This window comes from Ovis aries, chromosome 1 (assembly GCF_016772045.2).
Source record: "Ovis aries strain OAR_USU_Benz2616 breed Rambouillet chromosome 1, ARS-UI_Ramb_v3.0, whole genome shotgun sequence".
Lineage (NCBI taxonomy): Eukaryota > Metazoa > Chordata > Mammalia > Artiodactyla > Bovidae > Ovis > Ovis aries.
In genome coordinates, this window is record NC_056054.1 from 87453427 (window position 1) to 87590001 (window position 136575).

General features: G+C 51.0%; 2 protein-coding genes across 6 annotated transcripts; both read left to right on the forward strand.

The window, feature by feature from the left end:
- The first annotated feature begins 8390 nt into the window (after positions 1–8390).
- Positions 8391–64229, forward strand: SLC6A17 (solute carrier family 6 member 17). Of its 3 annotated transcripts, none has more exons than XM_012178162.4 (12): positions 8391–9027; positions 25049–25422; positions 30497–30654; positions 32316–32442; positions 33399–33580; positions 35176–35286; positions 54913–55154; positions 55443–55635; positions 57513–57705; positions 58280–58439; positions 59663–59825; positions 60328–64229. In XM_012178162.4, exons 2-12 carry the CDS (start codon positions 25137–25139, stop codon positions 60694–60696), a joined length of 2184 nt encoding a protein of 727 aa, XP_012033552.1. In that variant the 5' UTR covers positions 8391–9027; positions 25049–25136; the 3' UTR covers positions 60697–64229. The 3 variants fall into 3 exon arrangements, with proteins under 3 accessions (XP_012033552.1, XP_012033550.1, XP_060257373.1); XM_012178160.4 differs by having other exon boundaries at positions 8391–8739; XM_060401390.1 differs by lacking the exon at positions 8391–9027 and adding an exon at positions 10290–10393.
- Positions 64230–72177: 7948 nt separating this feature from the next.
- Positions 72178–95271, forward strand: KCNC4 (potassium voltage-gated channel subfamily C member 4). Of its 3 annotated transcripts, none has more exons than XM_027972888.2 (4): positions 72178–74077; positions 85208–86144; positions 88124–88327; positions 90687–95271. In XM_027972888.2, the coding sequence occupies exons 1-4, from the start codon at positions 73409–73411 to the stop codon at positions 90854–90856; spliced, it is 1980 nt and encodes a 659-aa protein (XP_027828689.1). In that variant the 5' UTR covers positions 72178–73408; the 3' UTR covers positions 90857–95271. The 3 variants fall into 3 exon arrangements, with proteins under 3 accessions (XP_027828689.1, XP_027828683.1, XP_027828680.1); XM_027972882.2 differs by having other exon boundaries at positions 94096–95271; XM_027972879.2 differs by having other exon boundaries at positions 94158–95271.
- The last annotated feature ends 41304 nt before the right edge of the window (positions 95272–136575 follow it).

The following is a 136575-nucleotide window of genomic DNA, read 5'->3' on the forward strand; positions in this document are numbered from 1 at the left end:
CTGAACACAAACCCCTAGGTGCTAGCAAAGTCCCTTTTTCAGTGCTTCAGGAAGCATTTGCTTCCTCTTACAGACACAGGATAAAGTTCAGCATTGACTTCTCCTATCTGGGGCTGCTTTGGGGCTTTTGTTAGGCTCTGGCCGAGGCAGAGGAATGTTGTTTAGCTCCTAACACCTTCCAAGTTGTCCTTGACCTACTGTATAAACCCTGCCTCTGAATTCAGCCACAGACTATTGAGGTTAGCACAGTGCCTGACACAGACTACTGCTGCTGCTAAGTCACTTCAGTTGCGTCCGACTCTGTGTGACCCCATAGACGGCAGCCCACCAGGCTCCCCCATGCCTGGGATGCTCCAGGCAAGAACACTGGAGTGGGTTGCCATTTCTTTCCCCAATGCATGAAAGTGAAAAGTCAAAGTGAACTCGCTCAGTCGTGTCCAACTGTTAGCGACCCCATGGACTGCAGCCCACCAGGCTCCTCCATCCATGGGATTTTCCAGGCAAGAGTACTGGAGTGGGGTGCCATTGCCTTCTCTAGCTCTCCCCAAATAGATGTAGTTGGATTTGAAGTCCAGATCACTGCCTGTAGACAGGAGCAGGTGTGCTCAGAGCTGTATGAAGGGCTGCCATCCTCCAAGGTTGGCACCAGGTGAGCTAGGAAAGAAGGGACTGCTGCCTGCAAGCCCAGGGAAGCCCCGTCCCCATTCAGGATCTTGTTGCTCCCTCCTTAACACATGACTCATTTGGACAGATGACCTCCTAGATGGCCTGATTTGCAAGGCAGAGTTCCAGGTGCTGTTCCATCTGCACGGGACCCCAGGACAAAGACCTCTGTCCTGAGGTCTCCCTTCCAAGCCCCTGGCCCAGCTCCTCACTATGTATCATCACTACCACCACCATCATCCTCATCACCACCACCATCACCATCACCACAGCAACAGTTACATGTACAGAGTCTTTATTGTACACCAGGCTGCTGTTAGAAAGGTAATACTTGCGGGTGGGGGGGAACTCAATTATTCTCCCCATTGTGCAGATGAGAACAATTGGCCCTGAGGGTTCCTCAGTTCAGTTCAGTTCAGTCGCTCAGTCATGTCCAGCTCTTTGTGGCCCTATGGACTGCAGCACTTCAGGCTTCCTTGCCCATCACCAACTCCCAGAGCTTACTCAAACTCATGTCCATAGAGTTGGTGATGCCATCCAACCATCTCATCCTCTGTTGTCCCCTTATCCTCCTGCCTTCTATCCTTCCCAGCATCAGGGTCTTCTCCAGTGAGTCAGTTCTTCGCATCAGGTGGCCAAAGTATTGGAGTTTCAGCTTTAGCATCTGTCCTTCCAATGAATATCCAGTCTGACTTCCTTTAGGATGGTCTAGTTGGATCTCCTTGCATCCAAGGTACTCTCAAGAGTCTTCTCCAACACCAGAGTTCTAAACCATCAATTCTTCAGCATTCAGCTTTCTTTTTAGTACAACTCTCACATCCATACATGACTACTGGAAAAACCATAGCCTTGACTAGTCGGATCTTTGTCAGTAAAGTAATGTCTCTGCTTTTTAATATGCCGTATAGGTTGGTCATAACTTTTCTTCCAAGGAGCAAGCGTCTTTTAACTTCATGGCTACAGTTGCCATCTGCAGTGATTTTGGAGCCCAAGAAAATAAAGTCTGCCACTGTTTCCACTGTTTCCCCATCTATTTGCCTTGAAGTGATAGGACCGGACCTGAATGTTGAGCTTTAAGCCAACTTTTTTACTCTCTTTCAGTTTCATCAAGAGGCTTTTTAGTTCTTCTTCGCTTTCTGCCATAATGGTGGTGTCATCTGCATATCTGAGGTTATTGCTATTTCTCCCAACAATCTTGATTCCAGCTTCTGTTTCATCCATCCCAGCATTTCTCATGATGTACTCTGCATATGAGTTAAATAAGCAGGGTGACAATACACAGCTTTGATGTACTCCTTTCCCAATTTGGAACCAGTCTGTTGTTCCATGTCCAGTTCTAACTGTTGCTTCTTGACCTGCATACAGATTTCTCAGGAGGCAGGTCAGCTGGTCTGGTATTTCCATCTCATGAAGAATTTTCCACAGTTTGTTGTGATCCACACAGTCAAAGCTCTGGTATAGTCAATAAAACAGATATTTTTCTGGAACTCTCTTGCTTTTTTGATGATCCAATGGATGTTGGCAATTTCATGTCTCATTCCTTTGCCTTTTCTAAATCCAGCTTGAACATCTGGAAGTTCACGGTTTATGTACTGTTGAAGCCTGGCTTGGAGAATTTTGAGCATTACTTTACTAGCGTGTGAGATAAGTGCAATTGTGTGGTAGTTTGAACAGTCTTTGGCATTGGAATGAAAACTGACCTTTACCAGTCCTGTGGCCACTGCTGAGTTTTCCAAATTTGCTGGGATATTGAGTGCAACACTTTAACAGCATCATCTTTTACGATTTGAAATAGTTCAACTAGAATTCCATCATCCCCACTAGCTGTGTATGTAGTGATGCTTCTTAAGGCCTACTTGAGTTCACATTCCAGGATGTCTGGCTCTAGGTGAGTGACCACACCATCATGGTTATCTGGGTCATAAAGATCTCTTTTGTATAGTTCTTCTGTGTATTCTGGACTTCCCTGGTGGCTCAGATGGTAAAGTGTCTTCCTACAATGTGGGAGACCCGGCTTCAATCCTTGGGTTGGGAAGATCCCCTGGAGAAAGAAATGGCAACCCACTCCAGTATGCTTGCCTGGAAAATCCCACGGACAGAGGAGCCTAGTAGGCTACAGTCCATGGGGTGGGAAAGAGTCGGACACGACTGAGCTACTTCTCTTTCACTTTCTGTGTATTCTTGCCACCTCTTCTTTATATCTTCTGCTTCTGTTAGGCCCATACTATTTCTGTCCTTAATTGTGCCTATCTTTGCATAAAATGTTCCCTTGGTATCTCTAATTTTCTTAAAGAGATCTCTAGTCTTTCCCATTCTATTGTTTTCCTCTATTTCTTTGCATTAATCACTGAGGAAGGCTTTCTCATCTCTCCTTGCTATTCTTTGGAACTCTGCGTTCAAATGCATTTCTCCTTTGCCTTTGGCATCTTTTCTTTATCAGCTATTTGTAAGGCCTCCTCAGACAGCCATTTTGCCTTTTTGCATTTCTTTTTCTTGGGGTGGTCTACATCACTGCCTCCTGCACCATGTCTTCAGGCACTCTGTCAGATCTAATCCCTTGAATTTATCTGTCACTTCCACTGTATAATTGTAAGGGATTTGATTTAGGTCATACCTGAATGGTCTAATGGTTTTCCCTACTTTCTTCAATTTAAGTCTGAATTTGGCAATAAGAAGTTCATGATCTGAGCCACAGTCAGCTCCCTGGTCTTGTTTTTGCTGACTGTATAGAGCTTCTCCATCTTTGACTGCAAAGAATATAATCAAGCTGATTTTGGTATTGACCATCTGGTGATGTCCATGTGTAGAGTCTTCTCTTGTGTTGTTGGAAGAGGGTTCCTAGGTTAGTCAAAATGGGGTGAATTATGAACACTGGCACCTCTACTGCAGGGGCCAATTTTTTCAGCTCAGATTTCGTTCTCCTGTGATAGGCATTGTCCTCTCACTCCTGACTTCTCTCTGTCTTCTTTCTTGCCCCTCTTGCTCCTCCTGCCCCTTAGAAGTAAGCAATGCCCTGCACCCCTCAAATTCTGTCGGATTGACTTTTATGTACTTCCTCTGCCATCTTTTCCTCCACTTAACGAACCCTTTTATGCTTATGACTCCCCAGTTGCATCTCCACCCTCTTTCCTGGACTTTATGCTCATATTTGAAATCACACCTTACCTTTTCAGCAAATCTTTACGGAGCGTCTACTCTGTGTTGAAGGTGGTCTCTGCTGCGTGGAGCTTACACCCAAGCCACGGAGATTGTGCCTCAGCCCCAGCCACACCAGCAGGTCCTCATTCACAAGCATGATGAGGGCTGCAAAGAAGAAGCTATGTCCACCTGGGAGATGCACTGGACTCTTCTCTAGGTCAGGAGAGGCTCGTGAGGAAGTAGGGTTTAAGTGAATTCTGTGGGGGAGTAGGTGGGGAACGGGAGAACAGGAGGAGACTTAGTGGCTTTGGGCAGAGAGGGCAGAAGGCCTGGAGGCTGAGTCAGGAGAGAGTGGGTGAGCAGGAGAGCTGAGAAGGTTGTGTAGATAGTGGGCTGCAGAGAAGGCCGTGGGGAGAAGGGTGTGAAATAAGGCTGGAGATGACAAGGAGCCTTGAAGGACCTGTTAAAGATGTGGGCAAGAGTCTGCAGGCTGGCGATGAGGGTGAGCATATCTGTGCTTCTAAAAGATCACGCTCACTGCTGCGTGGAGAAAAGGGCACAGGACTGAAGTCAGAGTCAGGAGGTGAGAGTGAGAGTTAATGCGGCCAGTGATTATTGCCTGGCCTAGGGTTGTAGCAGCAAAGTTCAAGAGAACTGGCCAGATCCAGAGGTATTTAGGAGAAAAAGTCTCCAGGATTTAGGGATAGATTTTGTGAGGGAGTGAGAAAGCAGCAGCAGGTCTCAAAGATCCCCAACAACGAAACCGTGTCTCTTACATCTATCTGCACTGGCAAGCAGGTTCTTTACCACTAGTGTCATATGGGAAATCTGCTTCATTCCCGATATGGCTTATTATCTCATGACTTTCTTCCCCAATGCTCCTCCATTCTGCTCCTGTTTCTAGATTCTTTATTGTGGTTAGTGACAATACAATCACCCAATAAATAATACCACTAATAACTGTAATTTATTAAGCACATGTTATATCAGATGTGATACCAGATATTTTAAAAGAATAATCTTCTCTGATCACCATAACAACTTTATGGGGTATGTGTTATTCATTTTACAGATGGGGAAATTGAGGCTCAGAAAGGTTATGTAACTTCTTCAAGGTTTCTAGTAAATGGCAGCTGCTGGGGTCCAGCCCCGGTGGATCCAGGGTGATTCGAAGGTGGGGACGGAGTCAGCGTCTTTGGAAAAATACATATTTAATCACAGATATAGAGAGATTAGAAATGGATAGTGTAGTAGGAAGATTAGTGGAGAAAAAGAGGCTGAATAACTTGGATTACATGGAATAGCATCCATGCTCCAGATGGGAATTCAGCCAGAAAAACGGGAGCAAGAAAGAAGCGACATGGGGGAATCAGTCTTTCCGGAAACTGACCCGATTTCTTTATTTTTGAGTTTGCTTATATACCTTTTGTTACACATAGGGATGAATACAGAGTCACGCGGGGGTCAGCAGTCCTGGTCTTTATCAAAATCAGGTGCTTCACATAAATGTATAAAAAAAGGTCTTAGGGATATTACATCATCTTCTGGCCATGAGTGAGACCTGCTGACATTTTATGATCCTTTCTTTCTGATAACCAAAAAACTTATTTTTTCCAAGTGTGTTTTTTCTCAAACCAGGCACCACCCTCCAAATAAAGTTGCATTCCTATAGGGTGAGGGTGTAGTGAGTTACAATCAAGAAAGGAATTTATTTAACCCAAGGTTAACATGATTAGTCTCAAAGGTTAATACTTATTTCTCCTATATACTTAAAGGTTAATACTTATTTCTCCTATATGTTAGTTATATTCATTATAAGTGTAGGGAACATGGAGATTTAGCAGCAAACATCAGCCCAACAAATGAAAATCCTTTCACCAATGCTCCCCTTAAGATCTATTTAGTCTTAAGATATGATAAAGTTACATTCTTACATAGCAAGGACACAGTGGTTTATAACAAAGTACAGTGATCTATTACAAAAGAGAAAATCCATTAACTCAAAAAGTCTAGTATTGCTAACATCAAAAACTACTGTATTTCCTTTTCTATATTCCAAATACATTGATTAATATATTCCCAAGTGCCTAAGGATATGGAGGCCTGGTGGTAATCATTGACTCAACAAGAAGAAAAAGCCCTATGCTGATTAAGACTCAAAATACTCCAAAACTCTCTGTGCTGTTTATAATTGAGAGGTAGTAACAATCATGTGGCAGGAGTATGGATAATCCTGTCACACAAGCTAGTCTGTCAGCAGAGAGGTTTGACCTGAAACATCCTTGTCCCACCCAGAGCAGGGAATTAGCAGCAATTATTGACACAACAAATGAAGAACCCTTCACCAATATAATTCCTAACCAACACACTATACTAATAATTTCTAACTCCCCAAAAGAATTTGCCTTTAGTAAGTCTAAAACATCTCATGCCTCTCAGATTGGGAGGCTGTAAACAATCACATGTGGCCGGACAAACCTATATAGGTGGGCTAGATAACTTTCAGAGGAGTCCGTAAGTTGAAACACTCTTGTCACGCCCAAGAATTTTTATTGCCTTGGAGCTGTGCGTTTACTCCTTCTCCGAGAGAAACGGTTATGGGGAGAGCCCCCCATAAAGTCAGAAGTGTAAGTGACAGCATAAAACAGACTCTGGTTTTGGGGTTAGATGCTCGGGAACAGGGGTTTCCTGAGGCTTGATCACGCCTTTGCGTATGCCAAGCCTCGTTCCTCATGACCTTTGCCATGGGCGGAATTCCTCACGCTGGCCCCCGGCAGGCAGCCATGATGAAAATGTCGGTCTGTACGACTCCAAAGTCCTTCTCCTTACCCCTCACCACACCACCTTCAAGTTCTGTGCCTTACAACCACCCTTCTCAGACTCTTTCCTTCCCTCTCCCACACCAGGTCAGCCATCACAGGTTTACCTTCTCCAGGGTCTGGGTTCCTTGGACGGGGGCTTCAAGAGGCTGCTCCCAGGCAGACCCCTCCCTCTCCTGGCCCACTCCGCCTACGTCTGCCATCAGAGGCCCCAGAACCTCGCATTGACGCGGGGCTGTGCGTCAAGCCTTCTGTATCACTTGCTACTGCCTGCCATGCCCCTCCACCCCCTATGCATGGCTGGCTAGATCCACCAGAGTGGAAGCTCCAGGAGGGCAGGGATCATTATCTGTCTTGTTCTCTGCCTTATCCTCAGGGCCTAGAATGGAGTCAGGCAAACAGCAGGCTAGCACTAATTAGTGGTTGAATGAAGAGATAAATGTCTATCAGAAGATAATTTATGGGGGACTCAAGTTTTCACAAGTCTCACGAGTAGAGGCACTGATGGCTTTTTGTTCCAGATCATCTTTTTTGAGGAGATTCACACAGCAAACAGCCTTGAAAGGTAGAGATAGTGTCTCCCCCAGCAGAGGGCAGTTTTGTTTGTCCTCCAGTATAATAAATATAAGGTCTCCCTTGGGGGCAAATTGGCAGGTTCGCAGCCGATGGTAAAAGGCTGGGGAGTCTTCACATTAGATGCAAGGGTAAAATCTCAGAACCCTCAGAATTCATGACAATGGTCCTATTGCCTTTCAGTAGGACAACTGATAGAGCCTCCACCTCCCATTACTCCCAGACACCTGCCTCTAGTGCCAACGTCCCCTTAGTGTCCTCTAGAGCTGAGTTAATTCATCCAGGCTGCCCACACAGCCTTCCAAGTCCCCGAGGAATGGCTCCCACCTCCCTAGCTGCACCTGCTCTCAGCCCGCCCCTGCTCCATATCAGGCAGTCATCCCAGCTGCATACCTTCTCCGCTCCCTTGCATCCTTGCCCTTATCATGCTGTCCCCTCCACAAGGGTCATCCTTACCCCTTTCCACTGAAATCCTGTCACTGCTTGTGGCCAGGATCCTGTCTCATCTCCTCCGTAAGTCCTCACTTTACTCATCTTGTAGGGTTCTCCCATCCTTCTGTCTTGAATTATGGGTTCCTAGGTAAACCCCACTCTGTCTCTCCCAGAGGTTCCACACCCTTATCTCCCAGAGCAGTGATCTTTGCACCTCCTGCAGCCTCCCCCTTACATAGGAGCTCAGGAGATGAGTGACGTCTTGAGGAGCTGAACCACACACGGAAGGATCTTGAGGAGTGGTAAGGTGGAAGGACAGTGGAGTGGGGAATTGAGAAGAGAGTGAACAGAAGCATGGAGGTGGAAGTGGCCAGGGCAGGGGAATAACCAGGTTTGGCTGGTGCTGAGTTCATATCAGACAGCCGAAAGAGATGGGCCTGGAAAGATGAAGGACGTGAGGCGCAGGCTCAGGAGGGCCTTGGCCATGGGGGTCCCATTTCTCTTTTAGGGCAGAATCTGGTACTGCTTCTCCAGGGTCTGGGTTCCTTGGCCGGGGGCTTCAGGAGGCTGCTCCCATGCAGACCCCTCCCTCTCCTGGCCCACTCCGCCTACGTCTGCCATCAGAGGCCCCAGAACCTCGCATTGACGCGGGGCCGCGCGTGAGTCAGGCCTGCGTCACGGCGCCCCGCCGTCAGGGTGGCCTTTCGCAAAGCGAGGGAACAGTGCGCGCAGCGCTGCGCTCCGCCCCGCTCCGTTCCGCTCCGCAGAGCCGGCGCGGCCCGAGTGCAGGGAGGTTGGCACTGGGCTCCGGCGCCTGCAGCCTCACGCGCTCCCTCCGCAGCGGTACCTGGGTTCACGGACCGCTCCCCCGAGGCCCGAGCACGGCGCGGGCGGGAGACCGACCGGGACCGGCGGCGAGGGAGGGAACGAGGAGTGATCAGAGTCGCGTGCGCCCGTGCGCGGCTCCGGGTCTCCTCCCAGCCCCGGCTGGGGCCGGTCGCCGCCACACTCGGACTGCTCGTGGGAGGGGCTGTGCGCCCGCCACCCGTCGGGGACCGAAGCTGCTCGGTCCGAGTGCAGGAGCCGAGACCGCGCTACGACCCACGCGGGACAGGTGAGTCGCTGTCCGCGCCCCGCCTGGCTTTATGGGACCAGCCGCCGCAACTTCAGCTGTTCCGGCCCCGCCCCAGCCAGGGAGGCCTAAGGACTGAGGTGCGAGGCGGCGCTGCCCCGGTATCCGCCTGGCTGTGCGAGGGCCCCAGCCACTTGATCCGCCGTTGCCTGGCGACGGAACCTTGAGGCCCGAGCTTCTCCGGCGCTTCGCGGGTGCCCTGCGCCCCGCTCACGGGGTGGACACCCGGCTTCACCTTCCCTGGCCCAGGAGGGCCGAAGAACTCCAGAGGTAATCGGGCAGAGCTGCCGAGGCAAGCGCGCGCGGAGGACCGGGGAGGAGGCCCGGCAAGAACCGCCGCCTAGAGCTGCGCGCCTAGGGTGCAGTTCTCACCGGGAGTCTCCTGCGCGGCTGGGGACCCCAGCCCCAGCCACTCGGCTTCAGGCCCATGACCTTGACAGTAACATTGGCAAGAGAAGCAGAGCGCTCGCGCCTGAGATAAATATTTAATTCCCAGTCTTGGGGCTGGTCCTGGCTGAAGTCGAAGCTAGATAGCAGAGAGCCCATGCTCCCTCCAGGGAAGCGCGTCTGGGAACGGAATGGCGGAGATGCGGACGTAGGTGCGCGAGGTGCAGGTCTGGAGGGGGCGCCGCTTCGGGAGCGAGGCCTCTGCCACGTTTATTCCTGTGCACACCGTGCTCTCCAGCGGCGCGCGATGCTTGTAGTGCTCCAGGGTGGATCGCTCCCGCAGGGGCGCGGCCACCTGCTCTTTCCTTTTAAGGCTCAGACAGCCCCATTAGGGCTGCAAGTGTTCAGAAATCCCGAGGCCACTCACCTTACAGAATCCAGTCGCTGTCAAGGAGAGTTAAAAAAAAAAATGTTCTCTTTCCTCTTTCGTTCTTTGAGAAAATTTTTATCGGATCGTTTAGATTAAGGAATTTCTAGCCGAAGCTACCTTTGGGCAATTCAACTGTGAACACGAGGCGAGTGGGTTTGGGTTAGGGAGATAGGTCAGGGGTGTAGAGAAGGAAGCTTGTTTTGAGGGCATTGCTTCTGTTAATGGGAACTTTCAGGAACTAAAAAAATCCTGAAATGCTCCCCCTGACCCAATTCAACCAAAACTTTAGTTATACTGTATTGGACTGATGTCTGAAGAACAAGGTCAGAGTGAGTGGTGGTTAACAGAGGGCTTCTTGTGTCTCATGCTGTGCTTGCATTATTGCATGATAGGCTGAAGTGGACCTGGGCAGGAAGAGCTTTGAGGTCATACCTACTTGTCCTTGGCTGTGGCCCATCCATGGGTACCATCAGAGGCTCAGCTCCTCTGCTGGCTTTTTCTCTAATGGAGCAGCTGTGGCTAAGTAGGTGGTGAGTTTCAGCAAATCCTTGCAGCTCAGCCTGGAGGGTGACTCAGTGCAGAAGGCAGATTGTGCCCACCAGCCTGATCGGAGTGAGTGTTTGGCCTGAGTCACATGCAGAGTTGTGTGTCAGCTATTTGTGAGTTGAATGAAGCTCTTTACTGGGACTTGTGAGTGACAAGGACCCAAGCTTCCAGTGTTTTGACGTCACCGACCGAAGGTGAGCAAGTCTCCAGAGTGAGCTAAGCAGAGATCTGGCTACTGGGCAAGTGTCCTGGAGCTGTGAGCCCATGGGAAAGGTGAGCAGGGCCGGGTTGGGGGAGGGGAGAGTGGAAGAGAGGGTTGGGGTGTGGGGGGAGGAGACCCGGTGATTTCAGTGAGAACTGGGCCCAGTGCTCTGCCATGTGCCAGTGTGGGGTGACCTTGGGCAAGTCCCTCACCTCCCGAGGCTCGATCTCCTCCACTGTAGAGCAGGGAGGCCAGTAGTACCTTTTCTGCAGGCTTATTTTTAAGCCCAGTGCTAGACACCTAGCAGATGCTCATTAAATGTTAGTTCCGCACCCCTTTCCTCATGGATCTTAATCAGAAGTGAGTCTTTCTCTTCCTGTCCTTGTTTCTTGGTGTGAGAGGGATGAAAGTGGCAGGGCTTTCCATGTGGTTGAGAAGGACCTATAGTGCAGCTTAAAACTGACCTATTTCCAACCCTCAAGTGTCCCCTGGGAGATCTTGAGTGGGGAAGCCTGAGTAAGAGCAGGGCGGTGGAATGTGGAGTCGGGTGGTGGGGGTGGGTAGGGGGTGGGCAGAGCTGTGCTGGGGCCGCTGGGTGCTGACCTAAGATGTGTGCCCCTCAAGAGCAAAGAAAATCAGGGGACCCCCCAGGACAGCAAGAAAGAAGCCATGCTGACTCAGGGAACTCTAGCCTGTGACTGGAAATGCATGTATGTGAGTGTGTGTGTGTGTGTGCACGTGCGTGTGCACGTGTGTGCATGCTCATGAGAGTGAGTGGTACATGTACCCTGGAATCACTGCCCTCCCAGTTGCATCTGGGAGCAAATTCCAAGGATGATACAATAAATACAGAGAGGAGATGAGAGGAATCCTAAGAAGCAAGTTCTTTCTGTCTGTGCAGCTTCCTTTTCCTCGTGCTCCTTCCTGTCCAGATTTGCTGCAGCAGAACGATGCATCATTAATCCCTTCAAAGCTGTTAAGATAAGCAGCAGAACAGTTTAAAAGGAAGATGGATTTTGTCTTTTCCTAAACCAGGTCTGAGTTATTGCTCACTCTCAGGCTGGGCTGCAAGAAATCCTTACAAAAATTTCTGGAGCACCAGGATGGGGAAAAATTCTGTTATTATAGATTCCTTTTACATCAGCCTTCTTTAGTCTGGCATCCCTTCTGACTTCCAGAGGTCAGAAGCACAGTACCACGGGTAGCTCTGTGGTAGTGCATGCCCCGTGATCGCAGGTGGGATGGTCATCTGTGGGGAAATGCCTGCTTGGCCTGCTTTTAGGAGGGCTGAGTGCTGGATCTTTTCACTTTCATGCATTGGAGAAAGAAATGCCAACCCACTCCAGCGTTCTTGCCTGGAGAATCCCAGGGATGGTGGAGCCTGGTGGGCTGCCGTCGGACACGACTGAAGCGACTTAGCAGCAGCAGCAGCAGCAGCAGCAGCAGCAGCAGCAGAGTGCTGGGTGCTTAGCACACAGTGATAATATCTAAGTTTTTATTGAAGCTTCTGAGCTGTGCTAAATGCTTCATTCATTTACTATCTCATTTAACCTTCATTACAGTCCCAGGAGGCATATTATTGCTCTCAGCAGTTTACAGATGTGGGACTTGAATTCAGAGAGGTTAAATAATTTGCTCAAGGTCACACGGTAGTGGGTGGCAACCTGAGAATTTGCATTCAGGTCTGTTAGTTTCCAGACTTCATGTTCTTGATGTCTATGTGATGTGAATCCATAATAAGTTCTTAATAAATTTTTGCTGACAACATAGGTATTTACCCAAACAAGGTTGTCTAAACCTGTGAGTTTGTTTCTTTAAGCTGTTGCTCTGAGAAGAGGGACATGAACCTCCACTAATGGGAAATTGGTAGAGAAGGAGCATACCCCAGTTTCTAAGGGGGAATACAGTATGTGGTCCCAGGTTGGTTGGAATCCAGAAGAACATCCCAGGCGCCGTCTCGATGCTTTACTGTCCTGTCCATCTTTCTCTTCCTGATCGCTACCACCCCAACCTCATTCCTATAAAGTCTGTCCCAGTCTGGAGTTGTTTTTAGGAGCAGTGAAGGAAGAGTCAGAACAAATGTGAGGATGCCTGAGGATTTTTGCTTCTGCAGTACAAAGGGCAGCCAGTCACTGGTGGGCTCTGATGTGTCAGGTCTCTCTGCTGGAGAGTGTGTGCCAGGGACCTGCAGCAGTTTCTGGTGAGGCCCCAGACCCCAGAGTGAAACTGCTAACCCTCCAAGGTCATTGGCAGCAGTGGCGGCAAGGGCTGCCCAGGGGGATGCTGCTTGCTTCCTGGTCCTGTCCCATGGAGCCTGTGCTCCTCACCCTTGGGGCTCCACCACGTGCGTCCTTGACTCTTCTGGGAAACTTGGTCTCTGATTCTTTCTGCTTCTCCATCTCTTCTCTCTCTGAGAAATCACCTGGAAGAATAGGTCCCTACTCTCCTAGCCTGCCTCGCATCTTTGAGCCCTCTTTGTTCACGATGGGGAAGTTTCTGAAAGTGAGGGTGGATTGTTGAAAGGTAAGCGCCCCCAGGGAACAAAGAAGTCTTCTTGGAAGCCCTTGCTCCATAGACAGCCATTTTGAGGAGATACAGTCTTTGGGTAATTCTCTCTCCCATCCCCCATCCCCCATGAGTAATTTTAAAAATTAAGATATGGTCCATCTCTGGATAAATTCAGTTATTAAAAAATATAGTTAGATATTCACTGTGCACAGAAAATTCACATGTGAAAACGTGAGCCCAGGTGTAAGATGCATTACTGTACCAAATTATTCTCATGTTTAAAACCAGGTACGTTTTGTTAGAGAACAATCCTGTGTCAGATGAGGCTTGGGCAGCGTGAGTCCCCAGCTTGGGAGCTGAGACTGAAAATGCTTTTGCTCTGAGCCCACTTGTGGAGTGAGGATGGGGCAAGCGTGGGGCCAGAGGAAGTAACACCCCAGCTTCCAGGCCTGGAAGTCATTGAATCGACTGCATCTGACCCACTGAGTTGCCACTCTGTCTTCCACAGCCTACTCACAGTTCATTTGAAGATAAGTTTCCTTTTGCTGTATTCCATCATTTCTAATTACGGGTTTAATTGGAACTTCTGTTGGATTCTGTACACCACTAATTTGCCACCTATTATTTCACTTGCAAATAGAATCTATTGGTCCACACCCCAAATTCCTGCTGGCTGCATTTTCTCTTTAGTTATTGACTTCTGGGCTCCTGTGGTTTTAAATCCAACTCCAGGCTAGCAGTGCTGTTTGGTAAAGCTACCATTCAGGGGATGTGAACAGTCATCTGATGCGATGGCTCCAGCAGGTGCTGCCAGGTGAGTGCTCAGGGAAGACATGGATCTCCTCTTCCTGGGGGTCTACAGGGAGGACAGCATGCTCCTGTAACGGGCAGCCAGCGCTGGCTTTCAGAATGGCCCGATGGGTGCTGTCCACGGTCCTGGCACACCTCTGAGACAGCCTGCCAGCTAGTAGTTTGGGGACTCCTTTAGAACCACTGGAAGGAATCTCCTTGACCAGTCCCCCAGTTTCCATTATGCTTTTAGCTTTGGGAATGGACCTGGCCAAGTAAGAAAGCTCCTGAACTCCAGGAGGAATGATGGTAGATGGACTTGCTCCATTGTTGACTTGCTGAATGAGATTCACGTGTGTCGCTTTGCAGTGTGGCACAGTGCACTGGAGAACTTCCTAACCAGGGCCCCAGATGGGGGGCATGTGGCCCAGAGGTAATGACACCTTCATCCCCTGGAATAGCCTTGAAGGGCCTAGAATGGAGAAGCCTCTCCATTTACCCAATGTGCCGTGGCAGTATTCTCTTCTCTGTGCGTCATCACGTGTGGAAGACTGGAAAGCACCAAAGTCTGGAAGAGTGCGGACTACTGAGTGAGGCAGACCACAGCTTGGATTGTCTCATCTGTTTCATGGCTGGGTAATCTAGTACGTGGTAGTTATCTAGTATACCGTAGTTATCTTCCCTTAGCTTAGGCTTCTTCATCTGTAAAATGAGCATTCCATCTTACCCCAAGTTGTTTTGGAGATAAATAACATATGGAAGGACAGTAGGTCTTCAAACGTGTGCTCCCTCCGCTGCGATCTCAGGTGGCTGGTGACTTGCTCCTGATGGGGGTGCCTTTCTGCCCACCCCTCCACAAAGCCGTGCTGAAGGCTGCTGGGGAAAGAGACACAAACGTTTCTGGTCCTCAGGAAGGAGACATCATGTTGGGACTGTAATTAGGAGTTTCTGATCACTATTCTTTCAAGTGCTCTTCGGCAGTCTGGTGGGTAATTTAGGTAATTGGACACCCGTGATTCCTTCTGTCTTTCTCTGGAACAAGAGGAAATAGTGGCTGTAAGAAAATCCAGCTCAGAGGATTAGGGCAGAGGTTGTAAGGACCCATCTGTTGCCACTGTGGGCCTCCCACAAATAAGAAAAGCAGGGAATCAGGCTTTTGCTTGTCACTCTTGGACTTTTTGTTTTCACAACTGACTTAAAAAATAATTTTTTTTTCTAAATCAGGACAGTTTCATGGGTCTTCTGTTCGGGGCCTGTATACATTTCAGTACCCTGGGTCCTCTGTTTTCCTCTCTTTAAAACCTCAACCTTATCCAATAGCCTGGCCCAAGTCACTACCATCTCTAACCTACCTGCTTTTTCTTTTTAAGATTTATGTAGTTGATGTACAACACTGTGTTAATTTCTGCTGTATAGCAATGCGATCCAGTTATTCATATGTATACATACTTTTTCATATTCTCTTCCATTATGGTTTATCACGGGTTACTGAGCATAGTTCCCTGTGCTGTACAGCAGAACCTTGCCATTTATGCATCCTATATGTGATAGTTTGCATCTGCTAATCCCAGACTCCTAATCCATGTGCTTTTTAACTTGTACTCCATCCATCCCTTTAAAAACAGTCTTCTGTTCGAGGGAAGACCCACACTCCTTTCCATGGTTGATGAGTCCTGCCTGCTCAGGCTGCCAGCTATTCTCCTGTCTCAGCATATCTGACTCTACCCTGGCTTAGGATGCTCTAAGCATAGCACCTGTGTGGCTCCTGCCTTGGACCTTTGCACTTTCTGTTCCCCCTGTCGTGATTGCTTCCCCACGATATCCTGGCTTGTGCTCTCACATTTTCAGGTCTTTAGCAGAGTTGCTTTCCAATACCCCCTATACATTATAGCATCCCTACCTCACTCTATCCCCTGTATATGTTTATTTGATGTCACTATGGATATAGTTTATGCCTATATATACGATATTCCCTGGTAACTCAGCTGGTAAAGAATCCCCACCTGCAATACAGGGGACCCCGGTTCGATTCCTGGGTTGGGAAGCTCTGCTGGAGAAGGGATAGACTACCCACTCCAGTATTCTTGGGCTTCCCTGGTGGCTTGGCTGGTAAAGAATCCACCTGCAAGGCGGGAGACCTGGGTTCAATCCCTGGGTTGGGAAGATCCCCTGGAGGAGGACATGGCAACCCACTCCAATATTATGACCTGGAGAATTCCATGGACTGTATAGTCCATGGGGTTGCAAAGAGTTGGATATGATGAGCGACTTTCACTTTTCATTTTCATGTGATATTAATTTGTATTATATGTGATTTTTATTTGTCCTCTAAATCCCCCAGAGCAGGGACATTGTTTTCTCTGTTCTCTGCTGTACTAGGACAGGGCTTGATGCTCAGTTACTGTTCAGTAAATATCTGTTGAAGGAAATAAAGGACAGGACGGAGGGAAAGAGAGAGGGAAAATACAGAGAAGTTTTTAAATCCCATATTTCAGTAGTATCTCTAGTTCGTCAGAGTCTCTGGGCTCCATTCTCCTTCAGTTCAAGAGAGAAGTGGAAATAAGTTGGAGCTCCAAACACCTGCATCCCCCACTAGCCCCACACGTCCTCAGGTACCACGTGCTTGTTCCAGGCTGGTTCCCGGATGCTGCAAGCACATGGGTGAACGGGGCCTCTGGTTGAGCCCATTTCCCCCATGTTCGCATGTGGAGGGGCAGCTGATGGGGTTTATGGTGTGCTCCCTGTGTTATTTAATTTTATCCTCATGACAGTCCTACGAGGTCAGAGCCTCATCCCCTTCTTTTCAGGTCCAGAAGCTGAAACCAAAAGAGGCTGTAAACCCTCCCAAAGACTCATGACTTGCAAGTGGCTGTGGGACTCAGGCCCAGGTTTCCCTGACTCCAAATCCCATGATCTTTCTGGGACAGTGTGGTGGCTGAGAGATTCTGGAGTCACTTTATGTTGGTGGTTGGGACTCCAGGCCTCCACTTTTGGACTGTGTGCTATATTTCATCGATCCCAAGATGTGTAATTTTGCACAGTGTCACATCTTAAAATCAGAATGTGCAGTCAACAATGTCTCAGATGGGCTGTTGGTCAAGTGGAGTGGTGACCTAGTTGGGTGAAAACCTTCCAGGGACGCTTTCTGGTAAGTTCAAGAAAGTACCAGCACCAAAAAGTCTTAAGTTCAAAGAAATTACAAGTAATGTATCCCCTCTGAGCCTCTACTTCTTCATCTGTAAAATGGGGATAAGAGTGGCACCAGCCTCATACAGCTTTTGGTTGGGTTAAAGGAAATAATGTCTATTCAACACAATGGCTGCTATGGATAGTCAGCCCTCAAGAAGGATAGCCAGCCCTCAAGAAGGATAGCCTATGCGCTGCTGGTCTTTTAAAAACGATTTGTTTATTTATATGGTTGCACTGGGTTTCAGCTGTGGCAGTCAGGGTCGTTGGTTGGGGCAGATGGGATCTAGTTCCCTGACCAGGGACCCACCTGGGCCCTGCATTGGGAGCATGGAGTCTCAGCCACTGGGCTCACGAGAGGAGTCCCCGTGCTGCTTCTGAAACTGTCATGATCACCACTCCACTTTGCCCTCAAGCGCCTAAATTCTAGTGGAAGGCTCAGGCGTCTGAGGGGCAACCACGGTGCTGCGCTTGCTTTCACACTCACTGGGCGTGCATTCCCCCTCACATGACTTGGTAGAACTGAACCAAAAGCTTTTGTTGGCACTGGCCTCTCCCATATTTTCCAGTGCCAGTTCCTCCCCCCGTGGACCATCTGCCCCTTTTCCTGCTTTCCTTCCTCCTTGACTAAGAAAATAAAATATCAGCTGCAGAGAACCTGCTCAGTAAATGCAACAGGAAGGTGAGACGAGATGTAGAAGATTCCACTGGCTCCTTTGCCTGTGTGTTAGCCTCTGGAAGGCTCCACGCCAAGACCATGCCCATCCAGTGATTACTTCTCTGTGGTATGGATGAATCTTGCCTGCAAAGTGGAGACAAGGAGGCACGGATCATAGCTCCTGTATGAAAGGCAAAATGTCTTTGAGCAATGGCCAGACTTCTTCTTAGTTTATGTTAGCTTCAAACAGCTGCTTGGGGCATCACATGCTCCCAGGATCAGAGTATCATGTCAGAAGATGGGAAAATTTGAAGCTGAGAAATAACATCAGATTCTGGAAAATTTGAGGAGTTCAAAATACATCAATTCACTGATTTGCTCACTCAGTTCATTCATATCATATTTATTGAGCACATGTAGTATTTGGTCACCAGAATTTGGCCTTGGAGAAGCAAAGATGCGGTCAGTTGGGATAATGACTGGGGACCATAGCACAAAGCTGGAAAATCTGTGAAATGGAGTCAGAAGTGGCTGTTCTGTTGACTCGATGTTTCAGGAAGCTTTTCTTTCTCTTTCTCCTTCTATCCATGTGATAACCAGATGCAGTTAGTAGGTAAGAGCTGTTCCCTATTTTCCAGATGAGTCAGGGCTAGAAATCTGTCTTCCAAGGCCTAGGGTCCTCCCCACATGTGCTGCAAGGCTGCACCAGATTAGAGCCCCTGGCTGGGCAGACGACTTCTGGTAGGTTTACCACGTCTCTGCTCAGAGCTGTTAGCTTTCCGCCGTCACATCTTTGTTTCAAAGTAGAAGGCCAAAGTTCCGATTTAACATAGGAAGCAGGGAAGCATGCTGTTCCTGGAGGGTGTGCAGGCAGAGACCTCGGAGCATCTGTGAATACCATGTCCTGTCCTGTGCGCCAGGCCCTGCTGGGTGTGGGGCAATGGGGAGGGGCACAGAGCTGATCCATCTTGGGTCCTGCCCTCAGGGAGCCTTGTGGTTCAAAAAGGAATCAGGCCTTAGATAACTAGCTATACTAGAAAGCCAGATGGTAAAAGTAGCAAATAGTCTTACAAGAAGTGTGCTGAGGAAGGGAGAGAAAGGGATGTTCTTTCTCACTAGACAGCTGTGGAAGGCGTCACGTCATTGCTGGGCCTTGAGCTGGACCTTCAAAGACTAGAAGGTCGAAGAGGCAGAGAATGAGGGGTGGTGAGTGGGCCAGGGAGGGGCGGGGAGCCAGGGCCAGGGAGGTGGAAGGGGGCCCACGTGAGGAGCTGCCACGGTGATGCGACGGCAGTGGGTGTGGGGAGACATGGTATCTCCTCCAAAGGCCTGGAGGAGCTGGGCGCCTGATGCTGGCCTTCCATGGAGAGAAGGCCTGACTTAGAGCACGAGGCTGGGAGAGGACAGATCTGAACCCACTGACAGGACTTGGCGATGTGGGGATGGAGGGTGGAGGAGGGAGAGGCCAGGAATGTGCTGGCGCCTGGCTGTGCCTCCTGGGCGAGAAAACCCAAGTTGAGTGGCCACCCCAGGCCAGGGCCTGCCTGGAGCAGTTTGTATCAGTTGACTGCCAGAGGTTCCAATAAGATAGTTAAAAATAATTCGGAGGACAACTTGGGTCTCTTAACAGTCTGATCTGTATTGGGCTCAGTGGAAGCCCAGAGGCTTTGAGGTAATTAGAAAAAGTGTGTGGACCACCACGGCTTGTCACCTGGAAATCAGGAAGCTGTTAAGTTCCCTGAGAGGAAGGGACCTGACCTCGCTTCCTTCTCACCACTGCTTAGTCCTGAGTTGGCCTTGGCTGTATGGCCCAGGGAGCTGGGCGTTCTCCACTGCGCTTCTCTTCTGGGGGCCCATGGCTTCCCTGTGCTGTGGCGGTGGTTTAGTAGCCAAGTCATGTCCAACTCTTTGTGATCCCATGGACTGCAGTCCTCCAGGCTTCTCTGTTCATGGGAGCTTTCAGGCAAGAATACTGGAGTGGAATACGTTTCCTTCTACAGGGGATCTTCCTGATCCAGGGATCTAACCCAGGTCTCCTGTGTTGCAGGCAGATTCTTTACCACTGAGCCACTGGGAAGCCCTGTGATAGAGATTTGCATTTACAGACTTGTAACCCTCTCTCCAGAGTACCCACCCACCCAAGGCAGCAACACTGAGCACCCCCAGGGTTTCAGTGAAGTCAGTCCTCAGGGTCTGAGGTCCTCTTGGCTCCTCTTTCCCCAAGATAGCAGCTTGTCCACTCAGTTCACCTGGGAGGCTCACGTTGAAACTGACTCCTTTGAGTCTGTCCATTGAGTTACCAGGCACCACCTTACTGACCTCAGGAGGCAGGTGCTCAGAGGGTCCCCCTTCCCCAGCTCCTGTGGGGTGGAGAGGCCCCTGGCTTGGCCTTGGTTGCAGGGTGAGCAGCCATCCCCCCGCCCTGCCCCCGTCCCGGGAGTAATTACTGAGTGAGTGCTGTGCTTGAAAGGTTGTTGTGGAGCCATCAGCCCTCTGGCCCCAAGATATTTTTACCTGTCTGCCTCCTAGTCACACTATTTTTTTCTCTTTTTAAGAAGATTCACAGTTCACTCTCCCGGCCTGCTTCTCTCACATGCGCTATTCTGAGCTGTAAGCTGCATCTGTTGCTAAGTGACAGATCTGGCAACCGATGGCTTTCTCGGCATCGTGTTTTAAGCAGCTGAGGCATCCTTCCGGGATGTACCATGGCACCGCATCCTCTGATGTGCCTCTTGGGAAAGCACCTTTACAACCCACCCCATTTACTATGGGGGGCAGTGATTTGAGAACAGAGGGCTGGTGGTCAAAGCATCATCACAGCACCCCAGTGAGCTCTCATCTGGAAGAGGGTGGCCTGACAGACAAACCCAAGGGCCTGCAGTGTCTGGTCCCTGGGACAGGTCACACCTTGCTCACATGCATGTGCGGGAGGAGCACTCCCTGGATATACGCAGAGCTGAAAGGGCCTCCGGGATCATCCAGACCTACCCATTGCACACACAGGGAAAGCAAGGTGTAGAGAGGCCAGGTAATGGTGCCACTTTGCACAGTTGGCTGGTGGTTGGTCAAGCAAGACCAGCACCGAATTGGCCTCCCATTGCCTGGATCACCTCTGGCTCCATGAGCAGCAAAGGCAGGGCAGAGAGGAATCTACCTGCCTGTACCTTCTCTGATCCTGGTGCTTGTCCCTGGCTGAGCTTCAGGGTCGCTGGGTACACGTCAGATTCCCGGGCCCTGGGCTCAAAGCTCACCTTTTGCGGCACAGGGTCTCCAGGCTTCAGGGACCTGGAGGGCTGTGGAGAGGGCAGGTTCTTTGAAGTCACTGCTGCTGCCTCCCCTTTAGACATGGAGAGAGCCCAGGAGTGAGGAGGCGTGGGTGCTGACAGCTGTGTGATGATGGCCATGCCCTGTCCCACCCGAGGCACACCCCTGTGTCACAGAGCTGACATCTGTGAGCACTTGCTGGGGGCCAGGCCCGCTCCTGAGACCTGTACAAGCTGTCCTCCCCTCGCCATTACCAGGTGGCCGTGCTCCGTTCCCTGGCACTGAGGGAATCAGCTCAGTGAGGGGAAGAACCTGGCCAGGCTGGTGGTTGGTGAGGAGGGAAGCTGGGATTTGAACCCAGGCAGTTTGGCTTCGGAGCAGAATCACCACCTCATACTGGGCCCATGGACTGTCTAAAACATGTTTTTAAATGATTTCAAACTATTCCAAATATGAGCCATAGTTCTATTCATAATATTGCCAGACTTTACTGTGAGGCCATGCTTTTTTTTTTTTTTTTTTTTAATCAGCAATAACATTGCTGATCTTCAGGCCTGGGGCCTGGCCCCGTATGGCCCTTACCTGCTTCCCTTTGACCCCGGGGCCAGGTGGGTGGGCCTGGACCTCGCAGGGTGCTGCCCCACCAGCTTCAGGGTGCTGCTACGTCTCGCTAGCCAAAGAGGACATCTCTGCGCTGGCGGTGCTTCACAACGCTCTCCGCCCTCTACCCCACTCCACCCGCAAACTCATTTTGGCTTTTCCTGAGGAGAAACAGGGCATTTATGTAATGAAATATAAATAGGGGGACTTACATATTTTTAAATGGATTCACTTTAAATGAATAAAGACAAACAAGACCAGAATTCCAGATTGCGGCCTCCACCCGGGGTCCTTTCTAGCACCAAGCCCCGTGCCAGGCACTCTGCGTACATCTGCTCATGGAATCCTCACACAGCCCTCCCTGGGAGGCAGGAGCTGTCATCAGATAGAAGCTTTTCACCCAGCAAGGGCATAATTCAAGCGAGGTGGCTGCCCACCTCTTTCAGGGCACCAGCCAGTGTCTTTACAGTTGGCAGAGCAGGGGGGTGGGGAGGGGGGTAGAGGGGTGGAGGTGAGAGGTGGGGAAGGTGTGGGGTGGAGGGCAGGGGCTTTGAAGTCACACAGGCACTTCATTCGCTCACTTAGGCACTTGACATAAATTTCCGGAGTGCCTCTGCCCCGGTGTCCCCTCCTCAGGGATGCCTTTCCAGATCCTAACATTGCAGCCCTCCAGCTTGCCGGCGACCTCACTCTCCATCCCATGATATTTGTCATTGTAGTGAAAATCACCACTGGTTATTTTGTGTGTCTATTTCTTTGAGTGTCTGGCCTGTCTGCCAGAAACAGAACCTCCACAAGGGGAAGCTCTGGATTCTTTTGCTTGCTGCCATATCCCTCACACTTAGAGCTTGCTACAGAGAAAATGAAAGTGTTAGTTGATCGGTTGTGTCCAACTCTTTGCGACCCCATAGACTGTAGCCCTCCAGGCTCCCATGTCCATGGAATTTTCCAGGCAAGAATACTGGAGTGGGTAGCCATTCCCTTCTCCAGGGGTTCTTTCCAACCCAGGGATCGAACTCAGGTCTCCCTCATTGCAGGTAGATTCTTCACTGTCTAAGCCACCAGAAGAAGGCACTTAGTAAGTATTTGTCAACTCAATGGAATGAGTGAAATGGGCTCTCCAATCCAGGCCTTTCTGACTTCAAAGCCCCCAAAGAAGATACTGTCTTCTTCCTGTGTTCCACCCCGCTGCTGGGTCTGACCCAGTGGCTTTGGGCAATTATTTCTCTCTCTCTGGGCCTCAGTTTCCTCATATATAAAATGAGAATGTTCCTAGGATCCCTCAAACTTTAGTATTCCGAACATTGGACTCCTGTAATGCGAGCAGATTCGTGGATGCAGAAGGTTCCAGTCCTGATGGCAGCCTGGCCTAGTGTCTGAGCTTGCAAGTTTGCAGCAGCACTTTGCTGATGGCCCAGAGGACCCCAGGCCCCATCCTGTGGTGCAGGATGTCCATGCGCATCAGTGATGTCTTGGGAAGAAGGAAGAAGCTCATATTGAGCTGATGCCTGTGGTTTCCGTGATGTAGTTGTGGGTACCCTTCTCTGGATTTATTAGAATGTGCCAGTTTTGTCCTTGAGCCCTCTCAGTTTACAATGGTGCCTTATCCCCCTGCCCCCCTTCTCGTGCTGGTGACCAGAGCTGCCACTCACTAATCTATTTATGGGAAAATGTGTTGTTGAATTGGCCAGCCTCAAGGTAAATTCTGCTGACTTGCAGGAATCCCTGTTTTCTCCAGTTGTGACAAGATGAACAGTATATCATATCTAATGCATTCCAGATTGTTCTGATCTAATACTGCTGCAGGCTGGGTACCTGCAGGGAGGCTCTGAGTTCAGGTGCCTTGGTGACTGCGCTCATAGGAAGGACCTACCTGACCCTCCTCCCCAGCGCTAGCTGTTTATAAAACTCCTAAGGGAGCTGAGGAATGACGGCCGAGTTGGGCAAGCCGCCATCACGTGCGCCTTAGGTTTTGTTCTCCATTTGAGGGCCTGGGGACCACGACCTGATGACTGCGGAGAGGGAGGGGCTCATCCTGGCAGCCTAGGCAGGAACACAGGCCTCCCCCGGCACAACTTCTAGGGGTACCATTTGCTTCTGTAGCACAGGCACCATAGCAGCTGAGGGCTTGAGGGCCCACAGACATACAATCCCACCTTGGGGCACCCTCCAGGCCATGATGGAGTGTTCAGCTGACCCACTGTGAAGCAGAGTCCCAACCGAGAACTGTGTTTCTTATAGGGACTTCTGAGGTCTTTCAGGCAGTCTGGCTCTGTCCCAAGACCCTGACTGTGCCTAGAGTAGAAGGGGGCAGTCACTAAAGAATCACTGTCCCCCTTGGATGAAGAGGACAAGAAAGTGTCATTGCTTGTGTGATCCAAAACCTGGCCTGGGGAGGGCTGGCTAGCCCGCAGACCAGGGAGGACAGCTGTCCCCACCTGCCAGGTCTCCTAGCTTCATTACATGTATACTAGGATTTGGCTGGCCAGGTCTCCGCAAAGGTCAGGTGCTGGGTGGAGTCAGCCAGGAGGTCTGGGTCAAGGCCAGCAGGAGGGGCAGGTGTGCACACTTCGGCTACACAGAGCTCTTGCCTGAGTGTTGAGATGGCGCATGCAGGGGGAACAGAGGCAGCTCCTTCGCTTCGTGGAGTAATGATAGAACAGGATGATTTACATCCCTAGAAAGATGCAAGGCAACTGCCGGCCGGGGTGTCCGTGGTTTAATTTTAAATCCTCCAACCTTCCCTTAATGAGGAGGTGCTTCGATACAAGCAGAGTGTTGGGATCCTTCAAAGGACTCGTTTCCTTGGTGCTCTATTTGTTTAAGGGAAAGCAGGAAAGATGGATGGGGAATGGCAGAGGCAGGGGAGAGTTTTGCCTCCCCCGCCTGCGTTGTGCAGACATTATCTGCTGTAAAACTGTCACAGAAGGATGGAGAACTGGCTCTTGGCTGCGGTGGCCTTCAGATAATGTCACTGCTGAGCGATGACCCAGGATTTGTTGGCACTGAGCAAGCATCTCTAGGTCTCTGCTGCCAGAATCTTTAGCTGAGCCTGGTCAGTACTCTTGCCTGGGGAATGCTGGTGTGGACACCAGCAGGGCCCCCATGTAAGAGCGTTAGCCTTTTTTTTTTTTTTCTTTTTTGCAAACATGAATGTCCCTCTGAATCACTTGGAGTTTCTGTAGAAATACGTTGTTCATTGGTCTGGGGTGGGACTGAGAGTTGTGTTACTGACGAGCATGTTGATGCCACTGGCCCCCAACTGCATTTGGAATGCAGGTGCTGGTTTCCCTGAGTCCCACCAGGTGGTTTGGCTACATAGAACACAAGAGCCAAGCTAGGACTTGGCTCCACCTTGTGCTGCCCTAGGAGGGGAAGGCAGTGGAGCCCTCCAAATGTTCTTGAACATTCTAGGATCTATGATGGTGAAAGATGGCCATGTTGTGATGGATGACTCTTTATTTGGGTTTGGTGTATGGTGTTACCCCTTCCATCAGGCATGCGTTTCTGATGATGCTCCGCTGAGAAGGCCCATGGGGAAACTGAGGGTGCAGACCTTGAGGCCCTCAGTGGCCCTCACTGGAGAAGAAGGCAAGCTTGAAGTTCAAGGCCACTGACCAGCTTCTGAGTGTGCGAGAGGGAGTTGACTGGGTCGTGTCCACTCGGGCTCCCCACCTGTCTGGTGTGGTCAGCAAACCCTCTCCTGCTCTTCTGGTTTCAGAGGTCCCTGGATGAGAAGGAGCTGACGGCAGCCAAGTCCCACCTTCTCCACGTGCTGGGAAGCAGGGCTGCGCCACCCAGGGGGCCCAATGCCGAAGAACAGCAAGGTGACCCAGCGCGAGCACAGCAATGAGCACGTCACGGAGTCGGTGGCCGACCTGCTGGCCCTGGAGGAGCCCGTGGACTACAAGCAGAGTGTTTTGAATGTGGCTGGCGAGGCAGGCGGCAAGCAGAAGGCAGCAGAGGAGGAGCTGGACGCGGAGGACCGGCCGGCCTGGAACAGCAAGCTGCAGTACATCCTGGCCCAGATTGGCTTCTCTGTGGGCCTTGGCAACATCTGGAGGTTCCCTTACCTGTGCCAGAAAAATGGAGGAGGTAAGGGGCAGCCCTGCTTGTCCCAGAGTGCCCTGCATGTGGGCTGGGCTGAGGGGAAAAAAAAAACACCCCTTTATGAGGCAGAGCCGAGGCCCTTGTAGCCTGGAACTCAGGACTCCAGAGTGAGACTGAAACTCTTCCCCAGGAATGGCTAACAGCCCTCAAGAGGCTGCAGGAGAGAATGTGGGCTCTGGCCCTGGACAGCCTGGATCCAAGTCCCAGGGGAGCCAGTTGGCTCTGGGACCCTGTGCAAGTTGCTTCATTTCTCTGTGCCTCGCTATCCTGCATCTGTAAGATGAGAATAATAGTAGTTCCTGCCTCACAGGATAGTTGGGAGAATTAAATGATTCTATTTATTAATAGAATGCTTACCACTATATCTGACGGGGCTTCCCAGGTGGTGCTAGTGGTAAAGAATCCACCTGCGAATGCAGAAGACATAAGGGACGTGAGCTCAGTCCCTGGATCAGAAGGATCCCCTGGAGGAGGGCATGGCAGTTCACTCCAGTATTCTTGCCTGGAGAATCCCATGGCGGGAGGAGCCTGGTGGGCTAAAGTCTATAGGGTTGTAGAGAGTTGGACACGACTGAAGCGACCGAGGACGTATCTGACGCTCAGTAGTGAGCAGCTGTTGGCCATTACTATTAAATGCTTATAGATGCCAGGCACTGTGATAAGCTCTTCCTGGATATTAGGTTGAAATGCATGAAGCTGCATCTTGGAACAGCCAAAGCACCAATTTCATATGGTTCATACGGTATTGCCCCCAAAAACCTATGTGAGGTAACACGTAGGTTAACTCATATTAGATGCTGTTACTTGAGGCACAGGGAGGTTAGATCACTTATTCAAGGTCACACAGCTGGTGATAAAGTCAGGATTCAAACCTGGACAGCTTGGCCCCAGAGCCTGAGCCCTTAATCACTACACCTGCTGCCTCGTAGGTTGGAGAGGCCCTCGTGCTGCCCCTCCAGAGGGGGATTCACTCCCCACAGAGGATCTTGCCCCTGGTATCAGACCATTTCTACTCACTATTCTAGCTCCTGGGGTGGGTGGAAGCTCCCAGGCCTTATCCCCTAGCACCTCTGAGGTAGGCTGGAATGTTCCAAAGGCAATTTGCTTTGAAACCAGGGGGAAATGAACCAAAAATAAGCAAAAAAAAAAACCAAAAAAACAAAAAACCAAAAAAACACAAAAAACAATACCCAATGGGCTTTGACAATTCCAAGCTCAGACCTCTGGTTCTGGGAAAGTGATGGAGCCAGCAAAGAACTTCCTTGCCCCTGGGTCCCTGTGCCCTGGGACTGCCACGCTCCAGCCTGAAGGTGTGGCCCCAGCTCTACAGGCATTTTAGCCCTGTCACTTCCCTCCCTGCCCCATGGATCTGCCATGTGGGCTCCCCCAGAAATGCAGCCCTATTCAGAGTCCCTCCCTCCCCCTCTGGGATGCTCTCCTTGGTCCAGAAGGCAGAGCCTGGCTAGAGACTTCTCCTCCTTTGCCAGTTCTGTTGAAGGGCAGGGAGTGAGAATGCCCACCTGACTTTGGGCCAGAAACTTCCATCTTGCCACCAGGGCACAGTCTCTTCCCTCTGTACTCTTCTTGCTTTGAAGATCTTTATTTTTACTCACCTAGTAAATAGCTGCGATCAGACCTTTCAATCTGTATGGCATGCCTGTTGTGCTCTGCTTAGTTGCTCAGTCATGTCCAAATCTTTGCGACCCCATGGACTGTAACCCACCAGGCTCCTCTGTCCATGGGGATTCTTCAGGTAAGAACACTGGAGTGGGTTGCCCTGCCCTCCTCCAGGGTATCTTCCCAAACCAGGGGTTGAACCAAGGTCTCCCACATTGCAGGAGAATTTTTACGGTCTGAGCCACCAGGGAAGCCCAAGAATACTGGAGTGGGTAGCCTATCCCTTCTCCAGGGGATCTTCCTGACCCAAGAATCGAACCAGAGTCTCCTGCATTGCAGACAGATTCTTTACCAGCTGAGCTACCAGGAAAGCCCCCTGTATGACAATGGCCAGGCCCAAGTCACTGAGTTGATATAAGGCCAGCCCGAAGCAACGTTACAAAGGGAAGTGTGTGATTCCCTCAAGTGCTGTGAGATGTTAAAAGCTCAGAGTACCCAAAATGACTTCATAGGGCACATTGCATTAGGGGCTCTGGCTGGCAGCCTCCAACCGCATCCCTCATGGCTGAGATAATCAGTCTGCCTGAGCATTCAGTGCTGAATCCCAGAGTCCTTCTCCCCGCCACACATTCCACAACCCCCCTACCCCCAGGCTGCATTCTTGCCAAAGTCTGTTAGTTCCCAGTGTCATCAGACCGTTGCCACGGCACTAGACATCACGAACAACCCCCAAAGAAAAACATTATCAGGTCTCAGGACTCTGAGCTCCCCATTCCATGCTCCTACCTTCATTTCCCATCCTTTCTAATTCCTGGAATCCTTCTTTATCTCTACCTTTAACTCCTACATTTTACTGGTTTTTATAGCCATCTTAAACATTTTAGTCATCTTAAATGTATTTTGGAAGGAGGCAGATTGTCACAGGAGATGGTTGGTCTGAGAGTTAAAACTCTGGTTTTGAGCCCTGAGTGATCCAGTGAGAACTGCTTAATTTTGAATGGAAACTCCAAAACTCCGCCTAGCTCCACCAGATGTTGACAGTTTCTTTATTCTTCATCCTCGCAGTTTGCTTGTTTTTCTCTTTATTTTTGTGAGAAGTAGGCAAATGGTCATCAAGTGCTTACTGTGGGTAAGTCACTCATTTAATCCTCATGGCAGCCCTGTGCAATAGATGTACAGCTGAAGCATATGAACTGGGCATTTTAAGTAAAAAATGATCAAATATCAGCAATTTCATATGATTCTACCTAATATCTTCATCCTCTACATAGATAAGAAAACAATGCCACAGAGAGATCAAGCAATTTGCCCAAAGTCACAGAACCAGTAAGTGGTGGAACCAGGACTCAGGCCCAGAAGGTCTGACTTCAGGGTCTGGATCTCAGCCCCCGACTCAGCATGCATCTCAACAGGCCAAGATCAAGGTGGTCTTTCAAAGCCCACCTTGGGGCTTGCTATTAATAGCGAGACATGCTAGAGATCCAGGAAGCCTCAGAGATCCCAGAATCTAACTCTCTGTAGCCACGTTCTCCTAAATTTTATAACTCCCTGAACAGTGCTCCCAGCTGTTTAGACTGATGACCTGAGGCCCCGAAAACCACTGAACCATCAAAGTAAATTCAGATGTGTCCCCAGTTGTATTTTCTAAGGTAGAGGAGGGTACATGTCCAAATGACTTTAATAAGGGTTGATATGAAAAAGCACCTGTGAACCCAGGCAGAATGCTGCTCATCCAGCCTGCAGTCCCCTGAGCCCTGTGGTTAGCTAGACCTCAGTGTGTTGAAGAAGCCTCCAGTCCAGTCAGAGTCCTGGGGCCTGAGTGGTGGCTGGTGGGGGCCAAGTCTTTGCAGCAGGACCTGTCTTTGGATAGCAATTACCTGGAGACTCTCCCTAGTTCCCTGGGAAGAGGAGAAAAGCATCCACAGAAAATGCCATCCTACTGCTCTGACCCTTGAGACCTGTCTCCCTGCACATCTTCCCCGACCTGAGGACTCGTGGGTGAAATACAACACCAGGGAGCCTGTGTCCCTCTGCTGTCCTTCAGATCACTCCCCTCCTCTTCCGTTTCCCAGAGCTGGAGACCACGAGACAGAGCTGGGTTAAAAGACAGAACTGGGGGTCCTTCAGGTCCCTCTCCTTTTATAATATGATGCAGAGGCTCTTTAGTGACAAGTTAAATGTGTGCGTTCATGTGACCGTGTGCACGTGTGTGTTGCATGAATTAGATGCTCTTATATAAGTTGCGGGGGGTTGTTCCCTTGGGCGCCTTTTCTGACTAGCTCCGTTGGACCCGCGGCCCTCTCTCAGCATGTATGTGCTCAGTTGATCGTGTGTGATGTGTGTGTGCATGCTGATAGTGCTCAGGTGAACCCGAGGGTCCCACCAGCTCTCCTGGGATAGTGTCTGTGCCTTCCGTGGCCCAGATAGCCCCACTGCACACCCTGGGATAGAATAGCCAACAATGGGCTGTTGCCAAGTGCCGAGTTGTGGGCCCCAGAGGTGCCTGACTCCTGGGTTTATTACACATGTTGGGATGTTGCATTATGGGGAACAAAGCAGTGTGGCTGGGGGGTCTTCTAGAGGCTCCCAGTTTGCAGGGCTTGGTCTGGGAATGGTGGGCACTGGAGACACCTTTAACAGACAGGCAGGGCTGTGCCAATAGCACTGCTCACAGGACTGGGTTGTTGGCACAGCTCTCCACCAGGGTCAATTGTCTGTGTCCAGACATGGCTTTAATTCCTCTGCTAAATGCCCTGTCACTTGGAATCGAGATTGTGTCTGCCGTGAGACCTGGGACAGCAAGCTAAATTTATTGTCTGGAATCTTTAGTGAGATCCATTCTATCCTTTCTGATCCTCCTGGCTATGCTTTCCTAAACTGCTAATTTCTCTTCCGTTCCTCCCAATTAGCTATAGATTAATGGCGATGCTTGTCAGACCCTGTGTCCCTGGAGAGCTTCCAAGCTCTGCTTCGCTGGAGCTGTCCAGTCTGCTGTGTCAGCATCTGGTCCCCCCAGACTTGGGGAGGATGGCGCCCCAGGGTCTGTGCCTCTGAGGGGCCAGTGGGTGGGGGCTGCTCCTCTGTGGGCGGGAGGGGGTGTGAACAGGTGTCCACAGAATGCGCAGGGAGGTGGGGCTGTCTGCCTCTGAATCCAGCCTTGTGAATAGTAGGCATTGACATCCATCTGGCTCCTCCCTTAGTGTTTTGGGTCAGTGGAGCCAAGGGGGAGAAGGCGGTCTGGGCAGCCAGTGTGTGGCAGGGTGCATGTGTAAGCCGGAGCATTCCTGGAGGAGCACAGGGCCTGGAGACAGTTTGAGGATGATTGGAGATGTGGCTGAGGCTGTAGGACCTGGCTGCCACCCCTCCCTTAGCTGGCTGCCACCCTTCCCTTAGCTGGCTGCCATGCTCCAGACGCCCTCTCACATCCCTCTCTCCTCCTCAGGTGCCTACCTGGTGCCCTACCTGGTGCTGCTGATCATCATCGGGATCCCGCTCTTCTTCCTGGAGCTGGCTGTGGGCCAGAGGATCCGCCGCGGCAGCATCGGCGTGTGGCACTATGTGTGCCCCCGCCTGGGCGGCATCGGCTTCTCCAGCTGCATAGTAAGTTGGGGGCCGGTGGTGGGCACAGGCCGGGAGGCAGAGGGGCTGCTCTGGGGCACAGGGCTTACAGCTCAGAGTCCTGGGAGGGGTGAAGGGCAGGGAGGGATGATACTCTGCATCATCCTGAGTATTGCATCCAGCTGGTGTCTCAGGACCACATACTTCCTAAACTGGAAGTCAGCACCACTGCCTGAATGATGTAATATTTGGGACTGTTATGAAGGAGGAAAGGCCTGGGACATCTCAGCCAGAGTTCTCTGGGGACAAGTGGACCATCCCAGATACCTGCTCTGCTTACCAGCCCATCAGCACTCTGTGAGGGAGGCCCATCCTTACTCCTGGGTTAGAGAGTATTTTATTTGGGTGAGAAAAGGCAGCCTTGGGGTATGGTGTCTCCTTTCCAGTTTGCTGTGCACATGAACGGAGCTGAAGAAGGCCTCAGGGGTCTGTGGCCGACCCAGGAGGGGTGTGGCTTTGGAACAGTGGGAGATGGGGAGACCCCACTGGCCTGGATGGGAATGCTCCATGAGGGTTACAGGCTGATCCACAGGGCTGCAGATGAAGCCCTGCTTAGCTTTCCAGGTGGGGAAACCGAGCCTCGCTTAGGAGCAAAGTCTGCAGGTGCCCATGCTCACACCCAGGATGAAAACTGGAATCTGCCTCTGGAAGGATCTGTCAGGCCTGGCAACAGGGCCAGCCCAAACCTGCCTCAGGCAGACTGGGAGAGATCACCTCTGCACAGGTTGACAGGACCGAATACAGCGCCCTCTGCTGGGGCTGACTGTGTATATGTGCATGAGTGTGAGTGGGGCCTTCTCCTTGGACTGTAAGCATTCCAGTAAAGGCAGTGGGCATGTCTCCCGCTATATTCCCACACATGTAAGGTATGCTATAGGAGTGTCTGCTCATGTATACCAGGGCTCAGACAAAATTGATGAAGCCAGGGTCTCTCAGCCCTCACGCTGCCCAGCAGTGTCACATACATCAGATAGCCAGGCCCCTGGAAAGAGAGGGGGTCTCTGGCTATAGGCAGGGGTCTGCATCCCAAGTGGATGCAGAAAATCTCTACATGTAGAAGCATTGCTTTCAAAGGAAACCCCTTTGAGCCTCAGTCAGGATCCATGTGCTTTTGTTTTAAATACAGTTCTACCAAGGTTGGTTATCATGTTCCAAAAAATGAGAAGTCATGTCTTTCTAGAGGCAGGCTTCTGACAGTACCAAAGAGAAAGCAGCATCCTGAGAGAATGGAAGACATGGGAAGCCAATAAGAAGCATCTACAGGACCTCAATAAGCACAGCTGTCTGGGGCCATTTACTGTGGCAGCGATAACTAGGCATGCCTCCATAGCCCCCTAGGGCAGTTCTGGAATTATAATCCTGAGTCATCAGGAAATGATGGGGAAGTGCTTCAGGCATCTTAGAGGAATTTCAAACTGGAAAGGATTAACATTTTAAGACTTCATTGCTTAAAGGAGAGAACTTTAATATCTGAAACATTCCTTTGTGGATTCCCCGAATAACAGATGAGTGGAGGATTAGGAGCAGGCCCTCTGCTACCCCCGTCCCATCTCTCCTCTTCCTCCTTCAAGGCTGTGCATGGGGGAGGGGTGGGGGCGAAGCTGCCTGCAGCCTCTGTGATCCCCATGGACCCCCGTCTGCAGGTCTGCCTCTTTGTGGGGCTGTACTATAATGTGATCATCGGGTGGAGCATCTTCTACTTCTTCAAGTCTTTCCAGTACCCACTGCCCTGGAGTGAGTGCCCTGTCTCCAGGAATGGGACCGTGGCAGGCAAGTATGGTTCTTTAAGGAACCCACCTGGGGATTCCAGCTAGCTCTGTCCTAGGAAGGAACCCACAGGGCCTAAGAGGGGAGGCTTAGGCTGCTGATGCTACTTTCTCCATTCATCCCACTCTCTCCTTCGCCCACTGTGTCCACAAACCCATTCTCCACATCTGAGTCTCCATTCCTTCCCTGCAGATTTTGGGATTTCGTTGACTTGCTGTGCCACCTTGGATAAGCCACCTACCCTCTCTGATCCTCATCTCTCCCACTTTCTTTTTCTTTCGGCCGTGCAGCATGTGGGATCTGTTTCCCCACCCAGGGATTGAACCCTTTACCCCTGCATTGGAAGCATGGAGTCTTAACCATTAGACCACCCTGGAAGTCCCCTCATGTCCTCTTATGATGATCTCTTGCCAGCCCGTCCCACAGAGTTCTTATAGGGGTTGAATGAAATAGTGAGTGTAGGAGTAACTCTGGAAATTGTGAGTTGTGTTTAGTTATTATTAATTGCCCTGTGTTACTCTAGCACTATTCTGTCTGGAAACGATCTATATTCGCATGCCAGTCCTATAAAGGGCTGGATGATTTATGCCTCCTCATAAATGGGTAAACTGAGGTTCAGAAACAACTCTCCCACGGTCACACTGCTGATTTCGCTCAGGATCTAGGATGAGGACCCAGGGACCTGGCTGCTAGGTCAGGACCTTTCCCAAGGAACTTGCGGCCAGTTCTGCCCAATCCTTCCTGCTCTCCATTGATGGACATGGGCTGGGGAATGGCATGAGCGGGAATTCAGGTAGATCAGTTAGGCCACTCCTCGGTGGCCCAGGAGTCCATCTGCCAGACCCTGGCTAACCCAGAACAATGCAGTCCCTTCCTGCTACCATGCCCAGCTGCCCTGGATTGGGCTCCAGCCGGGGAGGTGGTCTCACGGGCCCCTGCGGCCTTTGCTGCCATTTCAGTGGTGGAGGCAGAGTGTGAGAAGAGCTCAGCCACTACCTACTTCTGGTACCGAGAGGCCTTGGACATCTCCAACTCCATCTCGGAGAGCGGGGGCCTCAACTGGAAGATGACTCTGTGCCTCCTCGTGGCCTGGAGCATCGTGGGCATGGCTGTCGTCAAGGGCATCCAGTCCTCGGGGAAGGTGAGTGGCCAGGAGGCCGGGACACCCACACTTACTCGGGGAGAGGGTGCTGCAGAAAAGTGTGGACGGCAGGGGCAGAGCACTCTGGGCCGCCGTGAAAGGTCCGAGATGGGGTTGTTGCTGCTGTAGAGTTGGTCCCTGTGGACAGCCCACCAGGATGGGTTTGTGGAAGATCATTGCCGTGACCCCAGCTGCCTCCATGCTCGGATAACTCAGGGCTGCTCTGCAAACTTTAAGGTTAAAAAAAAAAAACCAGGAGTATTGAACTAGAATGTTTGGCTAGACACTTGCCCCTCAGCTTCCCTAGCAAGAATCCTAGAAGAGCCTGCTCAGCAGTTTTTGGTGAAAACTAACAGTTCACTGTATGTAACTAATGGGCTCTGTGAATAGGTGGGTGCTCTGAGTGAAGGGGACTTTGAGAGCCTCTGAGGATGCAGACCAGCATAACCCCACACACCTTCTCCCGGCAGGTCATTTTCCCTTCAAATAAGGACCCTTTCTTCTTTGTCATGTATCAATATTCATGGACTGCCAGGGCTGGAAAAGATGTTAGAATCCTATAGCTCAATCTACCCATCTCACCCATGGTCAAACAGCCAGCAAGTCAGCCCCAGGGCTCAAACCAGAACCTTGTTTGTCTGTCTGAGGCTCCAGGTTCTTTGGTGGATTTGATGAGCAGGGAAGCTAAGCCCTAGAAAGGTAGTGTGATCTCAGCCACCGCCTCTTCTCTCTGCAAAGGCCAGACTAATAGCTAGCACTTCACGTCATGGATCACATACTGCCACATTTATGAGTTCGCATTTGGACCACAACAACCTTCGGAATCATTATACCCATTTTATAGATGAAGAAAAGGAGGCACCCCGAGGTTAAGTGAATAGATCAAGGTCGCATGGTTGGAAAATGGTAGAGCTGGGATCAGAGCTCAGGTGGTCTAACTCTGGACATGCATGCTTTTAACCTTTATGCCATCCTCCCCAAACAGCCCTCTTGGTTTGTTTCAGCACAGTAAACTATTTGTAAGCATCTCCTTTGTGGGTGGCTCTGTGCCAGGCACATGGGGATATAGAAATGTTCAAGAAATGCATGTGCTAGAAAATAAAATATACTTTATAATCACAAGAGACAGGACCTTATTCTGATGCTTTTGTTTGGGAGCTGTGCCTGTACCCTCCTGGATGCTTTCTGTCAAAGGAGCTCCAAGGACAGGGGAGATCCTTAGGGAGTCCCCTGGAGTCAGGGACAGAAAAGCCGGCATGAAGACATAAAAAAAAATGAAGAGGGAAGAGCAAAGGGTTCCTCGCCCCAGTGGCAGCCCTTGGGGGTGGGGAGGCTGCGGGCCCAGCCCCACCAACCCTTGAAGGAGAAAACAAGCCTCAGGCACAGCCACACTGACTCCAGCCTGTCTGTGTGCCTGCTTCTGCTGTGGCTCAGTGCCAGACGTGCGGTGGGTTTGGCAGCGTGCCCCGGGGGGTCCTGGGGCTCTGCTTTCTACTGCCATCAGAGGTGGCCCGTGCACCCCAGCTGGGAGCAGGGAGGGGGGTGCCAGCTGCAGGAGGGGCTGGGCCCACAGCGGGTCCTTGTTCTCTCTGCAGGTGATGTACTTCAGCTCCCTCTTCCCCTATGTGGTGCTGGCCTGCTTCCTGGTCCGGGGGCTGCTGCTGCGGGGGGCCATCGACGGCATCCTACACATGTTCACTCCCAAGGTAAGGGTCACAGGCTCCTGGGGAACACGGACAGCTCTGCTGGGCCTCATCTGTTTCATGCAGTGTAACACTCGCTGAGGGCCTGCTGGGTGGCGGGCTCTGTGTTGGCTGGACGGAGGCACCAGGGAAGGGAGCACAGGCCCCACATGCAGGTTCCAAGGAGAGAGGCAGCGCATCAGTATGGGTGAAATCCGAAGCTTCGGGGAGGAGTGACATCTGAAACGGCCTCCGGGTGCAGATAGATTTCAGTGGAGCTATATGCGCAAGAGTGTGAAAAGGCACTGGACGCGCTTAAGGCCACAGTGGAAAGTCAGGTTTGGCCAGGCTGTGGGGGTGGGGGTGGGGGTTCATTGAGTGAATCTGTGACAGTAGGAACCAAGAAGATGCCTAAAGAAAGCTCCCTGGGAATCCCAACTTGTACCCAAATCAGGGGAATAGGGTTACTATTTTATTAAAGGTAAAAGACCGCGTGAATCATGATTTTACCCTTACCGAAGCCAGCCACGTCTCTCACTTAATCCTCCCGATAGCCCAGTGAGGGAAGAGCAGGATTCTGGGGCATGGCTCCCAGGGCTGCCTCAGGGGCATAAGTGTCCTGAAAGTGGACACCCAATTTCCTAAGCACGGTCTCTGCCCACCAGGTGGCCCGGTCTCTCTGTTGCTCTTCAGACCGCTAGGCACAGCTGGCATGCACCAGTCCATTGAGGAATAAGAGAATTTCAAATGCACACTAGCGTGCCCTTCAAGGTAACCCTAGGCAAGAAGTACATTAGTCGCCCTGGTGGGCAGGCTAGAAAGTTCAGTTCCTAATGCCAGCTGATCAGTAGCAATATCAGGGGCCTGGTGAAGCTTTGGTCCGGCCTGGCAGGGTTCTGGTCCTGTGCCTGCAGACTGGACCTTGTCCAGTCCTGTGTCTTGACCTTGTCCCTTAATAGTGCTGTTTCACACATGTGTTTGATTAAACGCACACACACATTAATGATTACACAGAAGGTCCAGACTCATGACACAAGGAGAAGAATCCAGATCTGGTGGAGTTTGAAAGCCCCATTCCCTCCCCGTTCCCCAGCTCTGCAGCTACAAACAGCTGATGCTTAGGGGTGGGTAACAAGGCGCAGGACACACCCTTCCATATTCATCAGACAAGGATGATTGGCCCTCGGCATTCTTGGATGTAACATCTGGGATTTCTGTGTGGATGAGCACAGAGGTCTGCTCTATGAAGCACTTAGTGAATCTCCTGAGGCATGAGTGTGACTCTGGAGCCACCTGGCTGGGGTATGTTGTTGTGAACATGTGATGTCTGACAAAGAAGAGAAAATTGCAAATGTTTTCTTTGGGGGGAAACAGCCGTAAGAAGAAAGTCAGTGGTTTTTATGAATGAATTCAACTGTATTTCTAGAATCGTGATCAATCTACTGTGTTCACTTGAGACTTTCTGTTATACTTTGTTGAATTTTATGAGAAAATTATATACTCTAGAGATGATCATAAATGTGGAGATTCACCCAATCTAATGGGCCCCTGAGTGGTGTTAGGAGAGCCTGGGACTTAACTCCAGAAGCCAGTGGAACCGATTCATAAGATTAGCTACCAGGCCCAACACACACCATACTGTTCCCTTCTGGTTCACTGATTTAGCACTCTTTAACACATCTTTTTAAGTGAAACATCTCAGACATATAAACTCACATATAATAATATAATCAACGTTCTTAAGAAATGAAATATTACAGATGCCATAAAAGTGCCCCTGGAGAAGGAAATAGCAACCCACTCCAGTATTCTTGCCTGGGAAGCCCCCTGGTGGGCTGCTGTCCATGGGATTGCAAAAGTGTCAGACACAACTTAGCAGCTATACAGCAACAATAGCAAGTATCCATTCTCTTCTCATTCATTTCCCTTTTCCTAAAATAACTACTATCTTGAATTTGGGGTTTATTCTACTAATTCATTAAAAAATTTTTATAATAAATATATGTGTAATCCTTAAACAATAGAACATATGTGCATACTTTAAATTTTTATATAAATGCATTATATACCACCTTCTGCAGCTTGCTGTTATTTTTGCTAAATGCTCTTTTTTGAGATTTTAGCTGTATTGATACATGTAACTCCAGTGCATCCATTTTCATGACTGTATTGTATTCCACTGTAATGAATTTATTCATTACATGACCAGTTGATGGTCAAGCTAGAGGATGAATTTTCTTATTCATCCTCTAGTTGATGGTCATTTAAGTTGTTTTCAATTCTCACCATTGCCACTAATGCTAATAAACATATGACACGGATGTTCATGAATACACATTTCTCTAGGGTGTGTATGTTTTGCAATAGAATTGATGTCTCAGAGGGTATGCGTGTCTTCAGTTTCACTAGATGTTGGCTGAATCACTGTCCAAAGTGGTTGCATCTATTATCACTCCCACCAGTTGTTTATGGGAGTCCTACTTGCTCCACGTTTGTTACACTGCAGTTTTTGCCAATTGCAGTGTACATCTGATTTTTGCCAATCAGATGGATGCAAGAAGTTGATGTGCACTTTGAATAATAGGAGTGCTCCTTTCCCACACCTTTTCTTGGATATTCAGAGAACAGTGTGGTCCCACTTTAGCATTTGCAGAGCCCCAGAGTCTTCATGAGGCGAAGCTTAAAGAAATCAAATCTGAAAGGCTCAAGAGGAACCAGGTCAAGAACCAGCAGGTGTGGGACCTGGTCCATCTAGCTCTTGTGAGTTTCAAGTATGCACAGAACCTGGGGCGGGGGCCGGGGCATCTTGAGACCTTGAGCAGGAAGCTCCTACCTTTGACCCTGGAGGGATGAATTGAGCAGGGAAGGGGAGGCTTGAGGGCCTCAGAGGTCAAAGGATCAAGGATCTCCTTCAAAGTCTGTGCCATCATTTGTTTTAGGCAAGTGAGGCTCAGTGGTGATAGCTGGGGTGAAGTTCCTATTTATTACAAAACTTTCCAACCATCTGCAAAAAGTGTGGATCCACGCTCAGAGACAAATGTCTGTCTGTACGTGGCAAACTGCTGTTGCACATCTGGGGCTGTTTCAGCATGGGCCTGGTGAGATATGGGGAACCGGGAGGCATTTCAAGTCCTCGCTCTAGGAGAGTGCTATAGAATGCCAGGTGGCTGCACACAGGCACCCCACCTGTGCACTGCTCCATTCAGATCGACCACAGTGTAAATGACATCACCAGGGGTTATGCCATTTGGCAGTGGTGGGAGCGTCCAAGATTTCTGGCCAGGGCATCTCAGAATCAACCTTAACAAAGCATAGGCCCTCCATGGGTGTACTGAATAATCAGGAAGATGCCCCCTCCTATACAGTCTTCCAACATGAGAAATAATCCAAGCTGGAGGACCTGGACTTTCAGTCCGTGTTTTCAAGCTGCTACTGGGTGTGATGAATGCAGTGTGGCCAGGATACCTTGATGACCCACTAGCACCCTTGATAGGACAGTCCCTTACGTTAGTGGCTAATAAACTTCTTGAACTCTTTGGGCTGCTTGTCTCCATCCAGTTATAAACCCAAGTCAGTATGGGGTACCGTACATTAAATGATGTGAGTTGCCCAGTATACAGTGGATTAGAATAGATTATCTAACCACCAAAACTTCCAGGGAATGTTTATCAAAAGTACAGCTGTTCACTGAATTCCTGTCATGTTCTGGGCACTGTTGTGGGTCCCGGGATCCTGCAGTGAACAAAGCAGATAAACTTTCTGGCCCTGAAGTAGCTTATATTTTAGTGAAGGGAGACAACTAATATAAGATAAAGGAGTTGTTGGATGATGTTGCTAAGGAGGAAAAGAAAAAGCAGAGAAAGAGAGATTCAGGGCACTGGGGAGAGGGCTGCCTAGTTAGTGTGCTCAAGGAGGGCCTCCCTGAGAAAGTGACATTTGAGTGAAGACCTGATGGAGGCAAGGGACCAGAGCACGTGGATATTTGCAAGGAGCACGTTCCATTCCAAAATGAAACAATGAATGAAAAGCCCTTGAGATTGGACAAGTCTGGCATTCTCAAGGAGGCTGCTGTGGCTGGAGTGGGAGGGGAGAGAGCTAGGACCTGCAGTCAAGAGGGCAGTGAGGAGCCAGGCCAGGTGAGGACTCTGCCGTTTACTCAGGGTGTCGTGGGGCCTGTTGGAAATTTCCGAGCAGAGTAGTGACATGATCTGACTTCCATCTTCCTAGAGTCACTCTGGTCACCACAGACGTCTGAGGGGGCAACGGTAAAATAGGAAGACCTGCTAGAAGGCTCCATCCAGGTGCCAAAATTCATCCAGGTGGGAGGTGACTATGGAGGGAGCCCAGGTGACATCAGTGGAAGTGATGAGAAGTAGTCAGATTGAGGATATAGTTAGAAAGTAGAGTCGGCAGTATTTGCTGCTGGATTGGATGTGAGGTGTGAGAGAGAGGGATGACAAGGAACTGCAGAGCCTTTTGTCTGACCAACTAGAAGGGTGGAGTTGACAGTTACAGAGATGAGGGAAGACGGTGGGGAGAGCAGGTTTGATGGGGAACTATGAGAGTACTTTGGAACATGGCAGAAGTATAAATTTGGGAGTTAGAGAGTTTAAAGCTGTGACTGGTTGTAATCACTTAGAGAGTCAACACAGAGAAAAGGACTGAACACTGAACAGTGGGGTCCCAGCTTGTAGAGGCTAGGGGAGAGATAGTCAGTGAGGGAGACGGAGAAGAGAGGGAGATAGAGACACACAGAGAGAGAGAAATGCAGAGAATTCCATCCAAGTGGAGAAAGTGCTTTAAGAAGGAGGGTCAAGTCCACAGCTGCTGAAAGGTCAGATGATGAGGACTGGGAAACGGCCAAGGCATCTGGCCGCAGCAGGATCGCTAGTGCTTTGACAAGAGCTGTTTTGGTGGCGTGTTGGGGGCAAAGTCTAGTAGCAGTGGGTTCAAGGGAAAACAGGAGGGGAGGAACTGGAGACAAGTAATAAAGACCATTTATTTTCAGGAGTTTTACTGTAAGGGGAGCAGAGGAATGGAAAATGCAGTGGTAACCAGAAAAGAACTGTGAGATCAAAGGTGTTATTTCAGAATGTTATGAATTCTGATGATAAAAATAACCCTTCATATATTACTAGTGGGAATGTAAAATAGTGTGGCCGCTTTGGAAAACAGTCTGGCAGTTCCTTAGAAGGTTAGACAGAGTTAGCATGTGACCCAGCAGTTCCACTCCTAGGCACATATCCAAGAGAACTGAAAACATATGTTCAAAAACTTGTGCACAAGTGTTCCTAGCAGCATTATTCATAATAGCCAGAAGTAGACACCACCCAAATGTCCATCAACTGATGAATGGAAAAATAAAAGGTAGTATGTCCATATAGTGGAATATTGGCTGGCCATGCAAAGGAGTGAAGTCCATGCCACAACATGGATGATTTCATCCTTGAAGACATTACACTGAGGGAAAGAAGCCAGTCGCAAAAGACCACTTATTATGTGAATCTGTTTGTATAAAATGTCCAGAGTAGGGGACTCTGTAGAGACCGAAAACAGACAAGTGGTCACCTAGGACTGGGCTTCTGGGAGGTTGGGGGGGGAAATGGGGAGCAGTGGTTAATGGGTATGGGCTTGCTTTTCAGAGTGATGATGTTCTCAAATTGATTGTGGGAATGGTTGTGCAGTCTTGTGATACACTAAAAACCATTGTATTATACACTTTTTTGAAAATAAAAAAAGGAGGGGTGAAATTGATGCTATGGGAGAAGAGGGAACAAAATCCTTGAATAAGCAAGAGAGATGGGACCCAGCGCCCGGGTGGAAGAGTTGGTCTTAGCTCAGAGCAGACATTGTCCCCCAGAAGCAGGAGCGACGGGCCAACCAGCACAAAGAGCTATCAACTGAGAAGTGCTGGCCAGAAGCTTCTCAGTGTGGGAACTCTCTTTTCATTGGGTCATTTTTCGATGTGAAGTGGGCAGCAAGGTCGTCAGCTGAGAGTAGAGACGGTGGCGGGGCAGGGGGTTGGAGGCCTAAGGAGGGGTGAGTGTGACGTAATTGCACACAAGATGGGGAGTGTGTTCACGCAGGGTGGGTGGGGGACGATGGAGGTTAAGGGTCGAACACCGCGGTGAAGACAGCAAGTGTGGTTCCAGTTCCACGGTGGACAGCTATTCACATTTTACCAGCTCTGAAGGCAGGCTGCTCCTACAGTGAAGCAGTTAAACCAATCATGTTTTCCAGCAGCCTGTATTTACTATGTGAGGCATCTTATGTATATTAAATCATTAAATTCATAATGATTCTAGAAGTTTTATTGTGAAAAAGATTTTTTTTTGCCTCATGACACAGCATGTGGGATCTGAGTTCCCTGACCAGGTATCAACCCCACTCCCCCCGCACCGGCAGTGTGGAGTTTTAACCACTGGACTGCTAGCAAGGTCCCGAAGTATTATTGTTATCCCCGTTTTCCAGCTGGAGAAACTGAAGCACAGAGAGGTAAATAATCAGTCCAAGGTCCCATGTGTCAGGGCCCAAGGTTTACATTGTGTCCAGCACTGCTGCCTGGGGACAGCCCAGAGTAGAGGGAGGCTGGATATCACCCGGGTCAGGAGCTTATCAAGGTGACAATGGAGAGATGGCTGGGCAGATGAGAGTATGAGGAAGGAGTATGAAGAGGATGGACATTGACTAAGCCAATGATGAAGGGAAGTTAGTATCCAAACAGGGTGAGGGGCAGTGAAATGGAGGGAGGCCAAAGGGCTGGAGTTCCCAGCAAGGCTGAAAAATGTTGTAGAGTCTAGATACTAGAGGTGAGCTAGAAAGTTGGGTGTTTTAGAAGATGGGATCTTTAAAATTAAGGTTTACTTGGAGCACAGCTCCTAGTCATGACAAAGGCCGTGGTGTGACTGTAGAAGTCGGGGGAAGGACAAGAGTGGGGGGAGGTTGCAGGAAAATGGGGTGCGAGAGGATGGTTATGTTCTAGATCCCAGGTGAGTCCCTCTGATGGGCTACCAAGTTAGGGTTCTTGGCTTCCCTCAGGAAGGATTCAAGAATGAACCATGAATGAATAAGTGGGAGCAGGTTTATTAAGATACACAAAGGTAGAATGCAGTCTGTCTCAGCAGGCAAAGCAGTCCCAGGGAATGGAAAGTTCAAGTGGCCCCCAAATATAGGGTGGTTAGTTTTTATGGGCTGGGTAATCTCATAGGCAACTGTTTTGGGGAAGAGGGTGGGGATTTCCAGAAATTAGGCCATCGCCCACTTTTTGATCTTTCGTGCTATCTCAGAACTGTCCTGGTGTCTGTGGATATACGTCATGTAGCTCATATATTACAGTGGGCATATAAGGAGGTTCAAGGTTCACCGAAAGTGGAATCTCCTGCCGTCTTGCTCTAACCGGCTCTAACCAGTTTTCTTCGTATCCTCAACAGCCCTGTCATTCTGTTAATGGCTGTGCCCTGCCCCCTTCCCTCCTGTCTCAGAAGGGAGAAGGAAAAGGGAGCCAGAGGCAGATTGTTCGAGGGGACATTGATGGAGATACGGAACTCACTCAGACGGCGATTCTCGTCACTCAGATGACGGCAGCAGTAGTGCTGGGCGGCGAGGCAGTGCCCAGGGGAATGTGGGGGAGTGGACTGGAGAGCGGGCAGCACCCTGTCCACCCAGGCCCAGTGGTCCCACATGTGCGAGAAGACAGCCTTCACCTGAGAGGCTGCCGGGGCCACCTCGGCCTTAGGGTCATTTGCTCAGCCCTTCCCTGCGTATCAGGCTTCCCTGGGAGCTGCAAGAACCAGGAAAAGCACCAGTGCTCAGGCCCACCCTGACTAACCAGAATCCAGCAAGCAGACTCATTGATCAGGATCGCTGGGGGTGGGGTCCAGATGGAAGCAGATTGTCAGAGCTCCCCAGATGATTCTACTGTGCAGCCAGGATGGTGAGCTGCTGAGTCACAGCAAGAAGGAAAAGAGAACATCCAGAGGTGGGTTGCAGCAGTGGGGGATTGTGCTGATGACAGGGCCCAGTGGTAGGGTGCAGGCAGTTGGAGGGGGGCATGGAGGCTCTAGTCAGAGCAGGCTCAGACCTGGGCATCCTGGGGTTGAACTCACTGTGAAGAATGACCCAGGAGTCATGGGCATCTCGTAGCAGCCGAGCTAAACTGGGCCCTGGGACCAAGAACCTGGCCTGGTGGTCTCTCAGTCTGACTGTGGAGATGAGGGTGTGAGCAGGCAGGGGTAGATGGGGCAGCTTGTCAGGAGCCCTGGAACCCTGGGGATTCCCAACTTTGCAGGATAGGAGAGTGTTGAAATTTGAGGTGACATCTCCCGTGGACAGTAGGGAAAATATGGGGAGAAAAACAATAAATATACACATGTGTGTGTGATTGTGTGTGTGTGATGTGTGTGTGTGATGTGTGTGATAGTGTGTGTATGATGTGTGTGTGATTGTGTGTGTGATGTGTGTGTGATGTGTGTGTATGATGTGTGTGTGATGTGTGTATGTGATGTGTGTGTGGTGTGTGTGATGTGTGTGATTGTGTGATGTGTGTGTGATGTGTGTGTGATTGTGTGTGTGTGATGTGTGTGTGTGTGATGTGTGTGTGTGATGTGTGTGATTGTGTGTGTGTGATGTGTGTGTGTGATGTGATGTCTGTGATTGTGTGTGATGTGTGTGTGATGTGTGTGATTGTGTGTGTGATGTGTGTGTGTGATGTGTGTGATGTGTGTGTGATGTGATGTCTGTGATTGTGTGTGATGTGTGTGTGATGTGTGTGATTGTGTGTGTATGATGTGTGTGTGATGTGTGTGTGATGTGTGTATAATGTGTATGTGATGTGTGTGTGGTGTGTGTGTGTGTGTGATGTGTGTGTGTGATTGTGTGATGTGTGTGTGGTGTGTGTGTGATTGTGTGTGTGATGTGTGTGTGTGTGATGTGTGTGTGTGATGTGTGTGTGGTGTGTGTGTGATGTATGTGTGTGATGTGTGTGTGTGGTGTGTGTGTGTGGTGTGTGTGTGTGGTGTGTGTGTGATGTGTGTGTGTGTGTGTGATATGTGTGTGTGTGTGTGATGTGGGTGTGTGTATAATATTTATGGTGGTGGTAGTGTAGTCTCTAAGTTGTGTCTGACACTTTGGAACTGTAACCTGCCAGGCTCCTCTGTCCATGGATTCTTCAGGCAAGAATACTATAGTGGGCTGCCATTTCCTTCTCCAGAGGATCTTCCCAACCCAGGGATTGAACCTGAGTCTCCTGCATTGCAGGTGGATTCTCTACTGCTGACCCACCAAGGAAGCCCCTTAATAGTTAGACAAAAGTTCTTTTGGCTTTTTCCATAACATCTTTATCAAAAAACCTGAACGAACTTTTTGGCCAACTCAATATACATGAAATATCACTGGAAGGTTAGGCAAGAGACTGGTACCATGGTTGCATCTAGGGAAGAGGAATTGAGTGTCTGGCATACAGGGGTGAATACCTCTTTGTGCCTTTTCAGTTTCAAACCACATAACCCCTTTACTATTAACCAGTCGTGACAGAAGCCACACCAGCTTTCAGGGCTGCAGCCCGGCACAACCTGAGCCGGGCAGGAGCTTCGGACACCCGCTCTGTGGCCTCTGGAGGAGACCAGTGAACGGTTCTGCCTGATGAGGATGGGCCTCAGGGTCAAGGGTGTATGGTAACCCCTAGAGAAGAGAAGTGGGTTCCCTGCAAAGGCTCAGGCATAGCGGTTTGTGGAGGAACTTTGTGATCCCCACAATCAGAGTCAGGCTTCTGAGCAGGATGGAAAGGCAGCCTTGTTCCCAGGGGTAGGCTCTGGAGTCGGACAGTCTGGTTCCAAGCCCAGTTTATCAGTCAGTCATGGGAAGACTAGTTCTTTGTCCGCTTGGGGCCTCAGTTTCCTCAGCTGCAAGTTATTATAGGGGATCCATGGCAGCTTGCTCATAGCACCGCCAGGAGAGCATGTAGGACTGTCCTGGGGTGCAGAGACGGTGTGGTGAGCGTTAGCTAGTATTTCTTCTCGTCCATCGTGAAGGTGACACTGTTCTTGGGCATCGGGAACCCAGTGCCTCCGTGCCATCTGGTGTCTATGGGCCCATCTGTGCTGAAGCAAGGGCACGCGCTTCTGTTTTGCACCAGTCCAGGCTAGGGCTCATCAGCTGCTTGTCGATTCAAAAAGCATCTTCATGCCGCTGAGTCAAAAGCCGTGGAACACCTTGCTCCGTGCGCCAGGAAGTGACTCAGCTGTGTGCCTAGCAAACGGCAGGAAGCTGCCGCTCTGTTTCAGGGAGGGCACCCAGAAGCAGGTTCGAGCCTTGACTTCAGTGAGGAAAGCCCATTTCCCACCTCTCCTCTTGCAGTCACATCCTGACGTCTGGAAAGGACACTGTGCTTTCTGAGATCTGGCTGTGGGCTCATCCTGTGAACAGTATGTTCAGGATCTTGTTGAAATCAGGCACCATGATCCCTAAAATCCTGAAAGAGCACCTTTAAATTCAAGGAACACAGGCATTCAGTGGTGAAGGTGCCTGTTTATCCCCAGATGAGCACTGGGCATCTGGTCATTTCCACTGGCAAGAGTGCACCTCCATGCTGCAGGCTGGAAGCAGGGATGCCCAGGACCACTCACACAGAGGCCCAGCTTTGGCTCTCTCGGCTGCTTTCCTGGGGGGCTTATTAATGTCAGATGTGGATCCACTACTGCACTTCAAAGTAACTAGAGGTGGGAGGGGGAGGAGAGAGAGTTGGGATATAGAGGAGGCAGGAGTGGCCATGTGCTGATAATTGCTAAAGCTGGGTGACAGGTACATAGGGGTTCACGACACTACCCTTCCCACTTTTGTACATTATATAATCAATGTCTCATAGTTTTTAAAAATAGAACAAGAACAGCAAATAGATACAATCTTAATATGCTAACAAACACAAACCAGTTTTGGTTTCCATCCAAAATCCTTGCCTGTAAGACGGTCCTACCCCGTGTGTGTGCGTGTCAGTCACGTCCGACTCTTTGCGACCCGATAGACTGCAGCCTGCTGTGCTCCTCTGTCCATGGGATTCTCCAGGCAAGAATACTGGAGTATTCCTACTTCCTGCTCCAGGGCATCTTCCCCACCCAGGGGTCGAACCCTCACCTCTTGTGTCTCCTGCACTGGCAGACAGTTTATACCTCCTCCGAGAAACCCCACACACCATAGAGCCAGCTCTGTTGGTAGTTTGGGATGATGGTGTCCTCCCCTAGGTGGCTGCCTCCCTTTTTGAGATTTGGCCCTGATGGTGGCCTAGGAATTTACCCACATCTTAGTTTCAGGCTTAGGGAATGGTGAAAATCCTAATGATGATGTGTGTTTAGGTCTCACACATGGCCCAGACCTTTTTGTAAAAACTTTAGTAATGACTTGTTGTTCAGTTGCTAAATCTTGTTCATCTCTTTGCGACCCCATGGACTGTAGCCCTTCAGGCTCCTCTGTCCATAGGATTCTCCAGGCAAGAATATTGGAGTGGGTTGCCATTCCCTCCTCCAGGGGATCTTCCCAACCCAGGGATCAAACCCGAGTCTCCTGAGTTGGCAGGCAGATTCTTTACTGCTGGGCCACCAGGGAAGCCTGGTAATGACTGACCTAGATCAAAAAGGAAAGAGTTACTTTAGAAAGAGAGAGGGAGAAAAGAGAATGAAAGGAAGCCAGCTTGGAAATAGCCTTGTTTTATAAAGTAGAAATTTAAATCCTAAGGATCTTCTTGTCCTAGAAGACTGGATCTTAGCACAAAAGGGCTGGCATGTCATAGCCCCTGATCTGGCCCTTCCTGCTCAGCTCAACTCCAGGACAGAGGTCAGACACTGTCTGTCTCTTTCTTACCCTCCATCACTTTTCCCTTCTCTCCCGTGTGCCAGGCACTGCTCACACAAAGATGAACAGGAGATGTGCTCCACCCCTAAGCAGCACAGAGTGTGAAAAGAAAAACAGACACATAAGCCTGTCATGAGGCTGTTGACAAGAGCTGTGAGAGCCCAGGGACCACGACTAGCTCTGCCAGAGGCAGTCAGGAAAAGCTTAAAGAGCAGGTGATATTCGTACTGGGTTTTGAGAAGTAAGTATGTGTTCCCCAGAAAGTGAATAGGTGCAAGGGAATTCCAGGCAGAGGAAACAGCCTGGGCAAAGACCAGACTGTAAGGTCATGATGCTTTTGAAGAGTAGTTCGGATGTTCAGAACATGGGCTGGAAACAGATTTTCCAGCAGACGGTGCTGCTGCTCAGTTGCTCAGTCATGTCCAGCTCTTTGCGACTCCATGGACTATAGCCCGCCAGGCTCCTCTGTCCATGGAATTTTTCAGGCTAGAATACTGGAGCGGGCTGCCATGCCCTCTTCCAGAGGATCTTCCTGATCCAGGGATCGAACCCTCATCTCCCACATCTCCTGCATTGCAGGTGGATTCTTTACCCAATGAGCCACCAAGAAAACCCCAGCAGATAGTGGGGAACCATCAGAGAGACTTCAGCATGCAAATAACGTGACCAGAGCTGTGTCTGTCTCACCTGGTCCTGCCTTACAACATTTTGCGCTCCTTCCTGGTTGGAACTCTCCGAACTACCCAGAGCCCTCCCGCTATGTCTAGGCTTCTAGCCTGAGGTTCGAGCAGCTTGGTAGGACAGTCATGACTGACATCCATGAACTTGGACGGCATGCCTTCTAAGCGTAGGTAATCCACCCACCAGGCTTCCCTGGTGGCTTAGATGCTAAAGAATCTGCCTGTGACCCAGGTTCAGACGCTAGGTCAGGAGGATCCCCTGGAGAAGGGAGTAGCTACGCACTCCAGTATCCTTGCCTGAAGGAATCCCATGGATGGAGGAGCCTGGCAGACTATAGTCCATGGGGTTGCAAAGAGTCAGACTGAGAGGATCATTAAAAAAAAAAAAAAAAAGCCATACAGGAGAAGGGAGGTACCGACGCATCTTCCCATTGAGACTATGATTATGTTATTTTAAAAATAATCTCCAAATTTCTGTTAGGAGCATGTATAGGTCCCTAAAACTTTATTCACAATGCCAAAATCTGAATTGCCCTGAAATACAGAAAAAAATGTTTATTCTTTCTCCCTTAACTCATTTGGCAGTAAATGACCTGAACAGATGTGAGGCTATTTATAGTCCTTATTAGCCTGGTGTGAATTTTCATATTCTGCTTCAGAAATACAAATGTATCTGATTAAGGGTGCTGCCCCAAACCCTACAGGGGGTGTCATGCAATTATGTGGTATACACACCATATTACCCTTCTAAAATAAAATTAGAAGCAAAGCCTGGTTTCCAAAACCAGTCTGGCCTTAAGGTTTTTAGATGAGAAGATGCAGGTCTGTATTACCTTTGTAAAGAAGATGAGCCGGCAAGCAGAGCAGGCCCTCAGCTGTGTGGGATGACCCTGTGCCGTTTCTCTGGCCATCTTTCTCTCCCGGGTTCCATGGCAAACATTTTAAACCGCTTCCACTGTCTGAACCTTCTGACCTCTCTTTCCAGAACACCTCACCCGCAAAAGATGATTTGGCCTCCTGCTTTATAGGAAAAACAGGGGCCACCAAGACAGCAACTCCCTTAGATGAGAGAGACAGAAACGGGTTATACAAGCTTATCCACAGCTGCCCCATGCTGTCCTCCTTCCCTCGTCTCCTGTGGATGACAGCTCCCCTTCTCTCCTCTAGATCCCCTGCTCTCCATCAGCTGTCAAGTCACTGCATTAAAAACAAAAATGAAACAAGTCTAAAAGCGATCCTCCAGTGATTTCTTAGCCTTCCCCCAATACTGCCCTGTCTTTCATTCCTAGCCTAACTTCCCCACCGAGTGTCCACCTTTTCTTCCCCTCTGTTTCTCAGCTCTCCTCAGTCCTGCTTGTCTTCTGGCCTCAGGACTCCCTGAACATCTCCAGCTAAGCTCACCCGTGCTCTCGTGGCTATAGCATCCTTCGCCCCGGGGCACGGGTCCCCCTCCTCCCTGGTGGGCTCTCTTCCCACGGCCTCCGTGACCCTCTGCCGCTTTTCCTCCTGCCGCCGCTGCTGCTGCTCCTCTCGTTCCCTTGTCTGAGCTTCTTCCCTGCTTGCTCTTTCGGCTACACTAGTTGCAGTGAGCAGGGGCTACTCCCGAGTTGTGGTGCGTGGGCTTCTCATAGCGGTGGCTTCTCTTGTAACAGAGCACAGGCTCAGTGGCTGCGGCACACAGCTTTAGTTGCCCCGTGTCACGTGGGATCTTCCCAGACCAGGGACTGAACCCGTGTCCCCTGCACTGGCGGGTAATTCCTAACTCCTGGACCAGGAAAGCCCCCTCCTTCCTGCTTTAAACTTGCAGACCTTGACTTGGCCCCTGCTCTTGCCTCTTCTTGCTCTACCCACAGCCTCAGCTGCAGTCCCTGCTGGTCCATCTGCTTCTCACAAATCATACCTCCAGCTCTGTGCTCCCCTCGAAGCTCCAAACTCATCTGTCTGACTGCTGGCTTGATATCTCCTTGTAGAGATCTTAAGGACACATTAAACTCAACATTTCTAGAAGGGATGTTTGGACCTCCCCTGTTCAAACCCCATCGAATCCTGCCCCTCGTCCACTGTTTCCATCTCCACCCACTAGGGTCTGCAGGCCAGAGGTGTGGCCGTCACCCTGGCATCTCTCCCTCCAGCACCCCTCGTCAGCAGTCCATCACTAAAGCAGGCTCGGGTTTTCCCGCCATAGTCTCTCCATCTGTACCTCCCTGACCCCAGACAATGCCACCCTCATCTCCCGCCTGGGCCCCAGAAAGTGTTTCCTTGCCAGTCTGCTGCATTCACTGGCTTCTTATAGGAATGCCCACCTGACTGTTTCCCTCCTCTTTCACACCCCTTACTGCTTTCCCTGTTCAGTGCTTTTTTAGGATCAAGACATGCTCGTCTGCTCAGGCTCCTCTGACTCTCCCAGCCTTTCCTGTTCCACTCCGGCCTGTCCTCAACACTCCAGTCAGGCTGGCCTCCTCTACTTCCCTTCTTCCACATACCCCGTGTGAAAAGGGTGTCCTTCCTTTCCCCCTCAGGGCCTCTGCACACACTGTTTCCTTTGTCTGAATCCTCTTCCCTCCCTTTAGTGTGGGCAGCTCAAACAACCCTTCCTGGACTCCCTGGTGGCACAGTGGTAAGAATCTGTCTGCCAATGCAGGAGACACGCGTTCAGTCCCTGGTCTGGGTGGATTCCACACGCCGCCATGCGCCGCAGCTACTGACCCTGCGTGCTGCAGCTGCTGAGGCCTGTGCACATAAAGCCCATGCCTCACAACCAGAGAGGCCACCGCAGTGAGAAGGCCTGTGCACTGCCACAAAGAGAAGCCCCCCACTTGCTGCAACTCGAGAAAGCCCAAGTGTAGCAATGAAGACCCAGTGCAACCAAAAATAAAGTAAAGAAAAAGATTTCTTCCTCTGGAAGCTTTCCCTGACCTGACTCAACTCAATTCCCCCATCACACTCTCTCCTAGAATTAGGTACCTGGCTTTCTCAGCCCTTATCACTTCTGGAACTTAGCGTCTGTTTATAGGCTTGTCTGACCAATGTCCATCTGTCCAACTAGAACGTCAGCTCCACGAGAGCTGGGACCTTACCTGCTGTGGACCAGGCCTGTCCGCACGGTTTGGTGAGCGAGTGGCTGCATGTTGTATCCACAGGGAGCCCCCAGCACGTTATAGCTGTTGAGAGTATAGTGAGGGAGACGGGGTGGGAGGATGCAAGGGGCTCTTGGCTCCTTAAGGTCTGCACTTTGGGCTTTCTTGGTGGGCCAAAGGTGGGTTTATCTCTTCTGCACAGGGTGGGGGACTGTAATCTCCCTGGAATTCGAATACTAGCCAACCAGGCAGTGCTCCTAGGCCTCTACCTGTGTACAGGACCCGAAGCCAGAAGGCTCTGCTGTCACCTTCCTCCTTTTCCTCTTCCTCCTCCTCCTCCCTGAGCCCATCATTCTCCCAGCCTCCAAGCATGCCACCACCTCCTCAGCTGGGGAGTGACTCCTGGTGCTCAGACATGCCTGGAAAGCTGCTGAGATGCTGAGCTTCTGCCCTCAGTGTTAGGGCTGAAATATCAGAGCTGGAAGAACCCAAGCCCATCACTTCACTCTGCACACAAGGAGCAGACTCCTTCATAGGCACGCAGCAAGGGGCAGCCAGCCTGGGACCATGTGGGGCTGTCCCCACGGGGGAGGCAGATTTTCTAGTTCACTCCTTGCCTTCCTCATCTGTCTGGAGTGAAGTCACTTTGGTCGGCCTCAGTAGCAAAGGTCTGAGGGGAAAGTGGTCAGAGGAGGGTAGCTGCAGGCCAGCTGTGTCAGGAGATGGAGCTGGGAGGATGCCACTGCCCAGTGTCGGACAGTCTGTATTTAGTAACTCCTGAGTCTCAGTGGGCTGGCTCCAGTACTTTGAGTGAGGTATTTCATCTTTGGTCTTCGTTTACTCTTTCCAAATATAAATAACAATTCCTTGCCCTCCACCAAAAAAATTCCCCCCAAACAACTGCAAAAACCAAAAGCCCACCCCTGGCCTGACCTGGTCAGAGGCATTTTGTCAGGATTAAAGGATCCTGTGCACAAGGCACTGCTTGAGACTGTACGTTTGGTCTCCACAATCACTCTGGGAGGGAGTTGTTCAGTCGCTAAGTCGTGTCCAACTCTGCAGCCCTATGGACTGCAGCAGGCCAGGCTTCCCTGTCCTTCACTGTGTCCTGGAGTTTGCTCAGACTCGTGTCCATTGAGTCGGTGATGCCATCCAACCGTCTCATCCTCTATCATCCCCTTTCCTCCTGCCTACATTCTTTCCCAGCATCAGGGTCTTTTCCCTTGAGTCATCTCTTCACATCAGGTGGCCAAAGTGAAGCCTGGAGCTTCAGCGTCAGCATCAGTCTTTCCAACGAATATTCAGGTTTGATTTTCTTTAAGATTGACTGGTTTGGTCTCCTAGCTGTCCAAGGGACTCTCAAGAGTCTTCTCTAACACCACAGTTTGAAAGCATCAATTCTTTGGCACTCAGCCTTCTTTATGGTCTAACTCTCACATCCGTACATGCCTAATGGAAAAATCATAGCTTTGACTATATGGACCTTTGTCAGCAAAGTAATGTCTCTGCTTTTTAACATGCTGTCTAGGTTTGTCATAGCTTTTCTTCCAAGGAGCAAGTATGTTTTAATTTCATGGCTGCAGTCATCGTCCACAGTGATTTTGGAGCCCAGGAAAATAAAGACAGACACTTCTTTAAAAGTGTCTGAGTTTCCACTTTTCCCCCATCTATTTGCAGTGTAGTGATGGGACCAGATGCCATGATCTTTGTTTTATGAATGTTGAGTTTTAAGCCAGCTTTTTCACTCTCCTCTTTCACCCTCATCAAGAGGCTCTTTAGTTCCTCTCTGCTTTCTGCCAGAAGAGTGGTATCATCTGCATATCTGAGGTTGTTGATATTTCTCCCAGCAATCTTGATTCCAACTTATGACTCATCCAGCCTGGCATTTCACATGATCTACTCTGCATATAAGTTAAATAACAGGTGACAATATACAGCCTTGCCGGACTCCTTTCCCAACTTTGAACCAGTCTGTTGTTTCATGTCTCATTCTCACTGTTGCTCTGTGGCCTGCATACCCTTTTCTCAGGAGACAGGTAAGGTGATCTGGTATTCCCATCTCTTTAAGAACTTTCCACAGTTTGTTGTGATCAACACAGTCAAAAGCTGTAGCATAGTAATGAAGCAGAAGTGGATGTTTTTGTGGAATCCCCTTGCTTTTTCTATGATCCCACAGATGTTGGCAATTTGGTCTCTGGTTCCTCTGCCTTTTTAAAATCCAGCTTGTACATCTTGAAGTTCCCGGTTTAGGTACTGTTAAAGCCTAACTTGAAGGATTTTGAGCATTACCTTGGTAGCATGTGAAATGAGTGCAATTGTGTAGTAGAACATTCTTTGGTCTTTTGGGGGGAAGACTTTATTATTATTCCCATTTTTCAGCTGAGAAAACAGAAGCTTATGAAACAGGCACTGTCATTTACCTAAGCCTTCACAACAGTTTCAAGAGGGAGTCAGACTTAGATCTGGGTCTGTCTGACTCCACAATCCTATGCTGGGCCCAGGCCCTAGTCCCTGCCTTGAGGAACAAACAGTATAAGGAAAACAGACATGAAAATGTTTGGAAGTTACCCCATGCCCTCTAGATGCTGTGGAGGTCCTGGCTCTTCTCACATCCGAGGACAGGTGGAGGGTCGGGCCAGGGGTCCCCTCTCTAAGAAGTGTCTGAGTTCTGTGCTTCAAGTTGGGTGAGCTGAGGGGGTGGTTCTTCTGTGATCTAGGGCATGTGCAGATGAACTTTAGGTCTTTTTCTTTTTTGGAAAAGGGAGTTTGGGTGAGCAAGAGGGAGGAGTTGGTGTCTTTCTCGTGGTTGGATGAGGTATCAGGGAGATATTGGTGTTCTTACTTGTCTTGTACTGTTGTGCAGGCCATATACTGCATGGCTCCAGGAGGCGCCATTCACACTGTAGTCTAAGCGAATGACACTCCCTGGAGTTTGCCCTACACATCATTGCTGATAGCTTTGAAGATGTTCCTTGATATGATAGCTCCATGGTAAGCAGTGATGGCAGTTAAAATTAACCTGGAATTACTACTTCAGCACACAGCATTTATTTTAACTTACCTAGGTCTCACAACAATCATCTGAAGTTGATACAATTTTTTTTTTATTAAAGTATAGTTGATGCACAGACTTCCCAGGTGGTGCTGCAGTGGTTAAGAATCTGCCTCCCGATGCAGAAGATGCAAGAGATGCGAGATCAATCCTGGGTCAGGAAGATCCCCTGGAGGAGGAAATGGCCACCTGCTCCAGTATTCTTGCCTGGAAAATTCCATGGACAGAGGAGCCTGGCAGGCTACAGTCCATGGGGTTGCAAAGAGTTGGACACGACTGAGCGTACACACACATATGCACACAAACGTGCGCACACACATATGCACACACGTGCACACACACATGCACACACATAGTTTTCGTACAATATTATTAAAATTACAGGTGTACAATATAGTGACTCACAATGTTTACAGGTTATACTCCATTTATAGTTATTATAAGACATTGGCTGTATTCCCTGTGAGGTAGAATATATCCTCGCAGTTTATTTGAAGCCCAATAGTTTGTGCCCCTTGATCCCCTGCTCCTGTGTTGCCCCTCCCCACCTCCTTCTCCCCGCTGGTAACCACTGCTTTGTTTTCTGTATCTATGAGTCTGTTTCTTTTTCGTAATATTCACCAGTTCATTGTATGTTTTAGATTCCGGATACTCTTAATTTCTGCGTTTTACCTGTGGGGAACCTGAGGCTCAGGGGGCTAAGGGAATTGCCCGGGGTCACACAACCACAGTTCTTTACCACTGTGCCGCGCCGCCTCTGTGAGGCTGAGGAAAGAGGGTGTGGTGGAAATTCTACTGCAGGTGAATAAAGCTCTTTTTTGTTGTTGTTGGCTGCCCCACGTGGCTTGTGGGATCTTAGTTCCCCGACCAGGAATGGAAACCAGGCCACCGCATTGGAGGTGCTGAGTCCTAATCACTGGACTGCCAGGGAATTCGCTAAAGCCGTTATCTCTGTGTCTCTTTTCTTCGCCCTGCCATGGCTGCCCCTCCCCTACTGTAGCTGGACAAGATGCTGGACCCCCAGGTATGGCGGGAGGCAGCCACACAGGTCTTCTTCGCTCTGGGGCTGGGCTTCGGGGGCGTCATAGCCTTCTCCAGCTACAACAAGCAGGACAACAACTGCCACTTTGATGCTGCCCTGGTGTCCTTCATCAACTTCTTCACCTCGGTGCTGGCCACCCTCGTGGTGTTCGCTGTGCTGGGCTTCAAGGCCAACATCATGAACGAGAAGTGTGTGGTCGAGTAGGTGGCCCCTCTCCTCCTGTCCTCTCTTCTCCAGTCCACCTTCCCCTGGGAGAGCCCCCCTCCACCGGGGCTGGGGGATGGAGGTCAGAGCAGCTCTCTGTCCTCAGCCCTGGACCACAGGGCCAGCTTCAGAGATGTCTGTGTCCATGGTCTTCAGTGACCTTCCTGGGTGTCTGCGAGGTACCCCTGGATGGTGCCCAGTCCTGCCTTTTTACCTTCACTTTTTTAAAAAACCTTTTTTTTTTTTTTTAATGTTTTTACTTTGCTGTGTCTTTTGTGCTGCAGGAATGCTGAGAAAATCCTGGGGTACCTCAACAATGATGTCCTGAGCCGGGCCCTCATCCCTCCCCACGTCAACTTCTCCCACCTCACCACCAAGGACTATGCAGAGATGTACAAGGTCATCAAGACCGTGAAGGAGGACCATTTCTCAGCCCTGGGCCTCGATCCCTGCCTTCTGGAGGACGAGCTAGATAAGGTATGGGGGAGGCTGTCCTTCCAGGACGGGCAGGAAGGCAGATGTGGGAGTGCAGGGCCCAGAGACAGGCTATGGGTGGCTGGAGCTTGGGTGCAGAAAGCCTCCAGGGACTCATTCTTTGGTTTGATAAGCGAGGATCTACTATGTGCTGGAGAGAAAGGTACTGGCCAAAACCCCTGCCCTGAGGTAGGCTGAGTCTCACCGAGAAGACAAGACAGACACACACATCCCGGAAATCACAGGGAACCGGACAGCTCACCCGTTCCTTGAACGGGTTTCCTGCGCACCCATCACTGCCATGTGTGATGTCCTGGGAACTGTGCCTTAGACATGGCACGCAGAATGTGAGTGTTTACATTAGCATCTGCCCTTTGCTGCCTGTCCCTCCGGGGCCCTCAGGACAGCGCTGAGAGCTGAGTGTCAACGTCGTCTCCTGTTTTACAGGCAAGCAGCCTTTAAGTTGGGAGCCTGCTCGAGATCTCACAGCTAGGAAGTTGGAGAGCCAGGGTTCAAGTCTTGATGCTTCTGCCCCTCCCCCACTCGCAGGGCCACAATGACCTTTAGCCCCTGGGGAGGGCAGGGATATGCTGCCCTTCATTGACAAGCAGGCCCAAGCTTAGACACTCTGCTTCTGTCCCCGTTTGCACAGCCAGAGACTTTCAAAGTGACTGTTCTGTGAGGAGGGGTAACAGGAGACAGACATGCCCATGGGGTCCTGGGATCCACCGCTTGCCCAGGCTCACTGGGGGCTGCACCAGCTCCCATCTGTCAGCCTCTGCCAACCCTGCCCTTCTCCATGGAGCCAGGGATGGTGAAGCTTTCCCTGCTTGTTAAAAAGTCATTGTTCAATTGCTCAGTCACATCTGACTCTTTGCAACCCCGTGGACTGCAACACGCCAGGCTTCCCTGTCCTTCACTATCTCCGGGAGTTTGTTCAAACATCAAGAACCCCATGAATAGTTGAAAAGTTAGCTGCATTCTACTGGCACCAACCTAATGCTCAGGGACTGAGTCCCCTTCACCTCTTCCCATGTGATCAAGAGCTAAAAGGCCTTGTCTGGGCTCCTCCTCCCTGGTTTCTTCCCCTGACAGTATAAAGGACGGCCCCCTTCCTTGAGACCCTGCCCCATTCTCACAGGTGGGGCCTGGTCCTCTGGACAGAGGTAGGATTTTTTAAATATAATACAATCTTGATAACAACCAAATGACAAGCACTACTCTCACACAGTTGGAGTGGGTGTTCCCTGACCAAACCCTGACACTGTGAGGAGGGTGCAGAAGTGATGTCAGTGGACAGTGTGTGGTCAGTTCCCCATGAGCAGGGGCCCCAACATTGCAGCAGTGGTTCTCCACCTTGGCTGCCCATCAGAGTCCCCTGGGGGCTTTATAAAACCTTAATATCCAGCTCTATCCCTAAGCCAAGCAGATCATTGTCCTTGGGGAGAGACTCAGGCATCAGTGTTTTTTAAAAGCTCCAATGTGAGTCCACTGGGCGGCAGAGGCTCAGACCGCTATGGTAAGGTCTGGAACTCAGAGCTGGAGATGGCTGCACTGCTCAGAGGAGGAGAGTCTTGAGCTGGTTGTGTCTCTAAAAGAGAGCATCTTCATGTGAATCGCTGGGGGTCCTTGGACAATGCATAGATCCCAGGTCTCACAGGTGAAGTCCTGAATTAGTGTTTTACTCCCTGGGGTGTATTCTGATGCCCACTCAAGTTTGAGACCCACTGGCCAGAAACAAGAGAATTTAGGTAGGGGCAGGGATCACTGGGAAAGAGGGAACAGTGATTCCTAAAGCTCCAAGGGCAGAGAGAAGGAAGCAGGAGGCTCCCAGGTGGGCATGGCCCCCACTGAGCCCCACCCTCTGCCCCCACCCTCAGTCTGTGCAGGGCACAGGCCTGGCCTTCATCGCTTTCACCGAGGCCATGACGCACTTCCCTGCCTCCCCATTCTGGTCTGTCATGTTCTTCCTGATGCTCATCAACCTGGGCCTGGGTAGTATGATCGGCACCATGGCAGGCATCACCACGCCCATTATCGACACTTTCAAGGTGCCCAAGGAGATGTTCACAGGTAACTCCTCCCAGCGGTCCCCACTGGCCTTGTGGGCTGCCCCGGGAGGGCGGGGGAAGCTATCAGGTGGTGGCTTTGACTTTAGGAAGATTGGGTTCCTACTGGGTTATTCATGACTCCATACTTAGAAAGCTTCCCTACTCCTACCCAACCCGGGACGCATCTGGAACCACCCCAAAAAGAGCACTTCAGAGCCAGAAGGGAGAAGGCTATTTGGGAATCTGTGCCAAACCTGGGCTGGGAGATAGGCCTCTTTCTTGGTTCACTTGCCCCTCTTCCCAAGGGCCTGCTGAGGTGTCTGGGCAGGATGGCCTCCCTCCTTGCCAACCCTGCACCCTGTTTCATCCTGGTCACTCCCAGCTCCAGGATGCTCCCCACCTAGTAGAGTGGGAGCTCAGAACCTGGGCATCTGGACCCCTGCCCCACTCCATGCAGGGCTGGGCCTTCTGGAGGGTGAGCTGCAGGCCTGCTGGGGGGAGGGCTGGGATGGGAGGAACCTGGGGGCCCTGAAGACACCCCAGGCCCCACCCACCCTGCACCTTTGCCCCCACACTGGCCTCCCGGCTCTCTGTAGTGGGCTGCTGTGTCTTTGCATTCTTCGTGGGGCTGTTGTTCGTCCAGCGCTCCGGAAACTATTTCGTCACCATGTTTGATGACTACTCGGCCACCCTGCCGCTCACCGTCATCGTCATCCTCGAGAATGTCGCAGTGGCCTGGATCTATGGGACCAAGAAGTAAGGGGTGGGGGTGTGTGGGGAGAGGTAGGGAACAGGAGGAGAGGTCTGTCGCCTCATGACTCCCCAGAGAGTGCTGTGTTTCCAGGGCTGCTTGTGATTTAGGCAGCAGGTCACAGAGTCAGAATGTTAGCCAGAAAGTGGCCCCTACAGATCACTTAGGGAAAGCAAGTCTCCGAGAGAGGACACAACTGCCCCAGGCCGCTGGGCGGGAGTGGGGACTGCTCTCAGGTTGTGGTGCAGGGGCTTCCCGTTGCAGTGGCTTCTGCTAATGCAGGCATGGGCTCGAGGCACGCGGGCTCAGTGGCTGTGGTTCTCAGGCTCTAGGGCACAGGCTCACTGGCTGTGCAGCACAGGCTTAGTTGCCCTGAGGCATGCGGGATCTTCCCGGACCAGGGACCGAACTCGTGTCTCCTGGATTGGCAGGCGGATTCTTAACCACTGAGCCACCAGGGAAGCCCTAGAATTTATCCTGAATATTAGCGGAATAATGTTTTAAATCTGTGATACAGCAATAATACACGTGTGCTTTATTCTTACTGCATTAAGTTACAAGATCTAGCTATGGGTCTAATAACAATGGTAATTTCTAAGTAGTGATGAGCATAAATGACATTTGTAGGTATCTCAATTGTAGTGTGATAAAATATCTGTGATTTAATCAATTCCTTACAGCCTCATGGGTACTGATAATACTGCTGTCATTGCTTGCACTTGTAATAGAAAGAAACACAAGATTTCAGTTAGGTGTTACTGAGGTAAAGATGATTTTTTAATTGCCATTCATGTGCACAGTCTGCCAGTGTCCCGAATTCCACCCATAGGCCCAATGGTTAGAAACCTGAGTCAGGGCAGCCTTCTGCCTTTGGACGCCAGGGACAGGCATTTCTGCCTCTCTTCCAGCAGGGGGAGTCTAGAGCCAGGTCAGTGTGAGTGGGGTTGGGTGCCCGGGAAAGCCCTGTGGAGCCTATCCAGGTGCCCAGGGCGTGCCCTGTGGCCGGTACCCCTTCCCTGGGTGAGATGTGATGTGACATAGAGTAAGTTAGAGGAGGTTAGCAGAGGCTTTTCAGAGGCCATCAGGGCCACAGACTAACGTACTGAATGTGAAGAGTGGAAGAGCCTGGACAGAAGGGACTGGTGAGTGAAGGCTTTGCAGGAGTCTGGGGGCATTGGGCAAGTGCAGTGGGGGTGCCAACTTCTGGACTCTCTGCTGCTCCTGGCAGGTTCATGCAGGAGCTGACGGAGATGCTGGGCTTCCAGCCCTACCGCTTCTATTTCTACATGTGGAAGTTCGTGTCTCCGCTATGCATGGCTGTGCTCACCACGGCCAGCATCATCCAGCTTGGGGTCACGCCCCCGGGCTACAGCGCCTGGATCAGGGAGGAGGTGAGAGTGGGGGCCTGAAACCCCAGGGATCTGGGGTGGCATCTTCCCAGGCCTTTAATACAACAGGTAATAGAGATAAACCCTTACAGGGCGACTGCTTGGTGCCGGGCCCCACCAGGGGCTCTGTACATCTGATCTGTAACCTTTCCAGCAGCCCAAAGAGAGAGATGGTTTTATTGCTATCACACACATGGGAAAACAGGCAGAAAGCTGAATGCACTTGTCCAGTCTTTCTAACCCATGCTTCCCTTCTCTGTGGATGACTCTGTGACCAGCCCAACTTTACACAAGTATAGAAAATGAGACCTGGGGAGGCTCAGCCCTTAGCCAAGGGGACCAGCTGACCTGAGGGTCAGTGCCTGATGACCCCAACTCTGCCAGTGCCTGGGCAGTGTGGGAGGGATGGGAGTGGGCAGGAGGAGTCTGAGAGGGCGAGGCTGCTGCAGGGCGAGGCTGCTGCAGAGCGAGGCAGGCAGCAGCGCTCACCTGTGTGCACCCCTAGGCTGCTGAGCGCTACCTGTATTTCCCCAACTGGGCCATGGCCATCCTGATCACGCTCATTGTCGTGGCCGTCCTGCCCATCCCTGTGGTGTTCGTCCTGCGGCACTTCCACCTGCTGTCCGACGGCTCCAACACCCTCTCCGTGTCCTACAAGAAGGGCCGCATGATGAAGGACATCTCCAACCTGGAGGAGAACGACGAGACCCGCTTCATCCTCAGCAAGGTGCCCAGCGAGGCACCCTCCCCCATGCCCACTCACCGCTCCTATCTAGGGCCTGGCAGTACCTCACCCTTGGAGACCAGCGGCAACCCCAATGGACGCTATGGAAGTGGCTACCTCCTGGCCGGCACCCCTGAGTCGGAGCTGTGACCACTGCCCTGCCCTGCCCACCTCACCCCCACCCCCAACACACACACACACTCAGCCAGCCCACGTGTTCCTATCTGGCCTCGCCTTCCAGGCCAGGCCCTCCGCGCAAGGAGAGGGGCTCTGCCCTGTCTCATCCCCGACCCCTGTCCCAGCCGACTTGTGTTCCCTAGATCTGAGTGGGGCCTGGGAGAAGCTCTGTCCCCCAAGCTAAGCCCCCACCCCAGCTAACCTTCTGAGATCGTCTTACCAAATTGCCGCTGAGTAGCTGGAACCACCCAGAAGTCTCGACTCCTGGCACAGGGGAGTCTCCAAGTGGCTGCTCTCGAGTTCATCCCTCCCTCCCTCTCCTGCTGGTGCCTGCAGTTCTTAGGTCTTGGGGCCCCTTAGGTCTGTGCTGCCAGGTGGCAGCTGTGGCGAGGGTCATCGGGAGGGGTTAGGCAGGGTGTCCTGGCCGAGAGGTGCCCAATTGCAGGTTAGTGATGGGACAGAGGTGCCAGGACTCAGGGCTCTGATTTGGGGATGGAGTCTGCAGAAATCCCCAGGCTCTGCTTGGTGAGGCAGATGGCTTCCGCTGGTTTGAGCGTGAGCCACGGCAGCAGAGGTGGTGAGATGAGGGGGCTCCTTAGCACCTTAGCACCCAGCTCAAGACAGACCTCCAGGACCTCGGCCTTGCCTGGGGCGGGTGGGGAGTGCTCCCACCCACCTGAAAGGGCGATGCCTGGCCCCAGAACTATTCCCACCTCCCTTAGGGCTGAGCCTGCCTGCCCTCCCACCCCTGTCCTGGAGGCCAGAGCGGTGCCTCTGTCTCTGCCCTCGGAGAGGAGAGGTTTCCAGAGCACACCTGATGGTTCCCAGCACAATTCAGATTTGGAGCACAATTGTGAAGCACACCCCCTCCCCTCTCACCCAGGGCCTGACTTTCTCGCTAGTGGCAGCTTCTCTCCTGGAACAGGGGCCCCTGGTGTTCAGGGGCTCACACCTGGAGAAAGTGGTAATTTCACTGCCCCTTTGGGCCACCACCACTCTCCTTGGATAAGCACAGCCACCCGGTGTGCACGGCGTGTGTGGACACCTCAGAAACCTTTCCCAGGCTGCCTCGCCAGTGGCAGGGAGGGCCGCATGCAGCACTGGGTACACCGAAGCTGCCCAGGGCAAGGGCCGGGACTCTGTCCTGGGTCCCAGCCTTGAAGCATCCCCACCCATGCTTACCTTCACGCCCCCAGGATAGGGTTGTAGGTTAAGAGGATTAGGATCTGATTGGAGGTCAGAAGTGTGCAGAGCGATGAATGGACTGATGAAAGGATGCAAGGATGGATGGATGGAAGGAAGGGGAGAAGGGGCGGAGGGAGGGAGCAAGACTGGCTGGGACAGCAGACCTCCATCTTGGAGAGCTGTGGTGGGCACGGCAGGCACAGGCCATGGTGCTTGGCCTGACGCCCCTCACAGAGGGCCCTGAGTTGCTCTTGTGCCTCTGAGTGCTCTCAGCACTGGCAGGGGCACAGTAGCCCCAGATCCTCTTCTTCACCCCTTAGTCCCTTGGCTTCCCCCACCCAACTTGGGGTCCACTCGCCATCTCTCTTCCTCATCCCTCCCCTGCACCTGCTCCATTGCCAGCCTTCTCAGCCCCGCCTGTCCCTCCTGAGTGTATGAGGGGAGGGGGGTCCACATCCACACACAGACATGAGCTTTTGGGGCACAGCATCCCGCCATAGGCACCCCTTCACCTGACAGCGCCTCCTGCCTGGCCCTGTGCCTAATCCCGAGCAGAAATAGCACCAGGAAAAGCAAGGCCCCAGGAGAGACACTACTATATATACTCTTCTATATATTCTATTTCTATTGTATATTCAATCTGTACATGTGGGTGTAAATGCTGTTAAATGACAAACCCAATATTATACTGTGGCTGGTGGACTATTTTCATCCTCAGTGCTGTACAGATCTATTTTCATTGTATATTTGATATATTTTTAATTTTGTAGCGTGTGGCTGGACCAGGCCCTATCGTGCCAACCTGTGACAGGGTGGCTGAGCTGTGGCCGTCTGCTTGGTCCTGTGGGCTTAGTAGCGCTTATAGCTGCTGCTGTAGGCTGGGCCCATCCTGTTGTGTCTCTGCCGTTAGACATAGGGCCCAGAGCTTGGTGTGTGTGTGTGTGTGTGTGTGTGCACATATGTGGGTGTGCGTAGGGTGCTGATCTATGACTCTTAGTGTTCACGTTCCTGAAGACCATGCTGCCTCCTCCTCTCAGCTGTGTTGGGCAAGGCCTCAGGGTAGAGTCTTGTGGGAAGGCTGTGAGAAAAGCATATGCCTCTTGCTGGTGACTTACTGCCTTCACACCATCAGGCTTGCCAGAAACAGGAAATGAGGGGTCTTAAGGGGTGGGAGAAGTCTGCACATTTATTTTCCAGCCAGACTTCTGGCTGTGCCCACTGGCATCACAAGCTTTTCATCCCCGGGGAAAGTGCTGGGTTTCTGAAGATGCTGAGGCCCCAAGAGGGCCTCATCTCAGAGTGCCTCTGTCCGGCGTTTGTCCTTGAGACGTCCCTGACAGCGCTCAGAGAAGACGGCTGCCCCTCCTGTGTGCTTCTGACACACACACCTCTCTGCTCACTCTCAGGGGAGCTGGGAGTGGGCGGGGCCAGTGGGGTCAAGGGCAAGTGGGGCATCTAACAGGTAAGAGCCAGCCCCAAATTCTCTGGGGGAGCAGGAGGCGGTCAAAGAGGGCCGGGCCCCTGTGTTCCTGCACAGAGTCCCCATGGGGCTCACTTTGGTGCTGTCCATGCAGTGTCCACCAGGAACAGAGCAGACTCCTGGGCGGGGCAGGGCGGGCCTGGGGTGTCCCTGAAGGAGTCCCTGGTCCCCGGTCCCACCTCTGCCTGGCCTCCAGCCCCCATCACCAGCTTCTTGCTCAGGGAGCCCTCTCCGCTGAGGCAACCTGAAGCCTGAGGGAGACCCATGTTGGGTGGATGGGTGGGCACACAGGCTGATGCCCACCAGACTGACTTTTGCCTTTGAGCAATAAGTCCGTGGGACTGCTGCTTTCCTAGTGCCAGGAAGAGACCCCTCAAGTCAGCCTATAGGACGTGAGGCTAGGGGTCAGAGCCTGCATGGTCCCGGGACCGAGCAGGCCTGCAGTGTTACAGGCAGGGGGCTGCCCTCTGCCCTTCTCAGCCGCACTACCCTCACCGCTTGCTACCAGAATACAGGTTGGGACACGTTTGACACCCTGAGCCCCCACCTGTGGGGCCTGCTGCCCCTTCACTGGAGCCTAGTGACTGGGGGTGGAGAAGGAGGGCCCAGAGTCCCTTCTCATCGCAGGCACTGCTTTGTACAGACCCAAGCACACACGGCCAGCAACCCTTTCAGTTCTGGCTTCAGTTCAGAGCGAGTCCAGTCCACATGTCCCACGCTGGTCAGAACCCTGGGTCAAGGGCACTCGGCCGGGGGGGGGATGAGGCACCGTCACCCCTGCAGCCCCTCCTTCCTCTCTGCTCCCCACATGGTGTACAATAAAGTGTCTGTTCTTACCCAACGCCTCTTGCCTTTCTGACCTGCTCCAGGGTCAGGGAGAGGGGATGGGGGAGGTCACAGATCCTGAGGACAGATTGGGGGTGTGTGTGGGCGAGGACCGCCGTGGGAGTCTGGAAGCTGGCTGGCTGTCCAGCTGAGGAGTCTGAGGGGCATGAAGAAGGGCACGCATTTATTCCCCTAGGAATTGTCCAGAATGGTTGATAGCACACACACTGGCAGCAGGCCTTATGGATTCCGAGTAGTTCACACGTCTAATCTCCTGTGAGCACAGAGTAACAGCTCAGAAATGCACCGCTGTCCAGGTTATTCCAAGTGAGGGAAATGAGGCTCCATCTGATGGTGTTTGGTGTCTGTGTACAAGATGTCATAGGGGAAATTCTTGCCCTGCTTTACTGCCGGGAAGAAAGCCGGTCAGTTCTGCCAGGGTGGAGGTGGGGAGGGCTGGGGGTGGGAAGGTGCCAGTGTCCAGAGGCCTGGGAGTCAGGTAGCGAGCAGCAGGGGGCTGGAGAGTTCTCTAGGAGCAGGCCGTGGTGTAAATTCGGAGGGAATGGCCCATCTCTTCAAGGTAGCTATCTCTTCCGCAAACTTCATTAGAGGGTAGAGATGAAATATGAGGCCGCACATTGCTTGTTTTCTCAAAGTTCAGTCTCAAGTATTTATTGAGCATCTGCTGAATGCTCAGCTCTGAAGAACAGAATGAGCTGGGGGATAGGGGAAGCACCACTTTGTCCACTCTCAAGGGGCACAGACATTGGAAGAAACAAAAACTCTGGCTCCTGGGGGAGGCCCCACCCCACAGCACCCCACTCCAGTCTAGAATGAGGCTGCCTGATCCCTGACACAGCCTAAGTGCCCCAAGGAACCTTCTATTTCCTTTTCCTGCCGCAGAGAAGAAAGTGTTGTTCCAAGAATAGCCACCAGATGGCACAACAACCTCTTGCTCCAGCTCTTAGTCCACTTACCAGTTTCTCCATCTCTTATTCCTTTGTGGCTAATTTATTCTTGAACAATCATTTATTAAGTGTCCACCATGAACAGACTCTGTGCCACCTATGGATATACAAAGATAAATAAATCAGCACCCACTGTCCTGAGTTTGGAGAAAGGAGCCCCTCCTCTCCCACCCACCATCTCCAAATCTCCTCTCTCTCAAACAGGGGAATGTCTTGGTACTAAAAATATCACTCTTTGAAAATTAATTCACTTCTTTATTTGGAGGTAATGTTTGGGGTTGGAATGCCAGCCCTAAAGGACACATTAATTCACTAAGAAGCAGTATCACAAATGCTTGAGTTTGAGGGAGTTACAGAGTCAGATGTCCCAAGTTCAAGTTCAAACGACAGCTAGACTTCTGCTTCCTGAGAGAGTAATTAGAGATAGTTATTTAAGCCCTTTGAGCTTTAATTTTCGAGTCTGTAAGATAGGTATAATGAATGGATTGAATGAGATAACATGTTGTTATGTATCAATTTACTCCAAGGCTTAGTGGCTTGAAAAAACCATTTTTATTAAATCGCGTGGTTTTTTGGGTAAGGAATTCATGCAGGGCTTATCCGTGTGGCTCTTCTAGTGGCAACTGAGGTTGCTCAGTGGTATTCAACTAGCAGATAAGCTGGTCCAGAGAGCCCAAGGCAGGCTCACTCACATTCATTCAAATGACTGGCACCTCAGTGAGAACAGTTGGCAGTCTAAGCTCACACACTCCCCAGACAACTGGACTCCACAGCACAGTTCACATCCGGGCGGCCAGACTTGTATGCGATGGCTCAAGTTACCCAGAGAGAACATTTCAAGAGACAGGAGGTAGAAGCTGCCAATTTCTTAAGGCCCGGGCCTGGAAAATGGCACAGTATCACTTCAGCCATACTCTGTGGGTGACAGCATCTGCCCAGAGTTAACGGAAGGGCATACAGACCTCACCTATTGATGGGAGGGGACCAAAAGCTTCGCGGCCTATTGGAGGATGCAGAGATCGTCAGTCATTGGCCCCTGAGTGGGGCACAAACAAGTAAGTTCTCACAGGAGGTGAATGGTTAAGCTTGGGCCCTGCCCTGGGAGCAGACAGGGAGGAAGAGAAGGGCATGTGGGCAGGGGACATGGGAGACAGCTTCTTTCGCTGCACGTTTGCCCAGGCAGGGGACACGGGAGACAGCTTCTTTTGCTGCACGTTTGCCCAGGCAGGGGCATGAGCTAGGTCTGAGTCATGGCTCTATTGTCAACCCTGCCACGTGAGGCAAGTCCCTGAACCCTCTAAACCCCACTTTCTAAAATGAAGATAATAAAATCCCTTCCTCACAGAGACATTGGGAAGGAAAAATGAACTCCTTGTAGTAAACCTGCTGGAATCCAGTATAGAATTCTTTCTAAACGAATAGAATAGGAGTTCATTAAATATTAGCTTCCTTTCTTCTTACAACTAGAGTACATTCATGCGCCTGTTTCATTCCAGGGCCCCTGTTACCCTTGCAGTGAGTCATTCTCCAAGAGCTATTCAGAAAGGTCAGTCTCAGCCTAAAACTCAATGAAATCAAGGAAGGAAAGAAGAGAAGGCATCATTTGAAGGAAAGGGAGTATCAAAGTGGGGAGGTCTCACCAATCCCACACAACTTCCTGCTCCCCTAACAACCATAACCAGCCAAACAGCCTCACCCAGCCCCACCCCCAGGGCCTGGGACAGAAGGAGAAGGCTTCTACAGACCATAGGCGTGTGGTGGGTTTTTTTTTTTAAGGCCTCAAATTCTTTAACACTTCAAGGGAGCGGAATCCATGCTCCACTCCTGGAATCTGGTGGACAAAGTCTCCCTTTGACCAATAGAATATGGTGGAAGTGATGCTATATGACTTCTGGTCTAGATTAGACTAGGTTATGCCACTCCCACTGGGAGTTCTGGGGAAACCCAGCCACCCTCTAAGAAGTGCAACTATCCTGAGACCAGCCTGTGCCAGAGAGGACATGTGTTTGCAGGTGTTCTGTTGACAGCTTCAGCCAAGCTCCCAGCCAACAGCCAGCATCAACTGCCAGCCACATGGATGCACCACGGTGAACACTCAGCCCAGCTGAGCTTCAGATGTCTGCAGCCCCGACAGACACATCTGCTTGCAGCTGTAGGAGGGACTCTAAGCAAGGGCCAACAGTCTTTCCCAACTCCTGACCCACAAAATCATGAGCAAAATACAAAGCTTGTTGGATTTACACCATGAAATCTGGGTAATTTGTTTCACAGCGTATGAACCTTAGTGCTGATCTGGCCCAACTTTCTCATAGAACAGTCAGGGAAACTGAGCCCAGCAAGGGGAAATCAGAGCCTCATAAACCATGGAGTTAGAGTCAAAGGGCTGAAAGGGACCCGAGTGTCAACCAGGTGGGGGCAAAACTGAGGCCAAAGACTGGGTTTCTCCCAATCCAGTGCACCCTCCAGTATAGCAAGATGCTCACAGGGAGGGCTCTGGCCCTCTCCTACCCTCATCCCACTGCCTCATTAATTCCATCCATCAAACATAAACCAAATGTTCTGAGCACCCGGGACTGTGCTAAGCACTGAGAATATACAATATCAGGCAGGGGTCCCTGCTTTGTAGAAGCAATAATAATCTGACTTGGCACGATTATTCACCTTTCCCTGTTATATTCACCAGTGCTAGGGACTCTCCTGCATTTACTTACATAGCGGGAAGAAACCCTGGGAAATGGGGAGAAGACAATGTCTGTCACTCAACAACCACCCAGCCATTATTAGGATTACTCCATGTGAGCCCTGGTGCCAGCTGCAGAGAATAGCTCTGCCCTTGGCTCCCTGGGTCAGAGCTGGCTGCCTTCTAGGTCTATCTGCTCTTCCCAGAGCTGACCCAAGCAGGGAAGGACCCCTAGGCTTCATGAGCATCCAAGAGGAGCCAAAGTTTTTTCTGCCTCTCCAGACACCACTTTCCTTTCTCCGAGACCTTGCTAGAGGGGACCGGGCCCATCGGGACTAATGAACACACTAATGGAATAAACCAGTTTTGCTGGAATTTGGCCCAAGTGGGAATAATCTGTACTCTTCTAGATGGAGAAGCATGGAGTGCCAAGGAGTCTTACCAGCTGGGCCCTGACCTACTGTGTGTCCATGGGCACTCTTACTCTCTACCCCCAGGCTAGGTCTCTACCTCAGCAGCCTTGAGCCAGGAGGGCTCTGGGGGTCCACTTAGCTGCCCCAATCCTGAACACTATTTCCATGATTCCCATGAACACTGTTCTACCTGCAGAAGCCACATGGACCCCGGGTCCTTCTTGACCCTTGGTGCAACCCCAGGCCCAGCTCAGTCTCCCAGCAATCGCTGCTGCTCCTCAGGCTTGGAATCTCTCAAGGAGAATGTGCCTGTGGGTTGACACCCAGGTGCCTTCCAGCCTTTTGACTCCAAATTCATGGTTTATGATACTCTTAGTCCTGGCTAGGCCTGAGCTTGTAGTCTACACCCTTCTGATCCTTTCCCTTTAAGAGCTGGGCCACCGAAAGGCCATCTTTGGAATTCCCCTGGGGCCCCAAATACACCTGCACTAGGATTTTCACTGCAACCCAGCCCCATCTTCAGCCCTTGTGCAGAGCCCTTCCAGCTGACCTCTGCAAGGCCCAGCGGGCTGTCCTAATGTCTGGGTTCTTCCCAGATCCCTCCTAGGAAGGCTATCAGCATTTGATTTGGAGCCTGCAAGTCTCTGCAGGCTGCTTGGGGGTGGGGGTGGGAGGCAGGATAAAGTGAAGTGATAAGCACAAAGGAGGTTTCAGCCTCCACTCATCCTCCCAACTCTCCCTCCACAAGGGGAAAAGCTCTATCACCTTCTGCCTCTGTGATGATGGCTGATAAAGCAATTCAATTAACCAGTCTGGGAAGCAGGGAAGGCTGGGAGAGGATGCTGGCTCCTTGACCTGTATCTGAGGGAAGAGAGATCGGTCCTTGGCTGGAGCTGGAATACCAAAACAGGGATATGTGAATAGCAATGGTTAGGCTTTTGGCTTGGAACCTACAGGCCTGTTGCTAGGCCTGGAGCCCCTCAAAACAAGCAGAGTCCAAAGAAAAAAATGGAGAGGAGACTGGGTGGCTCATGTTATCCCAAAGTGGTTGAGCCTTGCACCAAGTAGGAAATGTAAATAGCTTTGATGTCAGGCTTTCAAGCCTTCCAGATCAGCCTCAGCCCTACGAGAGAAAGGGCCTTATAGGGGCCATTCCAGAGCCGACACCCCTCATCCAGCCCACTCTGGGATCAAACACTACTCTCTTTTCTCTTCATTTGCCATACCTTTATCCCTGCTGAGGAAAGCACACTGTGGCTGACACTTAAGCATGAACTGGCTCCCAGATGGATGTCATTTCCAGACAGCCAGAAGAAACCTGGGCAGTCAGGGAAGGAAAGTGGAGAAAAGGTGATAATGAAGGGAAAGAAGTTTGTGGAATTCAGAATTTCCAACTGTGACTGCTTTGTGGTCTTGCTTAAAACTGTCAGATATCAAGGTCTTGGAACAATGGAAAAGGGAGAGAGCAAGCTGAGACCCAGATGGGAGAGATAACCTGAGGTCCTGGAATTGACCGACCCTTTTTCTCCCAGGACCACAGCCAAGTGAGGTCTGGAGCATGGTGTCCTAGCACCACCAGGGGGCAGCACCTACCCATCCACAGTAGGCTGTCACATGGTTGGCTGAGCAGGGGGCTCTCTCCTTCCTGGGTTCTGAGCTCTGAGGAAACAGGAGGTCCTCATACACACAGAATAGAGGGAGACAAGCCCTACGAGGCCAACTGCCACATCCTGAATTCTCCGGAAAATTTCAGAGACGCTCAGGTAACAAAGTAGCCCAGAGCTCTAGGATAAAACCTTCAGCAAGTGGTGAGGTCTTCTCTGGAGGCCTCTGGTCTGAGGCAGAGCCCCCTACTCCAGAAGCTGGGTGTGCTGAGTCAGAGGCCCTCCTACCCAGTTCTCTTTCTCCCCACTGCCTCTCCCAGGCTAGGCCCTCTGTTTTCAGTTACTCCTTCTGGGTTCCTCTACCCCCATCCCATTTTCTGATCTTCAGGCCTCCTTTTTCCCTGGTAGCCTTCTCCCTCCACCCATCTCCCCACAGGCTTCTCACCATCTACACACTCTGCAGTGTGGAAACACCAAGAGAGCAGAGATTTACCAGGGCAAGGCTGGAGGGTCTATGTTTTGTTCATTGATTTCCAGTGCCTGGAATAGCTTCTGGGACATAGTAGATATTCAAGAAATATTTATTGAATGAACAAGTGACTTAGGAGTGGGATGCTGGCAAGGCTTTTTTCACCTCTCCCATCCACCTTCAGCATCCTCTCTGTATTCTTGGAATGACTGAGTTCAACCACCCTGAAGAATGGAAAGTAGAGGAGAGACCCCAACGGAGTTTGCCAGGACACAGTCAGCTAGGGCTTTAAAGCTATTCATTACAGTCAATTCTTTAATACCCTTGTTGTGATTCTTACTTCCTCATTCTAGCTTTTGGCTTGTCCTGGGTCTTCTTCTCAGTCACATTTGGGAGATTTCTTTTTCACTGAAGCAAACTCAAAGCCAGCTAAACTCTGAAATGCAGACATCAGATCCAAGGGGTAGAGAGACTAGACACAAAATGAGTGCCAGCAAATTTGTGTTTCTGATTACAGTCCAGAATGTTGTTTAACTTGTCTGTGTGTTAGTAGAGATTACTGTTCATCATCGCATTATTTTGTTTTTTTCTGACCTCATTAAGGATGAGACTTCTGCGTATAAGGATTCCCCATATTTGTACTGGGCTTCTAACCTTTCCTCAGAGCTATAGCCAGATGGTGCCCAGGTGTCCCGGGAGGTGTGTCAATCACCTTGTATTTCTGCTTTAAAATCCTTCTTACAGTGATCTGGACAGATATGGAGAAGGCTTGGCTAAAACTAAAAAAAAAAAAAAAAAAATCATTAAAAAAGAGGACTAAAGATGTGGAAGAGTTCTAGACTTAACAAATAAAAACAAATGAATCTGGACATTGCTTTTGGATTGAAGCCAATGCAGTCAGGCTAGTGCCTAATATTTTGGATATGGCAGCTTCTCAATCACTTAGCAAACAGGTTCTCAGAGGCAGGCACTGTGGGAGCTATCAAGATGAAAAAGCAGTGTGGCCTGTAAGAGCTCAGGGTTGGAGAGCAGAGATGTGACAGAAAAAGGGCAAAGTCAATTTGCAAATGAGTGAAACAGTAGAACCTGGAGGGAATCACAAGGTGTGGCATGGACGCTTTCTATGCGCCCCCTGGGACAACGATGAACCACGGTTTTAACCTAACGATCTTTCAGGGCCATCTGCCCCACACCCGTAACAGCGCCAGGACTACGCTTTTCTTCCACCCAGAACAGGAGCTGCTTTTCTGTCCAAGGCCGCCGGGCGGGGGCTTCGGTGACCGTGACAGAGGCCAGCATCAGGACGACGGGGATCTTGGACCCAGTTTGGGGCGGAGTCGTCAGGAGGCCCTAACAATGTCTGGGGCAGGAGGGGGCAGCCTCTTCCTAGCGACACTGTCTCTCCACTCTTTCCTCCGCACCACCCCCCCCCCCCCCCGCCTCCAGCCTCCAGTCGGCCACAATTAAACCGCAACAAAGCGATCGGCTAGATCGGGAGGAGGAAACGCGAGCGGCCAGAAGGGACAGGCGGAGGTTAGAGGTCAGAGGTCGAGAGCGCTCCGGTGGCCGCGGGACTGCAGTGGGAGGAGCTGCGGGTTCTAGGAAGGCGGGGAGCGGGGCCGAAGGGGGCGGGAGAGGATGGCGGCGGAGGCGCGCAAGAGCGGCGCGCAGGCGGCGAGGGGGTTACGCGCCTGGCTGAGCTGGGCTCGGCTCCGCTCCGCGGAGGAACGCAGAGCTCGGCCGCCGGGGCCCTGCAGCTAGTCTGGTCCGCCCGGAGCCGCGCCCCGCCCACCCCGCCCCGCGGAGGGCGCGCCCGAGCGAGGCGGGGCCGGGAGGAAAAGGCGCCAGCGGAGTGGCGTCCGCTGCCAACGCCGGAGGGAGACGGAGAACCCTCGGAGCCGCAACCCACCAGCGTGGAGGCAACCCCCGTTCCTAGGCCACCTCTCTCCCGCCCCCTGCTGCGGGCCAAGGCCAGCGCCCCGCCCAGAGATGGGTAAACGCGTGGATGGCGTGGCTCCCAGTGCCGCCAGATCGCAGGAGCCCGGCGCCGGGGCGCTGCGCTGAGGCTCCCTCTCGGCGCAGCCCAGGAAGCCTGCAGGTGTCCTTGGCTGCTCGGCCGCCACCCGGGAGACTCCTTCACCAGTGCCCAGAGCCCTGTTCCCTGGAGCTGCCCCGCCCCCCCAAGCTCGGCGCCGCGCAGGACGCCCCGTCTGAGGCCCCCCCGCCCCGGCACGGCCCCCGCAGCGCCCAGCCCAGCGCAGCTCCCCGCCGCTGTCGAGCCGCGGACGCAGGACCAGAGGCTCGCTCCAGCGGGCGCGCTTGTTTTCCTTCTGCCGCTTCGCCCTGCGCAGCACCCGCCTGTCTGAAAGCCGCGTTCCGCCCCGCCCGCCATCCGTGCCCTGCGCTGGATTTATGAATGGGGGGAAGAGGCCACATGCCGCCGCCGCCGCCTCTTGTTGATCGCACGCAGCCCGGGCCCGCGGAGCTCCGGCTACCGTGAGAGCGCCGGCCCGGCCCCGGTAGCCGCTCCCAGGACTTGTTGCTGCTGCGCTGCCGCCGCTGCTGCGGCGGGGAAGCCGGCTGCTCCCGGGCTCGGCGCGGACTGGGAGCAGGAGGGTGGCCCGTGTGGGTGTGAGCGCGCGCACCGCCCGGACCCTCGCAGTGCGCCCGGACAGTGCACTTCCCGGTCTTTCGGGAGGTGAAGGGGGGGCGTGTCCCGGGCCTCTAGCGTCGGAGTGCCTCGGGTCCTAGCGGGGGTAACGTATGTGTGCTTGCCCTACTTCCCCGGGCGCCTCGCTTGGGTCCTCCGCTCTCCGTTTCCCCTCCTGACTCCCTCCCCGGCGCTGCCAGCCCAAACCCCAACCACCTGTGCACCCGAGAAATCCAACTCCTCTCGCTCCGTGCCCCGGGGGGGAGGCAGGGGCAGGGCCACGCCGCAGAGGGGGCCGCCGCTGCCTCCTGCCTCCTCGTCTCCTCCCCCTCCCCCGTCTGACGCTGCCTCCTCGGGAAGGGTGTTTGGAGGGCAGCGGCCGCCCCAAGCCGAAGCCCCGCAGCGCTTCTTATGATCAGCTCGGTGTGTGTCTCCTCCTACCGCGGGCGCAAGTCGGGGAACAAGCCTCCGTCCAAAACATGTCTGAAGGAGGAGATGGCCAAGGGCGAGGCGTCGGAGAAGATCATCATCAACGTGGGCGGCACGCGACATGAGACCTACCGCAGCACCCTGCGCACCCTACCGGGCACCCGCCTCGCCTGGCTGGCCGATCCCGACGGCGGGGGCCGGCCCGAGTCCGATGGCGGTGGTGCAGGCAGCAGCTGCGGCGGGGGCTGCGAGTTCTTCTTCGACCGGCACCCGGGCGTCTTTGCTTACGTGCTCAACTACTACCGCACGGGCAAGCTACATTGCCCCGCCGACGTATGCGGCCCCCTCTTTGAGGAGGAGCTCACCTTCTGGGGCATCGACGAGACCGACGTGGAGCCCTGCTGCTGGATGACCTACCGGCAGCACCGCGACGCCGAGGAGGCGCTCGACATCTTCGAGAGCCCGGACGGAGGCGGTGGGGGCGCGGGGCCCGGCGACGAGGCCGGCGACGACGAGCGGGAGCTGGCCCTGCAGCGCCTGGGGCCCCACGAAGGAGGCGCGGGCCCTGGCGCGGGGCCCGGGGGCTGCCGCGGCTGGCAGCCCCGCATGTGGGCGCTCTTCGAGGATCCCTACTCCTCCCGGGCGGCCAGGGTGAGTGGCAGGAGCCTGGGTCTCCTCTCGACTGAGACTGACTGACTTGACCACCACCTCCCTCCCAAATTACCTTACTTTACATGGGGCCCCTTGGAAATTATACCCCCTTACCCCGCACCCCGCCCCCTGCACGCTTCAGGAGAGTGCACCCACCTGATTTACTACTTGGACCTAATCCAGCTCCTGCTTTAAGGCATCCCCCCTCAAAGCGAGTAGACAACCCGTAGCTGCGCTCTTGCTTTTCCACCCCCTCCTTCCTGCTCAGGCGGCGTCTCTACGTCTACCCCCAATTCCTCTGAAGAACAGAGCCCTGGAGAGCTGGAATGAAGCCTTGAGCTGGGGTCAGGCAGGATTTGGGGCGATGGGAGGGAAACTAGGGTGTAAGTGGCAGATCTGGCAGATTCTGGGGTTTGCTCCTTCCTTGTGTCCCATATCATAGAAACCCTCCCGGCGGCTCTGTGTGCTAAGAACTGTGAGTTCTAGAGAAGGGGCCTCAGGCTTCAGCTCTTTAGCCATAATAGGCAGAACTGGGACCCGAACACCCAGTTTGGGAGAGTCCTTCTTTTTCCGAAGAAGCAGCAAGCAGGAAGAGCAAGATAAGCCAAGATGCCTGCCCCAAGCTATGCCCCTGAGGCTTTCTGGACACTAGAGTTGTCCTGGCCTCTGCTGGAATGAGGGGAGAGTCAGACAGGAAGAGCCTAAGGTTCTGGGCCCTTCGGCTCCTACAGGCAGTGGCCAGCCACAGGCTGCCTGGTGATGATCCCAGATTTGTTGCTGCTGCTTTCTTCTTGCTGCAGCACAAATTGGCTTCCCAGAAAGCCCTGGTTCAGGTTACTGCTTGAAATAGGTGATGGGGATGGATGGGGGGGCAGGAGGAAGTGCAGGTTGATTTAGGCAAGATCTAGTCCCTTCCCACCACCCCCTCCTCAAGTCAATCCACTTTTCCCTAATCCTTTTAGGTGGAAGGGGGTGGTGGAGAGGTAGGCTCAAGCATCTTAAAAAAAAAAAAAAAAAAAAAAAAACCTGAAGGATGGCTTTAGATTCTCTAAAAAAAAAAAAGAACCCTGGAGGTTAGTGTCTGATCTCAAGCCTGGCTGGGGTCTGTCTGGGAGACTGAAGACCAACATGATGCATTGGATCTGGGTGTGGGGATGCTCTCCTGCGTCGGAAGCTGGTAGTTAGCTCTGGCATCCCAAGTTGTCACATTAATGAGTCTCAGAGCTCTGCCGCCTTCCTCAGCACCTCTGGTGCTAGGCCTCAACAGTCATGGAAGGAAAAGTTCCACTCCCCCCACCCCCAGGGGAAAGCAGGAGATTGGGAAATGGGGCTGCGGGGTGGGGGGGCAGGCTGGCATAAATGCTCTACCAGGGCACATGCATCTCCTGTGTCTAAGAGGAGGGAGGAGCAGAGGGGTCAGCGGCTGAGGCATATGTCCTCAGGCAACCGCTGAAAGGCAGGGGCTGGTTTCAGGACAGAGAGCAAAGCTAGGTGCCATCTCTGTTTCTTCCCCTGCAACCCTGAGACCCGCTCAGAAGGTGAGGGCTCAGTGAGGCCCTGGCAGACTGTGAATCCCACGAGCTTCTCATGCAGTCCTCTAGCCCTGCTGGTGTCCGCTTTCAGCTGTGTGCATGGTGAGAGGGGTGGGGAGGGGACAGAGACAAGTGCAGATCTTTTAGGTTCTTTCAAAGTTGGCAGTAGAGGAAGGAGGAGGCTGATTTAACTTGGTGGAGTTGGGGAAAAAGAGCATGCCAGGGAAGCAGGAATGAGATGAGATGCTTAGGGGCCCTATTTCTGAACATCCTGGGGTCTCTGAAGACTTTTTGCCTACTCAGTTTCCTCTCCCTTGGATTCCAAGGGGCTGTACCCTCAGTGCATTTATTTTGCCCTTAACTCACTGCCGAGTGGCCCAACTGGGGCTCTGTGAGTAAGCTCAGAGCCTGGTTAGCCTCTAGAAGTCCTCCATGAGCCCAAGATATTAATACTTGGCCCTTTTGATATATCAATAGAATCACAGCAACCAGGGCAGTCCAGTTGAGGTCAGAAGTTTTGGGGCTGGGCTGGGTAAGTTCTTCCCACTTAACAAAGAAACCAGGATTCAGAGATGTTAGGTGTCTTATCACAAACAATTAACTAATAAATAATAGAACCAGCAAACCACCCCACACAGCCTGCCTTTTGGTTGTTAACACTGATGCACAGAGCTGTATGGAGCTCATGCCAGAAGGGGCTTGTTTCCTACAGAGGAGCACAAGCCAAGGCAAGCCCTTCAGCTGTTTTGGGACACGCAAGTGAGAGTACAAAAGTTTAAAAAATTAACTGATAGCAACTGCCATTTATTGAGCACTCCATGCAGGTACTTTGCATTAATCCTCCCAGTAAACTACCAGCGGAGGTATTAATATTATCCTTATTTAATAGACTTAGGCTGTGAGATGGCAGACGACTTCTCTTGGGTCACACAGCTCGAGAGCGGTGGGCTAGGACTCAAAATCAGGGCTCCCTTACTCCTCAGATGATCACATGCTCTTGTAATCATGCTTTTGAGGTGGCTCATTTCTTACTCTGGTCTGGGAGGTGTTCCAAGGTTCTGTACCTGCTGTAGATGACATCAGAAAACGCAGGGGCAGATGGGGACGTCAGAAGGGACACTGACTCAGTTACGCTCCCAGGCCTGAGGTACAAGGTTTCTGGGGCTGTGTTCTCCTAGCTCTATTTACCCCAGGCCAGTAACACGCCCCCCACATCCCCACAGTGCTGTCCCCTGGGTCTGTGTGCATACCTTCCCTCCCTCAGGCCTCTTCCTGCTGTCTCCCTCATCCCTGGATGGGGGCTTCCAGGGCCAGTAAGGGTAGAGGAGCCTCCCTCTGACCCCGGGCATCTCCCCGAACACAGCAGCTGGTCATTTGAGTAGCGCGTTATGACAGAAGCAAAACAGATACAAACGGAAAATAAACTGAGATGATTATGGGAGGCTGTTGCCTAGCTACGGGCCTGGCCCACAGAGCCTTCCCCTTTGGGCTCGCCCCACTCCCTTCGCTGCGTCTGGGCCCATGGGTGGCTGCTGCTGTGGTTCTGTTCCCATGGCCTGACCTGGGAGCAAGTGCAAGGGGCGGGCTTGTCTTGGCCCCATCTGCCCACTGCCTGCGATCTAGGCAGAGGGAGGGCTCAGCAACGGTGGGGGTGGCTTCCCAGACTGTAGGGGACCAGTCGGGGTTTGGGCAGCATCCAGAGTTCTAGAATCAGGCCTTCCTCCTTTTCTGACAGCTGACATAAGTCCTGATGGATGGGACCCCAGGCTGCTCACCTCCCTTATCCCTGTTCCCAGAGGTCCCCAGGGCTGATCTGGCTTAAGTCCAGTTACTGGCCTTCTTAAGGATGATAGTCCTCCTTTGGGTAAATCAGTACCTGTTTTGAGTTTTCTCATGATGTTTCCCTTCTGAGTAGAAGGGGTTACCCCACAGGATGCTACCGCAGCCGGAGCTGGGGTTTCACATCCCCTAGGCATCCACTGTGTGTCAGGTGCTGGCACCTGGGCCTCTTTCTGATATCTGACCCATGTGAGGCAGGGAGTATTAACCTTAGCTTACAGAGAAGGAAACGGAGACCAGAGGGGCTTGTTGAAGGTCACATAGCTGGTGGTAGAACTAGGATCTAAGCCCAGATCTTGGGCATCCCTGTGTGTGCTTGTCCCTTGCCTCTGCCACCTCCTGGGGCTCTGCTTGGAGAGGACCTCTGACTTCAGGAGGCCCTCTGCTATCCTCCCATCCCTTCCTTTACATCTCCTTCTGAATTAAAGCCCCATCTCATTGCTCCCTAGAGTTGCTCACACCTGAGCTTGCTTGCTCTTTCTTTCCCTCACTGTGGGGCTTTTATAGGACAAAAAGAAAGAAGGCTTGGTTGAGAGAGGAGACCAGGTTTTCCGTGGCCTGGGCAGAGGAATGAAACCAAGGCCTTCTAGGAAGGAAATGCAGAGCTTGCTTCCTGCTCACCTTTTCTGAAGGCCCTGACTTCTCCTGCCTGGATGTTGCCTGGTACCAGCCACTTGGTGGGCATGACAGGCTTCTAAGTGAGGCCAGATTTTGAGGTCCCCATGCCCTCTGGGTGAGAAAGGGCTAGGAACCTGAGTAGGAGGCTGGGTGCCCTGGCTTCTGTAGCACCCCTGGGAGGACAGTGCCAGCACGCCCCAAGGCAGCCCCTCTGCCTCCTTCCCAGGAGCAGGAGCTGTGTCAGGCCAGAGCCTGCCTCCCACCCTCACACCTGTCTCTGCCCTTGGGCAGCCTCCCAGGCTCCTCCCGGGCTTGTTTTCTGTTTTCCTCTCTTGTTCTGAACAGACCAACATTTGTCTCTGAACATCTTGTCTCTGGATGATGAGGTGTTTCTGTTTGTCACCGTTTGGGGTGGGGTGTAAGGTAGGGGAAGGGATAAAATAAACTCGGGCTATTTTGGAGAGTTGGGGGATGGGCAGGCATGAACAGAGTCAGGCAGCTGAGCCTTAGGAACCAGGAGCCCCCAGGCCCCACACCTCTGCCACGGTCAGTGTTGACCTGGGATGCTGGCACCAGGGTACGCATGCCACCTTTGTTCCTGGGCAGCCAGCCTGCCTCAACCTGACCCAGCTCCCTGCTGGGGTATTCTTCCAGCTGGGTGAGGTTACCTGCCCCTGGCAGGGGTCCCCATCAGGCAGCAGGCTTGGCCCACCTTGGAGAGCCACAGGGTCTGAGAGCCCAGGTGCCAGGAGGGATTCCTGGGTGCCCCTTTGTTATCTCTCCTCATGACAGGCTCCTTAGGACCAGGAGAGGGAGCAGGCAGGCAGTCACCTTGGCTTTAGTCATTCAGAAAATACTTACTGAGCACGTACTACATGCCAGCTACCAGGGTGGCTTTTATAGAGATGAGTTAAAGGTGGGCTCTGTTCCTGAAGAGAGCCAGGTCAGGTGGAGTAGGTGGCGGCCAGAGAAAATTGAGCGACAGGAAATGGTAAAGATAATACACATATATCATGAGAGGGGCCGCAGTAGTCTTAAAAGATGAAGTTCAATAGGAGGTGAGGGGAGAAGCCACACATCCCACCACTGTGTGGGATTTATTGCTTTTGGAGGGGGGCTGGTATGCAGGGATGTTTCAACAAGGAAATATTAATAGAAGTTAAACTGGGTAGGCCCTGCGTGATAATGACTTAGCTCCCTTAAATAATTTTTAGAAGGAAGCAGGTTATAAATAAATATATAAATAAATATTCAATGTGGGTAGTGCTTAAGCATGCAGAGTTAGAGAAGAAGGGAATTTCCTGGCCAGGAGACCAGCCAGAGCAGAGATCGGGCAGCATGGGACAGGAAGTCTTCAGGGGCAGGGGCGTTCTGGTGGATGGGCAAGAGCCTGGAGTCACGTTTGTCTGAATAAGTTCTTCGCCAGTGATCTGGGCTGGACTGAATTCCTTCTGGTGCTGGGACTCACCAGCTCTGGGCAGCTCAGTGGCCCTGAGTGCCCCCCAGGTGCTGACTTGGCAGAGGGTGGGCATGGTAGAGGCTGGTTCTGACACTGGAACCAGAGGGTCCTGGCTCAGGACAGGAAGGCCCAGGGCAGCCTATGAAGGGAGAGGAGCAGGGGGCCTTTGGCTGGGGCCTGGGCATCATAGTACAGGCCCTCACCCAGGAGCCCAGGGACAACTCAAAGACGCCTTGCCTGGGCATCACAGTACAGGCCCTCACCCAGGAGTCCAGGGACATCTCAGAGACGCCTTGCCTGGGCATCACAGTGCAGGCCCTCACCCAGGAGCCCAGGGACATCTCAGAGACGCCTTGCCCGGCGGACTCCCTCTCCATTCCTGCCTCTGAGCCCCAGGGCTGCCCACAGCCTTTCCAGCGCTGCCTGGGCGCCAGGATCTTGCTTCCCCAGAAGGCTCAGCTCCACATCCATCCCCTCAGATCTTCCTCTGCAAGTGTCTTTGGCTGTGTTCTCAAATTCTCTTCTCCTACACTTCATCCTTAATATAGGTTTTTGGGCATGAGTCTTCTTGTGTTTATCTGTCCATCTGTCTCCTTGGCCCTTCCTCCTTGGGCTCCCCTCCCCTGCTCCTGCTGATTGTAGTCAGTTCCCAATGACTGGTGTCTGTCACCTCCTCCCCACCCCCACCGACCCAGCCTGTGCCAGATTTCTGAGCCACTCTAGGCTCTGTGCTAAATTTTACAAATATCATTTCTTTTAATCCTCGAAACAACCCTATTAGAGAGGTACTCCTCTTAGCCCTTCAGTATGCTATAGCCTCAGGGCCTTTGCACTGCCTGTTCCTGCTGCCTCTGGAGTTCTGCTGGGTCTTCACCTAACTTGCTCTCTCACTTCTTCAGGTCTCTGCTTCCATCACCTTGGCACTGAGGCCTTGCCTGACCACCCTATTTGAGATAGCTCCCCCACCCTCTCACTTCTTAACCTCCTTTCTCTTTTTTTCTCCCTAAAACTGATACCATCTGATATACTATATTTCACTTATTTATTTGTTGACAGTCTGAGGGACAAGGTGTTTTGCTTCCTGCTGTTACACAGCACCCAGACAACTCAAAGACACCTTGCCTGGGCATCACCCCTGGGTGAGGGCCTGTACTGTGATGCCCAGGCAAGGCATCTTTGAGTTGTCCCTGGGCTCCTGGATGAGTATCTGGCACATAGTAGGTACTCAATTTTTCATTTTATGAACAAAGATCCTAAGGCTCACAGAGATCAAGAAGCTTGCCCAAGGCCTCCTGGGCTGTAACTGCAGAGCCAACTTGCACCCAAAAGTGTGTGACTTTACATAGTGTGTGTCCTGCATTGCCAAGGACAGTTGTGGAATGAGCTCGATGAAGGACTCTGGTCACAGGGGTGGCCCACCAGCTGAAACAGTTGGGTGTCAGGGAGCAGATGGGTCCCCAACAGGATACAGTCGGCCAGTGCGAGGGGCCCAGGAGGGCAGGAAGCTTGAAGGAGCAGGGTGCTCCTTCACAGGCTAGGACCCTCCTGTCCAGGGGGGATTGAACCTCCTGCATCCTCCCACCTTGCAGGAGAGGGGCTGCTGCTGGCCAGACCAGTTCACACGGGCGGCTTTCCACCTGGACAGTTTTAACTTCCAGCAAAATCCATGCCCTCTGTCCCCAGGCAAGGGAAATTAGGGACAACTTTGGCCATGGGAACAAGGCAAGTTGCTTGTCCCCAGGCCTCGAGTTTCGTCATCTGTAAAACAGCAGAAAGGACGTTGAGTTCAGTGACCTTCTAAATCTCACTTCTGAAAAGCAAAGACTTTGTGATAGTTTGGGTTCCAGATCCAGCTTGTCCTCAGAAGCTGCAAGGGGGTGTTCGCAGAGGGTCCCCTGCCTCCCTCGGCTCTGTTGCCATTTACTGAGGGCTCACTGTGTGCCAGGCACATGCTGTGTCGAAGCTCACTCAGTCCTGCAGGAACACCGCTAGGGATGCTAGTACCATCCCACTGCGTAGCAAGGGAACGCGCACAGAGTGCACATTCTTCAGTCCCAGCTCCCTGAGGCCACACAGCCCCGCATGGGGCAGGGGCCGATGGGCAGTGCTCTGAGGAACCCTGCCAGCTGGCAGAACGGCCCAGGGTGGGGGTGGAGGGGCTGGATAGGAGGCTCAAGTGTGAGGCCTTGACCTCTAGGTTGGGTAGTGCAGCTGCCTCCTCCCTGGTCCCTTTAATGTCCCAATCAAGAGTTTCGAGAATGGAACTTCCCTGGTGGTCCAGTGGTTGAAACTCTGTGCTCCTGATGCAGGGGGAGTGGGTTAAATCCCTGGTCTGGGAACTAAGATCCCGCATGCTGTGCAGTGCGAGCAAGAAAAACAAAAAAATCACAGACCAGAAAAAGAGTTGTGAGAAAGACAGCAGTATCCTTGCCACCAAAGGGCAAAGGCTGGGTGAAAGTAGAGCCACCACTCACAACAGAATTTGGCTTGGGGAATAATTTGGGCCCTGAAGGGGAACCTGTAACCCCGGGACCCAATATGGGGCAACCTGCCCGAGCACAGGCACCCATCAGGGCTCGGCCTCAGCTCTGCCTGTCTCCTTGGGGAGTGAGTGCTTTCTGGGACCAGCCTAGAGGGGCCACACGGGAGCCTGAGGCCGCATGTAGGTTTCATCAAAGAGGGTTGTCCCACCTTTGGACAAAGGGGCCAAGAGGAAAGATCTGTGAGTCAGGGGACCCAGCCCCAGTTTAATCCTCACCAAGTCCTTTCCCTGTCTCGTGCCTCTGTTGGCCCTGAGAGGTGGGCACATGTGGTTCCCCTTGCTCTGTCCTCACTCTCAGAGAGGAGCAGGGAGGGTGGAAGTAAGTAGATGGGCTGGGTCCGTGTTTTTTTTAAATAACGAGTGAACAGTGCAGGAACTTAGGGGTGGCTGGCACCCGCTGGGCCTGCCGCAGAAGGAGCCCATGAGACGGAGTTGAGGAAGGCACCTTGGCTCTTCGGGTGGGAGAGGGTCCCAGCGCCACAGCACCCTTCTTCCCCTCCCCCCTTTCCCTGCACCCTCTGCTCCATCCCTTGGCAGCTTTTCGTGAACTTGTTTATCCAAATCACTAATTAACTTCATGTTAGGCTCCCAGGTGGGCCAACTCTCCTGTCTAACATTTCCTTCTGAGAGTGCAAGCTTCTGCTTCCCAGGCTTCCTGGCAGAGATGGGATATGCTGACCCCACCCCTCACCCCCGCCTCTTATGCTTGGGAGAGCAGTGCCAGGACTCGGGGTTCCTGGTGTCACCACAGCTACTGGGCATTTGCCTCCACCAGCTCATCTCTGGACGGCCTTGAAAAACCTATGGGCTGGAGCTATTTGCCTAATGCCCATGTCAGCCTATTGTCTTGATAGCTCACTCCTCATGGGAAGAAAAATGAAACCAGACAGGGAACTTGAAATTCACCTTCATGGGGAGAAGCAGACAGAAGAAGCTACAGAGTTGTCAAGTGGGAAAGCATGTCTGTGGTCTGCTAATCTGCTTCGCCTAACTTACTGTATCTGGTCAACCTGTCCATGCTCAAGGGTAAATAAGTCTTAGCTTAGTGTGTGGTGAGTGTCTGTCCCAAGTCAAAGGTATATGTTCTAAGGGTGAAATTATCAGTCATCCGAGAGCTGGCTGGGAGAAGTATTGATAATTCAGATATGACTTTCCTGGGTTTAGGAATTGACCCTGCCCGGAAGGTGTGAAAAGAAAGTAAATGGTGCTGAGTTCAAATGTGGTTTCCATCTCTTGAAGGCTGTGTGACCTTAGACAAGTATATATAACCTCTCTGATCCTCAGCTCCTCCTTTGGAAAATGGGATAATGGGGCCTACCTCATAGGGAAGGCTGAAGGTGATAACACAGAATGCCCAAGTGTGTCAGGCACAGTATAGAGAGCTAGTGAATGTTCACCCCCAAAGTTCCCGTCTCAGACCCACTTCTGCTCCAGAAATCCTTGGAGGCACTATCTCTTGCACATTTTCCCAGCTCATGAGCTTATGCGTGCTCAGTTGTATCCAACTCGTTGCGACTCTGTGGACTGTAGACCACCAGGCTCCTCTGAGGAATTTTCCAGGCAAGAATCCTGGAGCGGGTTGTCACTTCCTACTTCAGGGGATCTTCCTGACCCAGGATCCAACCCCTGTCTCTTACATCTTCTGCACTGGCAGGAGGATTCTTTACCACTAGCGCCACCTGGAGAGCGCCATTCCCTCTATATTCCCCCTTGGTGTTTTGCGGTACTAAGAACAAGGTGTGTCTGCCCACACCTGCAGACTCCCAGGGAGGAAAGCATCTCTGGGGAGCATCATTAGCTAGGGGGCAATGCCATGGCCAGGTGGAAATCGGAGTGGGGTGGGCGTTGGGGTTTGCCAGGTGGTCATGGGGCACAGTCTTCCCTCATGTATCTTATTTAAGCTCAGCCCTCTGCTCAGGGAGCAAACCTACCTCCACCTTCCCAGCGGGACAGGCTACAGCAGGGGGCGTGGACCCCAGCAACCAGTACCCTGACAGTGGTGAATGGTATCACATGAATAACAAATGAAGGCTCCGTAATTGGTGTTATTACACATGCATTTCATCTCCATTCATAATGATTGGACACTTAAACCCAGCCGTTCCTCTGCTGAGTGCCGCTGTCATCATTCTAGCTACGATCTCAGCAGCTGTCTAGATCGGCTGTTGCCACACTCTGATCCCAGTGGGTGCAGTTTATTTTTTATTGGCGCTCAGCGTCTCAGGAAATGTCAGTTCTTGAGAAGGGCAGGCGAGCACGCGTGCTCAGTCATGTCCAACTGTTTGCAACCCTATGGACCATAGCCCGCCAGACTCCGTCCATGGGATTCTTCAGGCAAGAATACTGGAGTGGGTTGCCATGCTCTCCTCCAGGGCACCTTCCCAATTCAGGGATCGAACCTGTATCTCTTGCCACTTCTGCATTGCAGGCAGATTCTTTACTGTTGAGCCACCAGGGAAGCCTCTTGAGAAGGGACAGAGTCGATATTCTGCACCCTGTCTCCTGCCTTGGAGCAGGCTGTCTTCCTTCAAATGCTTCTCACCATCTGGGCAGTCAGCTGGGACATCCTAGGGTGAGAGACTGGCCAGAGGGGCTATGACAGGGCTTGAAGATGTGGGTCATGGCCAGAGCTTAATAGGTAGAAGGCCAGCTCCTTGCCTCTAGGTACTCCTTAATGCAGTGGCTCTCTTAACTTAGTGTGTATCAGAATTACCAGGAAGGGTTGTTGAAACATTATTAGATCCTCCCCCCAGCATTTGTCATTCAGTCGGTTTGAGTAGGGCCTGCAACTTGGCATTTCTAACTGGTTCCCAATTGATGTTGATGCTGATGCTCCTGGTCCAGGCCCTCACTTTGAGGACCACTGCCTTAAAGTCTAGTTACTTGAGTTGCAGTCTGTAGACAAGCAGCCTCACCTGAGAGCCTGTTAGAAATGCAGAAGCCCAGGCCCTGCCCTAGACCTCCTGAATCAGAGTGGCACTTTAACAAGGTTCCCAGATGGCTTATATAGCCATTCCAGTTTGAGAAGCTCAGAGCACGACAAGGTTAGAGGTGGGCAGAGGTAGGCAGTAAGGCAGGATGGGGCAGCTATAGTTCTCTGTTCCTGACATAGCTGCCCTCACTCTCCTCCCTGCCCATAGGTGGTGGCCTTCGCCTCCCTCTTCTTCATCCTGGTGTCCATCACCACCTTCTGCCTGGAGACCCACGAGGCTTTCAACATTGACCGCAACGTGACGGAGATTCACCGCGTGGGGAATACTACCAGCGTGCGCTTCCGGCGGGAAGTGGAGACGGAGCCCATCCTGACCTACATCGAGGGCGTGTGCGTGCTGTGGTTCACGCTGGAATTCCTGGTGCGCATCGTGTGCTGCCCGGACACGCTGGACTTTGTCAAGAACCTGCTCAACATCATCGACTTCGTGGCCATCCTGCCCTTCTACCTGGAGGTGGGACTGAGTGGCCTGTCATCCAAGGCGGCCCGCGACGTGCTGGGCTTCTTGCGCGTGGTGCGCTTCGTGCGCATTCTACGCATCTTCAAACTCACGCGCCACTTTGTGGGGCTGCGCGTGCTGGGCCACACCCTGCGCGCCAGCACCAACGAGTTCCTGCTGCTCATCATCTTCCTGGCCCTGGGCGTGCTTATCTTCGCCACCATGATCTACTACGCAGAGCGCATCGGCGCCAGGCCCTCCGACCCGCGGGGCAATGACCACACCGACTTCAAGAACATCCCCATCGGCTTCTGGTGGGCCGTCGTCACCATGACAACACTGGGCTACGGGGACATGTACCCCAAGACGTGGTCCGGCATGCTGGTGGGGGCGCTGTGTGCACTGGCCGGCGTGCTTACCATTGCCATGCCCGTGCCTGTCATTGTCAACAACTTCGGCATGTACTACTCTCTGGCCATGGCCAAGCAGAAGCTGCCCAAGAAACGGAAGAAGCACGTACCTCGGCCGCCCCAGCTGGAGTCGCCCGTTTACTGCAAGTCACAGGAGACCTCGCCCAGGGACAGCACCTACAGTGATGCCAGCCCCCCTGCCCCAGAAGAGGGTGTGGTTGAGAGGAAACGGGCAGGTGAGGAAAGCCACCTCTCCCGTAGTGGCCAGGGGAGCTCCCAACTGAAACTCAGTCATTGGAGTTTGGGGTTGTGCTCTTGTCGCACTGGCTACCCTAAATATAAGGCATGCCTTTAGGAAGGCACAGTATTGAGGCTGAATCGCCATTTTCTGATAGCTTCCTGAACATCAGGCTCTGTAGAATGAGTATCCCATGAAATTTAGGTTGTTATGGGCAGTGCATGGGGCTGTAAGTGAGAAGCCTGGGTTTCTAATCCTTTCTTGACCAGTGTGCTGTGTGCCCCCAAGCCAGTCATTCACCCTCTCTGGATATAAATGCCTCACCTGTAAAACAGAAATGCTATCAATATCTTACTTCCAAGACTTGGACAAGCCCCAAATGAATGACGGATATGAAAGTACTTTGAGAAGTTAAACCCACTTTACAAATATCAGGCACTGTCATTATTAGCTGGAGAGGAGGGCAGCTGTTCTCCTGAGGAGCATCAACACATGAATCATTTCTTTCCAAACGTTCGAGTCTGGTGTCTCTTGGCCTAATAAATGTGATAACGTAATGGCTGTGGGAGGCTGCCTTCTGTTTGGCACAAGCTAGATTGAGTCCTGGGCCTGGGGATTAACATGGATGCAAGGGAACCAAGAGGGAGCAGCCCAGACAATGTTGGGAGAGAGGAAAGGAAAGGGAAAAAACTGGTAGCTGCAAGGTGGAGTAACCAGACCTGAGGGTCTGAATCGTGCTATCCAAGGATGGGAAAGGCCAGCTCAGGAAAGCTTGCTTCTACCTGAGTCAAGAGGTGAAAGGAAATTGGCTTCATCCACAGCAACACAGAGTTATGTTGGAGAGTGGGAACCCAATTGTTAGGTATGGGATGAGCTCCTGAGAGAAGTATGAGATTCCTAGTATGGGGGGTCCATTGGATGCCAGGCCACTGGGGAGCTGCTCATAAGACAGCAGCTCCTTCCAGGCATGGCTCTGGGGATAAAGTAGGACTTGTCCTTGTGGGGAGGTGCCTGGCTCAGGATATTCACCTGTGGCCTGTTGGTGGGGGCCCATCCTACATGCTGGGGTCATTCAAGGGCATGGGTCTTTCAAAGACCTTGATGGAACCCTTTAGGCTCCCCTTCTCTCCCCCACCAAAACGGTACCTTCTTCCCAGATTCCTGAACAGAAGTCTCCGAGCCAGTACCCCAGGGAGTTTCAGTTCTACCCTGAGGTCCGTTCAGGGCTCGGAGGGTAAGTTAATATCACACTGTACAAGTCCCTAGGCTTCTGTCATGCACACTTCACCTGTGGCACCATGAGCTGTGCCTTAGCCTGACCCTAACTGCTCGGTCACAGTAAGGGCATTCCTGGTCCCTGCCTTCAGACCAACTGGCCACCCCCCTTCTCCAGACCCAGGGACTCAGCTTTGCTGGTGCTGTTGCCTGTCCTGTGGAGCAGGGGTTGGGACTAAGAGCTTTCAGCAGTGGGAGCAGAATTGGAGCCTCTTCCCCTCGGGGTGAGTGGGGGGGCGTGTCTTCCCCCAGACACAAGTGAGCACGTGAGACAAAGGGCTCTGAATCCTTCAGGCATCAACTCTGGCTTGGAATGCCTGGTGACTAAGAGTAAGTGCCTTCAGGTGGCCCAGCAAGACAGCTGTGGAAGCCACTCTGTAAGTTTAACCCCATCAAGCCAGACACTCTCCCAGGGAATGCATACTCATCCAAGTGTCAGCCTGAGCCAGACCCAAGAAGGCAGCAGACTCTACTGCCCGCCTTGGGCTGATCTCACAGGGCCAACTTGGGGAGCCTCTGCTTTTGGGGTATCTGTGGCTCCATCTCCAGCCAAGACTGAGAGGAAAGCCAGCATCCCCCTCTTTGCCCCCAGGAGCAGGCCCACCCCCTGGTTCTGGCAGCACTCTCCCTGTGGGTTGGGTAGGTGATGCTTTAGGTCAGGGATCAGCCGTCCTGCAGCCTCCTTTCTGTCTGCCCCTTTAGATTCCAAGCAGAATGGCGATGCCAATGCGGTGCTGTCGGACGAGGAGGGAGCCGGCCTCACCCAGCCCCTGGCCTCCGCCCCGACCCCTGAGGAGCGCAGGGCCCTGCGCCGCTCCGGCACCCGAGACAGAAACAAGAAGGCAGCTGCCTGCTTCCTGCTCAGCGCTGGGGACTATGCCTGCGCCGATGGTAGTGTCCGCAAAGGTATGGCTCCCCAGGCCGGGCAGGGGGGGAGCCCCCATGGAGCTGAGTCTCCCCAGTGTCCCCCACAGAGCTTGAGGTCCCCTCCTCCTCTGAGGCCGTGGCCACCATCTCCTCTGCCTTGGACGCACCCTCGCTTTTAGGATGGGTCCCCTGGTGTTCTAGTCCGTGGATTAGAAAGGCCCACGACATCCCCAGAAGGTACACAGAGCCCCCCTACCCTCCAGGTGCCCTCCGGAAAGACAAGTGCTGGAGGGTGAAGGGACCGCAGATCAGGGTTCCTGCCCACTCCTTCCATTTGATCACCTTCCCTTCTTCTGGTTCCTGCTGTGGCGTTTAGGCTTGACTCCACAGTGTCATTGCTAGCCTTCACCTAGGCCTCCCTTAAACACGGCTCAGACTTCCTAAGTAATCCCAGGAGACTCCCAGGAGTCTCAGGAGTCAGGGTGAGAATGGGGTTCTGGTGAGAATGGGGTTCTGGTGTGAGGGTTCAGAGAGCCTGGCACAGTCCCTACCTCCTCTGTCCTGCACTGGGGGTCCTACAGCCCAGCTGTGCAAGCCCCTGGGATGTGACTGTCCCTTCTAGGTAGAGCCAGAAGGTGACCAGGGGCTGGGAGTAGGCAGGGAGAGGGGGTATGTTCTGAGGTGTGGTCTGAAGGATTTAGAGAGTTCAAGGGAAAGCTGAAATTCCATCTACAGTGGAGCTAGGGGTTTCCTGGCCTGACCAAGTGGGACTGAAATGATTAGGGATTGAGGAGCGCCATGATGGCTGAGGACCAAGGCTCTCAATCCTCAGTGTTCCTTCTGCCCAGTCCCCATGATTTTGTTGTCTTTTCTGCCCTGTCCTTGTCATCTAACCTCTCTTAAAAGCCTGCCTAGTTTCAGGATAAACCCCAATCCTCACCCCAAAACAGCTGGGTATGCAGGCTACTTCTTAACTAGTCTTCTCTCAGTCCAACCCCTTTCCCCCCACTACTTCCCATCATCCCCAAATCCCAAACCAAAACAAGGTCAAGTGAGGCAGGGACAGTAGCTGCTGTAGGAATAGCCTGTGATGTCTGTGTCCCCACAAGGATGTCCCTTGGCCTGCCCAGCCCAGGAAATGTCCAGGGATATCTTCCCAGGCCCTTTCCCTGGCCTGCTCATCACCACTGTCCCCAGGGCACCCTGACCCTAACCAAGCCCTGAGAGCTATGTGTCCAGTTTTGCTGGATATGTGCCCTGTTGGGTGACAGAAGCAGGAGCAGCAATCTGGAACCTGGATATGACCCAGCTAAATTTAGAGCTTTAAATGGATGGTGCTCAGACTACTTACACACTCTCCTGTGCTCCTGTGGTCACCCTTGGCCTCTGCGTAGCCCAGTCCTTGGGCTCTGGGTGTGCCTGTCCCTCCTGCCCGCCCCCCCAAACACACCGAGGCTTCTCCTGTGTCCTAGTTCAGACCTGGAGCCTTGCTCTGGCTGGAGAATGCTAAGTGGTTAGCATGGAAGGTGGGGTGGCAGGGACCCCACCCCCCAGGGAGGACTTGAGCAAATAGAACCAAATCCTGAGCACCCCTGTTTTCATCCAGTGTGGGGAAAGACTCAGTGGAAGTAGTGGTGTGGAGGAGGAGGCTGTGAGGGTGCAAGTCAGAGAAAGAGACCCTGAGGTCCTGGGGGGCAGGTCCCATCTGAGGAGCCCACCTGTGAGCACGCGCAGAGCTGGGGAGCCCGTGTCCCACCACCGTCTCTCTCTGGGTGCTTGTGGGGCCTGGCTGCTCTATTTTCAAGATGCCTCCACACTGCCTCTTGGCAACAAGCATGTAGCTCAGCCAATTAGAGTGACCTTCGAGAAGGAACAGGTGGGTTGCTGGGAAACAGGCCCTGCTAAGGAAGCGTGGCAGTTAGCATCGCCAAACTCCCAGTGTGCATTCAGCAACTTTACCCATGCCAGACCACGCCGCACTTCTCTGCGCTGGGCTACATTCAGGTCCAGGAGTGAGTGGGCCCAGGCCTCCTCCAGCCACCAGCACAGACACCAGTGAGCCCTAAGCGGCGGAGTATGAACTCCTGGGAGGAAAGCGGTGCGTGACCATTAGGGCTTTTTAGGGTTGAGAAAGGAGGGTCCTGACGGCTGAGGGGTCTTTGTGCAACTGGAGGGAAACTTACCTGGGGATGATGACAAAGCAAAGGGCAGCTGAGGATGGGGCTCTGGGGTCCATCTGGAGACCAGAGAGAGCCAGGAAGCCTTTCCCAGCTGAACCAGACCTCTGCAGCCAGCCCTGGGGCTACCTGCCCCACTGGGTGCCCGGAACACGGATCCCACGGAGCGTCTCAGGCGAGGAGCTGCACCTCCCTGATCCATGTGCCTTTTCTTCACCAAGGCTGTGGAAAGTCCCGGAGCCTAAACAACATAGCGGGAGCGGCTGGAACCAGTCTGGGGCTGTCTCCACTGACATCGCGATACAGCTCGCCCTACCCTCCGAGAAAGCCCCTGCTCGCCCACCCCTTCCACCCGCTCACCAGCCCGCCCCCTGGACACTTGGCCTCGTAGCTGCAGCCTCAGCTCTCCCCGACCCTGGGCACCCGCACACAAACAGGCACACACATCCCTCCAGCCTCATCCCTCCTGGGTCTTCGGGAGTCAAACAGGATACAGGAGAATTGAGGCCCCCAAGCCTCCTGTCCACAGCACCCAGCTCCCTAAAATGTTCAGCCCTGGAGCCTGAGAGCGAGGGGAGATTACTTCCAGGCCTCCTACCCCACTCACTCCCATTCTCAGCTGAAGGTGCCGTCACCCCTAGGACTCTGTAACTGTGTCTCTGGGCCTTGCCTCTCCCTCAGGCTCCCACCTAAATCACAGCAAATGCACCCCCATCCCTCAGGGCCTTCAACCAGTAACCAAACAGCCTGCAGTTGAACATCTCTGTCTGTCTGTCTGTCCATCCCACACTCAGAGCAACCAGGAATAAGGCTGTCCCCTGGGGTGTGGGGCACAGGCAGGTGTTCCCAAGTTGGAGCCCCAGGATAGGCGACCTAGATGCGGTCATGTCTCCCTCTCGCTGGAGCCCAGCCTCGGAGCCAGCCTCCCGTCTGTGCCCCACCACCCCCCTGAGCTGCGGCATCGCTGGCCACGCTGCTCCTCCTGCTTCCTCTACAGTCCTCCTTCCTCTCCTGCTCCCTCCAGCTCCCAGTCCTGCCTCTGAGTCACCTGCCGCTCCCACCCAGCCTCTGCGCTCTATATCGCTGCCAGAACCGGAGACTCATCTAATTTCTATAATTAAGTGTATTCATTTACTTAACGAGCCCAGGAGCACAACAGGTTTGTGAGTCACAGAGTGAGCAGGGGTGCACCCCGGGCAGGGGCAGCTGAGGGGAAGTGCAGGGACAGGAGCCATCCAGCCCCCACCCGCTGCCTCCCGCAGGGGCACGAAGCCACGCCCAGGGCCGGCAGAGCTGCTGGGGGCCCCTCCCCAGGGCAGGCCCCCAGCGCCCCAGCCAGGCTCGCCAGGATGGACCGCCTCAGCCTGGGAACTCGGAACACCTCAGCCAAGACATTTCCTGTTTCACCTGATGGGAATTAGACCTGACGGCAAAGCTGGGCGCCTGGCAATTTTTAGAGCCAGATTATGCAACTTTGTGTAGGGAATGACTAAGTAAGGCCCATGTCTGCCCCTTCCAGAATGGGCAGAGATAGGCACCGCCAGACAGCATTCGGGGACTCGGCAGGAGGCGGGGGACTCTGGAAGCCGCCCCAGAAGGTGAACTGGGCAGAAAGATCAGACCATTTCTTGGGATTGCAGGGGATAATGAAGAAGAGCATATTCTAGAAACATTCCCATTTCAGTCAATGCCTTCTTCAGCCTTGGGCAGACACAGGAAATTCTCTTCAAGGTGGGTCCTGGGCTCTCCCCGCCTTGCTGTGGTCTGTGGGGCTGGCGTCCTTTTTGCTCTCAGGAGGGAAAGAAGAGCTGAGAAGATACGGGGCCATTCATGCCACTGCCCCTCAGAAGGGGACACAGACAGGCAAGCCCTGGGGAGCAGGACAGAGAGCAGGGCACCTTCTACCCTTTCAGTCCAGGCTGAGAGCCCAGCTTCTCTTCCAGTAGGATGGAAGGTCCTGCCCCTGCTGGGCTCACCAGTGCTGGGGTCCTGACTCCAACATGGACACCATGAGTGAGGTGGCTGGTGTAGCATGGGCCCTATAGCTATTTCCTCCTCTCACTTGCCTTTCTGGTTCAGGGAACTGAGGCGGCTATTTCTGTGGCAGCCCTCAAGTTGTCAGGAGCCCAAGTTTCCACGGCACCCACCGCCTCCTTCTCTCTTCCCTCCCACAGGAACGGGCATGCTCATGGCACCCCCCATGGTGGGCACAGATGTCCCTGGGCGACATGATGCAGGAGTGCCAGCCTGGGGCCCCTTGTGCCTTGAGGGGGCTGGGTGGGCTCCCACACACCCCTCCTGGCTCTCTGGCTTCTGTAGGGCTGACACAGTATTGAGCCAACAGGAACGCTGAGTAGGCTGCCCGCCCCAGCTCCCTCTCAGGGTCCTGGGAAAGGACAGAGCGAGTATGCAGGGCCCCACAGTACTCTAGGCCCTGCCTGGGAAGGTGGCCCTCTTCACAGGCCTCAGGCTTGCCCAGGCCCTGGGCCTCCCCGTTTTAGGAGAAAGCTCTGTCTTCCGCCCACAATCTGAGAGCACAGTTTGCTTTCCCTTGCCTCTGGATTTGGGCTTGTACCCATTACTTTGGCTTCTAACCATCTTCCCCTTCAGCTGTGGCCCAGCCCCTCCCCACAGAGCAGGGCAGGCAGCCCAGGCCGGAGTTGCTACCTTTCCTGTTTGTACTAGTTGCTGCTGACAACTGTGGAGACCAGTCCTCAGCCCTCAGGGCTTCTGAGAGGAGAAGCTGTGAGCTGGAGCCAGAGGGGAGGGTGCATGGGAGTCAGAGGAGAAGCTGTGAAACAGCCCTGGCTCCCTTTTTGCAGAGCTTCCTCGGGGCAGGGCCTCATCTGCCCTGGCCAGAGAGTATCACCTCCCAAAGTCCCTGCCCCCGCTGCAGCCTCCTGCCTGCCCTGCCTGTGCCCCAGCTAGGAAGGCAGGGGAAGGGAAGGCCCAGGCCACTGCTGTCCGAGGCTGAGAAGGAGATGTCTGGAAGGGCTCACTGAGGTGTTGGGTTTCCTGCCTCCTCTCCTGAGATGGGCACATTCATCCTCCCTGAGCTTCCTCTTCAGCACTCACCCTGCAGCTGCTGAGACTCTCTTCCTGCCAGACTGAGGAAAGGGGCTGGGCCTGACATGGCAGCACACTCAGGAGCCTTCCTCACCAGCCCCTGGGACAGTGGGCTAGACCTAGGTGGTGACAGCAGATGGAACTGTGTTGAGGGAGGAGCACAGGCTTGGGCAGGCAGTGGCCTGTGGGCTGAGAGCCCCGGCAGGAACTTCCCTTGCTGCCTCCATGCCAGGCTGCTGAGCTGTGATCCCTCTCCCCACCACACTGCAGCTTTGGGGACCCGAGGGCTCCTGGTTCCTGGAGTTCATTATGTGACAGGCATGGAGCTGAGCTGTGGCATCACCTATGGGTCACTGTGGCCCAGCGCTGGGTTGGCAGAAGGATGATGAAGGGCTCACCCTTTCCTTCCTGTCCCTGCTCTTTCTGGTTTCTTAACTCCAGGCCCCATGCCTTGCATCTCTGGCCTACTCCTCAGCCCACAGCGTGTGGGTCAGCAGCTGCCTTCCTTCTAACATCTCATTCTTCGTTTCTCCCTTTCTTTTGCTGAACTCCTTACCTCTCAAGAAGGCAATGTTGAGCCGAAAGCGTGCGTCCCAGTGTCTCACACCTGTGCTCTTTAAACACAGAGACCTGCCAAGACGCCCTCTCGTCCAACTATGCCCAGGCCGAAGTCCTCACCCTCTCTTAAAGCGGCACCAACGTGAGAGAGACAGGCAGACAGACAGAAAGCCAGAGGCTTAGGGCAACTCTGGAACCCAGGCAAGAATCTTTCGCTGGGAAAGACTCATATCCTTGATTGCACAGGACTGATGGAAAACCTCTCATGTGACCCTCAGGCCCAGAGCCATCGGGTCTGCTGTTCTTGTTCTGTACATTGAAGAGATATATATGCACATATAGTATCTATATTCATACATATACTATTGTGTGTAGTGCACGTGCTCTTGGTGGTCTGTCTTCTTCGTTAGGCTGTGTCTCCCCAGATCTTTGCCCTACCCCACCCCCTTTCCCTTCACTGATTCTTTGTTTCTGCCGAATGTGTGTGTGGAATATCCCAGGAAAAATACACCTGGGAACTGCCAGTCCAGCTGGGTGGTCCCAGGCTAGACTCTCCCTCTTGGGAGCATTTCCCCTGTGGGCCAGAGGCTGGTGGAAGGCCAGATTGCCCCCTGGGGTCACTGCTCCACTGGCCTCACCCCACCCCAGATTGGGGCTCTACCTCCCACCCCATGCCCCAGTTGTTGGGGGACTTCCCAGGGCTCCTCTGCAGCTTCTTCCGCTCCTTTCTCCACCTTCCCTGTGTCCTTGACTGAGGGGGTGTTTTGTCTTTTTTTATTTCTGGTTTTTTGTTCTGTCTCCTTCGTCCGTTTGTTTTCCAAAGATGCTGCTGGGCAGACGGGCAGGGAAGGGGTCTGTCTGCCCATCTGGCTCAGGGGTCTGAGAAGGGGAAGCCGCGGGCGAGCGGAGACCAGTTGCAATACTGTACTTCCTGGCTGGTGGCCAGAGGATGCGTGCAATAGCCGAGGCCAGGTGCCCCCCTTCGACCTTGGCCTCTGCCCCTGCCTCAGCCCTCCCTCCCCACTCCCAGCCCGCCCTGCCCCTCCCAGATGTTGGTCGTCCTTTTCTAAAGCTGTCCCCTCGTGCGTCTGAGGCATGCCTAGGCTGGGCCCTACCGCCCTGTCCGCATGCCCGTGACTGTCATGCCGTGCTCAAGCCCCAATAAAGACATCTGGAGCATTCTGCTGTGCCTGCTGTGTGACTGCCTCCGCCTCTCCTTTCTGTGTCTGTGGGGATCTCCCTGGCTGCCCCCCCAGCATTTTAGAAATGCATACTCCTAACCCCACCCCCACCAGGAATCACCAGCGGAGCCCAGCTGCGTTTAGAACCAGACATGAATGCTGGAGATGAAGAGTGATTCTGGCCAAGGTCACGCCAAGAGGACTAATCTGGGGCCTAGGCTCCTGGGCAGTGATCTCCACTGCTGCTACCACCCCCCGCCCCCACCCCCACCCCCAACCATAACGTGGAAGAAGAGACTTGTTCATTTCAGCAGTTCCACTGTATTCCTCCTTGTTTTGCAGGGGGCTTCCTCTCTTCCCTGAAATTGCACCAATTCTGTGTGGGCCGAGGCCCAGGGCATGCCACAGTTGTAATGACTGGATGGCTGATGAACTGAGGCTGACAAGGGCCTGGGGCCACAACTGGGACTGCTGAGGGCTGGGAAGTGAACAGTCCTGGGCCCAGATAGGAGGTGGGGGTGGTGGGGGATGCTCAGATGTCATCCCTACCCTAGACCCTCCTACAGTCACACAGGGGCTTGGCTTCAGGGCTGTGCCCCCTGAGATGCTCAGAAGGCTCACAACCAACTAATGCTCAGCTGTTGCCCTCTGGAAGTTACTGATAATTAGTGAAGAAGGGCCCAGTGTTTTTGTTTTGCACAGGGCTCTGAATTATGTAGCCTGGGCACGTATTTGCTCTCCTTACTCGAGTCAGTGGGCAGATGGGGGACCTCAGTTCAGCTGCCACTTCCCAGCTGGGTAAGGTGGGGCAATTCACTGAACCTGTTTCCCTGCCTGTAGAATGGATGTAATGATAGCACCCATCTCAGAGCCAGTGAATGTGAAGGCCTGACCCAGGGTCATCTGTCCAGGAAAGGACAAGACCTCACCAGGGAGCAGGGTGAGGTGGCCAACAGGGAAGCCTGTTCCTGAAGCAGAGAGTCAGGCTGGGAGCCTGGGCCAGCAGAGGTGAGGCAATGGCAGGCAGCCAGTTGTCAATTAAAGATAAAATCTCTCCTCCAGCAGTGGAGGGCAAGTAGGGGCTGTAGCCCCCCCACCTCACCCCACCCCTCCAGACAGGAGAAAGCCATTTGCAGCCAGGCTCGCCTCAGAGTAGCTTGGCTGGGCGATAATGGAATGGGATGCGCTGCTGGTTCCATAATGATATTACGCATCAGGGCCCACATCCAAAATGGTGTTTGGTTTTTTTATTGTTGTTGTTTGGTTTGTTTGGGTTTTTTTTTGTCGATCAGTGTGGAACCATCTCATGGTCAGGGGCTGAGAATCCAGCAAGCAGCCCAAGGGTACCCAAAGCCAACAGAGCCTGAGGGGACCCAAGGAGATGCCTTTGGAGTCCCCAGCAACACCCTCAGACCCCTGAAGGGAGAGGGACAGTGTACAGTAGGGAGGAATTCAATGAGAAGCAGGGACACCCCACTTCCCCACCTCACAGAAACAGCAGACAGTGCTGTTAAGGAAGCGGTGGCTCTGACTCCCTCTGGTCCCCAAAACTGGAGTGGGGCCCAAACGAGGGAGCTGGTGAGAAGAGCTAGATGTTGTAGTGATGGAGACTGGCACTGTGAGTCAGACTCACGGCTCCTTCACGTCCTGATTATGTGACTCTGGGCAAGTTAATTAGCCTGTGTGAACCTCTATTTCCTTACCTGTAAAATGGGAGCAGTAATGGTATCTACATCATGAAACCCTTGGGAGAATCCGATGAGGCAGGGCCTGAGACACCCTTAGCACAGTGCCTAGCACAAAGCATGGTTTACAAATACTGGGGTCAGGGAGCAACTCACTCCAATGACAGTTTTGGTTTAATGACCTCCCCTTTCAAGTAAGTGCCATGATTTTGCCTCAGTTCTGTGAACCCCTATCTTTCTGTGAAGGAATAGAGTTGGGGTGGTAATACCCAACAGTTAACCTTTTTAAAGTGCTAGGCAATGTGTCTAATGCTCCTAAACACCCATTCTGAGCTTCGTGTTATCATCGTCCCTTGTTTCAGAGAAGAAAACTGCAGCACACTAATGTCGGGTCATTTCTCCAAGGTCACACATCCAATAAGCAGTGAAGCTGGGATTTGAACCCGAGCCATCTGGCTCTGTGAGCCCTACACTTAGCTGCTCCCTAAATGGAATGGGACTTCTGGGTCATCACACCCAGGGTATAGATTTGTGCTTTATAATGTTTTTCATTTCCTTCATCTGTATTGATTCTCATACCAAAGGTATTGTTTTCCCCTTTTATGGTAAGAAAACCAAGACTGGAGGAAGAAAGTGATGTGATCATGCCTCCTGTGCCACGCGCGCGCGCGCACACACACACACAGAAAACGGAGAAGAAAATCTCAGGCCTCACTAATGAATCAGCATGAGCTAACTCCCAGCTCAAGGAGTGATTGATTCCTTCTTTCTGCAACCCAGTGAGTTTTATTTTCTGGGGGTACTGGGATGGAGACTGGTCTGGAGCTCAGCCTGAAGAAGTCTCGGTGGAAACTTGATGGAGATCAAGTTCAGGTATTTGAAGAGCATCAGAGGGGAAATGGGTTTAGATTATTCTCTGATCTCAGAGAGAAGACCTAGGATTAGTAGGTAGAAATGTTAGGAAGGCAGGATGGCTTTAAATCAAGAAAAACCTGCCATTTTCATTGCCTTTCTTGCCATCACAAGTTTAACAAACAGTGCTGAAATCATCCCAAACCAAATCAACAGGGAAGCCCTGTCTCCCTCTCTCAATACCACTGTCCTCCTTGGAGGTGACACTGTTAACCTCTGGTGTTGGGTCCTTCTGGCCTTTGGATAAAGAGAGGCTTTCTAACAAACTCCTGAAGGAATGGGTTGTCCTGTGGGGAGTGAAATCCCCATCCTGGAAGTTTAGAGAGATTCTGAATGATCGTGGGCTGGGGGTTCATGGGAGGAATTTCTGCTCAGCCTGGAAGATGGAACTAGAAGACCCTTTCTAGGTCTAAGATGTTCTGACGTACATGGAACCACACAGGTATTAGTCGTGGAGGCAGGTCCAGAACCATCTTCTGAACAGGACTCAGATAAGCTCCTTTCCTAGCAGGCTGCTGGTACTGCTGCTAAGTCGATTCAGTCGTGTCCGACTCTGTGCAACCCCATAGACAGCAGCCACCAGGCTCCCCCGTCCCTGGGATTCTCCAGGCAAGAACACTTGGAGTGGATTGCCATTTCCTTCTCCAATGCATGAAAGTGAAAAGTGAAAGCGAAGTCACTCAGTTGTGCCTGACTCTTCGTGACCCCATGGACTGCAGCCTACCAGGCTCCTCTGTCCATGGGATTTTCCAGGCAAGAGTACTGGAGTGGGGTGCCTTCTCCATTTCCTAGCATGATTTTCCTCAAAGTCCTCAACTCTAGGGTGGAATTCCCTGCTAGACTTTCTGTCAGCCTCTGCCCAGCCAATCACAGGCACAGGGTGGGGCAGAGAGCGATATTTGGGGTTCATCCAGTCCAGAGTGACTCGGTGGATACCCTGGGCTTGGGTTGATGACATGTACCCAGCATCCACCCCTTGCAGCCTCCCAGGCCCCGACAGCATCACCACAGGGAGCCCCTGCCTTCATCTCCCAGCTCCAGGCCCTTGTGCGTGCCCACCCTGGTACCCACACAGCACATGGCGCACGAGCAGGCTCAGTCACCCAGGGCTGTGATAAGCACACCCATGCCCCAACAGCCAGTATTGTGTCAGAGGCCAGCAATAGCTGCCAGGGGCTCTTGAGACCTGCTGTCTCCTGGGAGACCTCGGTTGGGCTTGACCACAGCATCAGGGGCTGAGAGGGAGCCAGGAGTATGGCTGTGGCTCCAGGTCAGAGGGACCTTCTGCTGTTAGTGCTGGAAGCCTCTCCTTTCCTGACAGCTCTGTGGGGCCTCTCCCACCAGATGTGCCTGCTTCTATGGCTGCTCCCTAGGAGTCTCCTGGAACTGCAGGTCTCTGCTTTTTGCTGAGTTAGGGTCCCTGCTTCCTAAATCAGCAAAACTTGGTATGGGGAGAGGTGGTGGCTGGGTTAGCGGGTTCCCTTCCTTTCTCTCTCCAGACACCCTTCCCTAAATGACCTCATCCATGCCCATGGCCTTCAACACCCTCCAGGGACTGGTGACAGCCACGTTTGTAGTTCCAGTCCAGAACTCACCTCATGACTTCATTCACTCACCCATCCATTCAACAAACACATCGAGCCTCTTCTGTTATTCCAGGCACTGTTCTCCTTGCTGGTGTGCAATGGTGACCCAAACGCACACCCCGTGCTCTTCCTCTCCGTGCTCTCTATGCCCATTCACACTGCCTGCCTGGCCCCTCGCAGCACCGTCACTGCTCACCTCTGTGCCTCCCTGGTCCTCCTCTCTTGCTATGCCACCATTATCCTCCCCTAGGTGAGCCAGAAATTGAGATGTCATCATTAATCCCACCCTCTCCTCCCTTAGCTCAGCTCACTTCAGTTCAGTCGCTCAGTTGTGTCCGACTCTTTGCGACCCCATGAATCGCAGCATGCCAGGCCTCCCTGTCCATCACCAACTCCTGGAGTTCACTCAAACTCATGTCCATCAAGTCGGTGATGCCATCCTGCCATCTCATCCTCTGTTGTCCTCTTCTCCTCCTGCCCCCAATCCCTCCCAGCATCAAGGTCTTTTCCAATGAGTCAACTCTTCGCATGAGGTGGCCAAAGTATTGGAGTTTCAGCTTCAGCATCAGTCCTTCCAATAAACACCCAGAACTGATCTCATTTAGGATGGATTGGTTGGACTGTTTAGTATCTTTATGAAATGCCTGTGTTGTGTCCTGGGGAACCAAGAGTGAGCCAAACCAATGAAATCCCTGCCCTCACGGAGCTTACATTCTAATGGAGGACATAGACTAAAGGACCAGTAGATTAAAATACCTAATAATATCTTGCGTTCCCCGCCACCCCTGCCACCCCGCCTCATTCCAAGCCGTTAGCAGGTAAGTTCTAAGTAAATTCTACCGTTCCCTAGCAAGCAAGTTCTAAGTTCGTTCTACCATTACCAGTTCCGTTCTACCATTACCAGTTCCGAAATGCTTCACACGTTTCCTACCTCCTTCCTCCCTTTCAACTCAGGAGGTGGGCTCCATCTCCTCTCTCCTGTCCTCCCTGGGTCCCACTGCCCAGCCATCGCAGCAGAGAGTGCTTCTTAAAACAGAAACCAGAAAATGCTATCCCTGTCTAAAATTCTCAGCTGGATTCCCACTGCATTTTGCATAAAATCCAAACGCATTCAAAGAAAGGCGGGCCCTCAAGGCTCTGCTGAACCTCAGGCCTCTTCCTGCCTCAGCAGACCTCTCCTGCCCCCTCCCTCTGCCCCCGGGGACCTTCCTCACACCTACCGGCCTCTGCCACCTTCAGTGGTTTCCTCACGCTGTTCCTCCCATGACCACTGTGACCTAGTTCACCGCAGCCCTTCGCTTGGCTGAGTTCGCCACCACTGTGTTGCTTTCTGTCATTGCCGCTGCTCATTTTCTTCATCTTTCTTTCTTCCTTGCAACTCTGTTTGGCTATTGAATGCCTTCCTGAAAGTCCCTGGGTTCTAGCACCATGTGAAATAAATGTTTTATGAATGAATGAAGGGCAGAGGTGGGCCTGGCATGAGTAAATGCTGAACTCTGACCTGTCTTATCCCTCCCAAGCTGTCTCCGCTGGCTTTTGCACCTCGCTTTCTAGGGCATTCCTGGGAGTCCTTGGGGGAAATAAAAAGCTCTCCTCTTTACATTATGCGTCTCCTGCCTGAGAAACTGTCAGAATAATAAGGCAGGCTGGAAGAGAGGGATTAAGAGAGTTCCCTTAGCTCTTCCTTTCAGAATGTAACCATTTCTACCTGGTGCTCTACATGCTTGTAGAATTCCCCTCCCCTGACCGTGTGCGACCCCAGAGAGCTGATTCATCCCAAAGCCTCTCAGGGCCTAGCCCAGGGTTCTCTGTGCAGTGGGTGCTCAGGAAAACATTCAAGTGAATGAAGAAAGTGATGAAAAAGGAGGAGTGAGGGAGAGGAGAAGTCCAGAGGAGGAAGAAGGAAGGATGTAGGGGCTGATGAACAGAGGAAAGAGATGATAAAGGAGGTGAAGTTGCGCATGGAAAGTTGAGGCCGGAGTTGCCTGGCTCAGCTTGGCCCTCATGCAAGTGCCCCCTCACCTCCTGTGGGCTCCATCCTGAACTCTGAGCCTCCTGATCCTGCTCAGGCCTCTGGGTGGGACAGAGCCTAAGGCCACGGTGGGGGTGGTGGGGTGCTGGGGACCACTCTGAGGAGACCGCTGCAGGCACTAGAGACTGGGATTCCTCACCTATCTCGTGACTTCATTCTTAATGTCCCCAGAGACTCCCCCTTCACACTCCCCTCAATTCATCTTTAGACCCCAGGTTCAAGGACAGTCACCTCAAACATGATATCAGTGATCAAAGTTTCAGAACAAAGAGAAATAAACAAAACCAGGCTTTCCCCCATGCCCTCAGCCCTAGGCCCAGGGGGGATCTGAGCGGAGGTGGCTCATCTCCCCATCACGGCCCAGGCCAGGCCGGCTGCCCCCCCGGGAGGACGAGGGTGAGCCCAAGAGGCGGGGAGACCCGAAGGACCTCTTCCTACACCAGCTGTTGTCATGGAGGCTCTCCCGAGGGTGGTGGTTCCTGAGGTGCTATGGAGAGCAGAGTTGTGCCATCACTGCCAACAGACCATGTAGAAGCTGCCCGCATCCTTAACCCTTCCTTGACTGCTGGCTGGTCGGCCTGGGGGCCAAGCCTGTGCCTTCCTCTCAGTCCAGCAGGGTTTCACAGCACCAAGGAACATGACGGAACCTGTCATCTTCCCAGTGTCCCACCTACATCCAGCCTCGTGCCTTGGGACCACCTCCTCCCCGGAGGGAACAGCACCATATTCATGGCAGTCAGTTGGGGACCTTCTTTCCCTCGGGACCCCACTGGAGGTGGCAACCATTGGCCAGAGAGTCTGGGAGTAGAATGGTGGGAGCAGGCGGCAGGTAAGAGAGAGCACCACTCTCCCTGTGGGTCTCAGGGTGCTCAGCCGCTTCAGTCGTGTCCCTTTGCGACCCTGTAGACTGTAGCCCTCCAGGCTCCTTGGCCCATGGGGATTCTCCAGGCAAGAACACTGGTCTCCATCTCTCTCCCTGGGCTCTTCTCTACCCTTGTCAGGGGCTTTCACTTCTGGCTTCCCAGTAGTACCCTGCTCAAACACACACATACTTCCAGGGTCCTTCTCTTCATCCTCTCTTCATGTTCTAATCTCTGCATAGGAAAGTATCTTGTGTCAGTCATCCACACTCTAGTATAAATTAAAGTCCATGTATATTTTATTTCTCAGAATATAGGATTACTAGACCTCTCCTCAACTTGGGGAGTGAGAGCCTTGTTCTGTGTTACAGGACATCCTAGCACAAGAGAGCTTCAAACAGTGCAGATAATATTTTTTTTTGTTCAGAGGAGAAAGAAAGCAGGGGCTTCCTTGTTTGAGTCACATTAGAGGCCAGGACTCTACAAGAAATTCTGGCTTGGCTCTGATTAACAAGAGGGAAATCCAAAGTGATAAGCAATAGCAGTTGGCTCTAAGCCAAAGATCCTCTCTTTTTTGCCCCGTTCCACATTCCAATATTGAGTCCTCTTCCTGGCAGACTCTTATTCATCCCTCAAGGTCCACACAACTGTCACCTCCTCTGAGAAGCCTTCTTGGATTCTTCCTTTAGCTCTCACTGCACCTTACTTGCCCCTCCATTACAGTACTAATCACAGTATAGCTTGTTGCTTATTTACTCAGTTATGGATGCTTCATCTTTTTAACAGTTTTAGATCCTGCTCAGCATCCAGGAGCTCAATGATGAAGGAAGGAAGGGAGGAAGGGAGGGAGGGGGGAGAGAGCAAATGAATTAGCTGCTCACTGTTGACTCTTGTCCTTCACATCTGTCATTCTAGCCAATGTCGGTTTTCAAAATTTGTCCAGAACAATTCCCTGGAATGTTGGGCCCTTCCCTTTTCCCCCAGACTACTGTGTGCCAGCCAAGTCTCTCCACCACCCTTCCCCCCACCACTGCTCCCATTCACTGCCCCCCATTCCCTTTGGCTTCCCTGGTTGTGACCAGCTGGGCTTTTCCTTCCTGGTGTTAATGGCTTAGATTGGCAGTGAAGTCCACTTGGGAGGGCCAGAGGCTCATGTCCTGGCTTCTCCTCCATCGTTCTCCTCATCAACCTTCATCAGCATGTCCTTATATGAGCCGCATGCTCTCCCCAGTTCTCAGAGTGCCAGTCTGGTTGCTCAGGGGTGCATTCTTGGCACAGGTCCTGCTGCATAAGAGGCCATGGAGAGAGAGGCTGGAAGGGGTTGTTTCTGTAGGCGCCCAATCCAGCCCTATGTTATTGTTGGGCTTCAATTTCACATCTGTGACTTAGGAATTAAACCTCCCTGGCTCTCACCCACAGGAGTTATGAAGATTAAATGAGAGAGAGGGTAGATGGGGCCTCTGGGTCCCTAAAGCAATACCAGAAGTGAAAGTTACCTTTCCTCCAACCTCCTCTCAGGGACTGGGATATTCTTCCAGAATCAAAGAGTCAGTGCCACTGGGATTAGTCATAGCTAACCCTGAGTGTTTATGTGGGCCAAGCACTGCTAAGCCCTATATGCTATATGTGGATTAATCCTCAGAACAAATCCAGGAGGTAAGGGCTCTTTCAATCACTGCCACTTATGGATGAAGAAATCAAGGCACAGAGGTCCCATAGAGAGTAGATTTCACAGCCTGGTTTTGATCTGAACCCATTCAGCCTGACCCTGGCCCAGTGGCCACACACAGTCACAGCGAGGGGCTGGCACCTCAGCACTAGACTCCCACTGCCATTGATTCATTATCCACTCTCAGAATGCTGATTCTGGCTACCATGGACTTTGCCACTGGTGAGCTGTGCAACCTCGGGCAAATGACTTAACCTCTCTGAGCATGGCCTCTCATCCCTGGAATGGGGATCGTCGACGTCTCTTGCAAATTTTACCAGGAAGACTCATTGGAAGATGACCACATGAAACAGTTAGCCAGACTCAGGTAGCTGAGTGGTACTCAACAAGTGTCCTTCCCCATTTATATATAGGGAAACAGTCAGTGGGGTGGGCGGGGGTGGGGTTGACTTCTGCAACAGAAAACACCAAAAAACACTTTTCCAGAAATGCCTTGCTAGGGCCACTCACTGTGGGATAATGGGGTGGAGGCCATGTCCTGTTTGATGCAGGCCCTATGAGATGGCTCACTAGTATGGTCATTTCCCTCTTGGTGGCACAGTGACACCTGCGTACTTGTTACCCAAAGCAGTGAGAAATCAGAGAGAAGCCTGTTCCCAAGCCTGTTCACCTGTGCTGGCCGTGCCTCTGCCCTCTTGCCTTCCTCCTCTTGCCCCGACAGCCCAGGATTCAAGAGCTACCCCCAAGGTACTTCCACATAGACTTGTGGGCCCCTGGGGATGGGAGCCAGTGAGGCAGTGAGGTGAGAGGAAATGTGGGGGGAGGCAGAGCAGGGATCTCAGAGGAGGAAAGGGAGGAAGAAGGAGGGACAGGAAAAGCGGGAAGGGGAAGACGAGGGGGTGGGGAGGACAGGGAGAAGGAGGGACCAAGCCACGTGGTGGGACCTGACATGAACTGAACAGGCTGGAAATAGAACAGCTGGGCAAACCCCAAAACGCTCTGTTTGGGTGTCTGCTAAGCAAGCACATGAATGTGCAGAACTGGGGGAGCAATTCAAGGAAGAAATAGATCGTTTCACCTCAGAGGTAAATCAGAACAGGAGGCGTTTATTCTAGCCCAGCCCAGATTAGATAGGGTTCTTTTCTGAGGATGTTTCCTTTACATAATCATTATTTTTAACAGACTGGCATGGTGGCTGCGTTAGCCTGGTGCCACCCTATCCTTGGCAGGTGGAAGGTTTGATTACTCTGCGGCCGAGACCACTCTGGATTTTTATTTCTAACCGTGGATGCTGCTGGCTTCAGAGAAGGGCTCTGAATCTACTTTCCAAATGGATTTAGGAATTTGAGCTGTGCCATGGAATCGCACTCCCCTGATTAGAACAGAGCCCACTTCCAGGATGGGTCAGGACTGGTGCGGGGGGCCCTGTTTCTCTCAGTCCTCCCAGAGCCCCACCATGCCCTTCGAGGAGCTCACTTGATGTCAGCAAATTTCACTCTGCGAGGTGCCCAGGCACCAGAGGCTCGGCCGTGGGCCACCTGCTTCCCTGAGTGCCCTCCACACCACCTCTTTGCTCCTTCCCCTTACCCTCCAAGAGCACACGGTTTCAATCTTCCTTTGCTCTTCCAAACCATTTTCTCTTTCTCCACCTAGGCCCCCATGGAGACTCCTGGGTTTCAAAGAGAATTGATGACCTTGGGGGCCCATGGACCACCTGAAATTGCAGCCAAAACTGTACGTGTGGTGGTGGGTAAACGTATGTTTCTAGAGACAGGATTCAGAGCTTTCATCAGATTCTCAGAAGAGTTTGCACCCACCTCCCACTGCCACCCCCACCCCCACACCTAAGACAAAGAACTGTTAGTTTAGAAGCTTGAGGCCAGGCCCGCACTACCATGAAGGTAGCTGGAGCCAGGGGGCCCCGGGCATGGCTTTTTAGCCTGGCCCAAGGAGTCCTTCTCACTTTGGGACTTTTGCTCCACCGCCATTTTCTCTAGAGTTCAGATCAGCTCTACTGGGAGCCCATGTGAACAGGAATTAGAGGGCCGGAGCTCCAGCCTCACGTCCACCTCTGGCTGTGCAATCTTTGGCAGCTTGCTTAACTTGGCCGAGCAGCAGTTCTTTGTTTTGTGGACTGGGGATAATACTGCCCACCTTAGCCAGTTCTCACAGGCTTCCCAGGTGGCACTAGTGGTAAAGACCCTATCCCTGGGTCAGGAAGATCCCCTGGAGGAGGGCATAGCAACCCACTCCACCTTCTTGCCGGAAGAATCCCATGGACAGAGGAGCCTGGCAGGCTACGGTCCATAAGGTCACAAAATAGCTGGGCATGACTGAGGAGACTTAGCAAGCACGCACCCAGCTGGTCCTCACAAGGCTCAAGTGAGATCCCGCATCTCTACAACTTAGCTTAGTAACTAACATTTCATAAAGTTTAATGTCCTTGCTTCTTCTCTCCCTTCTTTCCTCAGTGAATTCTAAGGCTCTTTCCAAATTTAATAGGTAGACTCCGCTATAGGATCTTTGAGGAGACCTACACTGGGGAGAGAGAGAATACAGGCAATTACATAACCTCTCTGGTGGCTCAAATGGTAAACAATTTGCCGCAATGCTGGAGACCTGGGTTTGATCCCTGGGTTGGGAAGATCCCCTGGAGAAGAGAATGGCAACTCACTCCGCTCTTCTTGCTTAGAGAATTCCATGGACAGAGGAGCCTGGCAGTCCGTGGGGTCACAGAGTCGGACATAACTGGCGACTTTCACCTTCACTTTCCACGAGGGGCTGGGGCTGGAAGGTTGGATCTGGAGGGTGGGAGAGAGAGATCTGAGTAAACAAAAGGCCCCCTTCGTGGTAGAGAGGCAACTGAACTCATATCTGATATTTGGAACATAGCTGGTTATTGGACTGGATTTTGGCTTTAAAGGAATATTTGACATTTTGTCCACCTCATTTCTAAACATGAGGTTGGGAGTTAGGTCGATTTCCTAAGTTCCAATTCAGTTCTCTCTGCTGCTCTGGGCTTCAGTTTTCATCAGAAGACATTCACATGAAGCCCCAGCTGGTGATCAATTCATGGCAAAAAGCCAGAGGAAGTCTTATCTCCAAGGAGATCAGAATTTTCCTGTTTCTACTGGGTGGTTAGTCCTGCACATGGTGATTATATAACCCCCAGAGGAAATAGGACCCAAGGGTTGTCTGCCTTCTCAGACTGGTCACTTGGAGACACATCAACTGTAAAAAAAGCTGATTTAAGACCCCTTGGCCTCTGGTACACACCACCAAGAGAGATGGTTTGATTCCAGAGCCATTCCCAAACCTCTCCTTCTCCTCCACACTGCCTCTCCCCTTCCTGAGGCCACAGACTGTCAGCCTTAAGTAGCTCATTCTGTGCATTTCAGGTAGAACTAGAATTCAGGGAAGTGAGGTCCCTCTTCTCTTACACCTCCCCTTGAGCTGATTGAAGGGACTTGCCTTGGTCAGCAATCCCTTGAGATCTCAGGCTCTCAAGAGTCGAAAATCTTCATGGAGATCACCCAACTATTTCAAGGTCCTAGAATGAGGATCTCATCTTTCATATATCCTCAGTTTCCTGGCATATGGCAGATGGAGACCTCCACTGCAAAGTGTAAGCAGTTTAAACATAAGGTCCCAATTCCACGCAAGTGCTTTTCATTAATTCAACAAGCATTTATTGAGCCCCTACTTAATACCAGGCGTGTTAATAATACAGTCTCTGTACTTAAGCTGTATAACAGATAAGAGACCTAAGTAAAATTTCCAAAAAGTTAAAAGCATGACTCTCATACAGATATGGAATGAACATATATCAAAAACTTTCTTGAACTCACTAATTAACCAGGGAACCAATAAGATGACAAAGCTGGTTCAAAGAGCATTTAAGGACAGAGATTTAAAGGAAAAGCCCACCAAAATAATGTTTTCAAGTTACAGACAAATCTGGTAAATATCCTACAGGGTAATAAAACAGGGATTATCTCTCCTACTGGACAGAAACCATTTGAATCTCTACCGGAAAAAATCTGCAAGTTAAAATGTATTTCACAGTCTGAGTCCTTCATTAATAATATAAAATGACAAAGTCAAACAATGAACTTACCTCCTAGAGTAGTGCTATCTGATAGTATGTAACATGAGTCAGGTGTGTAACTTAAGTGTTTCTAGTAGCCACACTAAAAACAAACAGGTGAAACTAATTTTAAGAATATATTTTATTTAATCCAGTATGTCCAAGATAGTGTCAGTTTGACATGTGGCTTAGCCACATTTCAAGGGTTCAATAGCCATGTGTTGATAGCACAGTTACAGAGAATTAAATGATCTTCCTGTAGGTCTGTTAAACAAAGCTTCAGTATGACACTGAAGGAATATACAGTCATCCTCTTGGCCTCTAAATTTCGGATAATTTTCCCTAACATACCTACTTGCAGTACCTGTGACCTAGTTGGCCTTGGTAAAGGAAAGGTGAGTCCAACAGTGACTCTTAAAAGGCATGCATATAACCATCCGTTGTGACAAATGGTCTTGGACAACTGTATGGGGGCCGTGAGGGCCCTTAGTTTTGCTAGCGGGATGGGATGAATCAGAAAAGACTTCACAAAGGATGAGTGGGCTTCACTCCAAGCAAAGGGAAGAATGTAACCAAAAGCAGGACAGTGTATAAGGTCAGCTCAAGGGGAGGTCCTGCCAGCTGCACCCACCCAGGGCACAGTAGCAGGGCCCCCAGGAGGGTCCCTCCCCTTGCTGCTTCCTGGCCTGGGCTCTTACCAGCCTTGGCAGCGTGAAGATCCTCCCTAAACAACTCTGACTGCTCCTTAGGGTCTGGACACAGAGGACTTCCAGGCTCAGGAGCCAGGGCTTTAGGAGAATCTGAGACTGCTGGAAACACCTCTGAGCCCGAGTCCAGGAAGACAATTGCAAAGCGGTGTGTCTTTCCTCTTGCCCTCCTTGCCATCTCTACAGTGGGGAAGGCCAGCTGGCAGGTAAAGGTGGAAACTGATTGTGAATTCCTTGAGGGCAGAAGCTTGTCATTTGTATGCCTGGCACCTGCTAAGCGCTCTGCCCAGCGCACAGTGGACACTCCCTGAATGCTAATCTGCCTTCTCTCCCTTTGCTGGACTTTAGGCCGCTTCCTTCCAGTGAGTCTGATCTGTAGACTCCTCAGCCTCCACAGAACACTGATTCATCAGTCCCTACTCTGGGAGTCTGGGCAGGGTCCCCCGAGAATTAGGCTTCAAGTGACCTTCCAGAAGTGTAACACCAAGCCTGTCCTAGTCCTCTTTTCTTAAAAAGAGAAGAGAAATTGGTAAAGGTTCTGCTGCTGGAGAAGAATAAAAGCAACATGGCTCTTTTTAAAATTGCAATAAAATATGCATAACAAAATTTATTATTTTCAGTGTGTAGTTCAAGGGCATTAAGCACAGATGCATTGTTGCACAGCCATCACCACCATCCATCTTCAGAACTTCTCCATTACCCCGAGGTGAAACTCTGTACCCGTTAAACGACTCTCCATTCCCTCCTCCCTCCAGTCCTGGCAAACACCATCCTACTTTCTGTCTCCATGAATTTGACTATTCAAGTTACCTCATATAATGGAATTATGCGGTATTTGTCCTTTTGTGATTATCTTAACACAAAGTTCATCTGTATTGTAGCGTGTGTCAGAACTTCCTTCTTTTCTAAGGCCGAAAAAATTCCATTGTGGTGTGTGTGTGGGGGTGGGTGTGTGTGTGTGCGCACACGTGATATCTCTCACATTTGTTTCATTCTGTTTATCCCTTCATCCGCTGGAGAACACTTGGGTTGCTTCCACCTTCTGGCTCTTGTGAATAATAAGTGTACAAATATCTCTTCAACTTTCAGTTCTTCTGGGTATATGCCCAGAAGCAGAATTGCTGGATCATATGGTAATTCTGTATTTAACTTTTGGAGGTAAAAGCAAGATTTCTGAGCACCTGTGTTGCACTGTCTCTGAGCTAGGCCCTTTCCATGTGACATCTCATTTAACCCACAAAACAACCCTGTGGGGTGGAGATTGTTGTCTCCGCTTTATAGAAAGGGAAGGTTCCAGAAACGAAATGACTTGCTCAAGGTTATAGGTAGTAACTGCAGTCAAATTCTGAACCTAAGTTGGCTCAATTCTAAGGCCACAGCTTCCCAGGCAGTAGGTGATGAAAACAAATCCAGTCCTCAAAAGGAGTGTGTGTGCTTGCTCAGTCGTTCAGCCGTGTCTGACTCTTTGCAACTATGGACTATAGCCCACCAGGCTTCTCAGTTCATGGGATTCTCCAAGCCAGGACCCTAGACTGGGTTGCTCTGCTCTCCTCCAGAGGGTCTGACCCAGAGATTGAGCCTGAGTGTCAATTGCAGGTGGATTCTTTACTTACTGCTGAGCCACTGGGAAGTGCTCCGCACACCACACCCCACACCCCCACCAAAGGGTGAGGCCCACACCTTAAAGCTTAATTCACAATTATGCCTTTAATCAACACTTAACACTTTCCCTAATGAGCAATGAGCACCTTAGCAGGAATCAGCTGCTGACAGAACAATGGGTCATCACGCCCCCTTTTGTCATGTGACATGAAACACTGGCTTGCAGATAGATGGTTGCCAAACACAGCTCCTTTTCCCCTGGTCTCACTCTTCCCCCTCCCACATCACTAGACAGCCTACATTCATTGCCTAGGCCCACATGACCCCCCACCCAGGCCTCTTCTCCTTGAAAGTCTTTCCAGCTACACCCCCAGGAGGGGTCTCTCCTCCTTACTTCCCTAGACTTCTGGGCCTCCCTAGAATGGGCAGCCCTGCACTTTGCTCTGTTTGTTTACAGAAAGACTCCTTCCTGGCCACACAGTTTACTTGGTCCCTTTGTATAACCTGTACCTACCAGTGCCTGGCGCTCTGCAACTGAATCAATGATTCAAAGAGTGACTCACTCAATCAACGACAGTGGGGAAGACAGGAATGAAGAAGGAGAAAGCCAGAATCATCTTCCCCTACTTCACTATTTGTGTAAGACCAGGCTGTGAGTTGCTCAGAATAATTTTTGTGCCACATTTGGCACCACTGCGCAAGCCTGAGCCATTTTGGGGTTGGAAACTCCCAGGAAAAGCAATGGAATTATCCTCTTGGAGAAGAAGGCCCACGTGGCAGGCCCAAGGAAGGGGAGGAGGGACTTTCTGCGTTGGTAGGGATTTCACGTCGGAGGAAAACCAAATCCCAAGGGGGAGGAGATTTCTTTGTGAGGTGCATGCATGCTCAGTCATGTCTGACTCTTCGCAATCTTATGGACTGTAGCCCACCAGGCTCCTCTGTCCATGGGATTTCCCAGGCAAGAATACTGGAGTGGGCTGCCACTTCCTCCTCCAGGGCCTTTGTGAGGCTTTCAGCACAATTATTCATTCACCTACTCATCCCGCAGACACACACTTCCTCTGAGTGAGGTACACAGCTGGGCGCCCTACTCAAACCTGAGCAGAAAGAGGAAGGTAAGACGCACTCCTGAGGGTCTGTGTGCTCAGACACAGCTGTGTGGCCAGAAAAGAGAAGCCATGTCCTCTGGGAGAAACCTAGGGCTTCTCTTGGGAGGGTGGGGGGAGGCTCAGCCCAGCCTACAGGCAGAGAGGCAGGTGGCTGCTCCTGAGGCCAAGTCCCTGGACTGTCAGGGCACACTGGCCTCACCTGCAGGCCTGGCTAACATTCCAGCCTTTGAGGTCAGGACAAGTGGACGATGAGTGCATAGCAGGCAGAGAGGGGAGGCGGGGTGGTGAGCAGGCAGAGAGAAAGATCCAGGTATCTGGGGTAGCAGCTGCCCACAGCCAGAGGGGAGGGGGTAGTGCCAGCAGGTAGGGGAGCCCAGGCCAGGCAGGACCTCCACGTGAAGCCATGCCCACCCTCCACCCTCAACTGTGCATTAGTCTAGCTTGGCTTAGAGGACTATCTGCAGAGAGCTTCAAGCTCCACAGTATACGAATGTGAAAATGTGTTGCAGAAAGAGAGACAGGATTCAAATTTGATCGGTGGGCTAGGATTTGGGATTATTTGCCCAAGAGAGTAGGAAGCACTTAGGTGACTTGGTCATTCATGATTATTTGTAAGGATGATAGACGGGCTTCCCCAGTAGCTCAGCAGTAAAAAATCCACCTGCAATGCTGGCGATGTGGGTTCAACCGCTGGGTGGAGAAGATCCCCTGGAAGAGGTCAAGGCAGCCCACTCCAGTATTCCTGCCTGGAGAATCCTATGGACGGAGGAGCCTGGTGGGCTAGAGTCCATGGGATCGCGAAGAGTCAGACACGACTGAAGTGACGGAGCATGCAGGCAGGACGACAGACAGCGTTAACCCAAACGGTCTCCTATCAAGCCCATGAGATGAGCAGGGTGGGACAGCATCCCATAGTGCAGGCAAAGAAAACACGGCACCGAAAGGTTAAGGCTCTCACTGGCAACTCCATATTTCATCAGTAAAGGAGAGTCAAGATCAGTGTTTCTGGGTTCAGGGTTCTTGTTCTTCTCAGGTTGCCTTTCAGACCCCGTGGGTAAAGGGGGCCCCCTATTAGGGGGACCTTGAGACCAAGCCCACCATGGTGAGCTGTCTGGCTACTCTGGGCAGGTCTCTGAGGACTGGTCACAGGAAGGAGCGGAGGGTCTCAGGGCAGGCTCTGCATCAACCTGGGGCCCGTGCAACCCACCGCACCAGCCTTGCTCTTGGTCCAGGTGGCCAGAGCCCCATGGCCCCAGCAGCTTGAGTGCACTGCCTTTCCCAGGCCTCAGTGGGGGCGCGTGGTGAGCCCAGAGTCTTCACTGCTGGGAAAGGCTTCCAGGTTCTGTGATTCAGTGTGGTGGCAAGCAAATAAATCCACCGAAATGATTCCTTTTTTTCTTCCAACAAAGAAATGAGGCTTGCAATCCACCAGAGACTGCCAGAGAACAGCCCTCTCTGGATTCTTTTCCTGCCTTGGTTACAGTCATTAAATTGGTCATTTGAGTTCAGGGGATAAAAGTCCACCCTTTAGGGCTAAGGCTGACCTGGTTAACTCGCTGGCTTAAGCCTGGGAGAGAGTGTAGAGAAGCTCTGCTCCCCACTGTGCTCTTCCTCTTGGGTACATGGAGCACTCAGAAGTGCTCTCCCACAGTCCAGTATACAGAGTAAAGTAAGTCAGAGAAAAACAAATGTCAGATACTAACACATATATATGGAATCTAGAAAGATGTTACTGATGGACCTGTTTGCAGAGCAGCAATGGAAACGAAGACATGGAGATCAGACTTGTGGACACACTGGGGGAAGGAGAGGGTGGGATTAATTGAGAGAGTAGCATGGAAACATATATATACCATATGTAAAATAGACAGCCAGTGGGAGTTTGCCGTATGACGCAGGAAGCTCAGATCCGGTCCTCTGAGACAACCTAGAGAGGTGGGAGGTTCAAGAGGGAGGGGACATATGTATACCTCTGGCTGATTCATGTTGATGTATGACATAAACCAAAACAATACTGTAAAGCAGTTATCCTCCAACTAAAATAAAAGCAAAAAAAGACAAAGAAAGAAATGCTCTCCATGGGGAAGAGGGGAGAGGGCAGACAGCTCAGTTCAAAAACCTCTGCTTTCAAAAAGCCTCCCAATAGCCCACCTCCCTGGAATGGATCTGACGTATCATCACATTCACTGGGCATTTACTCGGCCAAATATTTCCTGGCATTAGCTCCTTTAGTCCTAACATCACCCTTTGGAGGAGGTGTGATCCCCTCTCTAAAAACCAGAAGTCAGGTTCAGAGGAGTGAACTTGTGTGGGTCAGACAGCTAGTGAGCTGCAGCCTGGCTCTAATATACTCCTCACACTGGTCATTTCAGGCAGGTATTGTTATCAACCTTTTCATAAGTCAAGAAACCGAGACTAAGGCTAATTAAGTTCCTCCAAGACAAGTGACTGCTGATGGACAGACTTGAAATCAAACCCAAAGCCCAGCCTTTATAGTCTGCTGAGCAGGCTGTCTTCCCTCAAAGCACCCTTACCTGCGCTCACCAGGTCCCTCCACCCTCAGCATCCTTTGCCCACCCACATCCTCTCAGCCAGTTTCTCCACAGAGCATTCCTTGATGTATTGGGCCACGTCCATCTCACCCTTTCTCTTCTAATTTCCCAATGCTTTTATTAAACATAAGGGCACTTCATTATGGCTTTGGTTTTCTTCACATATGCAGGCCTTCTTTCTACCCCATCTTGGCTTCCCTAAATGATAGGGATAGAGTAGGATAATAAAATAGTCAGTTTAGAAATCCCAGTAGGGAATTAAGGACAGAAAGGGAATTTTAAGGGAGCTTAAGTGTCTGCTGTAAGCTAATGACCACTCAAGAGAAGAATCTAGTAACCTAGCAACAATCTATACTACCCTGAAGGAAGACCAGGCACATCCAAGCTCCAGACACACTCAAGCTACCAATACTGAGAGTTGAAACACAAGACAAAAGATATGGTGTCTGAATCTTTCTTTTTGACATCACGGATTTAATAGTCCTTGAAGAGCTGCATTTCTGCATGTAGCCAAAACAGAAATGTAGGTGAAAAGGAGTGAAAAATCGGTGAAAGGGGACATTATACCAAAACCTGAGATGAATTACCATATTTTAGTTTATGTCACCACACTTTTGCTAATTCATGTGCGTGCTAAATCACTTCAGTCATGTCCATATCTGTGCGACCCTGTGGACTATAGCCTGCCAGGCTCCTCTGTCCATGGGATTCTCCAGGCAAGAATACTGGAGTGGATTGCCATATACTCTTCCAGGGAGTCTTCTCAACTCAGGGATCGAATATGAGTCTCTTTCGTTTCCTGAACTGGAAGGCAGGTTCTTTATCACTAGCACCACTTGGGAAGCCCACTTTTGCTAATAAACTAAGATCATAGCATCCAGTCCCAATACATCATGGCAAATAGATGGGGGGAAAAGGAAACAGTGACAGACTTTATTTTTTTCGGCTCCAAAATCACTGCAGACCATGACTGCAGCCATGAAATTAAAAGACGTTTTTGCTCCTTGGGAAAAAAGCTATGACAAACGTTGACAACGTATTAAAAAGCAGAGATATCACTTTGCCAACAAAGGCCCGTCAAAGCTATGGTTTTTCCAGTAGTCATGTACAGATGTGAGAGTTGGACCAAAAAGAAGGGTGAGTGCCAAAGAATAGATGCTTTCTAACTGTGGTGCTGGAGAAGACTCTTGAGAGTTCCTTGGACAGCAAGATCAAACCCTAAAGGAAAATCCTAAAGGAAATCAACCCTGAATGTTCATTGGAAGGACTGGTGCTGAAGCTGAAGCTCCAATACTTTGCCCACCTGAAGCAAAGAGCTGACTCATTGAAAAAGACCCTGATGTTGGGAAAGATTGAGGGCAAGAGGTGAAGGAGGTAAGAGGATAAGATGGTTGGATGGCATGACAGACTCAACGGACATGAGTTTGAACAAACTCAGGGAGACAGTGAAGGAAAGGGAAGCCTGGAGTGCTGCAGTCCATGGGGTTGCAAAGAGTCGGACATGACTGAGCAACTGAACAACAAAATGACAATCCTAATTAATCCATGCAGGGTCCAAGGAGGAGCTAATGATGTAAGCCTCGACATCTGCCCGAGAATGAGGAGGAAGGTGGTCCTCCCCACTGCCTGCTTTTCATTTGTTTATACAAATAAAGTCCTCTAGCGACTTAGCAGCAGTAGCAGCAGTCCTTGGGGCAGAGCCTCCTCACCTGCCTGTTTGTCTTTCTCATGAGCATCCTATTCTAATAAATTCACTCTTCACTTGCCTCTTTGCCTTTTGCTGTTCTTTCTGTACTGAGACAAAAGAACCTGAGCTTCAGTAAGTCCCAACAGGGGAACTGTTTCAATTAAAAAAGACAGTGGGTTTGCATCTCCTAGGTCGGGGATGATGGTCTCACGGAGCGCAGTTTCATAAAGAGCAACAGCCAGCCATCTGAGATGCCATGCTGCTTACAGACGTGAGATGTTGACTCTGGATATTACAAGCATCTTCCATATCATCCAGCCAACCACATCCAACTACAAAGCAGGTATTGAATAAACGCCATGCATTTGCGTGTTCTTGTTCACAGTAATTGGATAGCCATTGTCTTGATGAATCTTCCTGAGAACCTTGCAAGGTGTGTATACAGGTTCTGAGGGACTAGCCATAGCTCAGGTGACTAGTTGGCTAGTTGAAGAGCTGGATTGGAACCTGGATTTTCTCTTCCTGTGTGGAAGGCTCTTTCCTCTGCCAGGCCACAGACACAGGATCATCTGTTTCCTCGAGTGGTATCCTGGGTCAGCTGAGTTTTCTCTACTGTTTCTCTACTGTTTCTTTCTGCACCCCAGGAGCCCCAGCCATGAGAAGGGTCCTGCTAATGTCTTGTTGAGGGTGTCATCAGACTGGCTCTGAGGGCAGCTTGAGTCAAAAGTGGGAGTGGTAAGAAGCAGCTCAAGTAAAGCCCCCAGTGAATCCAACAAAAGGCAGGTTGAGGTCCTGGTCTAAGAGGGGACCCTCCCTATAGACCTCAAGCGTTCATGCCAGGTCTTGCTCAGCAGATTCCTGTCCCACCTCCCAGGGAGGTGCCAGGAGAGGCAAGTGGTCAGTTCTAGACCAGTCCCCAGGGAGCCGCAGGATCCTTCCTTCAGTAGGAGGGGAAAGGAAAACCATCTGAGACCGGCTCTCGCCTCACATAGGAAAGGAAAATACCAAGGCAGAAGGAGACGCCTTGGCAGCTTTGCCCCTGGAGTTGCAGCAGGGAACCAGGAGCGCTGCTCCCTCAGGCAGTGGGTGCTTCCACTGGGCATATCCAGAAAGGCTTTGCCCGAAAAAGAGAATTAGGTTATATGGTTACTTTCTCAGCCAGACAGCCCGAAGGATCTGGTGGGGCAGGGGTGGGTGGGGCGGGGAGCGGTATGGGGGCACCCAGGAGCCCCGCCCCTTCTCTCTGCTCCAAGCCAACCAATCAGCTGCCAGATCTGACCCCCTCAGGCTCAGGAGGGAGGTCAGGGTCATGGCGGCATCCTCACACGACCTGGTGCATCTTTTGTGGGCTCTTCATGTGCCTGCTTAGCACCTACTGTATATCCAAGAACAGCCCCCAAAGAGCGTGGTCACCTTCCATTTCCCCCTCCCTCTGAGGCTTATCTGCCTTGGGGAGGGGCACGGTGTTGGAGCTGGGACCGTGGGCTGAGCGTGTGACACCTGCTTTTTAAGAGCAGCGCTGGCAGGAACTGCTTGCTCTAAACACTGCACAGCTTCCTGCTTTGGGAAATGAAGGATTAATTGAATGACATGTGCAGCGATTACAGGAAAGAAATGGGGTGAGGGGAGGACTGTCTGTAGGTCCTGCCAAGCAGACCAGGAATGAATGTCATTTGCACGGAGCTCCCTTAGCAGGTGACAGTGGCACAGTCCACCTCCTCTGTCCCCAGCACAGGACCTCACAGCCTGAGCATGGGCTGCAGACCTGGCCAGCGCCTCGGGGAAGCCCACGAAGAGCGCTGCTGCACTGGGGCAGAAGAGGCCATAGTTGTGGCATCCGCGCCGTCACATTCCACCCTGTTACTTTTGATCCGGTATTAGCTCACCACCTACTATGTTGCTGGAAACACTGCCAAGGTTTCATGTAACACAGTCTTCAAGCTGAAGAAGCTCGCTGCATGGTAGAGAGGGCATCCAGGTGTATATGGAGTATGTCTGCACTTTCCAGGATAATTTCAAAACATTCTGTAAATTCTGCTAAAAGCAGGGAACATATGCATTCTTCTTCACACCTGTGAGCCCTGTGCCTGGCACAGAGTCTGGAACAGAGTGTGACTTAAGGTATGCTTGTTGAATGAACAGAAGAACAAATGCCTGACTCATCTGAGTCGGACCAGCAAGTTCACCAGCGCTTTGCAGAGTCAGGATTCAGTGGGGCTCTGCTGGCTGTCCCTCTCCAACCCTTTGGTTTCCTCTCAGGAGATCCTTCTTCTCACTCCTTTACCTTTTTCTCTTCAACATAACCCCTCCTCCAGACCTGCGCTCAGCACTTTTACATTCAAAGCTCCACTCTAGGTCTCCCAAACCCAAGTTAGCAAAGATAACCAATATTAGCAGGTCAGAGTCAACACAGACTCCCTTTAAGATGCTTAGCCTGGCTGGAGAGCCCTAGACAGAGCCAGATGTATTTTTAGCTCTTTGGGTATCTGGAAAGGTATTGAGATGCAGTCGTGGTTACAGACACCCTGGCAAATCAGTATTCTGCTACTGGCCTCCCCACACCAGCAGTTTCCATTCAGTGTCTCAAAAGCAAGGGTTGCCATGGAGATTGAGCGCCAGGGCAAATGAACTTCCTGTTGGAAAACAACGGCACAGGTAGAGCTCTGGGCCAATGGGAATCAAGGAACTCCATGGATGGCCACAGCTTCCTCTCCTGAAGGCAAACGATGGCAGAGTTCCTGGTATCCTCAGAAGGGGTCAGCCGGGAGATGCAGGATGCTGTGTCTGGAACTTCACTCAGGCAGGGATGGATATTGATTCTATTTCTCCCTCACACTTGTCATAGGACTGATTTAGTTTTCTCTCTGATCCTTCACCCAGGGACTTTGGCTATCCAAAAAGCTGCTTGGGGAGAATGGTGACAGGGCCATTTTGTAGTAGAGACCAGTCTTGGCAAATGCCTCAACCAAAAGCTCTGCTTGGGGCTGAGGGAAGACTGGTTAACCCAGGCCTGGATCCAGCTGAATCATAGCAACCCGCTCTTCCAGCTGGCACTGTGTAGGATTACTTTACTATATCCTTGCTATCACCCAGGGAGGCAGCCAAGACAGGTAGCATGGTCCCTTATTTTCCCACTGATTCAGCAAATATTTCCTGTGAACCTGATATGCTAGGCAACTGAGATGAAAAGCTTGAGGCTCTAAGAGGAGAGATGACCCACCAACAGTTACAAAGCTGGTAATAGGTAGAACCAGAGAACACTCAGTTCTGTCCAATCCATAGATTCAGAAGGATAAGGGCCCAAAGAAGGTGAGAGCATTTAACCTGGCACTCAAACATCACAGAAAATAAACTGAGGCCCAGAGAGAGCATGAAGCTGGGTCTCTCAGAGAGCTGATGATAGAGCAAGGGCCAGGATTCTTTGCTCACCCTTCTTATTACCAGAAGCTCTTTCTAACCTTCTCTAAGCTCTTTCTAAGCTGCCCCAAACTTTTACAGGACACTTAAACTGTATCAGGCAGTGGAGCAGCTAAGAATCTCTTTTAGTTGTTGTTAACAGAGATGTGACCACAGACAATGACTTACACAAACTCGGGGTTTATCTTTTTTCATAGAAGAAGTCCAGAGGCAGTTATTCCAGGGCTTGAGTGATATCTTGACAAGTTATCAGGCATGCAGTTTCCCTCTAGCTTTCTGCATCACTGTCGTTAGCACACAGTTCAATTCTAAAATATCCAAGATGGCTGCTGGAGTGATAGCCATCACATCCACATTCCAGGGAGGAAAAGGGGGATCAGAAAGGAATAAAAGAGCATGCATGCAAGCCCTGTCTGCCTTCCTCTCTCCTTTAGGGGTCTTCCTGAAAGTTCCTCTAATTCCCACATATAATCTGTTAGTGCTTGCTAATTGCAAGGAATGTTACAAAATGTCATCTTTTATCTGGTTACATCACTACCCTATATAACACTGGAGTGACTGTAGGAGTGAAGAATGGGAGAATGATACTGGGAACAGAATTTTTCTAGGCACGGTATGGGGATATAATGTACACACACAAACATATGCAAACAGCATATATACACACACACACACACACATATATAGATATACATATGTGTATATACAAGCTACGTATGAGTACTAAGATTTAGAAAGGGTTTTTATTTCCTGCTTCTCAAAACTTTTCTGTACTTTCTAAAGTTTTAACAGTGTGTATATATTTATTTGACAACGAGAAAAACACAAAACTACGCATCCATCCCTCTTCTAATCATGCACAGAAGTGATTATTAGCCCTGTGTTATGCCACTTTCATGAGAATGGAGCAAAAATTCTTAAAACAGTGTTTGAGCAAACTTAATATCAATTCAGTTCAGTTAGAGCAAAATCTACAGATCTTATAGTTAGTTATCACTCTTGGAAGGGGTTTGGAGTAGAAGTGTTGATCCACCAAGGAACTGGAGAAAATCATAGCTTTATGCAAAGCTGGGTCCTCAGTCCTGAGCCTCCCACTGCCACGTTATCTTGTCTGGGAGCGCCTCCCACACACAGTCTCTGGCTGCTGAAACCTAATGCCCTTCGGGGCTGCTGGGCTTCAAGCCTGCCTGGAGTCTGCCGAATAGCTGGGGTGAACACTGCTGGTTCGCCAGAGAGGCTCAGCCTCTTGCAGATGGCTCCTGTTATTTATGAATTGGAGCCATCCTCCTCAAGAACTCGCAAGGTAGGTCAAGGACATGGAGGAGCCCCACAGTAAACCAAAGCCTGGGCCCAGGCAACCTGACTCCTGCCACCCTGACAAAACTATTTTAGGATTGATTCAGGGGCCAGCACAGGGGCATGACTGGGCACATGGGGAGCCCACTGCAAGACTTTCTCTCCATGTAGTGCTTCCTGACAATATTTTAAAGTCACATGTTGGGGACTTCCCTGATGGGAATCTGCCTGCCAACACAGGGAACATGAGTTTGAAGCCTGGTCTGGGAACTAAGATCTCACATGCAACAGGGCAATCAAGGCCGTGTGCCACGACTTCTGAAGCCTGCGAGCCCTAGAGCCTCTGTTCTGCAACAAGAGAAGCCCCTGCAATGAGAAGCTTGTCCTTGACAGCTAGAGATACTCTCTAGCCCCTGCTCATCACAACTAGAGGAAGTCTGTACGCAGCAACAAAGAACCCATGTGCTGCAACAAAGACCCAGTGCAGCCAAAAATAAATAAAATAATAAGTTGTCCAAGGAATGATGAAAAGGATTTTGAGAGGGGACTGTGGCAAAGCAAGTGTCGGTTTATTCAAATGAAACTGAAGCATGGGTGGTTCACTCATGAAATAACCCAGGCTCTAGAATTCTTTCTCCCCTTCATCTTTGGTAAATGAACACCAATTTTATATGGTGGCAGTGCTCAGTTGAAATATCTGATCGCTCAGGCTTACTTGCAGATTTACACAGGGACAGCTAGTAAAATACAGGTAAACATCCCTGGGAAGGCTGTCCATCCCTTAGTAAAAGGCAAATGCCCAAGAGGAGCAGACTGCATGTGGGCCTCTCCCCTCCCTTTCTTCCTGCCTGGAAAGAGCAGATGAGTGGGAATGGAGCAGTCAGCTCATGACTCTGGGAAGAAAAGCTTCATGCTTGGACGGAGAGCAGGAAGCTAGAATGCTCTAAGGTACTTCAAGACTTTCTTGACAATATCACTGGACTCCCTACCTCCTGAGTTCTTGTTATATGGCAAAAAAAAAAAAAAAATTATTCAGTTTGGTAAGCCAACATAAGTTTCTGTTATACAGGAAGGCAAGTGTAATCCTAACTGATGCCTAAAGATTGCCAGAGGGCTATGACTTTTTGTGTGTTCAAAACTTTGTCAAGCAATATGCAGTTCCTGTCTTGGTTCTGTCCCCAGGATCACTTTCTCTGCACTTAGAACCCAGCTAGCTCCAATCAGCTCACATTTATCAGGGAAGAAAACTGCGGCTGAATTCTCCCAGCAGAACTCCCAACTGGCCTGGGCATGCATCTCAAACTCTGCGGAGCTCTTCCTCCATTGTTCACCTTGTATATATCACTCAGGGGAAATGTGAAGAATTAAGTTCCATGAACTGCTTTTATTCTTCCCAAGGGAGAATAGGGCATCCAGGAAAATGCTTCTGGGCTAAAAATTCCCTGAGAATTAAAAACTTGATCTTCCTAAACCCAGGGATAGGATTTTCTCCCTCCCTGTTTCAAACCATTGAAGGCATGAGATTGTTTCCCACTGATGAGTCCATAGATCATGAATCTCAACCTTTGGGGATCTGTACGTACTTAAGGCTTTTTAAGGAGGAAATGATGACTTCATGATTGTATGTCTGTCAGATTTTTCTCAGTTCGACCACCATCTGGGTGTTTACTATGTATCTATATAATATTCACAAAATGAGCAAATGCTTTAAAAGAGACCACAAAGAAACTTGATTAGAGATACTATCAACAAAGAAAATGTAAGAAACAATAAGAAAATATCTGGAATGGCCTTTCTCCTCCTGGTTAAGCTCTTTATCTGTTATATTATAAGGCAAAAGCAGGGACAACTAATTGGATATGAAACAATAAATCCCCAAAATATGGTTGACATTATTGGTAATGAGGTTATTGACCTAAGTTTTTGCCTTGAGATATTAACTAATGATAGAAGAAAGCTTTCCAATTAGTAAGATATTTAAAAAACAAACCATCTAGACCATGAATATAAGCTTCCTTAAATATTTCACTGATGCTCAAAGTTATTACAATACTTACTCCAGTACTTAACAAAATTTCTTTAAATGTAATGATTAACATATATAAGAGTCTTTTGGTCTTTCTCAGTAATTGCAAAACACAAAAATCCACATGCCCTTAGGGAAACCCTTGCTTTTTCTACCATGAAAAAATTGACTGAAATCATGTACAAAATGCAACACACCACCACCAACAACAACAAAATGCAATCCTTTGTCAGGCATTATTGAAAGATGTATGCTAAGTCATTTCAGTCTTGTCCGACTCTGTGCAACCCCATAGACGGCAGCCCACCAGGCTCCCCAGTCCCTGGGATTCTCCAGGCAAGAACGCTGGAGTGGGTTGCCACTTCCTTCTCCAATGCATGAAAGTGAAAAGTGAAAGGGAAATCGTTCAGTCATGTCAGACCCTCAGCGATCCCATGGACTGCAGCCTTCCAGGCTCCTCCATCCACGGGATTTTCCAGGCAAGAATACTGGAGTGAGTTGCCATTGCCTTCTCCAGAAAGATGCATAGATAGTGGTAAAAATTTTAAGAAATAAATATTAAGGCAAAATATATCTTCTAAGAAGTTTGCTCTATGTTTGATTAAAAGTATAGAGATTTCTGGGACTTCTTGGTGGTTCAGAGGTTAAGACTCTCAACTTCCAATCCAGGGCTGTAGATTTGATCCCTGGTCAGGGAACTATTGGAGAAGGCAATGGCAACCCACTCCAGTGTTCTTGCCTGAAGAATCCCAGGGACGGGGGAGCGTGGTAGGCTGCCGTCTATGGGATTGCACAGAGTTGGACACGACTGAGGCGACTTGGCAGCAGCAGCAGCAGCAGCAGCAGCAGGGAACTATTAGAATTCCACTGGCCACACACACACACAAAAGCAGGCAGTCAAACCCACTTTGACTATGATTGCTGTGCCTCACGAGTCAGAGTAACTTCAAACCCACCTCATTCAGGTTGTGTGAGGTGAACAGTGCTCAGGGACTTTCACAAAACTATAGAGATTTCTAAACTCTTAATTAATGGTATTTGTTAGAGATTTTGTTTAAGAACTATTAATAGAAACGCAGGAGAAAGAACTAATTTCAAACCAGTAAGGGAAAGATGTGGGAGAGTAAATGACTTCCTTTAAAAATGTTTTACTATCTGTTAATAATAATAACTATTAACTGGAATAAAAAGAGGAACTTGGGGCATTGTTACAAAGATAGAAATACACATGATATTCATTTACTCGACAGCAAAGAAATTAAAGCCAGATGTGCACAAAACTTTTCTAACTTGTTTGAAGATCTTTTAAATGAGAAATTGCCATAGGTTTTGACTTCGAGCTATTAAAATTATTGCATGTGTGCGTGTTCAGTCACTCAGTCATGTTTGATTCTTTTGCAATTTCACGGACTGTAGCCCACCAAGCTCCTCTTTCCATGGGATTTCCCAGGCAAGAATACTTGAGTGGGTTGCCATTTCCTTCTTCAGGGGATCTTCCCAACCCAGGGGTCTAACCAGCATCCCCTGCCTTGGCAGGCTGATTCTTTACCACTGAGCCATGTGGGAAGGACAATTAAAATTATCAAAGTGTAATAATTATGTAATATATAACAAATAATTTAGATAATGTTTCTGTTTGCTTAAAAGAACAGACTGTGAGTGTTAGAGCAATTATGTGATGCTTTCTGAATATTGCCTTATATTGATGATTGTCTTATCCCACGGGGGTGCTCTTTGTCTTCTGACCTAAGTGAAAGCTCGGTGTTTCTTATTCTTTCCTGGCCTCTTCTCTCCCCTGACTCCTTCTGCCTTGCCCTGGTGCCTACCAGTGTTCTGCAGGTGCCTTCTCTGTAAATGTGAATGTCAAGTTCAGGCCAGCAGGGACTGCCTCACTCTTGCAGCCTACATTGTGAGGCCTGTGTGTTTAAGTCACTCTGGCGCCCTGATGGCCACAGGATAAACTCTTAGCTTCTATGAAGCAACACTGTGCTTCTGCCTCACTTGGTCTTTATCAAATTCAACATCCCTGCCTCTCCTGATTCTGCCTGAGGCACTTTCCTCCCCCTGCTTATTTGAGGTCTAGGTTTGTACCAGGACCCCACTCGGATCCCATTTCTTTCTTGCACCTCACTGGCCCTGGCCCCCGCAGTCCTCCCTGGACTGCCCCTTTTCTGAGAGCTTTTCTCCAGCACTGCTCTGCACAGTCGGGCACTGTCAGCTCTTATTGTGATGAGGATGTCTGGCCTCTTCAACTGGACCGTCAGACCCGCGAGCTGGACTGTGAGCTTTCGTGGCGCCTCAGTGCTGAGAAGAGAGCCCAGGAACAACGGCAGGTACGGGACCCAGGCCTCATGACTCACTGTGCGCGGCTGCCGCTGTATGCAGTGAGTGCACACTGGTGACAGTGCACTATCTGGGGTCGGTGCAGAGACCTGTCTGCCCCTGTCACTTGTGCATTTGTCCAAGTGGAGGGAGTGGCCATGTGCTGTGACTTGAGAATCGCTGCCCGTCTGGTGGCAGAGGGGACATGTGGGGTCAGAAGACATAAGCTGCTCAACCAGGTTTGGGGACAGCTGCCTGCCCTGAGGCCAAGGAACCGAGGGCTGGATGCGGGCTCGTTCCTTGGGTAAGAGTTATGGTAATAACTGCTGTTTGGGCCAAAATATATTTAGTGACACCCTGGGAGGTTTTGGGTGCAGGCATCATGCTTTAAAAATACATGAGAACTTAAGGGGTTTTTTTTTTTCCCCACACCTGTTGGGGAAACATGTCCACATGTCTGGGCTAATATTAGGGCTGTTTATTTTCCAAGGCTGACGTTTTCTTGTCCATCTAGGATTGCTGCTGGAGAAAGAATGAATGATATTTACTTTGGCACCCCTGGTCCAGAAAGGATTACCCAGGGTAAGTAGGAGCATGTTCGGGCAACACAGACAGACAGACAGACAGATGCTCTGAAATATGCAGGCTCTGCCAACCAGGCCATCATCTAACCCACAGTTGCTTCTGGGGTTCAAAGTGCTCCTACACAAAGGAGATTAGTTAGAGGAGGACATTTCAGGAGGGGGACTGATAGGTTCAAAATCTCATTTTAGATGTAAAAGAAAAAGCAGCTCTTTCAGTGAGGAGGGCTATTCTTGGGAAAAAAGAAGGTCTGTAAGGGAACAGTCTCTTTTCCTAAAACAAAACCAAACTCTTACAAGCTTTGACTGAGGGGAGGTGAGGAGGGGGGTTTCAGGGTTTTAAAGCATCTCTTTACCTCTGGGCTTTGCCGCCCTTTTGAGTACAAAGCTCGCCCATTCTTCTGGTCAAAGGAATTTGACTCAGTACAACGAGGCTGGAATTCTAACAGGATTTGACACACACAAAAAAAAAAGTAGAAGAGAAAAAGAAAATTAAGTACAGAAACAGTTGCAATATCCAAATATAATTTATTGATGCTATACTACAATTTCTTCTGCCCCGTACCTTCGTCCCCCATCCCGCCCCGCCGGCACCGCCACTCATTGAAAATCCCTAGAAAAATCTCTCCTTTGTAGTGTTTAGGCTCTTCTTAATCTGGAAGCCTTCGAAAACTGATATGCAAGTGGCCGATGAGTAAACAGGAGTATGGCCAGGTTTGATGGGTCTCCAACAGCAGGGAAAAGAAAAAAAAGGCATCCCACCCAGAGGACAGCCCCTAGCCAATAGGACTGAAGGCTGCTGGAAAAGTCCGAGGGGCATTTTTTTTCAATATACAAAAATCTATTTTATTTCTATAATACTAGCAACCAACAATAGCAATAAAATTATTTAAAGATGATACCACTTACAACAGCTTCCATTATGACTACAGTCAGTAAAGAATCTACCTGCAATGCAAGAGATCTGGGTTTGATCCTTGAGCCAGGAAGATCCTCTGGAGAAGGAAGGGGCAACCCACTCCAGTGTACTTCCCTGGAGAGTCCCATGGACAGAGGAACCTCGTGGGCTACAGTCTACAAGGTCACAAGAGTTGTATACAACTTGGTGACTAAACCACCACCACTACCACTACTTACAAAATAAACGTTATATAAATAAGGATTTATCTGGAAGTGATGTAACCTGTGGATATTTCTGGTGAGTACCTAGCAAAAGATATGCACATTCTCTACAAAGACTACTACAAGACAGTATTTAGAAAAAGCCCTGGATATGACAGGGCTGCCCAAGAGGCTCATCCGGGCCCTTCTCCCCAGGCAGCACTAGGCATGATCACCCCACACTCTTCTCCTGGATGCTTGAAGCCCTTTGGATTACAATATGCTTGTGTCAAAATGTTAACCTTCACAGTTTTAGGGAGAGAGTCCAAGGAGACATCATTTTCCCAATGAGCACCAAGGAGCCTATCATTGTTGTTGTTCAGTTGCTAAGTCATGTCCAACTCTTTGCAACCCTGTAGCACACCAGGCTTCCCTGACCTTCACTATCTCCCTGAGTTTGCGCAAACTCGTGAACACTGAGTCACTGATACCATCCAACCATCTCATCCTCTGTCGTCCCCTTCTCCTCTTGCCTCAGTCTTTCCTAGCATCAGGGTGTTTTCCAGTGAGTCAACTCTTTGCATCAGGTGGCCAAGGTATTGGAGTTTCAGCTTCAGCACCAATCCTTCCAATGAATATTCAGGGTTGATTTCCTTTAGGATTGACTGGTTTGGTCTCCTTGCTGTCCAAGGGACTCGCATGAGTCTTCTCTAGTACCACGGTTTGAAAGCATCAGTTCTTTGGCGCTCAGCCTTCTTTATAGTTCAACTCTCACATCCATACATGACTACTGGAAAAATCATATTTTTTACTTTCTCAGCAAAGTGATGTCTCTGCTTTTTAATACACTTTCTCATTTGTCATAGCATTTCTTCCAAGAGCAAGTGTCTTTTAATTTTGTGGCTGCATCACCATCTGCACTGATTTTGGAGACCAAGAAAATGAAATCTGACACTGTTTCCACATTTTGCCCATCTATTCGCCATGAAGTGATAGGACTGGATGCCATGATCTTTGTTTTCTGAATGTTGAGTTTTAACCCAGCTTTTTCACTCTCCTCTTTCACTTTCATCAAAAGGCTCTTCAGTTCTTCTTCTAGCCTGTGCTAGGCCCCCAAAAATAACTCAGAGCAAGGAGAGATGCCCTGGCAGGTGGGTAGGACAGGTTAGGTCCTGCTGAAAACATAGCAATGCCGGGCTGTGGTACAGGGGTATTAGCTAGGGACAGAGTGGGGACTGGCTCCTGAGCTCTGCATGAAGAAAGAAGGAGCCCTGTGGAGTGAGTACTCTTATGGTTAAGTGCAATTCACTTGATTCCCCTACCTGCCTCTGGAATAGAGGGAGAAATAACAAGCTGAGAAAGTTATTGGGCTTCCCTCGTGGCCCAGTGGTTAAGAATCCACCTGCCAATGCAGGAGACACAGGGTTCAATTCCTAGCCCAGGAAGACCCCACACGACACAGAGCAACTAAGCCTGTGTGCCGCAACCACTGAGCCTGTGCTCTAGAGCCTGTGCTTTGCAACAAGAGAAGCCACTGCAATGAGAAGCCCGTGCACCGCAACGAGGAGTAGCGCCCACCCTCTGCAACTGGAGGAAAGTCCACGCAGCTACAAAGACCCAGAATAGCCCAAAATAAAATGAATAAATAAATAGCTTTTAACATACTGGAGACTCAGGAATATTACACAGCTTGCCTAGGGACATTGGGGCACAGCAGCCATAAAGGGCAGGGCTGGGGTTTGAACCCAAGCAACCGAGCTCCAGTCTGCTCTCAGCTCTGACTTCCACAGCTGCGGCTCCTACTTCTTGGCCCGATTGGCCCCTTTGCTAAAATTCACTCTTGCTGACGGGCCCCAGTTCTTCCCCTGAGATCCTTGGCATTTGTACCCCCAAAGGACCTCACTGCCAGGAGATACCTGACATCGCGGGCTCCCTCAGCCCCCGAGGGCCCCAGGCCTTGATGCACGGTTTGTCGTGAGGGCATCTGCTCCTTTTTAGGTCCCCTCACCATTGCCTGCTTAGTTTCGCCGGAGCACCCCACTTTCTCCCCTTGGCTCACTAGGCAGGCTGAGCAAACAGCATCCGCCAAGGGGCTTGCAGCAAAACAAATGGCAGAAGCCCCAGAGGCCTCTGAAGCTTCCATTTAGCAAGCAGCCTGCAAGCCTCCGCAGGCAGTGCCCTTGGGGAGTGTTGCTCTTCATCACTTGTTCAGGGGCCATGTGGACTGGACTCTGCTGGGAAAAGAGGATAGCTTTCTGGGAGCTGAGGGGGCAATTTGGGCGGGGGTTGGGAGGAGTGGGGATGGCTGCTCTTGGACCCCTTCAGCCTGCCTCAGGGCCAACATCTTTGCTCCATTCTGATGTGGAAGAATGTGTTTGCTTGTTTGCTATTTATACTGCAGTTGCTGTCCAGGGGTTTTCTTTGAAGCACTGGTAAATTCTGAGGCTCGCAAGTACATTCCTGGCTCAGCGCTGTGCTCACCACACATGGGTTCAGCTGATCCAAGGCCGACCCTTATCGTCCCACCCCGCCCCCACTGCTTGTAGACATGCTGCTGCTAAGTCGTTGTGTCCGACTCTGTGCAACCCCGCAGGCGGCAGCCCACCAGGCTCCTCTGTCCCTGGGATTCTCCAGGCAAGAATACTGGAGTGGGTTGCCATTTATAGACATGGGTCTTTCCTAAATTTGTACATTCCAGATACTACCACTATCCCCACACCCCCACAGAAAGTCCTATATATATTTAGGGGACTTCCCTGGTTGTCCAGTGGCTAAGACTCCATGCTACCAATGGTCAGGGAACTACCAATGACCAAAAATTTCATTTGGATCTTGTGTATCATTTTATGGAAAAACTGGAATAAACTTTTTGGCCAGTCTAGTCTATCCCACGTGTCTCAACTAGGAGTTTGCATGGCGCAGCTGAAGGTCCCACACGCTGCAATGAGGATCGAAGATCCTATGTCCCGCAACTGAGACCCAGCGCACCCACATAAATATGTAAATAATTTAAAAAACAAATACATTTAGAATCTGGATCCTTATTCCTTTCCTGAACAGGGAAACTTCATTTCAGCCTCTCAGGCTGGCCATGCCCTTAGCCATTGCCTTATTCTCTTCCTTTTAGTGGGATGTGACCCTCTAAATTCAGTCACCATTTTTAATCCCCATTACCACGCTTCCCATCTACCTCACCTCCAGGACAGGGCCGCCTTCTAAGGAAGCACTTACCCCGTAGATCTTTCTACGCATCTAAACCATATCATATTTTTTTTCTAGTCAACTTTATTGGTATGTAATTTACACAGAGTAAAATACACCCTTTTTAGAGTACAGTTGTATGATTTTTGGTAAATACAAGCAATTGTGTAAACACCAACACAATCAAGATACAGAACAGTTCCATCGCCCCAAAATGTTCTCTCATACACCTATATAGTCAGCTACGCTGCCCACCCCCAGCCTCTCACAGCCACCAGTTTGGGCAGGTGTATTTTCCCTTCTAGTTTGCCTTTTCCAGAATGTCGCATGAATGGACCCTGGAGCCTGACTTCTTTCATTCAGCATAACCTTTTTGAGGTTCATGCATGTTGTTGCATGTATCTGAAACCCTTTCTGTTTTAATGCTAGGTCATATTCCAAGGTATGGATGTGCCACAGTTTATGTGTCCACTCGCCAGTTGAAGAACGCTTGGGTTGTTTCCAGGTTTAGACTATTATGAATAAAGCTGCTATAAACATTCATGTAGAGATTTTTACATGGACATATGTTTTCATTTTTTCTGGGGTATATACCTAGGAAAGGGATTTCTGAGTTGTAAGGTAAGCATATATTTAACTTTTAAGAAACTGCCAAACTGTCTTCCAAAATGGCTGTAATCTTTTGCATTTCTACCAGCAGTGCGTGAAAGAGTCAGTTGCTTCACTCTCTCACAAGTGTTAGGCATCTCTCGTTTCCCCAATCCACCCTCCTTCCATTCTAAAGATGTGCTTCATGATACTTTAATGATCTATTTCTGTGTTTCTTTACTTCAAGTGGCAGCCTAGATGGCAGGAGATAGGCTCTGTTTATTTCGATATTGCCTACACAAAATACATCAGGGCAGGAGCTTAGGAAATCTTGAATGAATGAATGAGTGAACACTTTCCACGATGCTTGGAAGTTTCTAGAGGACAGAGCTATTGATGCTCCACCACTCTCACCTGGAAACACCATGATTAGACCACCTTCCCACCAGTGATGGGACCGTATCTGGCTCACCCCTTCCTCACCTCTTCTTGAAGTCACGCCATCCACAGTCTCCTCCTGCTCCCTTTCTCTTAGGATACTCTGCCCATACATTAGCCTCATTCCTTTGATAATAAACTGAATGCAGAGAGGCCCTCTCCTCTAGTCCCAGGTATGGCCAGTGAGCTCCCCAGAAGACAAGCTACTGGGGAGATCGAGGATTATGGAATTAAGAGGGAATTATAATGAAGGACAGACACTTCTGCCTGAAAAGTTCAAACCAAAGCCGAGAAGTTGGGTGAGGATATACTGATATCTCAGTGTGGACTGAGCGAGAGGCAGCCCAACAACCTGATAACCCCAAATCCACACATTCCTGTGAGTCATCCCATAGTGTGGCTACCAGACTTCTTTAGTGAGTCAGGCTGATAACTGATGGAGCTGAGCACAAACTGTGAGCATGAGCAAATTAATTCCCAGAGAAACAAGAAGACAAGCAGAAACGCTATGTGAAGAGGGTCCCAAGGCTGCAAGGTGGGGAGGGATTGCCTGCCAGAGCTGGCCTAGAGGGGAAGAATCTGAGGTCTGGAGTGGGGAAGGGACCTGCCCCTGGTCACACAGCTAACATAATAGTGATAATACGGGAACCTAGGTTTCTGGACTTTTTAGAGAGAGTTTTGAATTCAGAAACCTGGCTGTTGGTCAGGAAAATCTAGTCTAGAAAACTTATCTTTAAAGAGCAAAAAGCTAAAAATAGGGAGCAAATCTCATTTGAGCTCAAATCTGTTTGGACTGTCTCATTCCTACCCCAAATACCTGCACTTGCCCTGTCTTGGGCTGCTTGGGTTTAACCCTGGGAGTGTGGAGAGAGAGGGTGGTTTCTCCTTCTTTAGAGGCAGACATTGCAGCAAAAAGAGGGCTAGCTGTTCCTGGAAATATTTAGGCTCAGTTTTGCCAGAAGGCAGACAACCATGTGGGGTTGTTTCTAGTTTAGGATATGGCAGAAGGGGGGTGGGTTATGAGGTGGGGGAGGACACTGTCCCTGCCACATGCTTCAGGAATCTTCCCTCTTGCTGACAGTTGTACAGTGACTCAGGCAGGCAGCTGGTGGTGGAGGAGGAGGCTCTGAACACACGTAAAAGGCTAAGAGTGACCTGGAGCCAAACCACACAATCACTCACAATTACCTTACATTTCTTTAAATTATTAACACCATGACCTGGACACATCCCCTCTTCTGCCACGAATTTCCCTAGAGTTGTTAATTTTGAGGACCTCAAAACTGATCTAATGTAGTAACTTTTTTTTTGGAGAAACCCCCCCTGCCCGCCACCAATCCCCATTCTCTGAAATCTTTCTTGATCTGAACTAAACCCTACTGAAGGGACAGGCTCAAGCTACCCTATTTGTTTCATGTGACACCCCCGCCCCCCACCAGCTGACTGGACTAGAATCAGATCCTGTCTCAATGCTGAACTATGAGTAAAACTTTTCCCCTTTTCCCTTCTTGGTTCTTTGACTGGCATGCAGGAGGAAAAAACCCACTAGAATTTTGTGTATATAGGAGTTCATAGAAATATGAGACTCAAAGAAGTGACCAAAACAGGCAGTTCTTATACCTTTTAGACAAAGAAACAATACATTTGAGAAGAATTGCCAAGACAAAGAAGCTGGAGTTTGGGGTAATAAACTGGTGAAGAAGAAGCAAAGTTTGCTCATATAGGCTCCCCTGCTATCCAAAGGTAGAACATTCCTGTGAAATCTTTCACAAGCTGAATTGGTATAAAGCAAAGAAACCATTACCTAAGGAAACATCTTGCTAATGGATACATGAAATAAATGGAGATACAGCATCGGCGCTCACACAGTTCAGAGCTGTGGGAGCTTGATGCTGAGATGTTGAGTTCTTGCAGGGAAGAGCTTGACGGGGCCACTCCTGCCACACGGGGTGGATGCTGTCTCTAAAACAGCACCCTGCAAAACAATTGCTGAATGCTATTTTTGCTTTTCACACATTTTTATAAACCTCTTCAGATTTCTTTCAGTTAGCAAAAACAGGTGCAAATGTAGGTTTTTTGTACAAGTGAAGTGGCATAAAGCAAACTTTCCAAAAGTGGAAGATACCTGTACATCCTTCTCAGCTCTAAATTCTCTATCTCTGGTGATAAGGATGCCTTCTGTCTCCTGGCACAGGGACGGTACCTTCCATGTGGGAGATTTATTTCTGTTTTCAGGAAGCAAAGGAAGGTCAGAGTATTGTTCTTGCATTGGCTGCTTAAGGTAATTTTGTTTTTAAGGTTTTTTTTAATGTGAACCATTTTTAAAGTCTTTATTGAATCTTTTACTGTAATATCACTTTTGTTTTATGTTTTGGTTTTCTTGGCCATGAGGCATGTGGGATCTTAGTTCCCCAACCAAGGACCAGGCCTTCTCTGGTGGCTCAGACTGTAAAGAATCCACCTGCAACTTGGGAGACTTGGGTTCTATCCCTGGGTTGGGAAGATCCCCTGGAAGAGGGCATGGCAACCCACTCCAGTATTTTTGCCTGGAGAATCCCCATGGACAGAGGAGCCTGGTGAGCTACAGTCCATGGGGTCACAAAGAGTTGGACACAACTGAGCAACTGAGCACAGCACCAGGGACCAGACCCTGCAGTCCTTGCTTTGGAAGGTGAAGTCTTATCCACTGGACCACCAGGGAAGTCCCCTAAGATAACTTTGACTCAAAATAATCCATGTGTCAAAGTGGCATATTTGGGGCACCTTGCCCTGAACCTCATTGCTTGTCAATAACCAATCAGTCACCCTCTCAAGAATTTAAAACACAGAGCCAGAACTCAATCAGAATTCAAAGATTATTGCAAGGACTTTACCCACAAACCACAGGCTGAAGTTGTCAGGAAGCAGAGAAGCTTCTTGAAAAGCTGAAGAGAGGAAAATGGCACCGCATGTAAATAGACAAGACATCGTGGAGGCTTCCAAGAGAATCAAAGAGAGTGCCTACCTTGAACTCTTAAGTGTTCAAATTTTCCAGATTCAGTTTGCAAGAAACTGGGCTGTACTTTATTTCTATGAGCTGCACTGTAACCTTATAATGGTTTTTGTTTGTTTTAGTCTCTCAGTCATGACTGAATCATTTGTGAACCCATTGACTATAGCCCACCAGGTTCCTCTGCCTATGAGATTTTCCAGGCAAGAAAATGAGTGGGTTACCATTTCCTTCTCCAAGGGATCTTCCCGACCCAGGGAATGAACCCTGGTCTCCTGCATGGCAGGCAGATTCTTTACCACTGAGCCACTGGGGAGGCTTCAACATTGCAATAATTTCATTCTTTATTTTGGCTTGCATGAGTGCTTTTCCATTCTTTGCATCTAGTAAACCTATCCTAAGACGCCTTCATCTTCATGTTATCTGGTTTCACGTATTATAAAAATGATCATTCCCAAATCTCCAAGGGATGGCCCTGGAATTGGTAGTGGTGTCTAAGTCTGTACAGTTCCCATGAGAATTGGCTTGGCAGAGTGAAAGACCATTAAGAAGCCGCGCAAGGAGAGAAAGAAGGAAAGTTCCGCTTCTATAACTGCATAAAAAGTTTCCTAGAGAAAATGAGCCTGGAAGCCAAAAAAGAGCATCTAGTTAATGATGGAAAGTGTCTTTCACTGACTTGGCTTGGGCCCTAGATGGGAAGTGTTCTGCGTTTCTTAAGCTGGTTCCTTCATTCATTCTGTAAACATTTACTATGCACATACGTGTGCCTGATCCTGGGCTTGATGCTGAAGAAAGAGAGAAATAAAGACACAGTTTCTTCTCAATTTAGTGAGGGAGACAAACACGCTAGTGCTTTGTTGGTTAGTTCTACAACTAAGCCTTTATTAGGGTCTGCCTTCTCTGAGAGTTACTTGTCTCTGTGTCTGTCTTCTCTATGAGATGAAGAGTACAGAGGGAACAGGGACCCCTGGTTATCACGCAGAGTCTGGCAACGAGGAAGTGACTGGAGAACTGATTAGTTCAATTCTAGTTAAAGCTGTGGGTTTGAACTGTGTTGCTGCTCCATGTCTACTGAGGGTGATCCTGGCCCTGACATGTTGCTCGTGGGAATATGTGCTCCTGGGTCACAAAAGGAGACCTCAGAGGGGTGAGGAAGGTGGTTAAAATCACTCAAAGCCATGAACTCAAAGCACATGTCCTCTAGGTGTGGGTGAATGGTGTTGTAGAGAGGTTCCCCGGGATGCACAGATAAAGCCATTCCTCTGAGATAAAGGCAGTAGCAAAACCAGTTGTTTCAAAGTTTATTGGCTGCCCTAAGAGTTCTAAGGCTTTAGAAGCTAGTGGGTTATAGGGAGGACCTGAGATACTCCCAGGACTAAAATGTCATTAGGATCTGAAAGTATAAACAGGTCATTAGGATCTGTTTATGCAAAGGGTGAGTTGATAGAAATAGAGTAGCTTTCACGGTGTCCAGGCAAAAAAGAGCCAGTGAACATCACTGTTTCTAACTCTGTCAGAAGGTGAGGGAGCCCTGACCAACCCCCATGGGTACCTGGACTCCTTGGTGGGAATTCTGCTAGAGCAGAGATGTAGGTACCTGGCTCCATGGCATGTATGTTAACCATTAAAAGTATAAGCCAACCTCCTGCCCACCCCCTCCCCACCCCAACATTCTGCCTTAATACCATCCACACAACTCCTGACTCCAAGCTGTTTGGGAACAACATTTCTCAAGACAATTCTGAGTTACCATCAACCTCTTAGGAGGTTAGTTGGCATGAGTTGGTCCTTCAGTGCATCTAAATCCAAAAGCATCATCTTCAGGCAGAGAGAGCAAGACATTTTGTATTCAATACAGCATGAAAAGAACAGCCCTACAGTCTCCTGCAGAAATGGTGCATCATGTCACTGCGCCAAAAACAAACTCAAGATTGACAGACATGGAAAGGCAGGGGAAAAGCTGCAGCAGTGAGTTGACAATAGGCAGTTCCCCCAGTAAGCTCTGAGTGGTGCTGAGACCTGGGTCATGTGTATTTACCAAAACAGCTCACACATTTTTAATTAGTAAGAGACTCAAGTTTAACCAAATTGCTAAGGACCTGTAAACTGTCCTTTCCTTCTGAAGCTTCTGCTTTCAGCCCCACCTACCACCCCACACAGTGGCAGAATTTTAATTTAGCCATCTCCTTCAACTATTTCAATAATCACAGGGGCTAGACTCACTTGATAGGGTGATATTACAAGTGAAGTCAAGAAAGAACACATCATTAAAAATGTTCAGGCCTAGCGGAATGCCTTTGAAATTGCTTGCTTTTTAGCTGGAAATGTGAAATAGCATAGCCGCATGATGCCTGCATTAGGAAGATAATAGGAATGTAATGCTATTCCCTGTGCCACTTTTAAAGCCGTGGGCAACTCTGTGCTCTAACAAATTAACAGAGGCATGTTCTTTTCTTAAAGAAAATAAGATTTATTGGTGAAACGGACAGCCTGCCACGTTTCCTACTCAGTCACCTCATCTGCCCCTGAAACAGTTCATCCACTACTAACCTTGGGGTTCCTCCTTTCTGGTGAAACCTAGGTCCTTCGTTGTCCTTTAATACCAAGACCTGTAGACTGACATTCAAGCCAGGAGCACTGCCATGGGAGCTGAGAGTGACAGTGTTTCCATCTCTAAAGCCTGGTACATTTTGTTCTAAACCAGATTCCAGGAAAGTCTGGGTAGGAAGCCATATTGTGAACAGTGCAGCCCTAGGACCCCCAGGAGAGGGTACAGGAGCAGGGCCCACTTCTAATTAAATGTAAGTGAAAGTAACTCAGTCATGTCCAACTCTTTGCAACCCCATGGACTCATGGAA

What these genes read in the sequence shown, in the direction of transcription:
- SLC6A17 (XM_012178162.4), top strand. Translation starts at nt 25,137, where the DNA reads ATGCCGAAGAACAGCAAGGTGACCCAGCGCGAGCACAGCAATGAGCAC. An exon ending in GCATCCAGTCCTCGGGGAAG is followed by an intron (nt 33,581 to 35,175) that starts GTGAGTGGCCAG and finishes TTCTCTCTGCAG; the next exon opens with GTGATGTACTTCAGCTCCCT. An exon ending in TGGAGGACGAGCTAGATAAG is followed by an intron (nt 55,636 to 57,512) that starts GTATGGGGGAGG and finishes CCCCACCCTCAG; the next exon opens with TCTGTGCAGGGCACAGGCCT.
- KCNC4 (XM_027972888.2), top strand. Translation starts at nt 73,409, where the DNA reads ATGATCAGCTCGGTGTGTGTCTCCTCCTACCGCGGGCGCAAGTCGGGG. An exon ending in ACTCCTCCCGGGCGGCCAGG is followed by an intron (nt 74,078 to 85,207) that starts GTGAGTGGCAGG and finishes CCCTGCCCATAG; the next exon opens with GTGGTGGCCTTCGCCTCCCT. An exon ending in CGATGGTAGTGTCCGCAAAG is followed by an intron (nt 88,328 to 90,686) that starts GTATGGCTCCCC and finishes TTCTTCACCAAG; the next exon opens with GCTGTGGAAAGTCCCGGAGC.